The sequence below is a fragment of the Rhopalosiphum padi genome, chromosome 4 (genome assembly GCF_020882245.1).
Source record: "Rhopalosiphum padi isolate XX-2018 chromosome 4, ASM2088224v1, whole genome shotgun sequence".
Taxonomy (NCBI): Eukaryota; Metazoa; Arthropoda; class Insecta; order Hemiptera; family Aphididae; genus Rhopalosiphum; species Rhopalosiphum padi.
This window is the reverse complement of record NC_083600.1, coordinates 40,951,001-41,077,018: the sequence shown is the minus strand read 5'-3', so window position 1 is coordinate 41,077,018 and position 126,018 is coordinate 40,951,001. Positions and strand designations below refer to the sequence as shown.

Genomic DNA, 126,018 nt, shown 5'->3' with positions numbered 1-126,018 from the left:
ATAATAACTCATTAACATACGATAATTTATTTTTCAATTTACCCAAATTTCGTACAAAAGTATGCGCTTTATGCGATTTACAAAATTTAAGAGTCAATATAACTTTTGATTTTAATCCTAAATATTGTGCTAAAATTATTATAGACACGCTTCGTTCATTTCGGTAAATGTGTTAAGTAATTTACATTTGATTTTTTTTCAAATAATTATTACAATAATTATATTATAATTCATTATAATATTAAACTTAAAATAGTAATATTTTAAACTTTTTATTTATATTTTTCACAATATACCTACATGTTAAAAAAGATATAAAATATTTTTTATACGAGTGTATAACAGTTAAAGAAACTCCAACGATTCTAATTTATTCGAATTTGATATTTCATTTAAATGAGGTTGCTGAAGTATGTATGTTAAATTAAATGTTAAGTGATATGTTATAATAATTTTATAATATAGTATACTAGTTTATCGAATGCAAATGACGACAGAGATAGATGTTTTTCACTTCATTTTTAATATAGGCTTTTTTGTAACTTGATATTTTAAAAAGCAATCCCACTTCGACATTTATTCGAGCACTTTTTATATTCGTGTTAAAAAAAAACTACGAAATAAAATAATCTTCACTAACTCCGGTAGTATAATATAAGATGATTCTTTGTATTCAAATCTTAGTGGAAGATAATAATGGTATTATATTATTTGATACAACACGGATACTACACGATCTAGATTTCTCTCTAATTTATTTATGTAACATTTTACCTAGGTTAATACATTTATTTTACGGTTCACGATTTGCCTGATACGTATAATTATTAATTATAATACTATATATGTATATTGTATACATTACAAATATTTAATAATTAATATTTATGTATTTATATTAAACATACATGATACATTATACTTATACTAATTAATATTTAAGTGCGTAGTTTGATGCCGGACAATACACCGATATCTCGCCATGTGTGTTTGACCTACACCCTACTGCATAAACTTTAAAACTTATTTACAACTATTTAAGTAAAAAAAAAACTCATTAACGACAATTTTTAATTTTAATTATAAAAAAATTTTCATACGTTTGCTCAACAAAAATTGGTTATCTCAGATTTTTTAAGAAATACAAAACTAATATTTTCGTTTTGAGTTAATAACCAAATATTAAATTTATAAAAACCGCGATTTTTCCATACAGCTAGTATTATTAATTTATGAAATTTTTATGTAAAAAATACTAAATAGAAAAACTAAGTCATCGGTAGGTCGTGAAACACTCTGTATAATTTAACGTTCAGACAATACGCCGCCGTCACCGTGGCGTCCAATGCAATACATAACAATAACGTTTCCTCGGTGCTGCGGGGTGCAACTGTAATATTATATCACACGCCTTCGACTCTTTGACATTTCGGAAATCACACCCCTTCGTCGATACGTCCATGGTAAACGACCCGCGCGCACTAAAATTATGATAGTGTATTGTACCTATATAATAATAACAATAATAATATTTCATTTTGCCGCCCGATTGCAGCAGTATATGTCGCCGGCAGCGCTCTTATTTTTCGATATTATGTACACGCAGATAAGCGTTGCCGCGAGCAGCGTGGATGGAATAAGGGTTGTTGTAAAGAGCTTTTAGGCGAATATAACCCGCTCGACCACTCCAAGTCCTCTTTTCATTAAGTCGCCGCATGTGCCTCGCCCACTCCATTTACGGGGTTTTTTCTTTTTACTTTTTAAAGAGCGCATATTTTTTTATTATTAAATAACGCCGCCGCCACCCCATCATCTTTTCGCACGCACCACATTTACCCTCACTCTCGAGACTTTCATAGAAATAATAGGACGTTACACGTTGCTGCAGTGTATAGGTATATACGAACTCTTTTCCAATATTTTATACGTATAGGTATATGCCGTATATTCACGAACGGATTATTACAGCTGCGGACGGAGTACACTATAATATATAGTATATGCCGCAAGACGACGACAACGGCAGAGACGACGACCGTGACGTGACGACGACACATTCGCGTACATGTGATGCCAAAAGAATTGACAATATATTGTCTGCGTGCAAACCTATTATATAGTCTATTAATTAAACACAATAATTATTAAATCAATAAAATATGATAAACATATACCGAAACGTAATGGATATTCAGAGTTACTCACTCAATTTGGATGTGATGTTCAAATTGGCGCCACCACAACCTCCTTGAGTGAGCGACTCGGGGATCTACATGCTCGTCGCCGACTGCAGCAGCATGTAATACGCACGTGGATTATGTTGCTTGTCAGGATAACAAATTACATGATATTATTTTGACATCGTTTAAACTACGCGGCATAGGTATGATTTTTGGGATAACATTTAAATATAACGTGTGTTTTAAATAATATAATATGATGTTAGTATAATAATTACTTGTACTGTACCACAATGTACCTACCACCAATAAATATGTTATGTCGCGTATTATTAGGTACATGAGTGCATTTATAATAGTATATAATATTATTGTGTTAATGTCATGTGATTAAATATTTTTACTTTATTCTCGTTTTAATGGATTTTATGAGATTTTTTTTTTATTGATATTGCGTTATTGTCTTATATGTAGAAAATGTATTATTATCATATATTGATATATTGTGTTTACATGTGTTATTATCAGATTCTATTATACATTTTAGTACTTTTTTTACACATATATTAATGTGAATCACCACCACTCATCAAACAAGTTTTAAAAGAAACTTAGTAATAAGTCAATTATATTTTAATTAATGTTTTTCGTGAATATTAAACAAGTATAAAGTACATTTTACAATTATTGTTACTATTTAATTTTACTATGATAATAATGTAATATTAAATTGTATAAAGTTCCAAGCACTAATCAAAAAATGTATATTTTCCATGTGTTTCTTCTCTCAGTAAGTTAGGAAACCCCTATTTATTTAGTGATTGTATGGACAAACGATGAACATGTGGACTCGTTGAATCGTATATTTGTATCTGTATAACAATAACACCTCAATATTATTTCCCAGAATATTATTCATATTTATATTTTATCTTTGTGTTTTGAGTTTTCTAATATTGTTTAATATCTTGTTTATTATATATATACACATATACATTGTTAATTTTATTTATTCTCGTAGAACAGCAAGTTTAAACTGATTAAGAGATGAAAATGACACTAAATCTGATTTAAACGAAAAATCAAAATATAATACAAATGCTGACTCCAGTAAGGCAGTAACACAATTTAGAGTTTAAAAAAAACTGTATACCATAAACAGTAACTAAATGATTTTAAACAATAATCGTTGCAAATTACACAAAGTTCGCAACTTGTTAAACAATAAATTGGATTTCAAAGGACTTAATGATTGTAAAACCGCATACCGAGTTATACGGTAAATCAGATTTCTATTTACAATTGAATCATTTACAACTTAGATGCACGTTTGCAGGAATAAAACGATTTGGTTTTTTTTTATGATTCATTTACTTGTGTCCATAGAAACTTAAATTATGTGTAAGCAAATATTTTTAATTTTTCTACTATTGTGAAGTTAATTTATGTTAATTAAACAAGCTATTATGCATTACTTACAATATTTAAAAGTCTGTTGATGCGGCTAGTTATTATATTATTTAAATTATAAATTATAACAATTAAATAAAATAATAATATAATATCTACGCTCTTAACGTTTTAAAGCTCAAAAGTATAAAATCATAATAATTTATATACAATCAAATTATATATTTTTGCAACTATTCAAAGTTGAAAGCTTATTATAACTAAATTAGATTTTATATTAAATTGATAACATTTAGGACTTTTAGACTTTTAGTTATATTTTCTAGAAAATTTGCATAGACATATTATAATATTAGTATTATTATATCGTACATATAGTACCTCTATACGTTTATTGTTTTAAATACCACGTTTATAGACGACAGGTATTATACGATGAATTATTATTCATTATAGTTTGTACAACTTACTAACCTACCATAAGATGATTTGACTGTATCACAACAGATATGAACAGCTATTCGTGAGTATATATATTATATGATAATATATAATATTATATTAAACTGATGATAGGTATTTAAAATTAATAATAATCATGTTACTTTTAGGCATGCCGGTAAAACAATTATTCTAGTTGAACAAATTGATAAATATCTTGACATTATTTTGTATTGATTTGTTTTCAATGTTATGAATATATACGAGTGCCTATTAAACATAAATTTGTTATAATAATATTAAAGCGTAAATATGACGAAAGCCTTGAAGCACTCAATAATAATGTAGTCTCAAAACGTACAGGAGACTATAGTCTATAATAAACATTTTATTGAAAAATAATATTTAATAATAGATATGAAGCAGGAAGAGAGTATTTTCATAAAAACATGTAAACCATCTATATACGCGTTTCTACACATATTTATGAGTTTCCAATTAAAATTAAAAACAAATTATACACTAAAATCACATTTTATTATTATAATAAGCCAATAAGGGATGAGTCGATCAATGATTGGAGTATTTAATATTTATGAGGTAACCGCTATTAATATTTTATAACGCTCATATACCTAAACGTTATATACTTATAACTAATTAACTACTAATTTGAAATTCTATCATTTTATACCGAAATTGTTAACAAAAGTATTCTACTTAAGAATATGAAAAAATATCTGTTGCTACTCAAAAATTTAAATAAAACAATTATAAAATGAAACGATGAAAAATATAATTTTTTTTCGAAAATGTTGTTTTATGCTGATTTATTATTAAATATTTCCAAAAACGTTTAATATTAATGCTACTATTAATGTTATTGCCGTCGACGTTATATAGAATGTTCAATTTATAATTTTCATTTTCTTTCTTACGCCGAATACATATACGTTTTACGCATATGTACAAATAGATAATATATATTATATAATACGGCAATACGCATATGTGATCTGAATATGAGAAATGAGAAAAACTGTTCATGGAAAAAACTCTCTTCTATCCTATGCGTGGTGTGTGGCAGTAGATGTATCATAATACGTATGTAATATTATAAATTGTGGACTGTCGCATGCTTTCCCATTTTCTATTAACTTGTATAACATAATAGCAACTTCAGGTTGACCCAGTATATTATCGTATAAAAAATTGATCTTTTTTAATCAACTCAACAATAATTTTTTTCACTGGTGATTCACAATTTACTACTACTATAATATATTTTTTATGAAAAAGTACAACACTACATATGATATGCACTAATATATATTAATATACAATTTGCACACGAGAATTTTTATTTTGTATTGAGTTCGTTTTAAATATTACCCGAGTGTATTTTTAGGAATTAATTTTGATATTTTCAGCTTTGTGATTATAGTGTAGAATTCATTAGTTTAACGTATAATGTATGCAAAAATGCATTGTGTATGCATCATTATGAAGCGTTGGTGATTTACAAATCACGCATGCCAAGAACTCATATCCTTTAATTAAATGCCTTCGTTTTTCGAATTTTAATAATTAAATAAGCGTAATATATCGTGTAATCATTATATCTAAATACTTAAAGATCTTATATGTTTAAATAATATTTAAATATCTTAAATCGTTTGATACAAATAATTGATTTTTTTATTTTAATATTAGTAATCTGCTTAAGAAATAGAAATAGAAATATTGAGATAAAAAAACTCCAAAGAAATATGGCCATGATGAAATACAAAATGAATTATTTCCCGTATTAAAATGAACTCTCAATTTGGTGAAATAACAAATAATACATACGCGCAATATACATTATATATTTGTGATTTATGTATAAGTTTAATATAATAATAATGGTAATCCGATATACGCGTTATTTTCGATTATTTTTTTTCGATTAATTTGCTTTTGGATTTATATACATTATACATGAATGTTTCATTATTCACAATAATGTACGTTTTTATTATAAAAAAATAAAACGTAAATGTAAACTGATACTTTGAATTCCGTATTATCAGGCGTTTGAGCTTCAATAATATTATAATATTAACAATTAATATTTGCATTTATCTGAATAATTATGCAATATGCGGTCCCGATAATAAATAATAATAATAATAATAACCTGTACCGCAATAATTTTTGTTCTTAGTTTGTGGAGGAGTTTGATGAATGTGAGCAAGAAATGAGTGAGGTCGGACTTGAACAGACCGATGAAATCGTGGTCCAAATATTTCAGACTCGCGTTTCAAGAAGCCGACAGCAAATTTGCGGCATACTCATGTCTTTTGAAGTGTTGGGTTTTGTTTGAATACGTCTACATAATTGATTATGTACCGCGTTCTGTATACTTGTGTTTATGTCTCGAGTCATATAACGTTAAAGACATTGCAAAAATCTTAAAAAGAAAACAATTTTAAAACCAAATTTTGGAAAAACGATAGGTACCTTAAAAAAAAACCCAAATTTTAAACCAAAATATTTTTTTTTTTATACGTTATTAGTATTTACTACGCATTATATCTATACACGGTGTATACTTATAACCGTTTAATATATAATATAGTCATGTAGGCAATGCAGCAATCTGAATGCATTGTTCTATTCGTTGCATAGACAGAGTTCTATAGGGTTTATGGCTTTTGGATTTTTGACGTATTCGTGTAGATTAGATACGTTAATATTATGTTAAATATAACCTAATCTAACGCACGTGTATCGGCTTAAAACAGAGGTGACACGGCGACGGTAATGAGTTACATATATAGTACCAGAAAAGTGTTGGCTCACGCGTTACTCCCGGGCACGAGATGCTCATTTAAACGCGGAAGAAAAATGGTCGATGGCCAATAAGATGAGCAAACGCGGCGAATACCTACCCTGCAGTACATGTATATCGCATTTGGAGATTTACAACAGACGAGACATTGCGCCGGTATTACTCGATATGGAGAACGATAACGCTTTACCAGTATTTGATTTCCAGTATACAGCCATGAGCGTAACTTGGAAATTTATTAGGGAATGGGAAAAATATAAAGTTACATATTATTGTCTATTGATTACTATTATTTTACTTACTAATCCTGATTTATTCTAGGGGAGGATGACTCCCCTTGCCGCCTTGCAGATTATGGCTACACAAGAATTGAGTCCCGAAATAAAAAAATTGATAAGTCGTGGGTACACGAATTGCGTCCAGCTTTATCTAAACGACTATACGAATTGCGTCTGGCTTTATCTAAATGACTACATGAATTGCATCTGGTTTTTTAAATTTTTAAGTGAAGTTGATTCAATATTTTGTGGATGAAACTTTTAAAGTTGCCAAAAATTTTTTACGCAAATTTCTATAATCCATGGCTTGAAAAATAATAATTATATACCACTGGTATATATTTAATTTCTAGTAAAAATATAAATACTTATACTAAAACATTTATACATCTCAAATCTGAATTTCTAAAAAATATAATATCAATTTTTTACTTAAAATAATATTTGCTAAATTTGAAAAAGCAATTCACTCATCGTTATTAATCGTGTGGCTATCAGTTTATTTATATCAAACTGATCAAAGTTGATGAAGGAAAAATCAAACGGGTGGTTTGAGTCAAGAACACAAAAAAAGTTAGTTTTCCATTTGAATTTTTACTAGTTTTTTAAAAAAATTTTAATTTTATATAAATAACTTTTTTACATTTAGATTTGAGACGCAATTCGTGTAGTCATTAAATATGGTTGGGACGCAATTCGTGTAGTCGTTAAGTAACACTGGGACGCAATTCGTGTGTAGCACCCCAGTTTACGCCTATGAGTACAGCTGTTCAGTACTGATTAGACCTGCTGGCCCGATATACTGGCAGTCACAGTTAATACCAGTACCCACTGCCATAATATGTTTAGGATATAACGCTTTGCCGATAATTTAAACTGGTAAAAATGGGCAAGCAATGCTACATAATTTTAGGACAAATAATAAAAGAATTTTGGGAAAATTTAAAAAATTGTAATATGTAAAGCATTACAATATTTTATTTTGTTTTAATAAAATGTTTAAAATACGTTAAAAACGTAAATAAGTAGACATTATTCTAAAAATTGTATATTTACGACTTATCAGAAAATTATAACTTTCTAATTGAAAATCTATATTTTAAGTACGTTAATTAAAGCAATTTATACTGACTGGAGCAAATATATGTATGGGGAAAGGATATTGTAACATCTGCAGGATCCTAGCCAGTCCACGCCTGTCCCAGAGTATTAATCGCAGTAATCAAAAATTGCTTGCGCATTACTGATAGTCCGTAATAGTAGTATTTTGCCAACGTCAGCATAACTACGAAAAACACTAACTGGCTTTTGCTCACGTTTATTACAGGGTTCGCAATATGGTAGTATTCCAAGGACAACACGTGGTCAACTAGGGTGATCAAACCATGAAGGGTGGTTAATCATTTTTACGATAACCTTTATTTTTAATATTTACATTAATATATTGTACAGAGTGATTCGCCAAGCATGCTCAACCATTTATTTTTACAATAATGTAGTTATTCAAAATATGATTTTTTGGAATTATTAAATATACCTAAAGACTAAATTCTTAAATATTTAAATAACATTTTTTGTACTAATTAATGAGTATCATGTAATTATTTTATAAACTTCTGTTTTTAAAACGAAAATCCGATAATATATATACTATATATTCATATTTTTTCTACTATTTCGATTTCGAATATAAACCCAATAATAAATATTAATATAAGAATCCAAAACTGTAACTGTATTCTATTTTTGTGATACTTTATTTCTAATAAGTCATATTATGCACTTATATAAACACAAATTATGATAAATGTTGTCATTTTTTGTAGTGTATTTCAATTTTTCAAAAACGTATAGCTAGGTGCTAGGTTCTTTCAGTAGTATGAGACGGGTATAGTCGGTATAGAACTCGGCTGAAGTAGACCATTAACCATTTTTATCTCTGTTACACATATTGAGAGAGTCGTGAGATAGTCATGCAGTATAATATCCAAAAATATAGGGCATTTACCAATTCCTCCTAACTACCTAGAGCAAAATGAACCAGTTGCTCTGACATAAACCCGTCCTGAAATATAGGGGAGGTAAACATGTTAATAAAATAATAACAATAATAAATAAGTACAATAATTATAATTAAAAGCGTCATACAATGCAATTTGTCAAAATAATAAAATAGTATAAAATTATAGATAGTAAACAATTAAGATATATTATTAATATTATTATTTTTTATTAAAATGAAAAACAATCTCTAAACAAAATCTTATCTACTAATATTTTCATTTTTATATTTATTTATAAAATTTTCGATTTGGGTTTTTTGTTTAGATATGAATGATTGGTGATATCTTTTATTTCGTGTACACTACTCATAACAAAATATGCATTTGTATGAAATTCTTTAAGAACATTTATAAAAATAAAAATATTCGGACGTGCACTACTAAGGTTTATCGAAAAAGACGAATGAAGTGATTCCCATTCATCAGTAGTCCTTTCTGAATCAATAGAATTCCACAGCCCCACAGAAAAAGAGGAAAAGAACTTGAAGAAATATATGTGTCTGCAACATCAGGGATTTTCATCTATTAAAATGTACTTAACAAAGTATGCATAGTATCATATAATAATTTTTAGCAACCTTAAAACTACTAATAAAGATATAATAAATTATAATAACATGTGTATTGCGATAAAGCCTAATATAATATTGTTGTTACTCGTTACCTGCATATATATCGGATATCTACTTAGGTGCATCTAAAATTACACATTCTGCTAAAATCCTCTCTTGGCACCAGATGAGCTACTATTATTAATATAATTTTTATTGTTTTAATATATTATTTCTTATTTACATATTTATCTTAAAAAAATAGACATAGTATATGACCCACATGGTTCACGATCGGTTCACAAAAACACCTATTAGTATTTTAAGTTACGCTCACGTCCTTTTGCAAAACCAGAGTAGACTACACACCATACACAAATGACACTATGATAGTGTACTCTATTCGCCGTAAACATTTTTGATTACTTCATTGCATTTAGGTAAATCCGTAAAATACAAGTCCAACCACGTTAAATAAACGCAATTACACATCATTAATGCATCGATATAAAATCAAAATATAATTTTTTTCTATAAAATTAGTATGAACGAAATTGCAATAAAACCATCTAATACTGCGCACAATATTGTCCATCTTATAAACATTATTATGATAAAAATAATAATATATCAATAATTTTTTTAAAAAAATATGAGTGTTTAAATCCAAAAATATTTTTTATTAACGTTTGGAGTCTGGTAATTTGGTATTGATTTTAAAATGTTAATAATAATAATAAATGGTATAATGGTATAAATATAAATTATAATAATAATTAAATGGTTATTAATAATAAAATAAATAGGATGTTTACGGCAAAAATTTACTATATTACTATAATATTTATTATAGTAATATATCAATACATTATAGTATATATTTATATATTATATATTACTAAATGTAAAATGATATTTAAGCTGAAAGTAGTCTTCACTCATAATTGTATTTCGTACGCAATTATCCATCATTTAATAAATTTAAAAAAAATGAAATTTAACGTATTCATTGCAGTGACTTACTGAATAACAATAAAGTACACTCCAAGTCTATTTTAGCATACCTATACTTACTTTTTATTATTTTATTGTGTTGAGCCAAAGTGGCTAAAATTATTAATTTATTTATTTTCGTTCTTCAAATAAATGCAAAATTATACTAAAATATATTGTTGCCATTTTTTTTTATTCTTAAATACAAACCATCATAATATATACTCGTATATTATATGCATATATATAATATACACACTCACGCACTCTTATCATGACGTAGCTCATCAGTATTTTCCCGCGACGGCAATCTCATTTATTGTTGATTAAAGTACTCTCGTTACCGCAAATACTAGATACCGAACGGTCTGTAGTGGTAAATAGTAAATACGCTACAAATTATGCAAGTTATGAGTATGTGAAATAATAAAATTTTAAAATGCTCATAATATATATTGAAATATCATAAAATGTTAAGTTAAAGTATAAACACATATAATGTTCTAAAAGTTTGATGATGGTAAAATTCACTCTAATACTAATGTTAAAAACACAAGGTTATTGGTTCTGTTGAACGAAAATTTATAATGTACCTATAGCGCATGGGTCTGAGAAGAAAACATAGTAATAACACTAACTAAGGAGGACTTAAGGTACGTTTTTCCTTATGCGATCGCCAACGTAAATTATGATCTTTATTTTCCTCATGTCTTAGTATAACGCATTTAGTATTGCATATCGTATATTTATTTTTCAAAATTAAATAACTAATTTAAACACAATAATTTAATTATAATATAAATATACTTTATGAAAAATTTAACGTCAGTCTAAGAAGGCTGAAAATTAGGGTGTCAATTTTTTTTTTGAGCTGGCAAAAGATGGGCATTTTTTTTAAGTAATCTAAGTAATTTATACATGATAAACATAATATTAAATTATGTTAGAAAAATAAATTTTGTAAAATATTATTTCATTATAATTATTCATTATAATTTATATCTGTAGGCGATAACAAACACAAAAAATACATTTAAAATCAACACATGTATTTTGTATATCACTTTGTTCAGAATTTAAAAACAAAATAATTCAATGTATTAGAGACAATTATATGTATAGAAAAAAACTAAATTGTAATTCTTACAATTTATATTATAAATTAAAATGGTAAGGTATGTTTGGTCAAATACATTTTTAACCTAATGTAGAAATTGATTGCGATGACTTCCGATCCTATTTATTACATAATATTATGTATCGATTATATTTTCTCCAGAAAGCGGGCTCTTTTAAAACTTGTGTAATTTATTCATTAAAACTACATTTATTTGACACTAGAAAATAAAATGTACTTTTATTAATTATTATGTGAATATAATGAAGATCGTATACTTATTTATTATTCGATTTGAAGTACTTTAAATGAATTTATTTTTAACTATATTATAATAAATATTGTAAATAACAGTATTTATAATGAATTAAGATAATCTATTAATTATTATTGGGTCATTGGTAAACACTTGTGAAGTCATCATACTATTGTTCATATAAGAGTAAATGGCGATGTTGAACTGCTCTATTTTCTGCTCTATACTCTGTTCAACGAGAGAATACACCACGGCCCGATTCAAATTGAATCTCCTGCGCATCCCCAAGTGACACCCACATAGTAGGACCGGTCATCTCTGCAATGAAAGGGTATCGTGTGGAGATGGGAACGTATTCTCTTTCTGCATAGAGTGTAGTCCAATGGTATCTAGTGCCGGTCTATATGTATAAGTTATGATTCTTCGAAAAAAATTAACACCCTCCCCTACACCTTATCTTATATTAGATACAATTTTCTAGCATATCCTTTTTTCTTACTAATTTATTGTCAAAAACAATTTGACAATAATATTATATTATGACATATTTTAACTCACTATTGCCACTCACAGAATTGTAGGTATGTGCAAATGTGTACCACAGCCCACAGGATACTCCCATGCCATGGGATATCTATCTACAATTGTGAACATAAAATAACGAACCATTGTCGTAATAATATTATTTCATACCTGAAAGCATTTAATATTTAGTGGAGTAAAAACCAAAAGGGTATATGTTGGTGCTGCTTCTCCAGTTGCCGTCACCACTCTTTCTTGTTAAAACTTAAAATATTTTTATAGATACTGTGGTAAATTATAAGTACCATAATAGTATACAAAGGTTTTCAAAATATCATTATTTTTCGAAATACGATATAGTATACTGTTTAGTTTCAGTGTAACTGCACTAATTAGAATTTCTATGACTATTTATAAATTAGGTATAATATAGATCTAATATGACAACAGTTTTATTGCGCCACATATTTACGCACGGTAGAACAACCCGCAACTATAAAAACTGCAAACTAGTTTTCGTCGCGCAAATAATAATGTCTGTTGGACGGGTCCACCGTTTAATTTACTGCACACACGCACAATATACAGGGTGATGCGCTTTTTTTTTATTATTATTTTCTGAAAACTTTGATAGTTTGATATAAATGAACATCGAATAGGTCCACTATTTACCTAAGTAGATATATTCGATCACTATATATATAAGAAAAAAACCTTAAGTTTCTACCTTTTGGGGAAAAACATAACATCATTAATAATTAATATGGCTTATGGCAGGCCATAAAGTATATTACTGATGTTGAGATTTATTTGTTTATATCAACAAGTATTGTAAGCAATGGTTTATAATAAGTAGAGTATGAAATATAATTTTGTGTTCAATATAGAAATGTTTAAATTAATATTTGAGAACATGTCACTCCTTTAATTTTTATATCAAGAAATAATACGTAGCTAGTATAGTAACGTAGCCAGGATTTTAAAATGGGGGGCAAGGACAAGCCCAAAATACTAAAAAAACATAATCAATTAACAATAAAAGTTTGTTAATATAGCTGGTTGGAGAGGGATACGCCACTGGTAACTTGGGAAACTATCGTTATTACGATCCAAAAAACGTTGCATTTTTTTCGCTATACAAATTTTTTTTTTACCCATACTTAAGACCTATATTACAGTGAAAAATTATATTTGTTTTTGTGTAAAAAATTAATTTTATCATAATATTATAATAATTATGCCTACATGATAATACATTTCAAAATACCGTTTATTCTTTTTCAAAACTTTAAGATAATATCATGTAGCTATTTACAAACGGACCACTCCGTATAACGTACGTACGGGCGACCGATGCTGCACATGTACAGCGGCGACCACAGATATTGTCGTCGGGCACGGACCAGACGGCGGCGGCGGCGGCATCGGTAGCAGCAAGTTGAATGAACGACCGACCGTCCGGCAGTGGTGCGGCCGTGGCGGACGCGTGCGGTTGTGTATTGATTGGGACTGTTTGTTAGTTTTCATTTTGGACCACTTTGAAAATAATCATTTACCCATAGTCGTATTATGATAAATGTGTGCGAGCGCGTAATAGTTTTCGTATAAGATAAAATTTTAACAGACGTAGTTTTTAACGTATTGAAATTTTTATTATATATTATATTTATATATATTTTATATATTATATTTATATATATTTTATATATCATATCAAATACGATCGACGAGTAGTCACCCCATCGCCAACTTTCGGAAATCTGGCGAGTGAATCAATTTAATGCTGATATTGATATAATAATATAATATTACATCGGCACGCCGGTGTTGTTGAGTAAGTCAGAGTTTTTGGTTCGTTATTATATAATAATAATATTTTATATACGAAAAACGCATTTATCCGTCGATTTGAATGATTTTTGACAGCATTTTTGAGAATCAGTTCTACTTGCTTAACATTTGTTTTTGTGTTTTTTTTTTATTCAAAAATAATACTTGCATATATTATTTTTATTTAGCATTTAAACCTTTTAGTTACAAATTATTGAACTCAATAATATAAATAGTTTATAATTAGGTGTGTATAAAATATAGAATTATTTAATTTAATTTTATATATTTATAGAAATTTAAATTTAGTATTAAGGCCTGAATATTTTTATATACATTAGATATATTTTAGTACTGTTATACTGTTAATTTGTATAAAAGTATTTTCTTTACATTGGTTAAAATTTGCATAATGCTATAACGTGTTCTATTTTTCGCATACATAAAATCAATAAACTTACTAAACACGATAGAAATTAAAAACACAATATACTAAATAAAATATATAATTATATCATAATATTATATAGTTATTGTATTAATTTCTACACAATATTATTTCTTCGACATTAAAATATTATGAATAATTATTTTGAAAGCTCAATCAAATATGTATAACAATTGATATTCTCTTAAAGTTTATAAATATAACATTGTATAGGACATAGGTATTGCATATAAAATATACATAAAAATAAATTTATATTATTTTTGGTTTTCAGATTTTAAAGTTTCTGTCAATACAATTTATTACAACGAATCAACTAAAATAAATTGAACAAAGTTTCAAAAATTAGTTTAGTTTATACATGAATGTTTAATAAATAGTAAAAGCAGCGAATGTAACTTACCTAAGTTAGGTATTAGGTACGTAATATTTTTTATTTCAGAGTATAATAATATGATCATTTATGTTATTATAAACTTTATAGTTTATATCATGCATCAATTTACACAAATAGCATACATATTATACGTATATTATAGTATCTAATACTATATGACTTTATCATCCAATTTAAATTATCATAGTGATAATGATTCAATAGATGCTTATCACGTTTAAACACTAAAATATATTTTATTTATGTATGATTTACTTAACGTTTTTCAAAATACCATAAGTAATAATTTATTAATACATATATATACATCTAGTATCGATATATTTACATTATAATAAAATTACACAAAATTATAGTGCAAATACGTGGTAGATATAAAATAAATAGTGTAACAAATTTTGTTAGGAGTCTATACCTAATCTTAAAAGACTCGTATAATTCTTAACTCACTATTTGTATTATTTTCTATGAATTAGATTTAAAGAACAAAAAATAAATTTATAGATTATAACATTTGTAAAAATATTTATTTGAGCTTTTATTTCCAAAATGTATTGACAATACTTAACTATTCCACTTGTTATATACAGATCACGACTTATACTTTATGTACAATATAGATACGTAGTTATGTTACAAAAATAATCGTATAACGCCATTTGAATTAAATGAAATTCAATTAATGTAATATTTGCACCAATCGTACGTATTTATCATAATGATGAATATCTTTATGTTGAAAATATGTCTATACTATTTATAGTTTCGGTCACACTATTATATAAGTGTGAATTATCGTTGATTTCTTTATCGATGTTTATTCTCTTTCTCAATACCATTCTCTTCTAAACATTTCATCTACGATGTTTCTTGTTTTATTTTTCACATTTTATCGCAATTATTATTGTAATTTAAAATGAAACTTTGGGAGGTCTTTAACCCTTCTATATAGAAGTGCGGCCCCTCTCCTACACTGTGTCGATACGTATTATGTATACGTTTTTACGGCATCTAAAGGATTTTATTACTATTCCCCGCCAACACCTTTCACCACCCACAAACCATATGTACCCCGAGTTACATTAAAATAGTAGCTGGGCCGACTCGATGGAGCCATTTTTCTCCTTGTTATTGAAAAACTACCATTTATCGAAAAAGGTTCTCTCCCATTTTAAAATCGAATACTCTCACTACTGAAGTAGTAAAGTTCTTATACATTTGACCAACGGAAACTGAGTAAACTCGTTGCGATATTTGAAACAAGAGTAGGTTATAGGTACGTTAATGTGTATTTGTGTATAATGTATATATTATCAATACAATATACTAGCACTGTGATAGAATTACATCTTACAAAACACTAAAACATATTCTGAAAAACAATTGATCAACAATTGGGTTGCTTATATAATATATTTTTAAAATGAACACTATAGTATTAATGAAATTTCTAACGACCGAAAAATTGTACATAAAAGATTTCAATTGTTTCTAAATAATGACCTTATCCAATAATTTTTTTAAAATTGTTTATAAGTCTGTTTTTACGTCAGTCAAAAGTAAAATACCTAATATATTATGCTTTTCAGTAAAATGTATTATTAAAAAAAATAAATTATATTTGATTTGAATACATTTCCAAATTAGGGTCTTACAGTATATATGATATTCAATTGGCTAATTGTAAAATCTCGACAATTCCAATAATATAATATTTTTTTTTTAATTTAAAAATTCTATGTTAATGTATTTTTATTTGATGGTAATTTACTGGAATAAAAACTATTCAATGAAATGAAATTATATATTACACTACACCAATTAGAAGAAAATTATAGTATTTTTTTTTTTTTTTTTTTATAGTTTAATAGTATAGATAGTATGTTATTATATTATTAAATAGATAAGCCTGACAAAAAAAGAAAAATATTAACAATTATTTTTTATTACCATTAACATAATATATTTTATTATTATTTAAATAATAAATTATCATATCAAATCGCTTAATTTAATAAACTTATATAGTATTTTATATAACTAATATGTAAAAATATTGTTTGCTCATTAAAATTGTGTTGTTGAATTTATGTTTAATCTTTTAGTTTAAATTCGGTTTTTTTTTATTATATAACTATATAAGTAATTATTTTGTTTTAGGATAAACGTAAATACAAAACTTAAAACGTTGGCGATCTGCCGTGTTTGTATACCTACGTCATTTTTATAATTTCGCTATTTAAATTCTAATAAGAACTTAACATTTTAAACAATTTCCTATTCTATAACTGTCATTAATCTGCTATATAATACACCTAATAACAAAAAAAAAAAATATATATAATAAAAAAATACAAATTTTTGATGTAGCCTTGTTTATTTTTTTCAACAAAGTGCTACATAGAGCAATGGTTGTATTTTTATGTAGGTTTAAAACATTTTTGTTTTACATGAATTATTAACAATTTGTACCTATAATATTTCTTATCACATTATTTCTACTATTATTTGATTTGCTTAACATTTTTTTCACAAATCGTATACTTATCATTAAATAAGTGGGTTGCCAAAAATGACAGTAACTTGTATATTATAAACACTTGTGTTAATATATTATACATATAGGGGTAACCGCTTTCTGTTGTCAACATAACAAAAAAGAATAAGTAGATTTTTATTGCTATAAAAAAATAAATGATATATAATATACAACGATTTCTTGGAAAACCGCAGTGTCATTATATGACATTATGTATAATATGTATTGTGTTAATTGCAAAAAACAACTAACATCACGTGATCTATGATATCATTATAAATGTATAAACAAATAAACTTCTAATACTATGTTTCGATATACTTTATTTTTTGGGTCTGGGTCAATGGTATGCGTATTTAGACGCCAAAACCAATGGACACAATAACACCTAAAATAATGGGAGATTCTAAAAATGTAGCGAACTTACATAACTATTTAAAAGTTATAATTTTATTAATAGTATACATAAATACTTATAATAATTGTATTACAATATGTTTTCCTAGCAGCCCTCTAGTATAGCACCGAGAGTAAAAAAATATGTATAAGTGGACATTTTTGAGAAAGACAAAAGTGAGCGGTTGCCGAACTTTGAAAAATTTTGTGAATAAGAGAATAGTTTTTTCGTTTGAACGGCTTTGATGGGCCATCTCAATTTTACAGTATTTCGAATATGTAAGAATAAGAATTCAAGGCACAGGGCTTAGGTTAAAAATTCTGAATTTTGTGTATAACTTAAAAACTATTACAAATCGGTTACTAATTTATTAATATTATTATAGGAAGTCATGATTATTATACTTAGCTATTCTAGTGCCAGGCTGACCTTTAAATTCGGTCAATAACGGGGTTTCCACAACAAAAACTAAAACTAAATGGACTAAAATATATTATTTGTTCGTATGTTATTGTTAGTTGTTACCATTATCTGAATTTTTTGTTATTGTCGATTCTGTTCATAATTAGAAATAAAATAAAAACAGTTACCTTACTATTGTATCACGATAAAAAAAAAAATCTATCAAAAAGGGTTTAATTAATTGGAAATTATGAAACTATGCGTTGTACAAACAATCAAATCGACAAAATAACAATTGTCCTTCGTTGTACTTGCTTACATTATGTAACAATTATGTTATGAGTTGCAGTATTTGGCATTTGCGTAGGTACGTACACCTATTGTTGTTGTCGAAAGATGGATCTAATAATGTTATTATTTATTTACACTCATCATCGCGTAGTTAATGAACCCTTTTTTTACTGGTGCGTAGACTACGTCGATTATACGCGTATAGATAATTTGAATTTCTTGAAATTCGATATCTGCTAAAAACGGTACGCCAATCACAACGCGTACCCCATACATAACACGTTTAATGTTTAAATATATTATTAAAATTGTTACACTATTATACAAAATAACATGGTATAATATTATACGACGGATCGATCGCGCACCTGTAAAACGCTCAATAAACATTATCGTCCCGTAAACATGATAATTTATAAATTTATAATAATAACAATAATACGCGCGGATTCGGGGAAGTATTACGTCTACGAGTTCCGGCGCGGTCGTCTACGCACCACACCGATGAAAAAAAACAATATAATAATATACTATAGTTGTATTATTGTGTTGTACGGTAGTGAAACTTTCGTTGACTCATCATCGCACGTTCTGATATCGATCGTGTTTCTGGTGGCGAGCGGCAAACTTCGCGGCTCCCGACTTATACGACCAATACGGTATATATATAGGTACGCAGTCCTGGGACTCGCTGCTGCGAGTAGCTCGAAAACGACTAAAAACCACACGTACTCGCGGACACCGACCGAACAGCGCGGCGTCTCGTCTTCCCGCGGCGTGCCAACAGGCCAAAACTATAACGGATATCGCGTGGACGTGCTCAATTTGCGAGTTATTGTGCGTAGCACTGCAGCCGTGTATAAAATTAACAATAGTCGTGATATTTATGTATTGTAAGTCATATTGTTATCGTTGGGTATTCGATTATTGTATTAGAAGCGATCGCGGCGTGCCCGTAGAAAAAAAACAAAAATAAAACACTGACCAAACACTGACCAAACAATAAACGTAGCAAAAAGTTATGCATATTGTATATACGATAATGTTGTCGTACGAGGTGATTAACCATCAAGCATGTTCAACCCCCATTTTTTCATTAACCATGAATACCTTTTTATTTTGGATTTTTGAACTTACAATAGAAAAGAGAATTTTCGTTTGAAAAAAAACATAAGTTTGTAACTTCACAAGACAACCCTTGAATCGTACAAAAAAAAAATCTCAAGAATTTTAAAATATGGTATTTAAGTATATTTAAAATTTTCAAAAATCATATTTTGAATAACTGTATAATTGAAAAAAAAAAGAATGAATATGCTTGGGCGAATACTCAATACCTACAACGTGTCTTTTGTATAAGACGAAAATTCCGTTGACATGTTTCTACTATTTGCATGCGTGTTGAACGTGCGTCGGGGTGGGCTTCGTCGTTAATATATAATACTGCATAATTTGAAGTAGCTGCTTAATTGTTTGCCTTTTAGTCGACATGTCTTGTACCGGATACACGTTATAGGTCATTATCTCGACAATCCTCAGTAGTTCTAGCACAAAAAAACGTATTCCACGAAACGCTTTATTATGCCCTCGTAAAAACGCTAAAATATACTCCATATTATATGACTATATTGGTTATATAATAAATTATAATAAGCATAAAAAATGCACTAATACTTTTTTTTAATGAATGTATTTTTTTTTTGTATTGTTATAGTGCTGTGCTATTATTACTAAATCACTTGAGAGTGGATATCGTTTATTTTATGTGTATATACAAAATGTATAATATTATTAGGTAATATATTATATTATATTGTTGTTGTTAAAGAATTCTTAAAAACTTTTATTCAAAATAATTCCATATCCGTATTTATAATTTATGACTTAAATGCAAGTTTAGAAGGAAATAACAAATTCATCATTCAATTTAGTAATACAATAATACAAACTGCACTATAACTGTACTATTATTCGTTAGTATCAATAAGTATATATAGGCTATAAAAATAAATAACACTTTATACATTATTATTAGTTTTCATTGCCGTCATTGCCGATATGTGAAAAGTTTTAATGTTGGAACAGTTTTTTGATCCTGTTAAACTAGCTTCAATTAAATTAATCATTTTATAGGATTATAAAATAAATAAATTTAATTAGTCAAATTTACCATAGTAAATATAATGAATAATAAAGAACCGAAATTATAATTATAAAGATTATGAACCTATTAAAATATTAACTCAAAATTCTTTGTCGTGTATTAAATATCAATATGCTATTAACTCATTATCGTTAATTATTATTAAATTGTCTAAAATATTGATTTTGTAATATTTTTTGTGATTAATTATTTTAAAAAAAATTGAATGTACCTTCTCATGATATTACGGAGAGACGAATAATGTAAACATTTACCTACTATATAGAACAATACAATATGCAACCTGACAAAATGTATTCGGTAAAATTATTTTAAGTATCCATCAGTCTATGCATGTATTTAGAATGTATATGTATCCAATATTCCAATATTTCAATGTGTTGTATATTCTCTTAATTCTCTTAGTTGTTATTTTAATGACGTTCATATTGTGTTTCGCAGCACGTGTTATATCAAACATAAATGACTGTTGCTTGGCGTACGATAACATGCTAACGGCCCGAATGTTCGTCGAGCCTATGCCGTTCAAATTATCGGTTGTTCGATGGTTACTTTTGGCCATTAGTGTGCAAAACGTTTTTTCAAGACCCGTTCAAGAATACAGCAATACGCGTCGACGAATCCGGTCAACGCCAATATACGATGATGTGGTACGTGAATAAATGACATTATTATAGTTGATTTAATATTATTATTTAACCTTAATCTAGGTATACATTGCTATACCGTATTCTTAACAATTTATTAAATTATGATATAATTTTATAAGTTTATCATATTTTGTTAAATACGTAGGCATCACAGACTAGCACAGCTATAAGGTTATAATGCGTACAAACTATTATTTGCTACATATTCAAACTTTCACGTTATTGTTATAGTTCATTTTATAATTTATAATAGTTAGATACATGGTAAAATACGATAATGTCATTATTGACTAAATCGAAACAATAATTTCTTAAATTTTAATAGAAGCATTATTTTTAAATTTTAGTAATTATAATAATTGAACTCTAGATAGTGCATTCGAAGAAAATTCATCAATTTGTTTTTATTTACTGGGACATAAAGTCAAATAGTAGTATATCTTAGTAAACTTTATGTAATACGAATACTATTAAACGATGACATTTAATTTGTGATATAAAAATAATGTTGATTTGAGAGGCTTAAACTTTGGAGTGTAAGGACCAAATTTAGTTGTATGGTATAAAACGGAATTGCGTGTTTATTCGTCTAATAAATATAAAAACAATAGTATTCATGTATGACTGAGTATTTTAATTGATTATTATTGCCAGACTAATATATACTAATATATAGTAATACATAATATATGAAATATATATATATTTATTGTTACCATATATTTTAATAGATTTTGTTTTTAAAACACTTCAATTACATAAGATGTAACAATTTTTTTAGGATGTGTGACGTGTGTATACTAAACATTAGCTATTTAATTTACACCATACTAATGATAAACACAATATCTAGATTTTAGGGCATCTAACACCGTCAAAATCGGAGAATTATGAACACCATATTTACAAAATTACTATATATTTTCGGAACATCCTCAATTTGAAAATTTATATAAATATGTATGTGTGTATTATATATTCGTATAATATGTCTAATCTGTATTAGATATTACTGATAAATTTTAAAAACAACTGAAATATTTAAAAATTATATGGGTAACTTACCCACCTATTATTAATATTTATTTCAGTTAGTCGAAAAAAATACTGTGATCATATTCTAAATAGACCGTGTAATAACGATTTTTTTTTTGAATTTGTAGCACTTTTACTATATGACTATAACATATAGATATAATAAATAAGTATAGTTATACGCGATTATACATTATTTAGGTACGTATAACGTGTGCATATGTATGCCTATAAATTAACGTCACTAACGAAGGCAACCAGACAGAATATTAATTATTCTAAAAATATACAATCGACGAAAAATAATTTGATGTGTTACTCGTAGCTATATAGTCATAAGTTAGTAAATATAGTTAGTATGGAATTGTCAACAGATAGACTGAACTTATATTTGTCAACGGTAGCAGCAACAGTCGAATGAATGATATAGTAATTATAATATTATTATGGCCATCGATCGTAACGGAGCAAAAATAAAAATGAAGCAATAATGAACAACACACAGAGATACACCCGTTGACATACGACGGTTCACGGGTGTGTCGGATAAACGCGTACCGCGTGTCGGGTTGCGACGAGGAAAAACATATATAATATATTTTATATTATAAAATAAAAACGTGGCGATAGTCGAGAAGGAACGCGTTCTTGGACGGTGAATTGGACACCAAAGGAGAAACCGATTCCGCCGTTTCTAGCTGCGACGATATTCGTCATCAGTCGATCGGCGCATCGCCCGTTGGGCATCTGTTCGGCGGACGGGAAAAGAACGCACCGAGTGACGGCGGCTCTGCTGCAGTGTTGTAGGCCTGCAATGCGTTTTCGCAGCATCCGTTCAGACACCGTATACTGCAGAGCGATTGAACAGTAGCTCATTATAAATAACAATCCGAGCGCTTAACCGTCGTAAGCACGACCGTTTCTATTGGATGTTTTCGATTCAAACTGATCATCCATTTTAACGCAGTCGCGTGGTGGGTAGCGACGATGCGTTCCCAAACTTATCGAACTCTTGAAGGGTTTGCGAGGCACGTCGAAAATTAATACTCGAAATTGAACTCGACCATTTCGAACAATTCGAGAAAAATCGAGTTCGACGTCGAAGCTATATCATATGTTTTATAAAATATATAAACAGTCGTACCTCGGAATACATTTTTCAATTTCCCGTATTTCTTGTCGTCTGGCCACCATCAATTAAAACAGAATATGTTATCGTTCAAAATTAAAACAGATTAATGAATTGAGTTTAAAGTCTGAATGTTCAAAACGTTCGATTCGAGTTCAAGTGTGTGAACATTTGTGTAATTCGACCCATTCCAAGTTGTGGGGTATTATTCGAGAGCAAGACCGTGTGACTTTAACACACATTATCTTATCATTGCACAGACAACGGTGGAACCGATCCGGCACGCCACAAATCAAAACATTATATTTTAACATTTCAAACTTGCGTATCACAGTTACATATTTTGATAAAATTCGCTATTCGTGCCACCGGGTTAGGTTAGCATACGCGTGTCTTATCACTGTCGGGCCACGCCGGTTTAGACTTAAGATCCTTACCGCCCCCGGATTTCGCTAATAAATTATGTTTTGACGGCAATTTTTAGCCCGTCCAAATGGGTTGCAATTTTTTATTATGATTACTTTCAACTAGTACAAACGAGCTTTGTCCGTGTTTATAAACAAATATTGATATAAGTAGGACTTGAATTAGAAATAAAAAGACAGAATAATACTACACTAAACATATGTATTCCTATAAGTATTTAGCCACTTGAATATACGTCACTTAAGAATATTATAAGTTTAAAAAAGTATTTATTGTTCAACAACATAATTTTCCACCTAAAATATAAAACTATTACACCAAATTAATGATTATATAAGGTTTCAAAATTTAAAAATTAACACTCCACACTGTAGAGTCTACAATATAAACATTAATCTGTTCAGGAAACATATCGAAAATATAATAAATCTACACCATAGCAAGTACCTACCTACATATACGCATTCATATTGTATTTAAGTATATTGATGGAAATTAATTTCTTTTCGTGTTCTAACTCGTTAAATCGTTGTCGTTGTGGTTTAATGTGTAAAAAAAATAGAGACTCATCGCTACTCGCTGATTGAAAAACACCAGAGGAACTGGTGGTACAGAAAGTGTTGGAAGGACAAGTCTGATTTGTATTGTTATTCCTTATTATTACATATTATCATGATTACGAATTCCGACAGTCTTTTATTCTATTATTGTGGAGTCAAGCCGAGGAAGAAATAATAGCATTGTACTCGAGGTCACTCTACAAACGCTTCGTGTATCGCCGTTGCTTATAGCCGTACTCACAACACATAATACAAACAGGACTAATGTAACTAACTAAATAATTTAATAATAATTTTTGTTAAAGTTGTATGGTTGATGTTATTTTTTCATTGAAGTCCGAACGCAGGTGTGCAGTTTGAGAAAATCTATTGTGAGTCATATATGAACTGTATGAATGGTTTTGTAAAAAGAATTGGAGAGGTGTAACAATTGGGGACCGTTTGTATCCAATAATGTCCGTAATACTCTATTACTGTAATGTATATATATAATATTATGGACGTTGTAGGATTGTAGGACGCCAGTAAGTATAGGCATATATCTATGTGCTATATTACTTAAAGTCTATAACGCGATGTATTATTATATATATTATATATCCATCATTCAAAACAATCGACCAGACTTCGGCTGCGATATTTATATCTATTATTTTTTTGATAGTGTACATCACGCGAGCTGAGATCGATGACGTCTGGGGAAAATGTTAATTAATAATAATAATCCTGCACCCAGGACACCGCCTCTGTTCAATAACACATGGCGTTCTGCAGCCCCAAAAAGAATAGAATATACAAAATATTATATACACGAGTATTCGTGAAACGTAAACCTATATAGATGGGGTAGGTAGTATATTAATATACCATTTTATAAATAGAGGTGCGCCGCGTGACCGTACGTTGCGGTAGGTTATACGATAAAACGTATTACACCGTATAGAAACGATTGTTAGCTCGACGGCGTTATGTTCTAAGCAATACCTAACCGTGTAATGTTATTATTATATAGGGTGTGTCACTGTACTGCATCTGTACCGCAGGCGCAGTGGTATATCATAAAATATATTTAAGTATATTTCCCAAAACTCGCATGATTACGTACAACGTCTGTTATTGTTTGAAAAATTGAATCAAGAAAAATAATTGTCTAGAAAAAAATCCCATCAATTTTGTGAATTTAAATTACCTAGTTAACTATAATTTAACCGCACGAGTCACGGCGTCCTTTCTTATATATCTAAATGCTCCAAACAAAGTTTCTATTTATATTTTGATTTATTATGTCTAGTCTACATAAGAAAAAAAAATACAATATAGCTAATCTCTCGTTTGTTACACATAATTGACGCTGTGGGTTTTTGTTATAACATTAAACAATGCTTATACAGCCATACGGTCTACGGACTATTGTTAAATTTTATAAAATATTATTTCATTTATTCTAATTACTTTTAATTTAAATATTATAGATAACTATGTAGTATACCAATATAAAATATATTAATTATGTAAAATACGAGATTAAGACACCTGTTTAGGTACCTATATTAAAGATTAGTCGCGTATAGACGAATATACTGAATATAGAATTTGTATATTTAAATAATAAACATTAGACGAAGTGTTTAATTATAATATAGATATCAAAAATATTAAATAGAAAGATAAATATGGTTCGATATAATCCGTTATCGGTATAATGTAGTACTTAATTATCAATAATTAAAAATGTAATTATATATTTAAAGAATAGGAGGTCACTAAACAACTGTATAATTTTGTTATACAAGATGATCACTATTGACTATAGATCTATTGGATTAAAATATTAACCCTTTATTATAACTTTCAAGTATCCATAGTTCTATGGTTATAAAATACGTTATATAGTAGTAGTATATTATAATATATACTGAACAATCTATCATCCCTTATGAATTAACACAATTGTTGTACAGTCCGTATCTCTATTCTCAATAATTAAAGAACTCTAATAAAAAAATTTAAGTTATAAAGTTGAACTGTTATACTGTTTAAATGAATAACAATTATTATCCAAATAAATAATTAATATAATTGTTGGTTTTTTTTAATAAATGTACAGACTTAAACTTCTATAAACTTTGTTTTTTTTTAGTTTTTCTTAATATTTGATTTTTTCATACAGAATTTATTATCATATTATAGAAATATGGTTCCAATAAAACATATATAATATATATATTTAAGGTCTAACTTTAGTCTATACTGTAATAAATATTATAAAACTGTTCATATAAATTTAAATTTCTTTTCCACATTTTTAAAAATCTTTTGTTGGAGGCTAGTGACAATAATTTGTATTCAATTTAATTAAACTTATTGTTTACTGACAATTAAAAAAATCTTTATATGTTTTAATTATTTAACAATAGGTTTCCTTGTTATTCAAGAAATACTTAAATGATTTTAATTTAATTAAGAAAATCATTTTATTAGATTATGATTGGTGTAGTGTAAATACCTAATTCAGAGTCCTATCAGCCAAATTTAATACTAAATAACATCCGCCTTTTTGTATAAAATATTTAATAACACTAATATATTACACAATGTAAAAAAAATGAATAAAACATATTATATTATATATTCTGCGTTTATATGAAGCCGTTAAAATGGTTCAGTCATTTAAACGGTTTCAAACTATTTAGATACATAAAATATTTCATGATACTAAATAAGTTTTCACTTTTAAATATTATACATTATACATAATTATACCTATATTTGTATACGTTTTTTTCGTCGTTCAAAAATATTGTAAAACATATTTTTTAGGTATTTTGACGGCTATTGGTAATAAAAGTACCATCTATTAACTAATTTGATATATTATATTTATATAATTTTCAATTGACTAACGTGTTCATTAAAATAAACACAAGTGAAATCCTGAATGGAGCAAAACCTCTTATTTTCAATACCAGGATATTGTGTGAATTATTTTATTTTGAATAAAAATAATGCTCTATAATCTTCATTCTTCGTGTTACTTTCTAGTTTTTTTGTATGACATAGTTATAAATAAATTCGTCATGTTTTTATTCCGAACTCCGAAGATATTATTAAACTAATATGCAACTTGCTACAGAATGGTTAAGTGAAATCACTTTGCTTAAAACTTTCATTATATATATTATTAATCACTTTGAACGATGATTGCTTAGTATGACTCAAAAGTTAAAAGTAAAAAAATATCGTTATGTTTTTACACTTGACTATTGGGAGTACTTAATTCATTTTAATTCAGTAAAATATTTTGATATGTCATAAATTCGAATACTATTTTCGTGAAAACATTTTAACTAAAGAGCAGCTGAAGAAATATTTTTTGTTTTCATTTCGACGGACTGTCGTTATCGCGTAGTTGTGTCAACACATGTGTCATCATTACAAGAGAACGGGCGATACTGAGTTTTTAAAACCTCACGATTGAAGCAGGGGTGGAGAATTAGAGGTATCGCTACATGCGACTCGCTGCCGACTATTTTTGATTTAGTTGACTGTATAATGTTGGTTATCGACAGATATGGTTATCGATGTTTGTATATTATATATATTATAGGTATACTGTTTTTCCTCTTCTGTTTGTATGGATGGTTGATCGATGGAGGAGATTCTTTTTTTTTTTACTACTCGTATTCTTTATAATCGAAGGAAAAAATAACAAGACAGTCACTGGAGCCAGTACATAGTATTTCCACACAGACCTTGCTTTGCTATATACGGTGGAGTGATAGGTAGGTACATGAAAGACAGGACATTTGAAACAATAATAATATAAACACCAATTGTCGATAGTTCCCTCGCGGCTAGCCGTACAGGTAATAATGTAGTATATTATGATTAATGTTTATACAGGACACACATATACCTTTAAAAGTCAAGGATAATAAATATCGAAAAATCTCAACAAGTGCACTAATACGGAAGTGATTGTTTATATTTGTTTTAATTTAATATAACGATACAAAGTATACCATTATCAAGACAATATACGAGTACTTATGTATATTATATTTACATACATGTTATAGTTTACAACACTCACTCAATCTCTGTATCATAATAAATTTATAATATTACGATTATTTTACTCTTTGATTAAAAATGAAAACAGTTCTAAGAATTACAAGTTCATCGTTTCCGGTATAGACATCGTCGTGTCTATTAAATCAATTTAATACTATATAGTAGGTACACATAATATATTTTAATATTTATATCTAGGGGACGTACGTTATTTTTGTAAAATATATGACTGAATAAATTATTGACAATAATAGTTACCTTTTATCGTGTACTTTTCCTGAACAGACTGGCATAATATTAAACGACATTAAGATTTTAACAGCCGACGTAATTATATATAATTATATTAGGTTAGGTATATAATAAATTATCTCTTTCAATTTCAACTATTAAAATATTATGACACTTTTTTATTTTTTTATTAACTCATTAATTCATGAAAACATTGTCATGATATTCCACTATATACTATACAGTAAAAATTCTTCGTATTCGTATATTTTAAGGGTGAATAAAATCAATTTTAATAGTAAAGAAATTATCATTTTTATCGTTAATATCTTATTCATTCGTATGAATATGTCAGCCTGACGACACTAGCTATACGGTGAATAAATTGTATGACCTTTTGTATACACCTCACAGAACCACATAATAATAAGAAACACCTTCTGTCATTTTTACCTTTAAACTTTTCAACTTAACCTTATTTAGTCCAACACATTTTATGGTGGACATTATATTATAGTATTAATAATAGTATTTACAATTTTTAATCTCATCCTATATAAATTATTTTTTTTAAATATTATGCTCAATATATATATATATAGATTATAGGTCAAAAATGTATTGAACTATTGAAGAACACAAATGTATTACCTAATAACATCTATACAGAGTTAAATCAATATTTTTATTCTTATTTTTATTTTAGTACCACATTGCTTATTTTTCTATTTATTCATCGTTACTCTTGTTATATAAAACTATAACGATATCATCTCAGAAGGTCAACTAATTGGAAATATATTTCATCAATATTCCAGTTATCCCAAACTTATAATACTCTTATGAACAGTAATAACAGCTATATATCACTGGTTGGTATACCCATCTATAATGATAACATATATATATATATATACAAAATATACCTACCCATTATACTCGTACCTTTTACGTACGTATTATGTTAACGAAGAATTTTCATTTCTTAAACTTCAGAATGTTTATTCTTCTATATATAAACACCTTATTTATTTATTACTCCTCGCAGCCCGTTGCTGCAGGTTTTAAAAATGAAGCTTTCCCCTAAACGACCACGACTGGGATAAATAAATTTTACACGACGTGTATGTGTAATATAAAGTAAGTCGACACTGCAGCATTACAATATTAATCGCTAAACAAGCCGTCGCTTCCGCAACTGAAATCCATACAATATTTTATCGTTTCGTGTGCGCATTGTATATTATCTCCCACCGCGTGTGTATACATTGAATGTAATTATACATTATGTCGGAAAAAAACGTTCTGTTTATCTTTATTTTATACTTCGAGTGGTCTCCGGAAGTATATATTGTGTACGAGTGGTGTCCAGTGGCTCTTGATTAATGGGTCATCCAGTTATCAAATCGAAGACCAAGTGTCTATCACGGGCACATACATAGTCATCTATGTATACATGTATACGTTAAGAAAAGAATGTCCTATTATTCAGTATTAGTCACTTCTTAGTTGTCGTACAAAGAACAATCGCCGTTCAAAAATATGGAAAAAAACCCATCTGAATCGCTTAATCACCATCGTTATTCGAGGACAACTATATTCTAATTGCATTAGAACTCAAAACTGCATTTCGATACTCACACCGCTGCAAAACGAAACAAAATTCATTTTCAACCGGATAAAATATTTTTGTTTATTCCCAATATATTATAGGTACTTTAACAGTTTAATGTATAAATCCATGTCCACGTAGAAATAGAAAAATAAAATCAAAACAATGTATGTGTTTTTAAAAACAATTTTTTAAATAGTCCCGTGACCCCCGCCGCCTGTAGTTGGAAAAACGAGTTTTGTTTTGTTTACTATGTCACTGCGCGTGACTCGCGGCATTAGAATATTTAGAACCTATGATTATAAAGCGTACAAAATACGGCGCGTTGCCGTTCGTTATTCGTTTCCGACACAAATGTATTACCATTATAGTTTTCTATATTGCTATACCTACTTATATAGTACATAGTGTACAAGCATAATATAATGTATACATCCGTAGCGTGTATATAACGTATTGATCAGGAAAACCATTCGTTTTCCTTATTTTTGTTCACTCGTTCACATGCAATTATATATGAATTTTAATATTTTATAATTTTATATATTATATTATTATGAATCGCGTAGGGGGTATCACACGACATGGACATTTGAATATAAAGTTTTTTCGATTAAAAAAATGTCGATACGCGCGATCACGCGGAAATCTATTGTGCGTTCGTAGTTCGTGTACACGTGTATTTTTAAACGCGGAAATGAACGCTGCGAATCGTATTTGCGTGGATTTCTTGACAGATTTTCTTTAACGTCGTGCACGACGCACGTGTCATGTTTCGTTATACAACGGCATCGCGCCGTTCAAGAGGTTATACCTTTAAATATCAGTATATCAGTACACGTTTCCCCCCTATAAGGCTATAATATATATGGTGTGGCGCACTATTTATTTTCCCATTAAAGTTTTGATAACAAATTAGAGTCGTATATTTGAAAGGACGCGTATCTATTTCCACATAATGAACAGTGTGCGTGCGTGCACATATACACGCTATATCTGAATCGTTAAAACAGTTTATAGTTTACCAACCGAGTAAATCAATCAAAAACCATAAATCATTATCATTAAATAATCTTAAACGTAAGCACTTTTAAAGTTTTAAACGTAAATTAAATCTATAATGATTAATCAATGTGTAAAACTGTTGGAGACTAATAATACGTAATAACAGTATAAAATCGCATTGATTCTCTTTTTTAAATTTGATTATAAATTTATCTACAGGAGAAAATAAAAATATGTTTGATCGTTTGTAATTATCGTTTCCGTTTTATCATTTCTAAAAACACATATAAAGGTATAACCATATTATATTATGTTTAAAATACTTATATACGATTACAACTATTTTTTTTTGTAATTAAATGTACGGTAAACGGTAAACACTTATACAGCTATAATACTACACATATTTTATACAAATATTACTATTCCTTTTTATAATAATAGTAATATATTATTATGCATTGTAAAAATCAATGATCAGAGTTGGCGATTTCTCTTCAAAACCGTGTTTGAACTAAATAAACGATATTTTTTCACTGAAATGTTTTTAATCAAATTTAACTTGCTGAAAAAAATACATTTTTACATATTATGTTACATTTTCCAAAAAAAAATGTTGACTAGTTTATTCTATTAAAACCGCATGGTATATTATACTAAAATATATGACGTAAAACTTAATGATGTATATATACACGAGTTCAGTAGTAAAACCTCGTTAGCACATCCCGCATGAAACTTGATACCGAATTATACGCACGTATTGTAATTTGTGACATTTGTAACCGGTCTCTCGGTAAATTTTAATGCACATATAATATAATGTTATATGCCTACATCAACTTTATTATTATGTTTAACACGCGATCCCTTAAAACACATTAATTTTTCCATCGTCCCCCGAAACGCGCGTCGTTTCACACTTTCATAGTAAACCGCCTCTTCCAACTCTTTGGATCATTTCGGAAGTTAAAAACTGTTCTGTATAACATCCAAGAGTCAAAGTGATATGATACACCGACTTGACGAACCGTGTAAAACCAAATAAATAACATTTTGGCTTACAAAGAGTATGCTAAGTATTCAAAATCTTATCGTAAAACTATCTACTACAACGCAATGACAAACATTTCATGATATTATTAGACCTCGAACACAACATTCAGTATTTTGAATTTTATTATTGTTGAAAAGGTCAAACGTCTTAGTCCAAAGACATTTTGAGTAGGTTTTAGAATTCTTTAGAAAAAAATACAATATACTTTTATGAAAATGTTATTATTATTAATACCTAATGTATTTTTTATTTATTTTTTTTTTTTTTTGTTGTTACAAATGTCAAGACATTTGTTTAACCAGTTGTAATTGAATGTGTTATTTTGAGATTTTTTTAGTATTATTTTTTGTATACAAAATACAAATATATAATATGTTTACTAATATAAACACAATAACATAATATATTATTATGTATTGAAACATGGTTTATGAGTATTGTGTGTAATAGACGACGCCAAATGTATTTTTTTCCATCATTGTATATACTTTATCTGAACATAAGTAAATTTAGGTCAAAAAATAATTCACAACAATTATCCTTAATTATAATCCCTATTAGAATATTGATAATAAATGTCAGTTAATACTATCTGACGCATTGGAATATTGGAAAAATATATACGATGTACGACCGATTTGATGGAATCCCATTTACGTTAAAATAAAGATAAACATGACAAATTAAAACGAAATAAATTTTAAGTGACCATTTGGAAGATTGTGAATTTCTGGTACTATAGTAACTATAGTAATATATGTATCTATATATGACTATATCATCCGTCTGTGCTTAAATTTCGTCATTAAAATAATTGCGTTTTTACTATACATATGATATACGTGTAATTGCTGTTCGTAGTATGCAAATATTATTAACATTTAAAGATTATATAATATTTTTCATTCATGTATTTTATTTATCATTATTAACTAATATAAACATGAAAACGATTGCAGTTGAACATCCGGAAATTATTGTCATAATCACTCATGTTCAGTTACGTACATTGACCCACCTCAATTAGACGGACATTTATTTATCGAAAATACAATCGACCAGACTATTATGTACTGTATCATAATTGTTACAATGTGAAACTCTGATTTAAACGTATTACGTATACATATAAATCTGTTTTAACTAAATGTATAAGATGAAAAGAATCATTACGAGAAAATTAATATACTTTAAAATGAATAAAAACATGCCAGAAGTGGTCTTGTAAAATTGTGCAGAGCAGAGATCAATATAAGACGTGATAAATGATGATATATATATTGATAATGCATCATCGTTTTAAAATGTGTTAATTGGGTTCAAAAAGAAAAATTTTAATTAACAGTCATCACTCATTAGATATAGTAGTATATGTTGCAATTATGTTGCAATTATTATTGTTATTTTAGTAGTATCAATTATTATTGTATTAAAAATAATTGATAATATTTTTATAATAGCAAATCATCTTTAATGGTTTACATTAGGTTTTAAAGTTTATAGCGTTGGTGAGTTGTTTGTAGCCGCGTCAAAAGGACAATGTTCTTGTGAGCTTATATTATATAAGTATATAAGCTATACAAATTGTCTAGATTATCGAACGATTTCGTTGGTTTATAATTTTTTAAATCTGTGGCTAATATTAATAATGATAACAATAGCTCTGTATGTTAATATCTTATCTATAGGACGTGTTAACATGTTTAGACCGGATGTAATGAACAAGTTCATAATAAAGTTATAGACTTCGCGCGGGTCAAGGAATAACTGCTGCACCTTTGCTTGATATGAATTATGTTTGTGATTTAATTATTAAAAATGTACTTAACGGTAAATGCATTTTTCAGACGTAATACTACCCGGACGACAGATTATACATCTATAAAATTATAAATCATAATATAATATATTATACATTTTAAAATCTTTCTGTAGTTCGCATCTACAATATAAGCCTTTTTTCACGTTTATGAAGTATCTATAATCGTTATCGATATTTACAAATTTAAAATAATAAACAGATTTACGGTTTTTTTCTTAGCCCTATGTTTCGTGTATGGTTATATTGTATAATTGTGTGCTTTTGAAAATATCTTTTTATACAATATTAGAGGTAAATGGTAATAACTGATACTTTCTACAAAATTCATAATTATATGTTTATGAAGACATATTACACGTTCTTAATTCAGCAACTTGGTATGCCACAAATTATGTAAAAATACTATATTATCTGCATTTACAACTGTAGTGAACTTCCGTGCATTTATACTATTTAATTATATTACAATACATTTTAATGAATAGTGAATTATTATCTAAAGACGATTTTAAGACTGTCTCAGCTTATATTTTTTAATTTTTATTGTGCCGAGTACGTTATAATATTATCGTGTGTGCACGCATATGGTTGACGATTATTGTTTGTGTCTCGACCACGTCGCGCATATATAATAGTATACTATAGCACCCCCGAAATGTCTTACACTTGTCGTCAGATGAAATGATTTAGGGGAGAATGTCGAAAGATTTTTTAACACTCCGTCTACCATACTGCTCATCACATCAAATAGAACGACATGAAATATATGCACACATAATATAACACAGTGGGCGTTGTTCGTATATGCACGCACGCACAAATACATAATGTCATATATATATACGTACGTATAAACGTGTGTTTACAATAGCCACAATAGCTGTCACAATTACCTAGTATTATAATATTTATTATTATTGTGTTTAACCCTTGAGGTGCATGTCTGCGTTCTGTTCCGGCGTCTAATGCGTGTGTATCAAACGTATATTACACTGTACATTGTACAATATCATGTACTATATTACACTAACACGGGGGGGGGGGGTAGTGTTACTCTGTATTTTTCCTCGTATACACACCTGTCCACCAACTACTGTAGATACATGTATATATATTATTATATCCCCTAAATTCGCTGATAACCTGTGCAAACTATTGAAAATAGTTAAAAAAAGTTATTTAAAATATATATATTAAAACGATTGAAACAGTACATAATTTCGGTTTAAGGTTAGTTCCCGAAGCATTTCGATTGAGTCGGGTACTCCAAATGAAAAAATAAATGTCACGATTCTGGTCAAAATAATTTCGTTACGATGGATGCATCAAGGCATCAGAGCTAAACATCAAAACGTAATTTTTGATGTTTTCGGGGCCTTCGGGCATCAAAAATATTAATTCCATGAATTTGCAGTTGTCTATGTATATGTTATATATAGGCGTAGGTATATAACTGTCATTCACATAAAATAGCTATTACGATCTGTACGACGTATACAAATTACAAACATCTGGTTCAATGGCCGCATGGGGTATAATATATGTATACCGTACAAGATATACCTATAGTAGATACGCGCTGCACGTATCAGCGCAGCTACGTCATAATAATTCTACTGCAGTATAGTTCTGTCCCACTGGCAGCGATGACAGCTATAGCGGTCGTATTTACCCAAAAGCTGTGTTTTGAGCTTAAAATTGTCGTATTACAGCAACATTAAAATAAAAATGAAATATTATGTTTTCGTAGGGATTTTAATATACACTCATCTAAATTTGTATTTAAAATATGTAATTATCATTGTTTGTTAAATATGGTTTAGGTATCTACATTTTTAAGACAATATTAATTACAATATGTAATGATCATATTTGTAACAATAGCTACTATTCCGCTACCATTTAGATTTTTATGAGAAGTTTTCATCGCGTACTATTATTAATACTAAACACGTTTATAATAATCAACGAAGAGGATATTTTTATCGAATATGGATTTCACTCTATAAATGTACCTTGGTACTTATAAGTGAAATTTTCATTATTATAATATAATATATGCAATATGAAATTTCTTAAAAATATTTTTATGCTATTATATAGATCGTGCGGATATGTGAGTACTGCAGTAGCTATCATTACATGATGATACATCACGTGGATCATAATATAATAGTAACGACTCCAACAGTGCATTTGATAGTTTAAAAGGCATCGTATACTATATGCGTATAGAGTGGTGTAGATCGTGTGCGTGAGTGATACGATGTACTTATTTAAAGACACGTTTTACATGTGCAGTGGAGATCCTATATAGCTGCGATTGCGCTCATAGTTCATACATTATACACTGATGTGTGTACTACGATTTCTTTAGTAAACAGCAGTGCGCCTATACCTGCAGTATTATGTACATGTATAATATGTATATATTTTAATATAAACTATGATATAGCATACGACGTCCGTTCGGTATTGTCACTGCAGTCCCCGTCATTTTTCATAACTCATCTCGCGATATTATGTAGATGGTTATTTTTGTTAACTATATAGTACACCCGCCTAATTCTCTCGAATACCCTCGCTGCACATTACGCCGAGATAAAATGAAATCGATTGTTCGGGGTGAACGAGGCACGTCTCACAGGCGCCATCGTACATATATAACAAATATATATATATGTACATATTATTATACAGAGAAAGAGAGACAGACAGACGAGCAGACAGAAAGACTCGGCCTGCGGGATTACGCGCTGATGATCGTCTACATAAATAATATATTGTAATTATATTATGTTGTACAATACCTAATATTATAATGGTAAAAAGACTTTGCGATGGAGATCAAAACGGTAATCCGCGTACGTCGAAAATGATGGCTTTATGGGTTATAATTTTATGTATTATAAAAATTTTCATATTCTTCAATATAATGTAATATATTACATATAATGACCATATTATATAAGTATAATAAATTAAAGTCCAAATTTTTATATGGCTTTGCATAATAACATCATAGTACATCTGTAATATATTCACTATTCACTGAGTATAATATGCTGTTTGATTAGACTGAAAAAATGAAAATAATTTTATTCATTAAGCACAAAGTTTAAACAAAAACAATTTTCTTGCATATTATTCTCAATACTTAAGAAGTTTGGGTAAATTTAGTTTCTTTAATATATATTTTAAAATATTTTTTCAATAGTGAATAAGATTTACTAATTTATTTTAATTTTCAATTATTATTATTCAATTTAATTTGTAAAGTGTCAATACATAATTTAGAGGAAATATTATTGAGAACCACTAATAATCTAAGATCAAATTTATGTAATTCAATTTAAAAAAATTCTATATGTTATCTATTTATAGCAAAGTAAAAAATATTTATTTTTTTATAAAATATAATATAATATTAAATTTTTCATATTCTTATTCTTGATTATTACTTTCTTGATTTTTAATCAAGTAAGTATGGTAATTGAAATAAAAAAATTCTGAATTTTTAAAACTTCAAGAATTTTTTTTAAATAGGAAAATGATAAAAATGTAACTAAGTTGTAACGAGTAGGTGAATAATTAAGCTAGCTTTAACATAAAATATTAATGAGAGAGATCTATATCACACCCAAACGGTATAACGATTTGAATCCACAAAAACGTCGGCGTGAACAGTCCCAAAATTTCTATTTTTTAACTTTTCTCCAAAACTATTATAGCTAAAAGTAAAAATTTGATTGCTTATTAAAAAGGGATTATCAAGTAGATACAAAATGTGGAATTAAAAATTTTCAAAAAAAATTGTTATTTTTTGCTAGATTTTCATTTAGCGTGGTAGATTACCGAAACTGGTGAACGGATTTTGTTATTTGGGATCTTGTTAGATTCACATTAGCTAGGAGAAGTGCAGTGAAGATTTTCAGAACTTTATCTTCAATCGTTAACTCACTACAAAGCTATAAAGCTGAAAAACATAAAAAAAAAAAAACGCTCAATAAAATGTGTTTTAATTTTTTTTTTTAAGCTCAGTAGTGAATTAACTTTAAAAGATAAAGTTCTGAAAATCTTCACTGCACTTCTCCTAGCCAATGTGAATCTAACAAGATCCAAAACAACAAAATCCGCTTTCCGATTTCAGAGATCTATCTCACTAAATGAAAATGAAAATAAAATATATTATACATACATATTGCATACAATTAATATATTACTAAAAATTGAAAATTAATAAAGTTTACATGCCGATCTTTGACTTGGCAAGCGGTTTTTTCTAATTGATGCCACGATGTTATTAATAGTAAAGATTACTTTGATTAAACATATATCATTATTTAAAATTGGTTTGTATTATAATAATATACGGTTCTTAAATATAAATAATGATATCAAGTAATATTAGTAGTGTTATTTAGATTTGATGGTGACATTTTCAAAATAATTTTCTAATAATTATTATTAAAAACTTATTTATGATCTAGAATAGAAACAGAAAATTGTATTTAATTTTTTTTAATAAGCAATAGTATCTATATATTAAATTCAAATTATAAACTTCAAATTATTTACAAATAGATTGAGACGAAACACATTATTTTATTATAATAATATGCAATGCATATTATGCATATTATATATACTAATTATATTATTATTTATTTAATATTGTATTGATAAAACGGTACGAGGTGTACATAAATATGAAATAATAATTAAACTCATGATCTATTTTCGCGTCATAAAATTATCGATTAATACAAAAAATTGATATGAGAAATCAATATAAAACTGTCTCGTGATCCGGAAACGGAGTGGATGGTTCATAGCATGGATTTTCCGTCACTGAACTCGGATAACGAAGAATTCGAACAATATAATATTATATTATATTTATTGATACCTATTCGTTTTATATATTATGTGAACCACATCCCCGAGAACCTATATACGACCTGTACGATGGCCGGGGGCCGTGTGCCGTTTTAAAAACCACAGTGGATTATCGATGCCAAGTCTAAAAAAAAACTTCGCCACCGCTGGATGACCCGAACCTTGTCCAAATACGCGCGTTAAAACGGAAGCACATGACATTATAGTATTTATCATTTAAAATATTACACCGCAAATCGTATATGTTGCGTAATTTTCAAAATCAAAAAAAATAGGTATCTATACAATGAAACTACCGGTTGTCCGGTTTATACATCAATCTTTACCGGTATCAACCGTACGCTTAATTTTCAACCAAAGCGATACAATAAAAATGTTATTTCGTATCCTCGAATTGAAATACGTAATTATATTTTTGTGGGGAGAATAATATTACAGTAAAACGTTGTTTATTCGATTCACTACGGGACCAAATAGTATTTAAGTTTGTTGACTGAATGAGTGAATAAGGTGAAAGGTGTCAGAGTAAAAAGATATACATTGTACATAATATGCATTAAATATATATGCAGTATGTATACTAATAATTTATTATTATGTATTTATATTTGTGTATTTCAAATGTATATTGACATTCATAAAGAAAAAAATAAATGCAAATTGACAACGATAAAAATAGGAAATATATTTTTTCAAGTGTTGTTTTTTTTTTTAAAATAATGACTTCAAAATAGGTAAAAAATATTTTCATCACATCTCTGTATACTTTTTGATGAGACAAATTCGTAAGATTAATTATCAAAATATATGATTGAAAATCGAGAAAATGTCCGAAAATGGATTGAAAATTGTAGAAATATAATAATATTATGACCGTAAAAATATGCATTGACTGTAAGTCGATTAGACGTGATTGTCTTGTGTTTAAGTATACCTGTAAAATCGATACCATCCGGTAGTCCGGTAGACAAACGAGTCCATTAACCGCGAATCCCAATAATAAGCGGTGTCTACTGTATTTTCATAGCTCTGGTTCGTAGTCGCGATGACAATAAAACAAAGATGTAATAACGTATAAATAAGTCATTAATCATGATATTATTATTGTATGTTAATTATTATTACCTCGATGTTCATTGTATACTGTTGCACATGAGAGCACATAGTTGTCGCAATATAACATATATATAATTATATTATATATGGTTGACTGGCTGAGTAAATAATATTATTATTGCCGTGCTCGCGCGCGACACTCGCGATCTGCACGTGACATAATTATACATGTATATTATCATACATAATAAATCACAAACGCATCACTCCTAAAATTTAGTATTTATATACGATATAGATATAGTACGTATAGGTTTTGGTTAGTATACAATTAAAATTCACCAAGCATACCCACCTACCGTTTTTTCTTCAATAAATCAGTTATTCTGATTTTTTGAAAATTTTAAAAAAATACTCAGAATAATATTTTTCAATTTCCTAAATTTGTTTGTGCTACTTATTAAGAATTTCCCTGTGGTAACTTCTGTTTTTTTTTCAAATAGAACCCTCCTTTTCCACTGTGAAATCTATGTAAATATTTTTTTGCTCAACTCGTAATCTAAAATGGGGATAAATATATATTTACCTAAATTGCCCTGAATATAATAAATATATATTTACCTAAATTGCCCTGAATATAAAACGTATAACCATAACCGTATTGATATAGTACTAATATAGTACTAATTTTATTATTTTTTTTTATAATACGTTATATTGTCGCCGCTCACTTTTTTCACAATAGTCGTTTATGAACCAGGTGATTCTAGATAATATTTTATTCTTATTTTTTTCTTCAGAACATATAATAACCATATGTATAATTGTATAATACTATAATATTGTATGTATTTAAATTTATTTTGACCAGAGACACGGAGAGGGTGAAGGCTTTCGATTATCTATATGAATTATATACGTATACGCATACGGTGTATGTACCTATATAGCTATTGTACGTTATGCAAATTTAAACCTATACCGTCGATAGAGGATAGACACGCGTCGTGTCCGGAACACTGTTGCGACAGGAAGTACATATACAACAATATGTGCTAGTTTGTATATAATATTATATACGCGTACGCATGTAATATAATTATATTTTACTATACATATACACCGTATACCTATATATAGGTATTTGTATTCGGAGAGGTCGAGTATATACTTCCCTCTTCACCCCTGCCAACCCGACGACGCTCTATGCCCGGACGTGTCACCCCATTAATATTTACATCGGTGAACCACTATATACAATCTTCTACAGCAACTTATTATATATTACATTATAACGTCTTCCCTTACCGAAAATAATAATAATGACACCGCGTACGAATTTTGTCTAAAATTTATTATTTCCCTGCGTATAGCATGACAATAGCTGAAAACAAACGGAATATAATATATTATTATAATTATTATTATCATGACATTTGCAAATATATTATAATACAAAAAGCGTGACAGGTTTACCGATGTTCAATAATAACATGATCGGAAAACAGAAATAGTCATGTATTTAGAAAGTTCCCGTCGAGAATATGTAATACTACTACTACAGTACTTTTAATTATCTCTGTATACATGTATATGGGTAGATAATACATTTATAATAAATAATAATAGTCATTTTTTAAAAATCTCATGAAAACATAATAATGGTATCTTTAAGAATTGATGAATTGGGATTAATATATAATATAATAATTATTAATTTAATAATTATAATTGTGGTTTTAAGCATTAAATTACTTTAATAAATATTTTTAAATAAAATAAATTAATTATCTACAGGGCTACAGCAATTTATTCACATATATTATGTTAGATATTTCAATTTACTAGTAGCCAATTTTTTTCTTAATTATTTTTCTATGCACGCAAACAGTTTTTAAATTGAAATATATGACTACATAGCAATTAGCATACATTTATAGTAACTAATAAATAGTAACTACTAAATAGTAATGTGTTATGACGCTTTTTATTGATCCTGTAAAATACCTGATATTCATGCTAAATAAAAACTTATTTAATTTTTAATGAGTCAAACCCAAAATATAATAAAATACAAACTATACTTATTAAAATATAAGATTTTATGTAAATATTAAATAATAACATGAATCCTATTATGTACATCTCGCACATATTAGACTATTATAATTTTGCTTGACAATTATATTTACTATTATTAGTTTCATATGATCATATGAATCGTAGAAACTTATTTGTTTGAAATTCAAAACAACGATTAAATTAAATCCTATATAATTTATTCATATCATTATAATTTATAATACATTATTATGATTATATCTTTATAAGTAGAAAACAAGGAACAATCGTAGGTAGGTAGGAATGTGCAAAACACGTATATTCGGTCATAGTTTTTTTTCTGACCGTTGTGAGTGATTCTTTATTATATAAATTATACTCATACAGTCGTACTCGTTACTCGTTTGGGAAAATTTTAAATAAATAATAATATGATTTACAATTTATAGAAAATGTATCTTTGTTTGTAATTTGACATTTCCTATGACGCGCAAAATATTGTTAAGGACTTACGTCCGTTTATATTTAAAAATAAAATAAACAGTAACATATACATCGATGTAGTATCCGACTAGTTATTTCCGCGAAGACAGTGTATCAAAATTCAAAACTACTATATAATTATATATTATATTAATATTTTATAAGTTCATCACGCAACTGCATGTGACGAAGACGTTTTCTATGTTATATTTTTGACTCATAGTTTTTTCCCCGAGTGTTCATTGGATGAGTCTTTCTCTCTTTTGCTAATAATCATACTGATTATTATCAATAATTCGCAAATTAAAATTAGAAAATAAAATCAAACGGCATCTATTAGACATTTTTTGGTAATCGCGGCTATAATAATATATAAGATTTGGAGTTCTCAGTGCTTAATAAGGTTTTACGAGCCATGACGTTTCATAGGCTATATAATATATATTCATGCATATATTGCGCGAATGTGTCTTAGCGTAGGTTAAAATTTAAATTACTTAGAAATTCCATTTACAAAAATCTAAAATCAACTAATCGTATGATTTCCTAGTATGCTCTTGAGATTAACCCGCCCTCTTGGTTCTCGCCGATAGACTGTTTTGTATACTCGTATAATAGTACCTACCTATGAACTAAAGTTGGTCAACCCACTGAATAATGTCGTTTATTTAATTCTCAATATGCTGCCGAAATTCCTCCGTGAAACCGAACGAACGTTCTTTTGCACACGTTCAAGACTTTGAAATCGTTAAAAGTAGAATACATTAAATCTTAATATTATGTACTAATGTACTTTAATACAATAGTTACATATTGATTACATAACTGCAGTGTTGACGGCCGAAGATGTTGCTCAAAATATAAAGTAATACTTATTATGTGTCTATGTGTATAATATATGTATACGACCGTTCAATATTCTGCTGACCGATTTGAAACGATTTTGTTTTCGAAAAAAACCTGCAGCTGCAACTGACGGGTCATCAATAAAATATCAAAATAAATAGGCTATCTGATCGATTTATTATTATAGCGTATATAATATCGTACTGTGTTGTATAGGTAATCGGTAAAAAATGACACGGGAAAAAACGTCGGGTAAAAAACGACAACATTATAATTTTAAAGGTACTTTAAATTGTAATTAATTTCAGCATTTTATTAAATTTAAATTTAAATTTTGATTTTAAAGTTTTGTTGCCAATAACAGCAAATTGTGTCATGTTTATTTCATGATAACAATCATCATAGGTCGTCAAACATTCGATTTTTGATATTTTAGTTAGATAATTGGCTTAAAAGTTATATAAGTGTTTTTTAAGTAAAACACATTTGACATTTATAATCTTGTCGTTTATTTTCCTAAATTCATTGTAATGTGTGTTGTAATATGAAAAAGTTATGTGCATGACAGACTTTTTGATTTTAAATTAGTTATCAGATATACTTATATAGCTAATAGCTATTAGGTATACATATTTTATGTATTTAGTGCAATACATAATATCGGTTAATACGCATTAAATATTAATTCCCAGTAGAATTCTTAAGTATTTTGTGTATCGTTTTGTACGGCCTATAGGGAAACGAGGGGCCAGATTACGTCACTTTGATGTTACATAAAGCAAATATTTCAAATAATAATAATACCATGAAAGTATAACTCGTCTAGTTCATCTTGGAACTCGGAAATCGTTACTATTATTTAAAAAAAAATCAGTAGTCCAAAAACTATATTGATAAAAATATCATCATCCCTCGGACTGAGACTGAAACTTTAGAGTGGAATTATGATGTACTTTTCATTACAATTAAGTTCTCGGAAGACTGTATTTTTAAAATCTTAACGGTTGTCGAGTGCCAAAACAGTTCGAACGGGTTAGGTGTAAATATACCGTTCGATTTTCATTACGCCGCGATACCTATACGAACACAATTCGAGTATATATAATTATATTATTATGGAACGATGACAATAAATTATGTGTTCTCGACTAAGTTTGGGCCGCAAGCGTGCCTTCCGGGCGGACCGCGCGATCAATCTGCTGCAGTGCCCGAGCGCATAGAAGTACCGTGTTTCGGTCCAACGAAAAATAAACGAATGGAAAAAAACGCTTATAACTCGCGCCAAGTCCTAATGCTTCATATTATCATGTGTATAGGTATACTGCGGTGGTTTGACGATATTATTATTTTATGTTTAGCATTTTTGCACGTGTTTTTCGTCATATGGTCGTCGGCGACGTCATCCGGTATTCCGGTGTATTACGACAATAACGTGCACCGGGGGACCCAGACGATGACAGTCTGTATATACGCACTACTACACGCATGGTACAACATTATATATATGCGCATATACGCGCGACAGCGTCTCCTTCGATTTTTTTTATCGCGATCTCCTCGGGGAAATTCGACACGTGAGTCACGCGCGACCCAGAATATTTATGTAAATCATTAAAACGCGAGTCAGGGCTTTATTATAGTATAATAAGGCCTTATTTTATAATATGCGACTACATAGTATACTATGATAAAGCCATCCGACGACAAAGGCGTACGGTAATACCGTAGTGTATGTTTTGTTTGAAGCAATAAGTCTGCCCCCCCCCCCCAAAAACAAAATATATTCATAGCGACTGATTATTTTTTATCATGAAAAGTATGTTACGCAATATCGATTCGATAATATTACGTATTACCGCAAACGCTGTTGAAAAATTTCAAATTGAAAATGTTGTAAGAATCTAACACTATAACGTCGATATATGTTATTACTACAAGTGCTTAAAATGAGCGGCGTGAAATCGCACAGGGCCCAGGTATGGCCTTCAAATGTTTATCTATTACTCTGCACATCTAAACTTTAAATACTTATTACAAATTAACTGCCTATAGTCGCTCGAACTTTAAATTGTACTCATCAAAATTCCGATAAAAATATTCTATTACGTTGTCATTTAGAAAAGTAAAAAACTTAAAAATAATAACGACAAAAATGTTTATTCTTGGTTATTGGTGGTGACCCATATAAAAATAGAAAAGAAAAAGAAGACAAATTATTATATCACATACAACTGGAAAATTATTCAAATACTGAAATAGTTTTACTCGAATAATTTAAAAGTTGTAACACCGCCGCGGGGTTTAACCATGCAAATATATAATTAGTGTAATTGAAACTTGAAAATATTATTAAGTGTGTTTGATATACCTTTATACCTATTATAATTATTATATACACTGTACACGAAAGCGGGCATCATCAGTTATAAATGTATAATGCAGTGTCGTGTACTTTTGTATATAACATCATCGCTGGCTCGCTATATTAAATGAAAATAATGTCCAGTGTTTTGCCAAAAAAATAATATCATCACCGTTAATTCTTGAATCTTTTCGACTATAGACTATAATAATAGATGCTTAGTCGAATAGTTAGTGCTGTTCAATTCCTCGGCGAAACTCTATCTGATGCGAAATAACATTATACTGACCCAGCGAACAATTGACCAGTATTTGGGGAAATACCTGTTACTGACTACAGTGCTATGGCACTTATTTACAGTAAGCAGATACTTGGTAAATAGTATGAATATATTGTATATTATATACTTCGTAGAACGGTCTAATCGAATGACTAAATATTGTGCAACGAAGAAGAAAAATATGATAATTATTATAGGTATAGTATCAAAATGTTAAATTATATGACACACGCGGACACGGGATTAAAGGTGAACACAAATTTTCTCGGAAAGCATTAACGTTTTTAGATGTGTATGTTTTTACATAACTTGAATTTTTTATAAAATAATTTTAATAACTTAAATTATATTTTATTAACGTGTAGCTATATAACCAATTATAATTTCATAATAACTAATAACTGTTGTAAGTATTTAAACTTTAAAGTCTTGATGAGTGAAGTGGATTGGCACAAGAATTGACACGCAGTTCCAGCAACATGTTGGTCCACTACTCCACTACTCATCATACCATTTTACCTTTAAGTTAAATTTAATTAACAACTTAAAGAAAATATATTTTTTTAATGGCTTTTCAAAAAATGAGGGTTTAACTTTAGAAGAATCGCCTGTATATACATTATACAATATAATACCTGTATTGATTATGTATGCTCGAAAACAAATGGTGGGCGCGTGATCAGGATTTGTCTGCAAATTTTAACGTTTTGTTATTTAATTTAAACTAATCATGATTTTACTTGCGAGGCACGATTCTAATAATTTTTTTAGACCTTTGTATGTAACTATTTAATCTATAAATCCAATTATTTTTTAAAATCGTTTCGTATGTAATATGGGGAATGTTTAATTCGTTTTATATGCATATTTGCATATCATCATTGTTTTAAAAGTGTCGATTACTTTTTTTCCGGTAGGAATATAATTATCATCCATCCCTTTCCGCCCTCTTAATCGTGATCTAGTCGAAAATAATAGGTACCCACTACAGCAGCTATGTATAACAACGCGAGTACCGAATACAATAATATAGCATAGTGAAAATAAAGAAATAATAACAATAATAATAATAGACGTATCACGTATAGAACGATTATCATCTTTATTACTATTATTATTATTATTATTACAATGAGTAGACGACATCGTGTTTGTTCATATATAATAAAAAAAAAAATAATAAGTGTCTTGTATCACTGCTGACGTCTTGTATATAAACGATAATTTATAGCCGCTCCAAAGTCTGTATATAAATATGTCAACAATATATTAATGTATAATATAATGCCCTATCGAGAATAGTAATTTTACGTTATGCACGCATATAATATATATGATTCTGAAATATCGTAAATCATTTAATATCTTGATATCGCTGCATTATTGTTACCATCGATCCGTGTCAAAAAATCACTCTTCTAGTGTTGATGACCACAGCACGTTTTTATCGCTTCCCATTTTCAAAATATTTCAAATAAACATCCTACAAAAATCCAAATAAATAAACGATAAATCATATTTAATCAACTTGTATACACTATATATAGCTGTTCACTCAAATTTGACATTATATATAAGTACGTGATTTATTTAATTAACGTACCTACTACACGGTGTAAACCTTTTACCGTAAGACACTCACTATATTGCGTACAACACAAATTGAATTGAAAATATTTCTTTTGTATAATTTTAAGTCGTTAAAAATTAACGCTTTTTAGAAAAAATAATATGTTTTATTATTTTTTATCGTTATCTTTTATTAGCTTTTTTAATCTTTAGAACGACAACATACATTTTTAATTTCATATTCCTAAGCAAAATATTATATGAATTTATTGAGTATTTAGATCAATACGAATATTGGACAAGTAGCTTATTAGATATTATATATTTATATACTTATTACTTATAACTTATAAGTGTTTAAAATTTTGATGAGTGGAGTAGTGATGTAACATTTTTCAGGGTACAGACTACAGGTGTTATACCATTCCGCTCTACTCGTTATAACTTTAAATACTTATTATAAAAAAATTAAAAATTTATAACGATAAAAAAAAATAAAAACAATATATTTCTTAACGATTTAAAATAAATATTTTTAAAAAGGCTAATATTTTTTGAAATAAAGATGAGTATCTTACGTTAAATGAATTACCCGGTATATAAATATATAATACTTAATTGATAATACTAATAATACATTAAAGTTGTTGTATAAAATGTAATTTTGTCTAAATGTGTTTACCTTCTACTTTCAACTGATATTAACATACCTATTATACCTGTGTACGTATTGTACGTATTTATATCATATACATTCACCCTTAGGTAACCTTTAAATTATTTTAATTTGATAACTTTATATTGTATTGACGTTAAAAGTTTACAGTTTAAGAACCGATTTAGATTTACTGGTTTAATATATTATTCATTAGAATGTAATAAAACCGCTGAATAACTACATATATATATTTTATTTTATACGTATGACCTTGACCAACATCCTAAACACGGTGACACGATATTAGTTAATACAAAAAAACTAGTTTGTACTTTTTATTTATTAACATCTATCCTGAAACCTTTTTAAAAAAAAAATGCTATTTTGATTCAAATCCAAATTTTTGTTTACCTGAAAAATTTTCTCGATACTGCATAAGTCCACCAACGTGATATATGCGAATATTATAATAAATTATAAAAAAATATTACTTATTTATTTGCACAGAACTGCATTAGGTAAACATTATATTATATTTTTTATTATAATATTATTATTTCGGATTTGTGTTGTCCTTATTTATGTATTAAATTATTCGATGATTAGTATATTCAGTATAATATTTACATAATATAATAATAAATAATTAACTTGTTTTCAATATTCTGTAATACCTAGATATTTGTAAATATTTGTATCATTTTTTTTTATATAATTTAGTTTTTTCCGATTAATTTAATCATTTTAAGAATAATCATGTGTTCATCGTTGACACACGACTAAACTGTTTTCGGAGACAAACTAATTTGTGACCTAGATATTGATTTTTTTTATTTTATTACATTTGTATGATATATTCAAGTCATTGCATCACTAGATATTAGGCGTAAGTTCAATCTATCATTAATGATTCGCAGTGCTGCTCTAAATCATGAATAAGATTATTATGGATCATTTTAATGTTTCCATACTTAAAAAAATGACGATAACATACGACACAGATTTACGAATATTTTAATAATATCTTAAGTTGGATATGTAAGTAGAATCCTCTAAATTAAATAGTACTCACACAATTTATGTGTTTGTATGTTATCATGTAATTTAGAAATAATTTTCATTAATTTAATTCTATTTTATTAGAAAGTTTACTTTACTTTAAATGTGTATTTATATAAGTATATCCACACCAAAAGGAACGCTGTTAACCCACAATAATAATTTTGGAACGCCTTATAATTTTACATTTAGTTGAGATTTTACTACTATTTATATATTTTAAATAAAATATTTATACTATTTTGTTTAGTTTTATTCTTCTATAAATTAACTACCATTAGTAAAATAGGTATAAATTAATACATATATACCAATGTAACCTTTATTTAATAAACTTCTATTTAACAAAATATTTTATGGAGCCATAACATTTTTACTCAAAAACTTTTTACTTAACGAAAAACTTTAAAAATCTATTTAACAAATTAATTTTGTGTTGTATTTTTCTACAACAAATTTAAAAACTTTTGTATTGTCACATATTATAATATATACAGTGTAACACACTTGTCAATCAAACTTATTTATTTAAATAAGTGCAATCATTTTTTATCATAGTCAGAATGTTCAAAAGTTGTTCAACAGGATGTCAGAAAGTTCTTCTATAACATAATCAAATTAAAAAATTGTAATTTACATACTTAATATAATTTAAATGTATTTTTTTATTTTAATTAATTTAGTAATATTATATATATACTATTTGTATACATTTCTTTCACTAAAAATGAGTTTTTTTTAAGTGAAAAAATTGTATTTCTTTTTAGCGAAAATTGTTTCAAAGAATATTATATTAAGATCTTTAAATAGAGGTTATACATTGTATAATATATGTATATTTATGTTTATTGTCTAATGAGTTTTTCCATTTTTTTACGTTAACATATTATTGGATTATTATTTATAATATTTTTTTTTTCACAGCAAGGGTATTTGATGAAGTTTGGTTACTTGCCAGAATCAGATCTAGAAACTGGCAACTTGAGGGATGGAAATCAACTACACGATGCTTTACGAACATTGCAGGTATATATTATATACAGTTTATATACACATAAATACAATAATAACACGAATCACATATTGTACACATATTTGAATGATTTTTTTTTGTTGACAACGAATAACACTGATTATTCAAAAAATATTACCTACCTTATTCAAGGCCGTACCTGTGGGGTGTCCACCCCTGAAATTTGTTCGTGTTATATTATGTGGTAGTAAAATAACTATTTCAATCTCTGTTTTAATCAAACCACAATTTTTTTAGCTTAACACCCCCCCCCCCCCCCAGAAATTAATTTCCTGTTACAGCCTTGACCTTATTGCTTTTTTATTAAGAAAATGTAATTTGTATAAACAATTTAATAATTATTTTTACTACCTTAATTTTTTTCATCTGTGTCTAGTAACGTGGGTCAATGGGAGTTATAATTGTGTACCCAGTTTATTTCTTAATTTTCAGAAATTGTACTTAAAATTTAGATTGATTGACCAAGCATTATCAACTCCATTTTTCCTGTTATTATTAATTTATTCAAATTCTAATTTATAGAAATTTTAAATATACTTAAATAATATTATTATATTATTAGGATTTGTATACTACTAAATGAATGTGCTGTGGCAATATGATTTTCGAAGTTACCAGAACGATAATTATATTATATTTTAAAATAACATGCACTTCATGAAAAATTTCTAATATTTTTGTTAGACATTTGGAAACATTCCTGTCACCGGTAAAATGGACGCAGCTACTAAAGAGTTAATGAAAAAACCAAGATGCGGCGTTCCCGATATATCACAGACTGCGAGTCAGCAGCGGACTAAACGCTATACTTTGCAAGGTCAAAAATGGCATCACGTCAACTTGACGTGGAGGTGAGTGAAATAAAGTCTTTTCAACATTTTTTCACAAAGTGTAAATACTCACGTGATTACGTAAATATATACTATATTGTACATAATTTTAGTACCTAGGTGATTTAATTAACTGGTGATAAATAAAAAAAAAAGTTGATTTTATAAGAAGTTATTCAAATCGAATTTTTAACCTGTTCTAAGGTCTTGTTAGAATATAATAATTATAGAATGTATGTTTTGAAAAATAATGGTATTGTAACGGCATTGAACGATTTAACCATAGTAATGTTTTCATATAATTTGTTCATTACTGCATTGTACTAACACCATCTCTTGACTACTACGACCACCTATCGTGTGTTCCGCTACCGATCATAAAAGAAACGAATGATAGAGACAACGATACGTGTTCATAAATTCGCAATATTCAATAAACTTACAATAAGTAATAAATGATGGTAGAAATTTTGTACATAATAAATTATAATGTGTAAATAGTTCAATCATAAAATTCTTCGTTTCAATATAGGTATATTAGAATCCAACTAAATAATACCAACACTGGCAATACTCAATAGTTAATATTAGAAACTAAAATTTCAAGTATACATTTTTTACCAAAATCAACAAACTACTAAATTTACAACAAAATTAAAATTTTAAAATAGATCTAAAAATTACCCATCATAAATACATAAAGTAAAATATCGATTATAATTAAAATGTTGATAAAAACCACAGAAAAACGTACCAATTAGACGATAATTTATTAATAAAAATCGTCTTTTTAATAGTCAGCGTATATTCCGCAAGACGATGTTAACGACGACTGCGAAATGACGATACACTTATATGATTCTGTATAAATTTATATTTTTTCTGCATCATATACATATTATACCTATCAATTAATAAAAAAAAAAAATTATTAAAATAATAAAAATGATAAACAATGAAACGCAATGGATATTCAGAGTTACTCACTCAATTTGGATGTGATGTTCAAATTGGCGCCACCACAACCTCCTTGAGTGAGTGACTCGGGGATCTACATGCTCGTCGCCGAGAGCAGCTTGCAATACGCTCGTGGATTATTGTATTTTGGAATAACACTAGTACACTACAACACGATAATATCAACTAACAACGCGGCGTGGACCATATTTTTCTTTCGTGTCTACATATTATTATTATAATTTATGTCGTGAACTGCACTTGCAGTCAATCGAGATCTAATATAAAATAAAAATCGTGTAGGTATTTAAAACGATAAAAAATAGTGTTAATACAATACCCATATATTCAGTCTTGTTAAGACGTAAAGTACTTGAGTAAAATCATTCAAATACTTTTTAAGTACTCAAATACTATGTATTTTAAATACTCTCTCAGTGTAGTAGTGTACCCATCTGTTTGTTTTAAAAATCAAATATTTTTCTTTGTAGTTTATATATTTTTTATATAATTACGTGAGTATAAATATTATTATGAATTCCATCAACACAAGCGTTTGAGCACCAATAGGCAATAATAAATTAAATTGCTATAATTATAGGTACTGCATATTTTATTGAAATTACATTACATCATCTGCAGATTTATGCAATACGCATTTTTATGCGGTCCAATAACAAACTAATAATAATCGATGTTATTTATAATATGTTCTCAGTTTGCGGACGAGGCGCTTGGATAAGGTAGACCACGGATGGGTGAGGTCGGACTTGAACAGAGCGTTTCAAGTGTGGTCCAAGTATTCCAAGCTCACGTTCCGAGAAGTTAACAGCGAATCTGCGGACATACTGGTGTTTTTCGAAAAGTTAGTATTGATGGGAGTTGTTTTAAATCTTAATACCTATTACGAATACATTACGTAGCGCGCAGTGTGTAATAACTACAATTGTGTTTACATACTCGGTATGTAGAGCTGGAGAAATCCAAAATCGGCAGAAACGTTATCTTAAAAAAAAAACCTAAATTTAAAATCAAAATTGATTTTTTATAAAACATAATACCTACATGAGTATCTTCATCGTTAATGTTAAAAATGTAATTTTTTTTTAGATAGTATACTCATTGCATTTATTATATCTCGTCGTTTACTCATCGTTTAATAACTGCAAATCGCATTATACTATAGGTACTCGTAATAATATGTAACCAAGAAATCGGATAATCCTAATCTATTTTACAGTTCACTTCATTATATTATAGACTTCATCCCGTGTTCATTGTTTTTGGATTTTTTTACTTAGTTGTATAGATTGCATATTATGGCGCGCGTGGCTCATAATAATATTATAATACAATCCAAAACTATTCTGACTATCTTTTTCTACTTAACGCAGAGGTTACCATGGCGACGGATATCCGTTTGACGGGCCAGGTCAAGTGTTAGCTCATGCATTCTTCCCGGGTACCGGACGAGGGGGTGACGCTCATTTCGACGAGGAGGAAGAATGGCTGGTAGCTGATAAGACAAGCAAAGACGGTGAGTACTTAAAAACGACTACCTATACTATAGGTCCTATAGTATATGTTGGGTTAGTATAGGTCTTATACTATATAACAGTACACTTGGGTCCGGGTACGTCTGTACATTACTTAAAGAAATTTACTTATAACACTGTAAATCATAGTAAGTACATAATATACTGCACAAGTAAAACTATAAGATAAAGACATCACGTACGGTGATCAAACGGGAGAGGGAGGATATATCTCTTAAAATAACTATTATTTTTGGCACAAATAGAAAAGAACTTAAAGTCCCCCAGAATGCATCCTCCCAAATATCTATCCAATCCTTGTCAAGTATTGATAGGTACCTACTACCTACTTTATTTCTCAGTTTTATACTGCAATTTCGAAAACAATCTAACAATATCAATAATAGTATATTATTATTTATTAGAATATAAAAATGTATTGGATATTTTATTTTCATGATAGGTACCTAAATAATATAAGTAAAATTAACTCATATAAACACAGATTACTATAAATATAGTAGTTTTCGTCAATGATCGTAGTTGTTTCTATTACATACATCTAGGCGTTGATAAATATCCTATAATTAAATAATTTAGACCTTGTGTGTAGATAATATAGTAAAAGTTCACTTCTGAAAAAGACATGGTATTTTACTTGAATAAAAATTATATATAATGTATAAATCAAATTAGATACAATAATTTATATTTTTGACGAATGTGTGGCTGATGTGAGGACAACGACTGTGTGACTCGCCAACCACGTGTATTATATTTTTCAACATTATGAGTACAAATTGTTTGCACAATTGTGGCGTTTACTGGAAGTCCTATTTTTTGTGTCTATATTATTATTTATTATCTAATATATTTACATAAGTTAATACTATTAATTATCTAAAAATAATTGTTTGCATCTCTACAGGAACTAGTCTGTTCAGGGTGGCCGTTCACGAATTTGGACATTCACTCGGTCTTTCACACTCGTCGGTACAAGACGCATTGATGTTTCCGTGGTACCAAGAAATGCAATCCGACTTTGAACTTCCCAATGACGACCGAATCGGTATACAGGTCCTTTATGGTAAGTGTAAACGGAAATTCCACTGCAAAATTTGCGTATATCCTGAAGACCACGAAAGTTGTTATTTATAAATTAATAATCTTTTTCCTGGTACATTAATACGTTAATTAATTAGCACTTTACGTTGTGAGTTCGTGACAATATTTATTACGCCACACTCGCATACGGCCAGTGCGTCGAAAATATTATTAATTCTTATTATTTACTACTAAATATATAAATATGTTGAAAGCAGAAAAGGAGTATTTAATTATTAATTTATGAATTCAAGAAAAACTACGTGGTTAGTTAATAAAATAAGTACAATTTACTATAGCCAACAAATTACAATATGATAATTTTTGATATTTTTTTTCAAAATATCAACTATGATTTTATTTGCATGGCATTAATTATTTATTCGTTTCTTTTAAATAGGTGCGAAAGATGACAAGAGCTGGGGTGACATACCAGTGTACAGACCGACTTCGCAGAGACCGGTTCTTTCGACCACCGTTCCGACTACTACAGAGGTTACCAGGTCCACGACCATGACCATTTATACTACACCTGTGACCCCCACGAAATCCACTACCAGTAGGATAACGCCGCCGAGACGACCGGATGTTGCAGTGGTCGTTAACGAAAAACCGGACTTTTGCAACACATCTTTCGATGCAGTGTCGATCATACGGAAAGAGACGTTCTTCTTCAAGGGCAAATATACATGGAGACTAGGTTCCAAGGGACTATACGCCGGATATCCGGCTCTGATCGCCCGGCTATGGTACAACCTACCCGAAAATATGACCCAGGTGGACGCCGTGTACGAAAGACAAGACGGCAAGATTGTGTTTTTCATAGGTTAGTTAAATCAATTTTATATTATAATGTATTTACGGATACAAACATTTAAAACTTATCTATTTATTATTTTTTCTGAGAGCAACAGGTCTCTCTAGTTAAAGGCCATATTTATTTATTTATTTTAAAAATTAACTTTTTCTACAATTACAAACACGGAATATGATATGCTCATAACTTAGGTACATGTCCTAGGACATAACCTTAGGACATATCTTAGTCCATGGTTAAAAATTTATTAACAAATTAACTCCTGAGAACCCGCTATTTGCGTCTTTACAGATGTTTTTCCAATATACAGTCCGTGTGTCATGTATGCGATTACTATTATAAGATATAACATCCTCCTCCCATTAAAAATCCCTGTGCACGCCTGTCTTTGTTTATACTTCTTTTTATCATAAAATAATTCTCCGTGATTATTCTTCACGCAGGTCGCAATTATTATGTGTTCGACGGCAACAATCCGCTACCAGGATACCCGAAACCGTTGACGGCGCTCGGACTACCCGAAGAGTTGGACCACGTGGACGCGGCGTTCGTCTGGGGTCACAACAGCAAAACGTACATATTCAGCGGCACAATGTACTGGAGGTGCGATGACGAAACGGGCAAGATGGAGCTGGACTACCCACGGGACATGTCCATATGGCGGGGAGCGGGGTACAACATCGACGCGGCGTTCCAGTGGCACGACGGTGAGCGGAACGGATAATTATTTCTAAATTTTACCAATAATTTTCATAATTATTTGTACATTGTACCTATTGGTTAGAGGTTGGGCAAATGAAAATTCTATAACCGTTTAATTAAAGTTCAAACGCGTATAAGTTCTGATTTTTAAGTCGGGTTCTCGCGACATGGCGTAGCGTATTTAGCAAATATTCGCTAATATTGCTGATACCCGCCATTATGTAGTGTGGAAACAGAGTTGTATTAGTACGAATATTCAGTGTTTGGTAATTGTTATTTACCCCCCCCCCCCCTCCCAATGGACATCGGCAAAGCGACTACACGAGTCAAAAAAATGTATATTATACGACATGTTATTTGTGAAATACATGAGTTGCGGAAGCCCGTTGCGGCAAGTCGGGCATAGTGAGCTATTTCAGTCGCTAGCGAAGTTTGCCACACGAACCGTAAGTAATGGTTGTGATTCGGCCAAGATTGAAATCAGCTCCACGCACGAGCGAAATTTAGTTCGGTAGGAAAAAGTTTGATGTGATATCTGCAAACTGTAAATATAAAATAGCTGTCATATATTATAATACATATAATATAATTAATTTGAGTTAATTTATATATACTTGTACTTATTTGTTATATGGATTAAAACCAAAAATGTCCCTATGACTGATAAATCTGATGAATAATGCCAATACAAAATGTGTGTTTAGGAGCGACGTACTTCTTCAAGAACCGCGATTTCTGGAAGTTCAACGATCTCAGGATGCGCGTCGAACAGGAAGAGCCCAGATCGATCGGCGCGTTTTGGTTCAACTGCACTGCGACGGGCACCGGTGATCGGTGGCCTGACACCAAAAACAAGGGCCGAACGACTGGTCAGAAGGGCATCGGAGGCCGATTTCGAAGCGCCGACGACGGACCCTCAGGTGGCGACAACGTAGGCTCTTCGAGGTCCATCGCCACGGATCATACGCCACCGCCGATCGTGGCGTGGTCGGTTACGATGGCGTCGCTAGCGACAATCGCTCGTTGGGCGCGGTGAAAGTCGCCACACGAAAAACCATACGCGTTCGTCATCATATTATATATAATGTATTTATAATATTGTAATAGCTATTGTGATGTATAAATGTATAATTATTCTCGGCGTCCGGCAAAGTTCCGGTCGTCGAGTGTGACGATCGATTCTATCGAGTCATTCGACCAAATAATAATATAATGTAACTGATGTGTCTGATATAATAATATATGTTATATGGTGCGAGTGGTGCGACTACCGGCAGTGTCAATTTGGGCCTATCGGATACCCGAGATTCGCGAAAAATTATTAGAAACTTTTGTAAGAAATTGATACATCTAATTCAAAATTCGAATAAACAGTTTTTTTATTCGTTAAAATTTTTACATAAAGGATTTTTAATGTCCTTAAAAATTGGATTTTTTATGTTTATTATACTTTAATCATTTTTACAAAATAAAGATATTGAAAGATAAATATTAATTACCTACTTAAATGTTTAACACACCGCTATAGCCCCCATATGTTTCTAACCCATTATCATGGACTTATCTATTATTTTTAATTACACAAAGTCAAATAACTCAAAAATTACTCTTTTAAATTTTGATTTTGATACGTCAACATTTTCAATAAAATTATCCACTAAATTAATTAGAGTTTGTCAGTTTCCGCGGGACATACTTCAGTAGTATACAAATGTCAATAGTTTAAAAATATAATCTTTAAGGATAGATATATTAAAAAACTCCAAAAATTAGATTTTGAATAACTGTATTATTAATGAAAAAAAAGAATAAACTATGAGCATGTTTGGTGATCAACCTGTATTTCCAAATATAGTGAAATATACCGAATGAAACGGTGCACCCCAGATCATCTGTTTGCTGTAAGTAATTTTTCGAGATTTTATAAAGACGGTATTCCGATCGTGTTTTTAGACCTTTAAGCCAATCACTCCCACGTGCAAGGTACAGTAGTGTTGTGGCTAAATTTTATCGTCATCAAACTCTACGTTGTTTACAATGTTTATTGAATTTTGTGATATTTTTTCTATCAACATTATTATATTATATACCTATTTGTATAAATATATTTACTATACATGTAAAAAGGTATTTGATTTATGGATATTATATTATTGCGTTTTTATATATTACCTACTTAAACTATTTATGTATATATTATAATTATATTTTTTATTATGAACGTACGTATTACGTATTATAATACTATAATATACAATATATTATTAAAAGCTGTGTTATACCTATATTTACGATTATATTTATGTACCTACCTATAATTTTATTTTGTATCGATATCGCCAATGTTTTTTCTACCTACGGATTTTTAATGTTTAAAATAAAATAATTGTACTTAAAATTGGAGACGTTTTTCTTAATACTTGTCGTAGGACCTATCTTATCTTACCTTTTTAAATAGGTATTTAATAAGAGCACATAGAAAATTTGAGTAATTTAAAATAAAATAAATTATTTTTTAATTTGTATAACCATTAGAACGTTGTTAAAAATTGAAAACTACATAGATATTTTGATCATAAATACCTATTATAGAAGTTTTTTTTTTAGTTTTAATTGGGTGCATGAAAACTACCTATTAACATAACCATGGAAACTTCTGTCAGATGAACATTTTTCCACTTCGATTATCAACGTTTTGTATAAGATTTAATCGTACGTTGCTCGAGATGGGTACCTACTTTCGTTTCATCAGTCAATCGAAGTATTTAATTTGATTTTTTAGAATAGTGTTACGCAGTTCATTCGTTAAAATATGATCTATCGACCAACTTATAATATTTATGTAATATTTTGCACAGTGTGGATGATAAAACATTGATAGATGAACCGAAACACTCTTATTTATTAAAAATAAATCAGACAGCGAATTTTGTCCAGAATCATAGGCGCAAAAATAGCGTTTGAGATTTGGGAGGGGAACTGAAGCCCTAGCTACTGAATGAAGCATTTATGCAAGTAATCAACATCTTATAAAAAATGTTTTAATATAAAATATAGGTATACGTATACGGTAAACCTATATAGGTATATACACAATATATCTGTTATTATAGTATGCTGTATATTGTATAGCCCGTATAAGCGTATAAAATATAACGTATATTTACGTATAATTTGCTGTAACTCAAAAACGAATCATTGTAAATTCTTGAAATTTTTACCAGATATTTATATTAGTGTTATCTATTTACGATTAAATTTTCAAAATATTTTAACTTTTTTTAAGCTATTTATAGACAATTAAAAATTTCGATTTATCTGTTTTTTTTTTGAAATGGCTATAAAAAATTTGGCAATCCAAAAAATCTTTAAAATTTAATATAAGGTTTGTTATAAGTTGTACTTATCGTAGTAAAAAAAAATCAAAAATCGTTAGTCATAATTTTTGTTTATAAGCATTTATAGTTCAAATGTTTATATACCAAAATCGCGAAAATTTGCAAGGAAATTTGAAGTTGAAAATTCGTAAAATTTTTGTGATTTATACCTAGTAAATAAAAACCCAATTCAAGGTTATCCATAAATTCTCCTTCAAAAAAAATTTTAGCGTCAATATAGAAAACACTTTATCAGCGTATGAAATTTAATTTTGTATGAAATCACGTAAAATAACGATATATTACAATTTAAATATAGGTAATAATATATAATATATCCTACTAATTATCCTAGACTGACAAAACAACTCCGTTCAGAATCGTTTTTCGTATACAATGATACCTGTCATTGCATTTAAATTTAACATATCCATTATATAGCGACCTGTATTCTCTATCTCTACTATACAGCAGAACAATACCCATTTGCACACCCTTTTTTATTTTTGACAATATTATACTACAATATAAATTTTTAATTTGATATTAAACTTATAAATTAGTAATAAATGATAATTTTAGAAAAGGGGCAATCCCCATCGCCCCTATCTACGAGCCGCCACTGAAGTACTTACCTTCTAGAAAATACTAGATTAAACTAATTTTATCTTTTATCTTTAGGTTTGTAATGTCAAATTGTTAACTTGGTTATTTAGAATTCGGTACTTAATATATCAATTATCAAAATTAGCAAATTTTAGTATAAATAATAATAGTAAATTATGGTTTTAAGTTTTTATTGGTGGTTTTAAGTTTTAACTATTCTTGAACCACCAACTGAAAAATTTCAAACCACCTCTGGCAGTGGTCTTCAACCGGTTGTTTGCGACCCATTTTTGGATCGCGTAAGCTTTAAAATTGGGTCACAATAAGTCTTCTTTTTAAAATAAAAATAAAATTTATAAAATTATATAAGGTAAACAAATCATTTTTTAATTATTAACTTAGAAAATTAATAAATGAAAATGCAGTTTAAAAATTTTTGTATTGTATTCAGTTTTAATAGTACTACCGCAAAGCAGTAAGCAATTTTAGCTTTTTTTACAAAGCTTACGTTGGTCGCGAAAAATTTAGGCCTAAAAAAGGGGGTCACGAGTCCAAAAAAGTTGAAGACCACTGATATAGGGCAATAATAGACTATTCACGATAGATTAAGACGATTAAGTACTACCTATTCAATAATCAATGCACAATAAAGGAATATTTTAAGTATACAAATATTACCAAATGCTTAAACCATAAAATATATAACGTTATAACATTACGCTAAGTGATGATAATAATTTTGAAAATTAATTCCAGTAGTTATTATTAAATATAAGCTATGTTAAAGTTAAAAATGGGATTCAAAATTATAAAAAATAATTGTATCTAAAATTATGTACAAGACCGCTCGATACAGACTTTAATTTACTATTTCATATTACAGATATTTTAGTAAAAATAATATCAGGTCAGTGTATGGTGCCCCTAAATCCGTCGCTTACGCCTTAATTCGAGTTTGCATCCACTAACAACACTCCTGTATTTGTAATATACGTTTCGTATACTTATATGTATTTAAAATTTTAATTAAACAAAATAAAAGTTCATTCATTATTGGGTTCTGTAACTTTATTTTATATGATTTAACACGACCCCATCTATTTTTATCGTACACACTGCGATAATATTACATATAAGCAATTTATAGTGTACACTCATTTTTGTTTTTTAGACGCCACCATCATCGGAACACCAAATACGAGGGCAGCAATGATGGTGATGTACCGATTGTTGTACCATGCATTTTTAAGCTATTTGAAATTTTAAACGTTCCCATACACTTTCTATGCGTTGTGTGTGCACCACTGGTGGGTATGACAAAAAAATTGGGAATGGTTGACGGTTTTGTGTATGTACCTACTACCTAGTTATACAGTTACAGCTTACAGTATACACTATACACTAGTATCTCTATTTTTTGTAATTGCTACTAGTTTCTACTACACATTTTAACATTTTTTTTTTTTTTAGCAGAACTTCTAAACAAACATCTTTTAAAAGTTGTAAGTGTTGTAACTAGTAAACATACGATTTTTTCTAGATTTGCTTTGCACATAAAAATAGGGATTGCACAGTAGTTATAGCACGACATATTGTGAGTTGTGAGTTTGTGACGTTCGTACGATGGTGTCAGTCGTATCTGAGTGGTTCAGTATTTATTAATTGATAACACACGCGACCACTGGCGACGGAATTCTGTATTATTACCAACACGACGAGCAAAAATTCACGGAATGACGAAATTCCGGCGTTACACCGTTAAATATTGTCATTCGTCAACGACCATCGTCGTTTATTACGAATATTCAATATTGTACAATAATTATGAATATTATGTATAAACCAAAGCCGACCGGAAAAGCGATCGCAAAATGCTTTATTTCGAATAACAATGTCGAAAGGTAGCAAAGTCCTTTACGACGGGAGTCGAGCGTCGTATGGTCGTACCGTACGCGCCGTCCATGATAAAACAGATTTGTTTTATCATTTATCATGCGGTCGTCGTCGCGACGGTCATAAACTCGAAACCAAAAACAATTTTCGACAACAACGGTGAACGACGATACGACGGAATTTCTGCGTAGCTCAAATGAAATAACAGCGCGCAATACACGTCTTTTATTTCTTTCACACCGACGCCCCGACGCCCGCTCATACTATCTATTCTCAATCGGTAATCTGTATTATCACGGTTCGTAGTGCTTAAATTTCGGCCTTAGCGAACAGAAATTTTTTGTTATTGATAACGGATCGTTGGTCGTTACCCGAGCAAGTTGTCGAGTCTGTCGTGTCCGTATCTGACGTCTCTGAAAATGCGTTGAACGGAGAACGCTGTTGTTGGCATTTTGAGCAGAAGCAGCTGGAACCGGAATAGCTAAGAGCTCTTACTTAGTTCTGCGATCGCGATGGCGGAAAGTGATACCGATGACATCCTGTCGGACGGTTTCCTGGAACCCGGAGAATTATTGGACAGCGATGATGAACAGCCGGTCGACAACAGCACGTCGGCGCGGACCAGTCAGCCGATGGTACAACTAAACAGACCCAAAGTATGTGGCCTCATTTTGTGTTTATCTCTTTCATACATGATTAAAATACTCTGATCCTGATGTATCTCCTTACCAGTTGAACAGAAACACTTTCCAAGCAGCCACTGCGTCTAATTCAGATCAACAGCCCACACATTATTCATCAGGCATCACGGACAAACAAGTCCAGTATATTCTAAACAGGTATGTTATGGTAGATTTTGTAGATTTGAGTAAGTCAATGTGTGTTTTGCTTTCCAGTCTTGGCATGAACAAAAACAACAAAGACATTCAGCTGAACGCTTTACATTTGCACGGAGTCATGGGAATGACCACTAAAGATATTATTGAATATTTCGATCAATACGATCCTAAATTTTTGGAATGGGTATCAAATTCTGAATGTTAGTGGATTGTTTGTCGAGTACCTATACATAAAGCATATCTATACTTGTTTTTATCTTGCATGACATTTTTTTTTTTTTGATAATTCTAGGTAATGTTGTTTGGCTGGACGATCGAATGCCTACTAAGGCATTATTGGACTTGACTCGTCCGATACGCGAATTAAAGCATATTACGTCTGCAGTTAATGACGAATTAAACAATGAACATGATGGAGCTTTAAATGAAAATCAAAATGATGACCACATGGATCAAGATGATGTATGAGCAAACTTATATTTAAAATATGTAATATATTGTTTTGTAATATTGAATGTTATTATAGGTATTAGTATCAGAAGATTATGTTAGCTGTGTGGGTTACGAGTTGCCTCCGGGTATGTGGAGAAAAGCAATTAAACCACATGAAAAATCCAAGTGTATATTGATGAGATACAGTACTGTGTATGACAAGCAAGACGTAAAGAACAAAAGTACCGATATAGAAGATGGAGGTTAATATAAATTTTTTAAATTATTTAAAATACTAAAACATATATGAGTAACTTAAGTAAATAACAATAATAATTTTTTTTGGTAGATTATGAATTATTTTCTCCAGAAAGTCGTAAACGTAAGTATATACCAGTTATCAATCATCCCGATATCGGTGACGAAATGTTGAAAGATGATGTTCGGTGGAAATTGGCCAAAAATCCAGGAATCAACACTTGGACTGCCATAGCCAAAACTTGGAGCCAATATGACAATGCTATGGATGCTAAATGTATGTTTTTATGGTGAAAGTGAACCTATATATAGTCTTTTATATATACTTTTATTTAATCATAACTTTTAGGATACAATTTATACGTTTACATCCTGTTTTTCTTCTAAATTTTCCTTCCAGTAACCTACAAAATAAATATGTTTTGTTTTTGTTTTTCAAACCCGGATAAAATATGATAAATTATAATTATTATTATAAAAATAAATCTGAACTAGTTTTGAAGTTGTGTAAGATCAGTGGTGACCACGACAGGTCAGCAGCTTGCAGATCAATGATCATTTGTTTAAAGATAATATTATAATGTATATAAAAAAAAAAATTAATTTTCCTTTTTTTTCTTATTGCTTAACATCAATTGTGGTATTAATCTAACATGAACATGTGCCAGGGTGCTATTATTATTACATTGTTTGATAAATGAAATGATATTATTTTATTTATTTTTTTACATTACACTAACACTAAATTATCATCTTTCAACTTTATAAATTTGGTTGTTTCTTGTTATTGTATTGTGCAGTTCATAAAGTTTCAAAAATAGATTACAAGCATTGTGTTTTTTCAGAGAAATGGAAAAATGATTACTTTTTTTTTTATAGAATTGCAAAATAAAATGTCTATAACTAATTCTATTAATATTTAGAAAACAATTTAAATTCTTAGCCTACCAAAAAAGTTTTTTATGTTCCTCGTTAAAAAATGTTGGTCACCATTGTTGTAAACTAAAATAGACATGGATTTTAAATGACCTAATCTTAAATATTGCATAGATTCCAACTATCAAGTGACATTGTATGGTGAATTGGATTATAGTTGAAATAATTCTTGGTATGGGAGTATTCTTAAAGAAAAATATAATCGCTGTGTATAAAATAAAAATGATCACTTGTCATAGATTTTAAATTAACAAAATATTTTATTATCTAAAATCTAAATGGAGTTTTTGTTGGGATGGTTTGTTACATTTTAAAATTGACTAAGTTAATATAAATATAAACCAGTGATTGTTTTAAGTGTTTTTATTTAAAGAAAAAATAGTTAGCTACCATTACTTTCCTTTTACTTTTGTTTTTTGATTATAATTTATAAATTATTTAAAAAATAAACATATATTAAAATATTTCTAATAATAATGTAACATTCAAATTAACTAAGCTATTAATGTCTTAATGTATTATAAAATTGTATTGTATACTTACATAATTGTTCTATGAGTTGTTAATTATTGCAGACAAATCCAAAGTACGCACTCCATCACCACCACCACCCACATCATCATCAGGTGCAGCTAGTGAAGATGACGATGACGATTATAATGATGCAAGGTATAGAGAGAGCAAAATACCAAGAATGCGTATGTATGCAGACGATGAGACGCAAGCTATTACAAGGAAGCGTCTGAATTCAGCTTCAAATTCAAGGTATATATAACTAAACATAATGTATATTAAATGTTTTCATTTAAAATTTATTTATTTTATTAGACATCAAGTTAATATAGCCAACGACTTGCGGGAACGCCTTAATGGACGTTTGGTGTCTGCTAAAGTAGCCAAAGCAATTCGCGCTGCTAAAGCACATCAGTATGTTGATGATGAGTCGCTTGAAGTAGATATTGAAGATGTTAATGACGAGGAATATTCTGATATTCCATTTAGCCGTGCAACTCGTCGTGATATTCCGCGCCGCCAGTATTTACATGAAGATGATGGTGATTACACCAGTGATGAAGATGTGTACGAAAAGAGACACATTAAGAGTAGACTAGGGCCTCATAGAAAACATGGTCACCGCTATAACGCTCGTTCTGTGTCTCCACTTCAGATACAAATTAATAATGATAAATATTATAAGCGTACAAGTCGACGTTAACAAATATTGAACATAAATAATCATTTTGGTTTTCATAAACTTTTTAATGATGCATTTTACAAATGTTTTATTATAAACCTTTACTTACTTATACAACAATTTATTTTTCTATTTTATTGTTGTGAGAAAATAAAACACAATCAATTATTGTGTAATTATGTGTATTTAATGTGTTAATTTTTAATTATTATTCCTAATACTCTTAAATAGTAATTTTAAAAAGTTTTCATGAATTCTGTTTTAAAAACAATGTTTTTAAATATAAAAATGTTTAAATGCCATAATTTTTTTTTAAATTTAATTTATAATAATGAGTTATTTATCAAATTTTATTTCAATAATTTTTAGTATTTTTATACAAAGATTTTCTAAATTATTATAAATTTTATATAGTAAATGTCTGAATTATAATTAGACAATGAAAAGTTTTTTTTTTTTTTTGTGTAAGAATAATGTATATTTATACATTTATTTAATATTAAATATTTTTTATTAATTGATTTTTGATTATGTAATAACAAAATAAAAAAGTGTTTATCATCAATAAGAATATAATTTAATATATGTGTTAGCGGCAATGTGTATAATATATTATTTAATATATAAAATGGTCTAAGAATTCTATATAATACCTGGTGATTTAAAGAAGTGTACAATATATTTTTTTTACATACATTTCCTAAATATTTTGTATAATATATAGGCATTTCATAAAATAACAAACAACAAATTGGCAATTTGTAGAAAAAGTGAAGGTACATTTTCAAGTATCAACATGATAACATGAATTTAATACATTACCTATGCATTGTTTTGTTTGGCATTTCACATAATGGTTAGGCAATTTGAACAATTTTATAGATTGCCGACTAGTTGGTATTATATAGAGTTCCTAGATATTTTATAAAGTACCAATATTATACACATTGCCACTAACATATGAATATAATTATATTCATCCATGTATCATAAAGTATTAAAATAGTCAAAATCACAGACACCATCATTAAAAAAAAAAAAGTAATATCACGGATAATCCAAATGAAAAATGGCAGGCAAGTTCGTGTCGCTCAAATATACATTAGAATGTTGAGTGGGTCACTGTAATGGATATATAAATGTAAATGATTTATAATTGCACATGAAAAACAATTCTAATCAAAGACAGACCATTTAGCCTAGGATATTTTATATTACATAATAGTGATAAAAAACTTTTTTTATAAATTAAGTTTCATAAAATAAAAAAAAATTATAGGTTCTATTTAGTATATATAATATAATGTTAATTATTATAGTATAATATATGAATGTTATAAACATAAGAATATAAGAGCCCCGTCAGCGAAAAATAGATTATCAGAATAAAATTATAAATATAAGTGTGGTAGCCTAAGGGCTAAGACAATTGTAATTATCATGTTCTTACAGAGTAAGCCCTTTTGAACGATGCTGTCCAATTCTCATTTAATGGTAAAATGTTGCTGTTTTGAGCAGTTTGTACTGGATTTTCTATTCCTAATGAACTGTATTTAAAAAATTGTAGATATGCTAATTACTAAATGAATTTAGTGAAATTAAACATTTAGTTCATTCTTTTTTTACAGAAAATAATATGAAAACCCAAACGATAGCCGTAGAAAATTGTAATCTTCAGACTTTCAGCCTGGAAGAAGAACCGCTATCGAAATGATTGGATTTTACCAACTAGTAACTGTCAATCGCAGTTTCGTTAAACTGACCAATTAGAGAAAACATTGGTGTGCTTTTTTTTGTACCTGATTCGCTCACAAAGAATTGGGAAAGGCGGCAAGGGGGAAATTGTTCAATTGTCCATTCCAATTTCTTAACCTTGCAAGACGTACCCATTGCTTATTAGTTATTGGTGACGTGTGGTTCGATTTGCAAGAATTTTGACTGTTTTTAGTAAAAACTTTTTACTGGCCACTTAAGGTACAACATGTCATTTTTATTTGGCAAAAACTATAGTGTTAATAGATACCATGGTTATTACTGCAGTAATAACATGTTATTAGTAATAACTTATTATTATCCGACTATCGTCCATCGTATACGTACCTATACCATTATTATTCTGGTCAGTGGCGCAAAAAGGACTTTAGCACCCCTTGTTTTTATATCTAACTATTATTATTTTAGTGAAATGCCATCAATTGGTAAACTGTCAACAGTTTTGGCACCCCACGTTTTAGAAGTCTAATTGCGTTTATGTGTATAGGTTAGTATACTATAGTTCTATAATATATGGTTGTCAAAAATAGCGTTTGTTATAATTGAAACATAATTTAGTAATAATCAAGGCCGTACCTGGGGGGGGGGAGTTCAAACCCCTCCCGAAATTTTTTCGTGTTATTGGTAGTAAAATAACCTATACAATATTATTATAAAAATTAGAACATAATGTTTTAGTTTAAAACCACTCCCGAAATTAACTTCCAGTTACAACCTTGGTAATAATTATGCAATATAATCACGTTTATTTTTTATACTTAAATGATTTGAATCTGTAATTTTTCAAATAAATACGGAAATAACATGCAATTCATATATGTTAATGGGTGTGTATAATATTACAGCCTTTCTACATTGGATAGAGGATAAATAATGTCGATAAATAAGACGTAATTGATAATAGTATGTTACGATGAACAATTACTAATAAGTAGATGAGTAATCAAAAATAAATTTGTATTATAAATTTGCAACCTCGATTTAGTCAGATTAGCAGAATCAAACCGTATTTATAAATATAGGAAAAGAGAACAGTTCACTGACATCTGAAAATATAGCGTATCGCGTATGATATCATTGATATGGTTGTTTAAAGATTTGTATTATAAATTATAATAACTTAAATAGTAATAAAATTCCAATGATTTTGAAGTTATTTATAATATCAATATAAACACTGTACCCATGTGTAGTTTTAGATTCCGAACGAAATGAGGAATGTATTGATTTTACAATGATGTATGTTTTTTTTGTGTCTGTCATCACGATTTGGAGTAGAAATAATGCTTTGATTTTTTACTTCAGCCCTTCTTTGAAAAGAAAAATTCATCTAAATATTTATAATAATTAATAATTCATCATAATATGTGTACTAATAAAGACAATTTATATAATTGCAATCTATACATTGAATAATTGGTTGTAATATTGTATTTTATATAAAACGTAGATATAGGTTTAGAACAGATGTCACCAATTAATATTTTTTAAGTGCCTAATTGGGAATCTGGAATTTTTTTGCTGGCCATCAAAATTCTAAGGACGTATAATGTTGTCATAGTATAATATGTTATTTATTCTTTGTCTGTGGTAAGGATAAAATTTATTCGCGTATGTTGCTCATGGGTCGCCATTTGATGACCACTTGTTTAGAACATATATGGGCTATATAATAATCATAGGTATAGGTTATAGGTTATGTATGTATTTATACGGGCGTAGGTAAATTGAGTCCCAAACTAAATTACTGTTTTTCAAAAGCGGTGAATTGAGTCCCTTATAAAAAAATAAAAGCGGTGAATTGAGTGCCTCGTATATTATTATTTATTAGACTAGTTTTCAAAATTACCTATACGTACAGTCGTGCACCATTAGTTATTGCGAGCATAAAGCATATCTATAATCAACATTATAATGGGCGTAATGAAAAGTGAATGTAATAAAACAATTTTTATTTCTAATGGTTACAAATTTTAGTTCCATAAAATGTTAAAGAATGAAGTCCAGCGGTAGACTTGCTCCTTAAGTACATGTAAGTGCTATTTTTGAAAATCAATGATTCCAACACAGTTATTGATAGTTTTGAAGATCATAAAAACAATAAATCAGACGAAAAAACTTAGAACCGGGTGAACCGGCAAATAATTAGCAATAGTCTCAAACGAGAAGCTGTCGAAGATATTTCAAGTAAGCCATCTAAACTTTTACATTCCAAATTACAAAGAGAAAACGTAGATACATTAACTTTGTCAGATACGGCTCTTATTAAAAGAAATACACGAAATATTCGATCAACTGTCCTCACTAATTTACCAAAAACTGTAATTAAAACGCATGAAGTTATTAATAAAATAATAATTAAAACGAATACGGACCAACCCTTTCTAATAATAATATTATCGGATTTTCAACAACGTCCAACTTAATGGTTTTATTTGATACAAATACCAATACAATATACGTTGACGGTACTTTTAAAAGTTGTCCCAAACATTTTTTACAAATCTTTACGATTCATGCACTTGTGAATGAAATGTATGTTCCACTAGTTTTTTTTTTATTACCAAATAAGGAAACCAAATCTTATTTTTATTCTTTTAAGTATACGATGGATCAGTGTACAATTATTAGTTTAACATTTTCACCAAAATATATTTTCATTGACTGAAAAATCTATACATAATGTCGCGCAACAAGTTTTGCCAGCAATTAATATTAAAGGTTGTCGTTTTCACCTTGGCCAAAGTTGGTAGAAAAAAGTACAATGCCTTGACTTAAGTACAAGTAATTTTTTAAAAATTTTTTTTGGTTTGCCATTTTTGAGTCCGAAAGATGTTTACGATTGTTTCATTGAAGATATATTATGCCAAAGCTTCCTGCAAATGAAAATATAAAATTATTCACCGATTATATTTTAAAAACATACATTGCACCTAAAAGTAAACATATATAAAAATCTTATAGTATTAATATTACAAAAATGCTAATACGCTAATATGTATATGTGTACAAAATAAAAGTAAAAAGAAAAATAATGATTAACATAAGATATCTAAGGTAAGTTGGGACTGTTGGGAGGCATTGACATTGGCAAGTGATAACAGTCGTGTAATAGGTTTATTATGTGGAAGTTTTGAGTTAATATTGTTATAGTGTTAATTAACAAAAAAGTCTAATAAGAACTTAGGCCATAAAATAAATTATATACAATATAGCTGTAAAGCACAATTTAATAGTACAAATAATATACATTTTTACATTCATTAATTTTCAATCGAATAGACACTTCAATCTTAGATAATAGATATTCTATATATTATTATAAAGGCTTAAAAAGAGGCGAATTTCATCAAGAAATATTAATTGTCGGTCAAATGACTTCCTGACCTTCCATAGAAGTAACTATACGAAACATGTAAAAATATATTGGTAGTATATTATAGTAATTTATTACATTTTTTTCATGAATATGAACAACAATATATTACATTTTTAAGCTTTTACTTGAAGCCTTTTTTTATAATTTTTTTTTTTTTTGAAAAGCCATGGAAAATCACTACATCCTTGTATTACACGATTCTGCAAGGTTAGGCAATAACGACTTTATAAGTTAATTTTCATTTTAATGATTTTGACATTGAATAACTTTTATTAATATAACTGATGAGTGATGGTAAATTATTTTGCAATGCACAATAATATAAAAAAATATATAGCTGCTATATTATAGGAGCGATTCTGCCTCGCGGAAAATCGTGTAGTCCGACAACACCGGCCGCGTATGTGTTTAGTAGTAACTGTAGGCAATTGGTAGCAGTCGTCGCAGACCACCGTTGCATCCTCAACATAATATTACTAAATTTTTTACACCTACAATAATATTATTATAATAAAATGTTTTATTATTAGCGTCATTGTTATTAGTATTGCGGTGCATAAAGCATATACATACGTTAATATAATATATTCTTTCTCAGAGAGCAATGTATTTTAGTCGTGTAACCATGTCACTGTCATCGTGGATTCACGTCATTATATGTCTCATATATACCTGCAATTTTACAGGTAAATATATATTGCTATATTAAGTAGTTAAATATTATGCAATATAAATCAAATAATTAAAATTAAAGAAAAATATAATATATGAGTCTTAAAAATAGAGTATTAATAATATTATTTAATTCCACACGAAAAACGTTGGCTTGACCGTTTTTTTACGCACAAATAAGCATAAATAATTTTAACATAATTTATTTATGTAATATTTTTATTTATTTATTTAGTTATAGCTACAACTCCAGAATATTTGGGATGTTTTTTGAATGTAGATTTAAATATTTCAAATGGTTTAAATATATCACTTGCCACTTTAACTCCTCAACAATGTTCAGACGAATGTCACGCAAACAATTACACTTACGCCGCAATTAATAACGAACCGTAAGATAAATCAAACGGTTTTATTTTATTTCCCGTTTTATAATTGTATATACTTGTTATTGGTGTGTTTATGCATAGATTTTGTCGCTGCACAAATAATTACATGTCTAAATTGATGAAGGAAATGGACGACGATTGCAATGTCCCGTGTATTGCTGCAGAAAACGAGTCAAATGAAATATGCCAAACGCATTTTAAAATGTTCAAAACGCATAATTCAAGTAGAATAGGTAATAGGTCTACTTAAGGGAGGAACGCCATACACCCGTTATTTAAGAGGTTTAATATAGGCTATTTTAATAAAATTTTGATTTAAATTGTTTACTCTTAAATATATTTTAATAGTGGTTTCATGCCAGCAGTAGATACCAACAAGGGTTTTTGTGTAATATTGAGATTTACAGAAGCACGGTTTCGCGTGGTACTTCAAACTTATGATTACATTAATTACAATAGATTTACAAAATTTTCTCACCACACAGGCCATAGATGATTACTTTATCCGTTCTAAAGCGTTTTTATTGTATGCGAATGAATAATTTGAATAAAATAAAACGCTACGATTTACATAAATTGCTTTTATTTGTATAGTAAACATAAGGTAAGACTACTGTGAATACTGTCTCTCTTAGTTTATATCATGCAAAAACTATTTTTATTGCGGATATGGTATGGTGTCCCCTTATTAAGATAAACTAACAGTTATACTTGTCTTATAAGTTGGGGCGTGTAGATTGCAAATCATTTCATATAGGTACACTCGATATTATAATAGATTAGTTTTGATTTTAAAGAGTAGTAAGTCGTACATATATATATATAATTTTTAGGCGAAGAAAATTATCCTCAAGCAATCTATCTCGGATGCTACGAAGAAAGAAAAGGTGACGACAATAACCGATTACTGAAATTTCCCCACGAAAGATATCCAGATAACACTCCGCAAAAATGTTCTGAAGAATGTTTCAAAATCGGATTTCTCTACTCTGGATCAACAAATGCAGAACTTGAGGGGTAATAACTAATGAACCTAAATTAATATTGATAAACACGTACATTTAGTCACTTTTAACACTTTTTTTTTTAATATCATTAATAGGTACCCATTTTGAAATATAATCATTATAATTTTAATAACCGTTGTCTCTATAGAATAGTTATATGTATTATTTAAGGTATTAAGTACTACTTTAAATATAAAGTTTACAAAATTAAGCTATGGAAGCGGGTAGTGGCACCCCAAGAAACAGGGAACCTGATAGTCGCACAGGGCGCCTCCAGCATAAGGAAAACAGAAGCGCATTTGAAGGTGCTCAAAAAATTGTAAAAATTTATGACTTTTTATATGATTAAATTTTCTTTTTAAATAATAACAATGTGTAATAATAATATATTCATCTACAATAATAAATTGTGTAAAACAATAAAAATGTTATATAAGCTATATTTTTAAGGGCGCTTTTTAAAAATTTACATGTGGCGCCATAATATCTCGGGCCGGCACTGGAAACAGGTCTTTACTCAAGATCTACTCTCATAAATATATCGCTGAACATGCATATTGGCAATGCATATTATTATATAGATCTTTTTTATTTTTAAATTCAGAGCTGCTTGTTGGTGTGGTAATCAATATCCCTCAATAAAATTCAAAAAAAGCGACACGAAATGTAACTCTCTCTGTTCCGGCGACAAGACAAAAAAATGTGGTGGTCTGTGGAGATTGAGCATTTATTCCACGGGGATCGTTGGTTAGAATAATATACTACTGAATATATCTGCACTATATTATATACTAATTTTTTGTATTGTCGCTCCATACATAATATAATGGTTCATTTGTAATAAATTATAACTATATTACATACAGATTATCCACTCAAAAAATCGGTTGGCTGTTACAATTTGGTCGATTTCAATCGGTATGATAACAAAGTATACACTTTAAAAGAAACCATTGATTCGCACAGGTGTTTTTATATTTGTAACGAGAGAGGATTTAAATACGTGGCAGTCAGCGAGTACATACTTTATTTTATTTGATACCATACATATCCATCAATACAGTTATTGACTATTTACAATTTATAATATACGTGCATATAATCTATTTAGGGATCATTGCGAATGCAGCGCTGAAATACCGGGTACAAACCAACGAAAAAATCAAGAAGAATGTAAAAAATGTTCTGGAGACGAATCGGAATATTGCGGTGGTCCCAGCTCAATAAGTATCTACGAAAACGATTGGTTGGGTTAGTTAAAGCTATTTTTAAAGTATACATTAAATTATAGATCAAAAATAAAATATTCTTTGTAATTTTATTTATATGAAGATATTATATTTAAGCAGAATAAAACAGGATAGTGGTCTAATTTTATTTGTTATTATTAAAATAAGATTATTATGTGGTGCAAGAGGCCATGCTCCTCCCGTAGACTCTGCCACATTGGTAAATTTTAGGATGTCTTTTTATGCAACCGATAAAATACAATACGCACATGGTATTTCCACACCCCGTAAATTTAGTCTGGATCCGCGCCTGCTACACATTAAGTACATTAACAGATTCCAACATTTTACCCTAAATAAAATATAAAAATATTCGTATAGTATCTACTAACTCAAAGTTATAGTGTATTTTCATATTTCGCAAAAACTTCTCAGAACTTATAAAAGAAATAATTTATATATTAGTATTATATTATTGATTTATTTAGTTTAAAATACTTACATATTTTTTATTTAAGTTATACAATATTTTTTTTATATATAATTATTTTTATTTGAATTAATATTTTATATTTTATACATATATAATAATATATTGTATATACGGGCCTCAGATTAATTAGTGTCTGAAAATATAGGTTAGGTACAAGTAATTATCAAAAATATATAATAATAATACATAAGTATAGTGATGAATTTAAAATAAAAAAAATATAATTATTGTAATAATGCATACGAAATGCAAATAAAATGCATATAATAGTAAAAGTTTAAAACCACTTCAGAAAAAAAGATAGATCTTCGCTAAACATCTATATAAGTTATAATCCTGTCAAAGGGACTTTTTCTTTAATTGTAAACTGCATATGAACACGAAAATTATATTTATGACAAAAGTTACGAACTTACGTATGGAAATTTATTTTACTACTGGGTCTAACAAATTTCTGTGATATTAATTAATTTAAAATATAGTGAGGTACAAAACGTATAATCAGTGTTTGTATTTTGTGTTCATGCATATAGGCATAGTTACCGGAAAACTATCGAAAACTCATCTTGGATGCTTTGAAAACAACTGGATGTATCCAGTGATAAATGGATGGAATATATCATTTCCCAAAGAAATTACCTCACAAAAATGCGTTTCAAGTTGCTTCGCCCGAGGATATCCAATCGTAGCACTAGTGTCTTCGTAAGTTCTTCAACTTTATTTTTGCCCATAATAATATTATTATTATTGTTATAATTATTATTATTAGTATTATATAATATATATACATAAATCACATATTGTATATTATATAATATATATTATTATATTATACATTACACAGTAATACCTAATTTAATACGAGTATTAAGATCTAATAATTTATATTTTATTATAACAAGTAGATGTGCTGCTATATGAATTAATATGAAACATTTATAAGTATGCTCACCGAAAACAGCGTTTTATAGTAAAGCTCGAAATCAAAACGCCACAAAAAGATCTTTTATTGTGCATTTATTTATATTATTATTAATTATTCAAGTAAATCGTTTTTTATTTAAATATATCATGTAGATATTAATGCATTAGTACACCTAAATAATAATTATAAAAGCATAATATTATAATAATATGTGTAATTTCGTCTCCCCTCTCACACACATATTGAAAGGGTTTTCGTTCAAAAATACGAATTTCCTATACAGGCCACGGTATAAACAATAACGTAATATTTATAGCAATAATAATAATAATAATAATACCATAACTTAGAGTGGCATGGCGAAGATATGAGATCGATACACGATCGTCTCCTAGTTTTTCTATGGACGGTGGATGGATAGGTACTTAAAAAAATATGACGGTAAATGCCTTTATTTATTACGTTTTGGGAGGGTTGTTGGAGTATGAGGCTGTATAGCCTCCGAAAAGTTTCCAAAGTTCGCCACGTCACTTATACTATACTTACGCATCATAATATGTGAAACGGTAATGATATTGTATGGTGTGATCTGACCACGTCTGCGATCGGTATGCTAAACGCGGCGATCAGGACGGAGTGTCTGTGTAGTTTCGTAAGTCCGCCGATCGAAGCCAAGTTAAAAGCCGGAGGACCGTATTGCAACGTCCCGTGTTCGGGTGGCAAGGAAAACGAGTGCGGCGATCACGAACATTACAATGTGTTCACCACCGGGCTGAAAACGCCCACAGTGCCGGGTAACCATTACCTGGGTTGCTACAAAGAGACGGACGTGTACAGGACGTTCAAGAAAAACCAGACCGTCGAAATCCTGTTCGTCAACACGCCAAACATCTGCTCCAAGCATTGCGACAGCGCGGGCTACGAATATTTCCAACTTTCCAGCAGAGACTCGTGTTTTTGCGGAAACAGTCATCCGGCGGACGACGGCGCGGTACGGATCGACGACATCAAATGTTCCACCCAGTGCTCGGGTGATGCAAACAAATATTGCGGAGGAGTGTTTAAAATCGCGGCGTTCCGTATAGGTAAATAGTCTATAAACAATAATGATATTAGCCAGTGTGGCTAACAACAGTGTGTTGGAGCTCGCCTTGTTGAGATTGTTTCACAACAAAAATAAATTTCATTACCTTTTACTAACTGTTTAATGTTTATTACGATAAAGTGTTCGACTCTTCCGAGCAACATCATTCACATTTTATTATATTTTTCAATTTTTGTAATTAATTGTTGCACTATAGGTATAGCAGTGTAGTGAATCCACACTATATATTCTATAGGTATAGCATGTATATCTACGATATTTAGTTTTTATTTGTTATGTATCTTTGTAACTAGATAATTTCTAAAAGATGAATCTGTATTCAATATTGTATATCATAATATAATAGAATATAAAAAATCATTAAAAATCTATAAAAAAAAACCCTAAAAAAATTATTTTAATTTAATTTCCCTTATAATTCCATTAAAAAAGGCCGTTATAATCGTTAAAACTCTTTAACATAGGTACCATAGAATTCTTTAAAAATCCAAAAAATTCTTTAAAACAACTGAAAATATATCTATATTTCAGTTTAAGCCATATATAACTATTTTATACCTGAAATCCTGCAACAATAATTACTTAAAAAGACGATAAAATAAAAGTTTTACTTCAGATGAAATTATATTAAAATTTGATTCCAAATCGTGAGAAATGCAATCTGATTTGTCATCGTGATATCTAAATCGATATTTGTGTAATAATATTAACTATAGAAATATTTCATAACTTCAAATAAAAGTAATTTCTATTAAATTTTATCAACATTTTATAGACTGAGATGAGTATAGTTCTAGACTGACTGATGTTGGCTTGTGATTAGTGAATACATTATTCCAGTCGAATTCAATCAACACTGATAAAGTGATAAGTGACAAAGATCAACAGGAATGGTTTTATTATTATTTATTAATACAATTAACATAATTCAATTTAAAATTAACTGATGTAATTATATTTTTATAATTATGTAGAGTATAATATTGAGATATTTTAATTCATTTTAAATCCATTTCTGTTAAATTGTTAAATTAATATTTTTGTTTGTTTATTATAGGTAAGGTTGCTGAAAGAAAATATAATTGTTCTACGGATTGTGAATGTTATTTTTTTCCGAAACATAATACATCTAAGATTGATTGTTCAAAAAGAAATCTTAGTGACCCTTCTACGATTATTCCTGATTTAAAAACAACTTCGTCATCCGTTGATATAATTCTAAAAGACAATTCGATCGAAGTCTTACCTAATTTAACAAGTTTTCATATCACTTCATTGGATGTTAGTAATAACAATATAACAACATTGGATGCCGATCTTTTACCTAAAAGCTTAAAAGTGAGAAAAATAATAGTAGTTTAGTATATTGTCTGTGTTATGATCTACGCATATTATGAATATCACATATTTCCATCGTTGAGGTCAACTTGTGCCTTTAAACTTGGATAAATATTAATTAAAAACCATAATATCTAATAATATTTTGTTTTTTAAACCACGAACTTTTTACATTGAAAAAAAGTTTATATGGGTAATATTATCAATTGTTAAGCCATATTAATATTTAATACGACTTCTGTTAAATCAGAACTAAACATTATACTTATAATTCGCAATCACAATTTGATTGAAATACAGTGTTTTTGATATTTACCTATCTTTTTACTATAAATTTATTTACAAATTTCATAAACTTATTTAATTTCAATAATCATACTCGAATTAATATTATTACGTTTAATTATAACTATAACATAGATATTATATTGAAAAGTCATGTAAAACACGTGCACGTCATATCGTATATTTCAAGTAGATACATTTTTATTTTTAACCTTTTCCACAGGTTTTGTTTGCCGATAGTAATAAGTTAACTACCCTGAACGATAACGCATTGAGATTAATGCAAAGTCTAGACGTCATAATGTTATCGAACAACCCGTGGACGTGCGAATGTGATTTATTGAACAACCTACTAAAATATAAATCAAAGGTCCGAGTTTATACCAGTAATATATTATAAAGTATCCGTAGACTGCAGTAAGCAGATAATTGCATTTATATAACGATTTTTTGATTTTGTAGATCGGAGATTTGAAGAAAATCACTTGCACGTCTTCCACAGATCCGTTTGTCCACATGGATGAATTTTGTGAGGAATGGAAAATCAATTATTTTTACCTCTTCATCACCTTGGGTTTTGTTTTGTTTGTTTGCCTACTGTCCGTCTTATTTAACTTGCATAGGACTGCTTGGTTTTACATGCGCAACGGGCAATGCTATTCTTGTATACACAATATTTTATTATAACATTTCATATTAGATTAATTGTTGATAAATAATGTAAATACATTTATAAGTATGTAATAACTATCAGTTGTGGCTACTGACTACCCTAAAAGTATAGTTGCTAATAAGTAACAGGTAACTCACTTACCCACACAAATATGCATTTCATCTATCAAAAATAGTATTATTAAAATTAAAAGTATAAGTAGGTAGTTTACGACTGTAATTTATTATGTTTTGTAGTTTTATATAATCTTTGCTTAGTTTCATGTAGATATTAAATTTTGTCATTAAGTAAATAATATTTTATATTTTATATCAATTCATTTTTAATTCATAAGCAGATATATCTATATTTAAACTATTTAATAATATTTAACTCAATCTTGTATTAGGTCTTAATAGACAAAATCATTTGTAAAAAATAATTTTGGATCAACAATACCGAACAGGGCAGATGGCAACACAACAACAAAATGCTAATAATATTTTGATTGGTAATGCTACTATTAATATTCATTGAAATGTTATTTATTAATTTATTTTTTAGGTACCTAAATATTAAAATAGTTAAAAAAAAATTCTAGACGAACCAGAGTTTGTTCTAGCCGAAGAAGGTGTCCATTATTTATTGCTATTGCAGAAATTGAAGAGCAAAGATTAGAGCGAGACAGGAGAAACATCCCTCAAGTGCCGATTAATATGATTATATGTATTCAGTGGAACCCAGGCCAGAAAATTGCTGAGTAATATGTTTAAGCAATATTAATACTCATCTACCATGTTTGTATTCCTTATGATCACAAATGCCTGTGTCTAGATTTTTCTAGTAATATGATACAACAACGCTGTCCTATTTGTAACAGGCCTAACAGGGTCGCAACAATCATCATACAAATATTCTAAAAACTAATGATACTAATATTGTGTAATAAACTGTATATACATAATTACAAATAATAATTTAAAATTATACCAAACCTCCAAAATAATTTATTTTATAAGTGACTGTACAGATCTACTAACTGATTTTTTAATTGGTTTTCAAACAATGACCTTAGCTAACCTACTTAACTTAAGTTAAATGTTTAAGCAATATTTTATTTTTTTCATAAAACTAATAATACACTTAATTATAAATTATAATTTATCAAAGTCTGATCCCACATATTATATATTTGATCGGTGATCTAGTTATATTATTTAAAACAAAACTGAAGTTCGCTGAGCATGTAATGAAAAAATAAAATAAGCGATCTTTAATGCTTAGATTCCTTTTATACTTTTGTTCACTTCTTTTTCTTTAAATGTAAAATAGAAGGATTAGCACTTATAATGAAGTATATTATAAAATAGTTGAGTAACTCCGTCCCCCCTTCGCACTCCCCCTAATTCGAGCTCTACTGAGTGAAATATATAACTACAACAATTAATATTTTAAATAAAATATATTTAACTATCTCGTATGTATAAGTACAATTATTCAGAATACAACATAAAATAGTTACTTTTGGAAAACTGTATTTTAGGTACCTAAATTGTATATCTACCTACTCGAATATCGTAATCAGAATCTTACCAGTCTATAATAATACTAAGTGTTTATTAATTAATTACCAAAATCCATCGATCTTAAATTAATTTACAAAAAAATATTTATTATATTTTAGTAGAAAAGTTTGTTCAATATTTTCATCAGATGTAGAACAACAATTTTATTCAAAAATTTGGCGCACACGCTGAACGCCATATTGAATTGACGCTCGGCATAAGTACTAGATGGTGTAGCAGTATTGTATTTTGTAAATACGCGCTTGTTGGAATTTTAAGTATGGAAATAAATAAATAATTTTATATTCAGGAAATAATATATATCCTTGAAATAAGTTTGCTTCATTGTTTTTTAATGTATTTGGATCAATGATTTTTTGAATTCCAAAAACTCATTTATCCAGGCATTAGTTGCATTTGCTTAATTAGACGTAATAACAAAATTTGATAAAGTAATTTTTAGTTTATTTTGAAATTTAGTAACATCACAGAATAGATAAAACAATATAAGATAAACATTACCATTAAATTGTATAAGTGAAAAAGGAATAGATAGTTTATACCCACATATTTTTTTTAACATGACATCAGTGACTGGTCTGACTGTATTCTATATACCGTAAAGTAGTATACGTTAATACCACAATACTGATCGGCGATCCCTGCAAATAGTGTCGATAATATTACACTCATATTTTCATAATATTATATTTTTCTACATTGTGATAACTTCAGCATTGGATAATTTTAATTTATTATTATTATATACAAATGTACATAATACAAATATAATACATATGTATTGCTAGCTATTGTATCGTATTTCGTGAAATTTTTTTCATACGAATATTATAAAAATAGGTCATGATTTTAATATTTGTTGTAAAATTTTTAATCAAATACGGAAATAAGCTATTGACGGTTTAGCTTGGACCCCTTAAGTCAGTTAATATTGAGAACCGCAGTGATTAGCATTCTCAATGAACCCTACCGGTAGTTGCGACACTGGTTAGGTTACATTTAGGTACTGATAATAATTATTGTATCCTATGAATAAATTATAAAATAGCCTTAGGTATTGAGGCTACATACACTGTTTTCGCTCAGAATTGTTTTTCACATCCAATGATTTATTATTGAATATAAATTCAACATACCTATCTATTCTAGATAACCAGTCTCAACAGCGCGGTAGCAATAACCAGTAGCGCCCTTGGCAGATTACCAAATCTCATCCAATTTTTTTTTCTACCACCATAAAAATTGTACACTTGGCAAATTCCCTCCTGTGGGAAGCCTAGCTATATGGCCCTAAGTCTCAATGACGATGTATACAATCGAAACTTCGTAGATATACAACAGAACTACTTCTCCGATTTTATTTACTAAATTCATGAACAGAATATTTTTATAAATATAAATAGATATATTTTATTAAACTATTTAAGTTTATTTCTAGTCTGAAAGCTATTATAAATTATAATTATTATTAGTATATTATGTATAGTATGTTATTGTATTTATATTTTATTGCATTTAAAGCTTTGACATAGCAGAATATAAAAAACTTTTGACTTCGATTGTACTAAAATACTGAATATATTTTCTCAATTAAGTCATTTTCAAAGTTCTCAATACAGGTAACTATTGAGGATATCTTTAAAAAATCCTAAAAAAATAACACAAAGAAACAAAGTAGATAATTAGTAGGTTAGTAGATATTAATTACTATAAAATAAAATATATGCAAACACAATAAAAAAATTGACTTTTTTTGAATAACTCGAACATTATGTAAATAAAAAGAAAGGAGTGTACCTGTAGTCAGCTTGATTCTTTTGCTGTTTCAACTTTTTTTTATTATTAAGTAGTAAAAAACATTTAATTTATATAAAATATATATTAGATGGTCATAAAGACATAAAAACTAACATTAATTTACTGTTCACGAAACATAATATATACTACGTTGTCCTGTAAACTATACCGTGGCATAGATATCATGCCTTATACCGGCTATACCTATTTAATAATAAAACTTATATCTATTTTTATACACTATTAATTATTATTATTATACTATCTATATACATAGGTATCAAGAAAAAAATCATTATTGTGAAATATGTAACTATTAGTTTAGGAAACGGCTACGAGCAAACATATTGGTTTTATACTTTTAAAGTTTTGCGAATCGGGTGAATATTTGGACAAGTATAAGTAATGAACGATTAAAAGGTGGTGTAAGCGTACTATGTCCCCCAACTTCCGACTATATTATGCTTAGTAACTACGCTCACAAAATTTTCAAAAATTAACTACTATAATTTTAGTTAGATTAAGTAACTGTTTTGAATATTATTTGGATTAATGAAAATATTATTGTATACTCTATACGGAGCATTATAATAACTTATTTTTATGCAGCTTCAACTAATAATTAAGTTGAGAACTACACATTTGCTGTAATTTAAAATATATTATTATTATTATTTTAATTAAATACAAATACAGTAAAAATTATATAGTTGAAACTAAGCCACTAAGGCCGTACTTATAGTTTAATTTCTTTTAAGAACTATTAATTTCCCTATTCCATAATATTGGTTAGTTGTATACTTTTAATTAAGTTTAATATTTAATATTAAGAAAACTAGTATAGATATGTTATATAAATGCTAATGAAAATATAATTCATATTTTTATTATATTGATTTTTTTTTATTTTAGAAACATTTACTTTATTGTTTATGAATTTATGACTAAATATTGTGTTTAATGAGAAATATGCATGCAAATTAAATTAATACTAATTTTGATGAGTTTATAATTATCAATAAAAAAAGGTCCCTACGTCTCAACTTCACACCTAGATTAAGGAGGAGGAGCATTGACATACAGACCCACGGATATGAAATAATAATGGCTAGCACATTTCGTTTTTTTTTGGTATACATTTAATTTTTTTTTTAATAGTTATTGATTTAAAATATATAACATACTATAGTATTATTTGAGTAATACTAGATAGTCCTGTACATAGAGTTTTGAGAGTCTTATAATAAAGCGCATCAATAACTACCTACCTATACTTAAATTTCGGTAATAGGAAGTATATCGGAAAACATAATAATTTTCCGTAAAAGTTAAGAAAACTGCAAAGATACTAAAAGAAATGCTAAACCATTGTAAAAAATGTTTCAAAAAGAAACTGGATATATGTTATTTTTATAGAAATATAGAATGACATTAATATAGAAAGATCTCAATACTATTTATTTCAACGAATAAATAATAATCGATTCAGGGCTCTCTTAGTTTACACTTATATAGTTATATGATTGAATAGAAACTGCAGTACATTTTATAAAAATAAAATCATTGTCCCAAAATTAGAGATGAATATTTTGAAGAACATGCGAGAATAATACAACGAAATTTCCTTCAGGTAACTGGTTTTTATGTTCCAAAAGAGGTATTTCGACGTATATCTAGATGATTTGACATATTAATGAAACTGCAACTAAAGAATTAACAAAAAATGTACTTCAAAAAAGTGAGAAAAAAAATTAAAGTATACCTATTTATTTATATGAGTTACCAATATTTTGATTATAGTTATGACTTTATGAGCTTGAAAAACTATTTGGGCCAGTCTCAAAACGTATTAAATTCATCGTCACGATAGTCTTGACAGCGAAATTAAATCTTAAAAAAAAATGTAAGTAAAAATATTTATTTAAGTTTATATAGAACACTCAAATAGTAATAGAGATCTTGTGTAGCCGTGTAGGTACATATTTTGCCATTTTTTCCTATTTAACCTATTTAACTCTGTATGGCTGTATAGGTAATATCTATATAGGTAGGTAGGTATACTAGTTTTATAATATGTACATTAAATTATAATATGTAGTTGTCAAAAATAGCTTTTAGTATAATTGAAACATAATTTAGTAATAATTATGCGATATAATCACGTTTATTTTTTTATACTTAAAGGACTTGAACCTGTAATTTTTCAAATACGGAATAACACGCAATTCATATATGTTAATGGGTGTGTATTATTACAGCCTTTCTACTTTTGGTAGAGGATGATGATGTCGATGATGGATTGCTATAGTGACGGTGGCCAATAAGACGTAATTGATACTAGTATGTTAAGATGAATTAATAAGTAATAAATGGGTAATCAAAAATAAATTTGTATTGAAACCTCGATTTAGTTAAATTAGCAGAATCAAACCGTATTTATAAATATAGGAGAAGGGAACAATTCACTAACATCTAAAAATACAGCGTATGATATGGTTGTTTAAAGATAAATAACTATAACTACTATAACTTAAATAGTAATACAATTCAAATGATTTTTAAATTATTTATAATATCAAAATAAACACTGTACCCATGTGTAGTTTTTTTTTAATGATTATTACGTTCAATAAATAATAAAACCATTGAAATAATTGTATCAAATCTAATGTATTGGACTAAAAACGTTTTTATTTTCTCAATTATTTTATGATACAATTTCATACATTTGAAATTGTAATTAAAAAAAATGTTTTAAAAATGTTTTTTTTGTAACAAAAAAAATTATTTATTTTTACGGCAGATATCTTATTAGTATCTACATAATATATTATATAAGCATATTTATTCTATCACAGCATCGAATTATTTTAAAATTATAAATTAATTCAATAAACTATAGAATATTGTAATTAATAAAATTTCCAAAATATCAAAATCATGGGCGTAGGTATTATTTAATACATACAAATAAATTATTCATAATTTTATAATATTAATATAGATTTAGACAAAAACACTCTCCGAAAATATTTCCTACGCCCATGATCAAAATAGTTTGATTAATAGGGAATGTTTATTAATAATTATTATTGATTTACGAGTATATTTGTCGATTTAGGTTAGACGGTTATAAAACGTAATTCGTCTACAGTAAATAACGTTTTCAAATCAGTGAATATTGGCATATTGCCAATAACATATATGATGTTCAATTTCTTGGTATCTCAAAAAGTAATGACTTAAACTTGAATTAAATCAATGAAGTTTAGACGAACTTATTCTGTAAGCATCGTCAAAGCAATCGGGGAAGGAAATAACCTAGACTGATATTATTATATAATATTAAGTAAATATAGGTTAGGTAGGTCCTACATATGAAAACAAATAATAAAATATTATTTTAGAATTATTACTTAGGTCATATAATATGTATATTATAGTCTAAAAATTATATGAATAATATAGATTGTTTATAATATGAACATAATAGAATTGATTGAGCATATTTTGGGAAAATTTTAATTCGTGATATCTTATAGTAATAGTAATTAATGAGTGTTGCAAATACATTAGCACATTACGCGTGCAGTTCATAATTTATTTATATTTTATATCGAATCATAACTGTTGCTGATCAAGTGATCAAATTTATTTATCGAACCTGCCGAGATTGACAATTTGCAGTTAGCGAATTATAGGAATATTCAGAAAACCAAAACTATTTACTAGTCTATAGATGATACGCATTACGCAGTATAGTTTTATATCCCAAAGGGACGTTGTTCAGTATTCTCGTATATTATACAAGTAAATGTCAGTTCGCGAAATACTGCAAATGCATTAACTACATAAATATCGAATAAAATACTGTACTTCTCACATATTTGTTACTACTGTACAATTAAGAATATTTTATAAGTACATACGCGTAGGTTACGATAGTCATTCTTTAAATTTTCGAAATTATACTCAATTAAATTATTATTATAAAATGAACAATCTAACCTAACCTCGTCACCCTAATAAGTGCATATTATGTGATTTTGTTGAACATTTTATTTATTCTCTATTATAATATAATATTTTTATTCATAAATTAATCTTATTTTTATATAATTATAATAATTATTTACCTAACTTAACCAATACATCGTCGCTTTTAATTATTACAGTAATTTAGGCGAAAACAAATAAAACACATTTACAAGACATAGTTACTTATAATGAACACTATTTTTTATTTCATAGCGAAAAATAAGTTAAAAAATCTTTCTGTGCGTTATATTTTTTCAAAACAGCTATAGGGTTGACTTGGATTTTGTTTTCGTAGTCTAGATTATAGATATACATATTATATAGATTTGTTTACACGTTTTTACTCATTCAATTCGTAAAGAATATTTTATTTGACTAATATAAATGCACTAGAGTTTAAATCGACAAATCAGGAGCAATTACGTCTAGTGGTTACAAGTATGCACATAATTGTTAAAGAACAGCGTTGCAGCCACACTACTATATTATAATTTATAATAATATATAGCGTCTATAGTTGACAAATATTAATTCAATGATAATTTCTATAAAATTTGCATTATTAAACAATAAATTTAAATATTTAAAAAATGTATTTACCGGGGAAACCCGAAAAACGGTCCTCAATAGACAAGGTCATGGTTATACATAATAATAAGTTCAGTAAAATAATAATTCGTCCTCTTCCGGCATAACATAATATATTAATATTACAATACATTAATTGTCTTCCAACTAACTGCTCTTATCTAGATCGAAATTGAATAATATTGTTATTAGTACATAATAATAATGAGTTAATCTTTTTTTTTATGAGTCGAGAAATGTGAAAAAAGATTTTTTTTTAAATTATTTATGTATTGAAATTGAAATCCGAACGATACCTGTGTGAGTATTAGTATATTCTTATAGTTTTCTTTAATAAGTTATATAATATCTATATTTAATTATAATGTTTGAACTAATAAGGACAATATTTATATAATTGCAGTAAATATTATATTGAATAATTGGCTATTTGGCTGTAATATTGTATTTTATATAAAACGTAGATATAAAAGCCCACGTTCTTGATACCTATAAATTATAATTTATAATATATCAACAAACACTATTTATAGGCTTTTTATTATGTGGAAGTTTCAAGTTAATATTGTTATAATGTTAATTAACGAAAAAGTTGTCTAATAAGAACTTAGGTCATTAAATAAATAGTATACTATGGCTATAAAGCACAATTTAATAGTAGAAATAATATACATTTTATATATTTATTAATTTTCAATCGAATAATGAAGATAGTCGAATATTAACTGTCGGTCAGATGACTTCCTAACCTTCCCTAGAAGTAACTACGAAACATTTAGATACATATTTCATCATCATCACCTATTTGGATTTGTTATTGACCTGACGGCCGTATCACATTATTTTTCAATTTCTTTATACTAAAAAAATATATTATTAATATTTGTAAACTACTATATATTACAGTATAAAAATCCCGATTCGAACATCCGTAACCCGTAAAGTAAATCGTAATATAATAAGTTATTAGTGGTTATTACTATTAAGTAATAACTAGAATTGCTCATTTAATATGGGTATATTTCGGGATGCATAAAAACATTATTTATATTATTATAATTGTGTAGTATCATCGGAGAAACTAGATATTTCGCGGCTCACGCACACGAGGTCCAGGGTTGCTATCTAAATAATAATTTTAGAAAACAATTTTAAAGAACAATTTGAAGTAACACGTTTCAAGAAAAAAATATGCCCAGAGAAAATTTGGATGATGATTCTATTAAAGATGCTGAATAAATTTACAATTCAAGTACATAACCATGTAATTGAAGACTGAAGTACGACATCAAGATTTTCTAATAATAATGAATTGTTGACAGACTTGGTGCTTTTGTCCTATAACAATTTTTAGCACATAAGAAAATATTACCACATCAAGCTTTTAAAACTTTATCAAATAATATATTGAAATTTACCAACTATAAAACTAAAGATGAAGTTTGTAATCATATTCATGAAGAATTGATAAGTTTTTCAAATAACTGGGAAAATGTCGATTGCAGAGAGTATGAAATAAATGAATTGGAGATTGAAAATTACGAGGATGATTTGGAAGTATACAAAAAATAGGTTAAGAAGTTAACTTAGTAATGAAAATACTGAAGCATTTATGTAAATGTCAGTTGAAAAAGAAATGTTGATAATTAATATAATAATATTGATAATGATCAAATAATTGATGTATTGTCACAAAAAAGTAAGCTTCTTTCAATATGTCTTTAAAATGTCTAACTTATTATTTATATTTAAAATATAAAATTAATTATAAAAGCTTAATTTATTGTATATTCTATTTGGTTTATATAATATAATTTGTTATAAAAAATTCAAGCGTATAGTGGCTAATTGAACTTTTTGTTCAATTGTTTAAAGAGAATAAGTACATAGAGTCATATCGATGGGCGTGTAACTAGGCTTTCGGGCTTCAAAATTGAATTGAGATGAACAGTCTCACTCCAATATTGATATTGATTGAAGGTCTATTTTTTTATGTCCTCTTACATATAATAAAAACTAAAATATTAGATATATAAATGATTATAAAATAAATTGGTAGTGATGGTGGGGAGGGGGTGGAACATATGCTCAGCCATCCCCTACCCACACCACAACTATAGTAACGTCTATAAGGTAAACATTGATATGACCTGGGTAATACAATTTCCCGGCCTGAAATATTCTCCCAGGCCGTCCCTGTCTATAGGTATAAATAACATGAACTATAGGAATGTCTTATTGTAAAAAAAAAATGTATGTAATATTATTATTTATAATATCGTACAGTATACAATTCATATATTGCCGTTACATGTAGGTACATATGGTACCTATCATAATATGTAAATATGATAAATATATTGGTAGTATATTATAGTAAATAAACTACATTTTTTTAAGGATATGAACGACAATATATTATATTTATAAGATTTTATTTGAAGATATATTTTTATAATTTTTTTTTTTTTCTGAAAAGCCATGGAAAATCAGATCCCTACTACACTCTTGCATTATATACGATTCTGCAAAGACAATAACGACTTCATAATAAGTTAATTTTTATTTTAATGATTTTTACATTGAATAACTTTAAGTAATATAACTGATGGCAAATTATTTTGCAATACACAATATAACAAAATATATAGCTGTTATATTATAGGGGCGCTTGTGCCTCGCGGAAAATCGTGTAGTCCGACAACACCCGCGTATATGTTTAGTGGTAACTGGCAACTGGCAGCAGTCGTCGCAGACCACCGTCGCGTCGTCAACATAATATTACTACATTTTTTACACCGACAATAATATTATTATAATAGAATGTTTTATTATTAAGTGTCATTGTTATTATTATTGCGGTGCATAAAGCATATAATAAATTATAATATAATATACCTACACCACGATCGCGCGCGAATAAACACACCGCTTGTGACCTTTATCGTCATCGTTTTTGTTATTATTATTCGCAGTACGTATGTAATATTTTGATAGCATGACGTTATTAATATTTAGTAATACAACAATAATATCATAGACGGAAAAGATAATATTATATATAGTTCATAAACAACCCGACGTTCATCAGTACGACTGCCACCAGTGCACACCACGCTCTCCGTCGCCTGACCACAGACAACTTGTACATCATACTATCGTATTAATAACAATATAATATATATTGTAATAATTAATAAATAATATTTAACAGCATACTATAGGTGCCTACCAAATGATTTTTTTCGTATCGGAGAAACCGTAAATAAATCGACCGAAGTCGCGATTGTTCCTCGTGAATATCTGAGGCACACGATTTACTGCAAAATATACATTTATCGAACACACATTAATTAATATTATACTATGTAAAATTATAATTTAGTTTAGGTGTAATCGTCATTCGATCCGATCTACAGCAATACTGCAGCAACAGCTTTCGACGAGATCGCACTGTGTCCAATTATAATATTATATACAGACGTTACTATAATATATTCTTTCTCAGCGAGCAATGTATTTTAGTCGTGTAACCATGTCACTGCCATCGTGGATTCACGTCATTATATGTCTCATATATACCTGCAATTTTACAGGTAAATATATATATTGCTATATAAAGTATTTAAATATTATGCAATATAAATCAAATAATTAAAATTAATGAATATTATATGAGTCCTAATCATAATTAATTTGATTTTTATACTTATTACTACTATTGCTATTTATTTTATTCTATAGACCTATTTTTTGGTATGAATGATTAAGAGGTATGTTAAAAACTATATTTATATGTATAGTATAGTATACATAATTATATAGTCAATATAGATAATAGATACATACAAAGTGATTTTTAACGTAGGTACATTCATTTCCAAAACTATAATATTAATGTTTTTAAAAATATTTTTTTTACCTAATTTAAAGTCATTACAAAACAAGATTTTTGAAAAGTGATAAAAGACGCTACGATGAGACAATCGAGTGTACCCAAATCCGATTTATTCATATGTTTTTTTTTTTAAAAGGGTCGCGAAAACATTTCATCGCCCAAATAATATGTTTCGTAAGTTATAAACAGATCAACGATTGTTGTTACTATATGAATGCTGTGGTGTAATCTGTGGGAAGGAATTAAGGGAGACAAAATTTTTTCCAATCTAATTTTCAAAGGCCTATGCAGAATCGGTCTTTTGGAATCTGTTGAATTGACCCATCCGAACGTATTTTTCCGGAATGATAAGACATTTTGTATAATTTAATATTTTATTCTAACTAACAGATATTAAAAACATTTTTCTGTAGTTTTTAGTATTGCAGATTTATTCAATGCAGTTATTACGGTATTTAGACAGATTTCAAATTGTAAATATAATACCGGTTAATAGAGCGAGAATTAGCAAATTGCTACAGTAAGTTTAATAAAAGTAATGTGGCGGAGGTCAGCAGAATTATATATAGTTATTATATGTATATCGTAAAAAGCAAGAACTATATGAAGATTAACACATTTCATTATTTTTATAATATACTAATAGGGTTGATATAATAGTTTATTATAGTTTCCATAATATTCCTCAAGTCTCAATCTCTGAATTTATTATAGAGCATTTCATATTTTAAGGTCGAAATAAACTAGAGACTAGAAACCTGGAAATAAGTCAAACTATCTAAGATGAACTTCGTTGTGTTTGAATAAAAAAATATATCTCATTACGTTATTTATTAGTAATTATCTATAGTCCTATAAATAGACTAAATAGACGAGGTATATATTTACCTTTAAATAAATCAAAATTATGAAAAAATATATAAAAAAATAAAAATACTACTAATCTAATCGGAACGAGTTTTAATTTGATTAAATTCGTATAATACTTTTTGTTTCGATCAAATATGTTTTCTAAATCATACTACGTTAAAAAATAATATCAAAAGTGGTGTTCCGATTTTAATCAATCACAACTGAGACTTAAGTGACCACCATAACCTTGTATATTTTGTACTGGATTTAATATTTAGTATATATACTTTAATGAGTAATGACGTTTCACTTTTAAGTATATTTAACATACTATTAAAAGCGATGAGTTGCCAAAAAAAATCAAATGTATTTGGCATAATATTATACTTGAATTTTTAATACGGACATTGTTGAATCAAGTATATATTTTGTAAGTATAGTAGTGTTTCTATGTATGATTGGTACTTGGTAGACTATAATAAACTAATGAAGAATATTGTTTAATATCACACGAAAAGTGTTAGTTTGACCGCTCTTTTACGCACAAATATACTTAAGCACAAATAATTTTAACATAAAGATTATACATAATTTATTTATATAATATTTTTATTTATTTATTTATTTAGTTATAGCTACAACTCCAGAATATTTGGGATGTTTTTTGAATGTAGATTTGAATATTTCAAATGGTTTAAATATATCACTTGCCACTTTAACTCCTCAACAATGTTCAGACGAATGTCACGCAAACAATTACACTTACGCCGCAATTAATAACGAACCGTAAGATAAATCAAACGGTTTTATTTTATTTCCCGTTTTATAATTGTATATACTTGTTATTGGTGTGTTTATGCATAGATTTTGTCGCTGCACAAATAATTACATGTCTAAATTGATGAAGGAAATGGACGACGATTGCAATGTCCCGTGTATTGCTGCAGAAAACGAGTCAAATGAAATATGCCAAACGCATTTTAAAATGTTCAAAACGCATAATTCAAGTAGAATAGGTAATAGGTCTACTTAAGGGAGGAACGCCATACACCCGTTATTTAAGAGGTTTAATATAGGCTATTTTAATAAAATTTTGATTTAAATTGTTTACTCTTAAATATATTTTAATAGTGGTTTCATGCCAGCAGTAGATACCAACAAGGGTTTTTGTGTAATATTGAGATTTACAGAAGCACGGTTTCGCGTGGTACTTCAAACTTATGATTACATTAATTACAATAGATTTACAAAATTTTCTCACCACACAGGCCATAGATGATTACTTTATCCGTTCTAAAGCGTTTTTATTGTATGCGAATGAATAATTTGAATAAAATAAAACGCTACGATTTACATAAATTGCTTTTATTTGTATAGTAAACATAAGGTAAGACTACTGTGAATACTGTCTCTCTTAGTTTATATCATGCAAAAACTATTTTTATTGCGGATATGGTATGGTGTCCCCTTATTAAGATAAACTAACAGTTATACTTGTCTTATAAGTTGGGGCGTGTAGATTGCAAATCATTTCATATAGGTACACTCGATATTATAATAGATTAGTTTTGATTTTAAAGAGTAGTAAGTCGTACATATATATATAATTTTTAGGCGAAGAAAATTATCCTCAAGCAATCTATCTCGGATGCTACGAAGAAAGAAAAGGTGACGACAATAACCGATTACTGAAATTTCCCCACGAAAGATATCCAGATAACACTCCGCAAAAATGTTCTGAAGAATGTTTCAAAATTGGATTTCTGTACTCTGGATCAACAAATGGAGAACAAGAGGGGTAATGAACCTTTATTAATATTCTTAAACACGCCCTATACAATTACTTATATTACTTATTATAATACTTATAACGGGTATACGTATAAAATATACTCGAATTTGATTATATTAATTATGTAATTATGTGTACTGTGTATATTGCGTAATGCGTATGCAATAAAATTTACCATGTGGACAATTTTCAGCATTAATGATTGATAATCATAAATTGATTACACTTATTTCATAAAGGTACTCTTCATTTTTGAAGTTTTTTGTCAAAACGAGTATGAATTTAGAATAGCATTAGTGTAGCCAGTTAATCGATCGGTTGATACTTGCATACATGAATGAGTGTTTGTACATTGCACACACAATGAACATATTTCACAAGTAAATTAAATAGGTACGACTATCTTAAATAATTATTGTCGGTTTCCGATTTCGTTCTACAATTCAAACGTTTTCGAGTATTGCTTTTATGCATTGAAAATAGATTGTATCAAAATATGTTTTGATTGCTATCATCGAGGTATATGAAGCAGATCGTCTGAAATTCAATGAATAATAATCAGTTAGTAATGGTATTATAAATCGATACTCCATTTTGCACTGAGATGATTACACTGAGTTTTTTATATGTAAATTATATTTATTATTTAGCCGTATATATGTATATATATATAAACAATATAACAAATCGATTTTATTTTTTAATTTGAACACTAATGAATTGTAAACTGTTTGTGGATTTGACGACAATAGTGATCAATCGCAATTAATTGGAAAATAATAGTATAAACTCGATAATTTATAGTCGAACATTTGGAATATTTATTATAATATGTTTTTTTATAATTGCGAAATGATTTACAATATATAAAACACATGCATATAACAGACGTATACTCGTCAGATTAACATAATATTTTTAATACATATGCCGGTTATCTTCTTAAAAAGAGTGCGTGGCGTCGGTTTACATGATACAATATTTTCGTCGAAATTTTTATTCGATGTCTATTTAGTAATGTAAATCTACCTACCAGCTAAGTGTACAAAAAATAATTCAAATTGAACATAAATTCTTGCAAATGGAGTGTTTCAATAATAATTATAATATATATTGAGATAGAATTTTTTATTTTAATTCCACGGAGTGTTGCGTTTATCAGATATACCTATATTTTTGTGAACACAAATAAAATATTATTGTTTTATACAATTTTCACGCAGTTGCGTTATTTAAAATAGTCGTAAAAATTATTTTGATGTTGTGTTACAAAATAAATCTAAGTGCTGCATGTTCGGTAGATCCGCAGACGAACTATATTTAATGTAAAATATGCTAATGTAATTATTTCGCAGAAATATTACCATTCGAATGTTTTCAACAATAATAATATAAAAACCTGTGTAAAACTATTTTTTTTATATAAAATCTGTATGTGAATAAATTCTAATCTCAGCAGTCCTAGAAACAAAAAATGTTGATACACTTAATATATGTAGTAGTATATATATAAAACTATTCAATAATTAATTAGTTAATTTCCATGCGGTCATGTGTATTACATATTATAATATGTAAATTAACTTTTAGAAGTAACAGTTGTTATTATGTTTCTTCCATTTAGATTTCTATACATTTACGGTCACACATACAAGCAATCACTCGTGTACTTATTTTTCGTTATAATATAATATAAGTACGTATTATTTCATTCTTTGTGAATATTTTATAACTTATTTACATACGACGTATTCGTCGTCGTTCTCGAATAGTCAGAATTTAAAATCGAAAAGAATCGTCAAACGCTATGGATCGCTATACACAATTTTTTCAACTAAGACATACTACAGACATAATATATAAATAACATATCGCTATACTCTATGACACTTTCAAATATCAAATAAAATATAATAGTATTGAAGTATTATAAAACTATTAATAATAGTATTTTTTAATATCACTGTATAAACTTGTAATTAGACATTAAACGTATGCAGCGGTGTATATTTATCATTTTTTATAGGAGATAGATGGCAAATATTATGGGTTGCAGACCTTGAAAAACGCCCCCATTTCTAATAATAATAATTGATGCTATATTGTGTACAACAATTTTAACAATTTTATTTTTATATACTAATTTATACCGTAATATATAATATTATAGGTATGTACGAAGTACCTATATAGTATTATCGGAAAATGATTTATTAAAAAAATTTTGTGTAATTTTACACCGTTTGCGTTTTTAAAGTTGTCAAATAACTAGACAACTGCAAGATTACTTTATGGTTGGTTTCAAATTCTACCTGATTCCCCAGTAAATATAATGACGTTCTTACAAAAAATGTCATATACTTCTTTAAATAAACAAGACTAGGATATATAATAAATCTTATATAAACTAGACAGAAATTTTAAGCTTCTTTCCCTACTATAGTTTTAATAATGGAAATCAAAATATAAAAGTTGGTCTACGGAATATTTATTGTAACCAACGATTGATCGTAAAAAAATAGTTATTATTTAGTCACTTTTAACACTTATTTTTTTAATAACTTTATTAGGTACCCATTTTTAAATATAATCACTTTATTTTTAATAACCTTTGTCTCTATAGAATAGTTATATGTATTATTTAAGGTATTAGGGGTACTACTTTAAATATAAAGTTTACAAAATTAAGCTATGGAAGCGGGTAGTGGCACCCCAAGAAACAGGGAACCTGATAGTCGCACAGGGCGCCTCCAGCATAAGGAAAACAGAAGCGCATTTGAAGGTGCTCAAAAAATTGTAAAAATTTATGACTTTTTATATGATTAAATTTTCTTTTTAAATAATAACAATGTGTAATAATAATACATTGATCTACAATAATAAATTGTGTAAAACAATAAAAATGTTATATACGCTATATTTTTAAGAGTGCTTTTTAAAAATTTACACGTGGCGCTATAATATCTCGGACCGGCACTGGAAACAGGTCTTTACTCAAGATCTACTCTCATAAATATATCGCTAAACATGCATATTGGCAATGCATATTATTATATAGATCTTTTTTATTTTTAAATTCAGAGCTGCTTGTTGGTGTGGTAATCAATATCCCTCAATAAAATTCAAAAAAAGCGACACGAAATGTAACTCTCTCTGTTCCGGCGACAAGACAAAAAAATGTGGTGGTCTGTGGAGATTGAGCGTTTATTCCACGGGGATCGTTGGTTAGAATAATATATTACTGAATATATCTGTATTATATAATATACTAATTTTTTGTATTGTCGCTCCATACATAATATAATGGTTCATTTGTAATAAATTATAATTATATTACATACAGATTATCCACTCAAAAAATCGGTTGGCTGTTACAATTTGGTCGATTTCAATCGGTATGATAACAAAGTATACACTTTAAAGGAAACCATTGATTCGCACAGGTGTTTTTATATTTGTAACGAGAGAGGATTTAAATACGCGGCAGTCAACGAGTACATACTTTATTTTATTTGATACCATACATATCCATCAATACTGTTATTGACTATTTACAATTTATAATATATGTGCATAAAATCTATTTAGGGATCATTGCGAATGCAGCGCTGAAATACCGGGTACAAACCAACGAAAAAATCAAGAAGAATGTAAAAAATGTTCTGGAGACGAATCGGAATATTGCGGTGGTCCCAGCTCAATAAGTATCTACGAAAACGATTGGTTGGGTTAGTTAAAGCTATTTTTAAAGTATACATCAAATTATAAATCAAAAATAAAATATTCTTTGTAATTTTATTTATATAAATATATTATATTTAAGCAGAATAGAACAGGATAGTAGTATAATTTTATTTGTTGTTATTACACTAATATTATTATGTGATGCTTATTAATATTATTTTTACTGAATAATATCTTTTCAGTTCAATTTATTATAATATATTGAGCCAAAATGTATAGGTATAATATTTTGTAAGAAAATCTAAATGCAGTAAATGTTGAAACGGAGAAATTTATACTCAAATCGTTAATAGATTGCAAATTCGGCGAATATTTTCGTCGATAAAATTACGCAGGTGTAAATACGACCCAATTTCATTTATTTACAAACAAAAGTTTATCTTATCATGTACAAAGTTGCAAAAATAATACATTTAAAAAAATGCGAAAATTGAAAATTATAGTTGGTGACGTTCCCAATAATTATCGAGAGCTTAAAATATCCTTGTTAAAATGTCATAAAAAAAAAAATAAAAAAGTTCTTAAATATACTTACGTGAAATAATTAATTGAATAGATTTTATGTTTTGAAATATAAAAAAAACAATTTGCATAACATTGGAACCTATATATATTCGCTTTAAAATTGTCATACATTTACAAATTGTTAAATTAAATTATGAAAATAAATAATAAAACATTTTAGGAAAGTATACCTACTATACCTATATAATCCGAACCAATGACTCACCATGGTATTCGTTGGAAAATATTGAATTAAATAAAATATAAATAAAATTTAGATTTCAGTTTACATAATATTATAATCAAATATTCAAATGGTTTAAAAATCGAGCCCAGTGAACTTCAAACCTTTAATACTTTAAAAATAACTCTCTAATTAGTATCATACTTTTAACACTATGTATTCCATAAAAAATTGCGCCAATAATTAAGGGCTTTTATGAAATAAAATTATCATTCTGTATCGGGCGCGTGCCCAGAATCTTTTAAAGGTGGATTATTTTCATTATACATTAATTATACCTTGTGGAAGGGGCTTACTCATCCTTAGCGAAATCATACAGTAACATTAAAAATTATAAAAAGCGTACAACTTTTAAATATTTATTTTAAAAAAAACATATTACAAAATAATAATAAAAATATAAAATTCTGAGCGTTGAAAATGATGAACGATCGTTGTTGAAACTGGTCATGACTCATGAAGCTAAAATAATTAAAATAATGTATATTGTAGATTATATTTGTTCATTTCATTCAGGTTAGATATTAGTGTCTACAGTATTATTATGGGTTTTATTTTAATTTCAATTTGCTGTGAAGCAATAACTCACCCAAAGCCGAATAAAACATTTTTAGTATATTATAATTTATTTATGGCTTATATATGACCAATATGGGGGTGTATTTTAACATCAAAACCATTTCCTTTACCTACTGCTTGTTCTATATAATAAAATATGTTATTCAAGATCAAAAATTAAATATATTTCCAGTACAATACTCTGAGTGAAGTTCTACACGTTAAGTACATTAACAGATTTCATCATTTTTCGCTAAATAAAGTATAAATATATTCGTATAGTATTTATTAATTTAAAGTTATAGTGTTTATAATACGCCGAAACGTTGTTATGCTATGGCTATTATATGCCTAAACATAACATAATAAACAATAATACAATTTAAAAAACTACCGCATAGTGTGTTTGTTTTTTTTTCACATTTCGCAAAAACTTCTCAAAACTTGTGATAAAAATAATTTATATATTATTAATATTAAATTATATTTTATTGTAGTGTAAAATACTTGCATATTTTTTATTTAAGTTATACAATATTTTTTTTTATATATATTTTTAGATTCTGAACGAAGTGAGGAATATATTTTTTATTTGTATTAATATTTAATATATTATACATATATATAATAATGCATTGTATATACGGGCCTCAGATTAATTACAGTGGCTGGAAAAAGTAGGTTAGGAACAAGCAATAATAACAAATAATAATACATAAGTATAGTGATGAGTTTTAAATAAGAACAAATATAATGTATATTATAATAGTAAAAGTTTAAAACCACTTCAAAAAAAAGATAGATCTTCGTTAACCATCTTCATAAGTCATAATCCTGTCAAGGGGACTATTTCTTTGATAGTAAACTGCATATTAAGGAACACGAAAATATATTTATGATGAAGTTACAAACTTACGTATAAAAATTTATCTGGTATTAATTTATTCAAAATATGGTTAGGTACGAAACGTATAATCAGTGTTTGTAATTTGTGTTCATACATATATAATAGGCATGGTTACCGGAAATCTATCGAAAACTCATTTTGGATGCTTTAAAAACAACTGGATGTATCCAGTGATGGATGGATGGAATATATCATTTCCCAAAGAAATGACCTCACAAAAATGCGTTTCTAGTTGCTTCGCCCGAGGATATCCAATCGCAGCACTAGTGTCTTCGTAAGTTCTAACGACTTTATCTTTTTGTCTTTCGATAATAATATTATTGTTATTGTTATTATTATTATTATTATTATTATTATTACACAATATAGAATAGTAAACTTTACAAAACTTAACTAAAATTCCACTCGTTGAAAATAATTAGTTGAATTTTGGATAGATACAAAAATTGAAAAGTATCATATACACATGGTGGGAGGATCTAGAAATGAAAAAAGTGGTGAGCTACACAACAAATATTAACATATAATATACATCATGTAAAAAAGATATACCATAAACATATATGAGTTAACTTACTATAAAGTTATATTGACGAATTGTAGATTGAATAGATTGTAGATACTATTAAAAACCATAATAATGTATTACGTCTTTTTATATATAAACTTAAGTACTAAATTAAAAATAATCTCTGAAATATTATCTTAGGGGGTATCAGTCTCCCTAGTCCCTTGCATACATACTTTAATATATAATAATATAATATATACCTATACATATATTACATATTGTTTATATAATATATATTATAATATACATTACACAGTAATACTCGAGAGACGATAGAGTCATAAAATAAATGTACACTCATTTATTTAAAATAATACATAATTATAATACGAATAATAAGATCTAATAATTTATATTTTTATAATAAGTATAGATCGTAGACAATATATGAATTAATATGAAACATAAATAAGTATGCTCACCGAAAAACAGCGTATTATTGTATATAATATTTATTATCATAACGCCACAAAAAGATCTTTTATTTATTTATATTATTATTAATTATTCAAGTAAATCGTTTTTTTATTTAAATATATCATGTAGATAATAATGCATTAGTACACCTAAATAATAATTATAAAAGCATAATATATGTGTGATTTCGTCTCCCCCTCACACACATATTAAAAGGGTTTTCGTTCAAAAATACGACATTTCCATACAGGCCCCGATATAAACGATGACGCAATATATATAGCAATAATAATAATAATAATAATAATTTGTATGCATGCAGGTATACCATAACTTATAGTGGCGTGGTGAACAGATGAGAGCGAGATACGATCGTCTCCAAGTGTTTCGATTGGTAGATAGGTAGTTAAAAAAAATATGACGGTAAATGCCTTTATTTATTACGACTTGGGAGGGTTGTTGGAGTATGAGACTGTATAGCCTCCGAAAAGTTTCAAAAGTTCGCCACGTCACTTATACTATACTTACGCATCATATAATATGTGAAACGGTAATGATATTGTATGGTGTGATCCGACCACGTCTGCGATCTTTATGCTAAACGCGGCGATCAGGACGGAGTGTCTGTGTAGTTTCGTAAGTCCGCCGATCGAAGCCAAGTTGAAAGCCGGAGGACCGTATTGCAACGTCCCGTGTTCGGGTGGCAAGGAAAACGAGTGCGGTGATCACGAACATTACAACGTGTTCACCACCGGGCTGAAAACGTCCAGAGTGCCGGGTAACCATTACCTGGGTTGCTACGAAGAGACGGACGTGTACAGGACGTTCAAGAAAAACCAGACCGTCGAAATCCCGTTCGTCAACACGCCAAACATCTGCTCCAAGCACTGCGACAGCGCGGACTACGAATATTTCCAACTTTCCAGCAGAGACTCGTGTTTTTGCGGAAACAGTAATCCGGCAGACGACGGCGCGGTACGGATCGACGACATCAAATGTTCCACCCAGTGCTCGGGTGACGCGAACAAATATTGCGGAGGGGTGTTTAAAATCGCGGCGTTCCGTATAGGTAAATAGTCTATAAACAATAATGATATTAGCCACACTGTTGGGGCTGAGATCGTTTCACAACAACAAATATATTACATATTTACACTATGTTTTACAAACTGTTTAATATTTATTACACTAAAGTTTTCGACTCTTCCGAGCAACATCATTCACATCTTATTATATTTTTGTAATTAATTGTTGCACTATATATAGCATTGTAGTCTATCCACACTATATATTATATAGGTACAATAGGTAAATCTACGATATATAGTTTTTATTTGTCTTGTATCTGTGTATCTAGATAATTTCTAAAAAACGAATCTGTATCTAAGATGAAAAATATTGTATTTCTTAATAGTCTATAATATAAAAAATACTTTTTAAGAGACAATTATTATACTTTATATTACCTAACAAAAACACACTGAGTATATGAATTTCCCAGGTGGTCAGACGATTTATTTGTAACTACCTATTGGCTAATTTATATTTACCTATTAAACCTATATTTTTATTTTATTTTGTTAAACTATGATGATGTATCATTCATTTTCAACTATTCGTATTTACCATAATTATGTTTGAATTATTATTTTTATAAACATAATAATATTATTTATTGATTGTAATTATAAAATTATATTCAAATACTGGCACAAAAATTATTGTATTGTTTGTTTTACTTTCATTTGGTATCTCTATATTTTTAATATACCTACTAAATCATTATAAAGAAAATAATGAATTCTGTTAAACATATATCTAGATCTAGATACTAATTGAAAGTATCTTATTATAGCAATATGCTGCTTCATACAAACTTCCTATGAATTCCACACTTTACTGAAATGAATTCAAACATTGAAAGTATTTATAATCATTATACTCAACGTGTTTACTCTCAATCAGTATATTTTTTTAAACGTATAGAAATTCTAGGTTCGACATTAAAAATTATTAATATGTATTTATAATCAAACATTTAAAAATGGAAATAAGTACCTACTAAATTTAAATATTTAGTTAACAAGACTCTCGCTGTTATATCATTTTCAGCCATATGTAATATGTTACTATTTTATATCTGAAATCCTGCAACAATAATTACTTAAAAAGACGATAAATTAAAAGTTTTACTTCAGATGAAATGATATTAAAATTTGATTCCAAATCGTGAGATGCAATCTGATTTGTCATCGTGATATCTAAATCGATATTTGTGTAATAATATTAACTATAGAAATATTTCAAAACTTCAAATAAAAGTAATTTCTATTAAATTTTATCAACATTTTATAGACTGAGATGAGTAGTTCTAGACTGACTGATGTTGGCTTGTGATTAGTGAATACATTATTCCAGTCGAATTCAATCAACACTGATAAAGTGATAAGTGACAAAGATCAACAGGAATGGTTTTATTATTATTTATTAATACAATTAACATAATTCAATTTAAAATTAACTGATGTAATTATATTTTTATAATTATGTAGAGTATAATATTGAGATATTTTAATTCATTTTAAATCCATTTCTGTTAAATTGTTAAATTAATATTTTTGTTTGTTTATTATAGGTAAGGTTGCTGATAGAAAATATAATTGTTCTACGGATTGTGAATGTTATTTTTTTCCGAAACATAATACATCTAAGATTGATTGTTCAAAAAGAAATCTTAGTGACCCTTCTACGATTATTCCTGATTTAAAAACAACTTCGTCATCCGTTGATATAATTCTAAAAGACAATTCGATCGAAGTCTTACCTAATTTAACAAGTTTTCATATCACTTCATTGGATGTTAGTAATAACAATATAACAACATTGGATGCCAATCTTTTACCTAAAAGCTTAAAAGTGAGAAAAATAATAATAGTTTAGTATATTGTCTGTGTTGTGATCTACGCATATTATGAATATCACATATTTCCATCGTTGAGGTCAACTTGTGCCTTTAAACTTGGATAAATATTAATTAAAAACCATAATATCTAATAATATTTTGTTTTTTAAACCACGAACCTTTTACATTAAAAAATGTTTATATGGGTAATATTATCAATTGTTAAACCATATTAATATTTAATACGACTTCTGTTAAATCAGAACTAAACATTATACTTATAATTCGCAATCACAATTTGATTGAAATACAGTGTTTTTGATATTTACCTATTTTTTTAGTATAAAATCTATTTACAAACTTCATAAACTTACTTAATTTCAACTATACTGGAATTAATATTATTACGTTTAATTATAACTATAATATATATATTATATTATATTGAAAAGTCGTGTAAAACACGTTCACGTCATATTATATATTTCAAGTAGATACATTTTTATTTTTTAACCTTTTCCACAGGTTTTGTTTGCCGATAATAATAAGTTAACTACCCTGGACGATAACGCATTGAGATTAATGCAAAGTCTAGACGTCATAATGTTATCGAACAACCCGTGGACGTGCGAATGCAATTTGTTGAAAAACCTAATAAAATATGAAACAAAGGTCTGAATTCATACCAATAATATACTAATATATATAAAGTATCCGTAGACTGCAGTGAGCAGATAATTGAATTTATATAACGGTTCGTTGATTTTGTAGATCAGAGATTTTAAGAAAATCACCTGCACGTCTTCCACAGATCCGTTTGTCCACATGGATGAACTTTGTGAAAAATGGAAAATCAATTATTTTTACCTCTTCATCACCTTGGGTTTTGTTTTGTTTGTTTGCCTACTGTCCGTCTATTTTAACTTGCACAGGACCGCTTGGTTGTACATGCGCCACGCCCAATGCAATTCTTGTGGTCTCATTTCCATGCAGCACGCCAATAATACCGGTAAAGATTCCGAGGAAGAAACTTTCATGCAACGCATCCAATACGACGAACTCGTGTTGGCCACTGAAAACTGGAACCAAAACTGCGTGCTTGGCGAGGGCGGGTTCGGGGTGGTGTACAAAGGCAATTGGAGACACACGGACGTAGCGATCAAAAGACTGAAAGCCGAGGTCAGCGTGACGTTAAAAATAATATACGCGGTGTATGTCTTATAATGTATATAGTTATATCGTTATTGTTTTTCAGGGAGTCGCTGAAAAAGTTGTAAACATGCACACTGTAGGTAACGAACTCCTGCAGAACCCGTCGAAAGAGATTATGTATCTAAACGCCGTTAAACACGATAACGTACTGTCCATGTACGGGTTTTGCTTCCATTCGACGGGATCTTGTTTGATATATCAATTCATGGCCAACGGGTCGCTCGAAGATCGATTACAGTGCAAAGTATATTATATACGATTTATTTCTTAATAATATTTTTCGCGAAATAATAAATTTATATATATATATGATGTACATATAAGATAACTGCTAGGCCTCCACACGAGTTTAAACTCAGTGAGGCCTAGTGATCTTTACTGATATTAATAAAAATAAAAAATAAATAAAATTATATTTAAAACAATTTAACGGCGCTTAACGCGAGATAAACTTACAAGTTATAAGTACATTATTTACAGTAGATTTACTAAATTTTCACAGTACACAGATGAGAACTTTATCTATGTCGGACTATTTTTATTTGTTTAACATCAATACACAATAATTTTAAATAAACATTTAATGAAAAAAACTTTTAAAAAAAATCTGTATAAATGAATAATTTGTATTATCTTTAAGTTATCAAAATAATAAAAACGTTATGACATATACAAATTTATTTTACATGCATGATGAACATTTTATTAGGCTACTGGGAATTTTGTCTCTGTAAATTTGTCACTTGCAAAATCATTTTAATTGTTAAATTATGGACGATGTGACGTCCTCTTAAAAATAGAAATAGGTATGTATGACGTATGTAATTCAGGGGCGTTATTTAGGGAGGAGGAAGTGGATCTATACTTGGACAAATCCCCTATCCTGATAAAGTTATATAAAAAGCATATTGAATGACTTGAATTGATGCCTCCAATAAAGTTGACGTGTGTAATACGCTCTACATACAACGACTTATGAAGTTTTTAATTTAATTTAAAATTTTTGTTTTACGCACTCAAATTTAAAATTGAAGTATAATACCTATGTGAGATACACATTTTTATCAAACACATCACATTATGTGTTACAGTTTTTAAATACTCTCTATTTGTACATATTTTATTATTATACATACAGAACGGAACGAAACCATTATCTTGGAGCACGCGCGGAAACATAGCGATGGGAATTGCAAGAGGTTTACAGTTTTTGCACAATGTTGAAACGCCTTTGATCCACGGAGATATAAAAAGGTATATGGTTGAACGCAATTCATTCCATTGCCGTGGTATGAATCAAATAATCATTTAACGCATTAATTTATTAATATCTCTTTTTATAGCGCCAATATACTTTTGGACTCTAATCTCGAGCCCAGAATAGGAGATTTCGGGCTCGCTCGGACCGGACCGTTGGAAAAAATTAACAGAGGCATTGGAATTGATGTCAGTCGCGTGTGTGGTACAAGGCCTTATTTACCTGAAGATTTTTGTAAGAACAAAAAACTATCGACCAAAGTGGACACTTACAGTTTCGGCGTGGTATGTACACAATCCGTCGTTTATGTTATACATTAACATAATGTTATGCAATGACAATATATGTATATTTTTCTTAATCCTAAGAACATAATATAGATATGTACGTATTATATATTATGCAATCTATTTATACATAATATATTATCTTATATGAATGTTTGTAAAATAATATTATATAATGTTTTTGCTCATAGGTGATGTTCGAAATCGCGACCGGTCTAAGAGCATTCAACAGGTACAAAAATTACAAATATTTGGTAAGTGTCGTGATGAAAAATCAAACACCTTAATTATTTCATAACTATACTACGTGTCAACTTATTCCGACTATTTTATTCAGAAAGATATGGTGATTAAGCACGACACCTCTTCGATTGCGAATATCGCCGACAAATCGGCCGGACATGATCCATTACATATTTTCGAAGTACTTATACATTTGGGAAAAGCGTGCGTGGTAGATTTAGCTGAAAAACGTCCAGAAATGGTCGTGGTTTACATGAACCTACAAAACTATTTGTCATCGAAATCCGACGTAAATAATGGTAAGTATGTGGTGATAATAATAAAATATTATTATATTTCTATGTTTTAAAATTGACTATATCGATGTATTTTTACGGTAGTTGGACGTACACAAAAAAAAATTTTGGGGAGTGTTTTTAAAAATCAGTTATTGAAAAATAAAATTTGTTTTTAATAAACATGCGAAATTTTATTATGAAAATTAGTTATATTTACAATATTTTTTTTAAATTATAAACATAGATAGTATAACAAAGTTAACATTAAAATTGAACAAGTAAAAAACCATACAAAAAACCAAATATTTCGGAGGGGGGATCGAACACCCAAAACACTCCCTTGTACCTGGATAAAACTATAGTACAAGTAAATTAATTGATTGTGGTCATTGAATACACTGACTGGACAAAATGTAAAATGCTCGAGTTGTATAATATTATATTATACTCGCAGAATATGACCAGATATTGTATACCTAGTAATGATCAGTACCGAATAGAGAACAACATGAGTCTTTTTTTTTTCGGTCCAAAATTTAAATTTAAAATATTATACCCAACCAGACCTGTTAAAATTTTTTTTATCAGAAATTCAGTCCAGCCTGACCCATAATATATTTAAACGCTCCTATCCTTATTATCAAATTATGAAAAAATAATACGTTTGACAAGTCAACAACAATATGCGTATGCATAGCTAATATTAGACGTTAGTGCTGTTTTAAATTCTCGATTGTTGTCGATAATAATCGTTTCCCGAGAAAAAAAACATTTAGTTTTACTAGAAATAGACGAAAACTCTAACATTACACCATTCAAAAGTAGACACTTCGGTATATTGTACTTGTATACTATATACAATTTTTGTTAAAATGTAATTAAAAATGTACAGTATATATATTTTTTTTTTTCGACTGACTCAGTACAAAGCCAAGTATGACGATCCAACCATAACCAACCCGAAATATTTTTCTTATGACCCAGCTACAACTCGTTTGCGCGCATTTACGGTTTTTACAATTCGTTTGCGCAAAAATACACAACTCGATTGCGCACATATATTTTGGTTACCTGTGACAAAAACCACTATTGTCAGAACTCGTTTGCGCACACATTTTCCTTCACACTTTAACAGGCTTAGGACTGTCCGACTGTCTGTTTCAAACTTAAATGTATTTGTTATTAATTTGTTTGGTTTTATATACCATATATGGACTGGTATGGACTGGGTCGGACTGGTACGGTCTGTACTGTCTCTATTGCTGAAAGTGCTAAGTTTTTTACGATTTTAATTATTTTAAATGTAGTTTATAACAAATTAGCTTACTTAAAATTTAAACTATCAATGAATTTATTTTCCATTAAAATAAAAAAAAATAATTATAATTATGTAAACATTAATTTTCCTTAACCAATAATTCTCCGTTTTAGTATTTATTCCAATATTTCTGGTTGTATTAGAGTTGAACATGTTTACGGTACCTATATACTTAATAGGATTATAGAAGTTTACGAACCAAATTAATTACCTATTTAAAATGTAATATTGTAGTTTTTTTATTATTTATTTACTTTTTTTACAATAAGTGCTCAGCTTCACTATGTGACAATCCATTTAACTAGTGTTTTTTACGGGGATGGAGTATGGAGATCTTTGTTGATGTTTATAATCATATCCCTTCCGTGTTTTATCTCTTAACGTTAATTATATTGACAATATTTTGATTTCATTATAATGTATTGCTTCTGTTGAAACACAGTTGTGGTCGTTGTGGATAATAATACGAGTAGCATTTTATGGTTTGTGGAGACTTCAATCTTCCTGGTATTATATGATCTTACGATGCCGAATGTTTCTTGGCTTACAATTTTCTTCGCTATCGGATATAAATTTTTCTTATATTCTCTGAAACATATTCTTTTCTTAATAAAAGTTCCAAGTTAACAACATTTTTTATAGTCATGGGCCTTTACTTTATTTAGTTTTTTCTATAAATGTTCTGTTATTCGAGCGTAACCGGTAAAAATTCCAAAATGCCTGTGTTTTTGTTTTAAGAATTGAATGCCTATTGCCTATTACATAATTATTCTCCTGTTTATTTTCGTGTCTACGACTTATAATCGTTAGCTGATAGAAGGGTTGATAGTAATCTTGTGTTTTTCACATTTTTTTAAAATTATTAATTAATTTATAAATAAGTATTTCAGTATTATTGGGTAATATCGACTTCCTTGTCCCTCCTCGGAACCTTTACCATTTCCATTACTTTTTTATTCCCATTTTTTATACATATTATCTAAAAAACAATCCTTTTTGCAGGATTATGAACTCTGCCCAATGAAGGCTATAAATTTTCATTTGAATTATTATTTTTATTATTATTAGTTATTAGTGTTATTACCTACCTACTATATATTTATATGAGTGTTGTTATATATATATATAAATAAATTAAAATAAAAACAATATACGCACACGCTATTTCGTAAATATAAAAAAGGCAGAATGTTTATTGTCAGCTATGTAGATAGTAGGTGCGATTAAAATATTAAATACATTTTTATGGCTGCATTCGAATTCGAATTGCGATAAATTATAATTGACTTTACTTATCATTGCATGTCAGTTCATCATTATCCGTGGACGGCGTATGTCATACTTCACACCACATACAGGAATGAAGTCTTTGACGTTGACCCTCTATAATATTATATTATTATAAATTTATAAAATCTATAATTGTTTTGAATGGGTAATAAATTACTTTTCCCAATATGTTTAGCATTCTATTACATTAACCGATTTTTCCACTTGGATCATATTAATACGTATATACTGTTTCACATTTTCAGTTGAAGCAGACGGCGAGAAGTATAACAAAAATACGTCGAATGCACAAATAAAATTAAAGGTACCTACAACCTATAGTTATCGATCAATAATATTTTTATTTTTAACCATTTAAATATTTTGAACTATAGGTATTCATAATATATTTAAACGCAATTATTAATATAGGTATTTGTTATTTGTAACAACTGTTTAACAAACGCTTTGACGCAGGTCCCAGGAATAATTTTCAATTTTGTACAAATTACAACTGAACTTTACGACGTAACACACTCCCTAGTGGTAATTTATTGCTGTGGTTATTTTTTGGCTGCGTGCTAAATACAGTAAATAATTTTGTAATAAATACCATTTCGAAACTGAAATGTTTAATTTAAATAGACATCAAATCACAGTTTTGCAAGTCAATATAACATTTTATCATGACACATAATTTTTCATAAATGAAGGACTTTTAACAGCAAATTATTATGAATGGTATCTAATCACAGTACTACATTAGCAATGCAGAATAGACACTAATACCGATTATACACGGTAAATTTCAATAATATTATAATATATAGGCGTTATAGGTACATAATACTTCAATTTTATGCTTATCTCATTAGCTTTATAAAATTATATGTATATAAACACTTTTACAGAATTTATAAACCTGTTGTGTATAGTGTTTACTTAACTGTATTTTAGAACACTTCCCTACTAATTAGAGATATTTGTGATTTTAAGGAAACCAAAACTAAGGATTTCATAAAATTGGATGGAATAAAGGCAGCTCTAATAGCACCGCTCCACGAAATTCCATCAATATCGAACTTATACTCAAGCCCTGTGCACGAAATAACTGATCCTCGTAAAATCACTACCACAGAAATAAAATCTAAAAACAATGAGAATAATGAGATATCGGTATGCCTAAATGGATTTAAGTACCGTAACATAAGATAACTATATTATTATGTAGGTACTCATAATTTAATCTGATGCGTTTACGTTTTCGATAGGATGAAGGTTTTTTTACAACTGACTTTTAAGCAATCAAGTCAAGTAACACTATACGCGAAAATAATTAGTTACTGCTAACCCAGATGCTGACCACTATTATTATTTGAAATAATCATTTAATAATATTACATCTTATAAACTATATCAAATTAGTTAACAATTAGCTTATTTATTTGAACATATTATGTAACGCACTATGTGAGTACTTACTTCAATATTATTAAATTGTATTTAGCACATTATGTTTTAAATTTAAGATACTTGTTTTATAATATCTTTGATTTAATATTTATCATTGTACAATACGATATATCAAATTGTTATTAAATTTTGTTTTAAGCTAATCAACTTTAATATTATAATAATTGTCTTTATTAATGAATAGTTTATTTCTACATTTCCACAGAAAATGTTTTTTAATTAGTATTGCAATTTCAATATTATGTCTTTTGTTTAAAAAATTAGCTAATCATATTAACATAATATTATATTTAATAAGTGATATAGTATATTATAGAATATAGTATATACTGTAAATTATTAAGTGTATTTCTAAATGTACAATTTAAAATAATATACGAGTACATATGATTTACTATTTATACTCTCATGTAAAGCAGCAAATTTTTATTTATGAATATTAGACATAATATAAACACAATTTTATCTATTTATTTTTATGTTTTTATAGGAATTTTTTTTAAAAAAATAGGTTATTTTCACAGAATAATAATATCACAAAACAGTTTTTGTTCATCACATTCAGAAATGCAATAGATAGAAAAAAATGTAAGTTAAACAATTTTAGGATAAAACTAATTTTTAATTTAAATTTTAAATTTTAGTGATTTAACTGATAATAACCAACTCATTTACAGGCATTTTTTTAAATAATTAAGTGTTTAAACTTATATTTGCATTATTATACATAGATTACATAAAATTCAAAACACACATTTTCAAATAGAAACAATAATAATATTATGTAGTTATTTTAATAATGTCAAAAAACATTTTCAAAAATACTATATTATGGTATTTGTTTATATATAAAAAAAAAAAAAATACATATAACAAAAATATTAACCAAATACAAAGTAATCATCTTTTTTGTAACCTTGCTGGACAACTAACCTATTAATGAAAAAAAATATTAATTATAAATATCATTTAGAATGTTTAATTTATTCTTACTTTTCACATAGTTTATTGAAGCCTGGTGGGCCACAAATGCACACTGCATATTCATTCATTGAATCTTCATGTAATGAAGGAAAATACTTAGTGATTACATTTTCATCAATATGTCCTTTTGCATCACCTTTGGAGTCTTCCTCTTCTGATAAAATGTAATGTACGGTCAGTCTGTACAAATAAACAACTTAATAATGACTATGAAATCATACAGCGCATAAAACAATCTTACCTTGATAAATAAGCTGCACTTTTTTGATCTAAATAGTTTTTCCAAATTATGCATGTTTCTTTTTTGTTGAAATACAATAATGTGATATTGTATCTGTGTATGGGATTAAAAAAATTAATATAATATACACTTATTATTTTGATCACAATTAGTATTTTATTGAATTACTTTTTAATAGAAGAATGCAAAGCATTCCATATGATTGGTAGCATTGGTGTAATCCCAGTACCAGCTGCCAATAAAATTAGGTTTGTTTTTGATGTCCAACATTCAAAACTACCTTGTGGACGGCTGACTTCGATGTAATCTCCTTGGTTTAAAGAACATAAATGTCTACTTAATTTTCCATTTGGATAACTTTTAACTAATAAACATAAAGTGTCCTCTGAGATTTTCCCATACTCTGTTGTTTCAACTAAAGGCCAGACTGGAGTATAAGGACGAGACACAACATGACCTGGAACAAAAAATTTTATTACTTAGAAAATATGTCTCAATACCTTTTATTTTTCAATAAATATTTTTTGTGTTTATACCATTCAAATTAGCTTTAATATAAATATGTCGACCTGGATATACATGATTGTACAAATTCTGTTGATACTTAAATAATAAAAATTTAGCATTATGTGTGACATCAAACGAATTAAGTAGCTCGCATTTCCAATAATCAATTTGAATATTTCTAGTTGTTGATAGAGTTCCAAATGTGGGCCAAAGTCCAAGTACTTTTTTTATCAGTTTAACTTGAACTTTTCCAATGTCTGCCACAATTTTCACAACACAAGGCCAATTGACATTTTTATGTAAAGTAATACATCTTGTTTTGCCATTCAATGCAAAACAAAATTCATTGGGTTGTTTTAAAGTAATAGATACCTAAAATCATAAAAAATATTGAAGGCTATCACAATTAATTATATTCAAATATTATTTGGATAATCATATTTATTTTTTTGATAGGTTTATCAAATGTCGATAGAGCTTTGAAAAATCCAATACTATAAACTTTGAAGCAATATTAAATTATTAAAACTAGATGTTGGAAAATTAAAATACAAAAAAAAATTTAAATAGTTTATGACTCAAAATTCACAAATGTATCACTAAACAGTTAAACAAATACTTGTTGGAAACAGCTACCTTGTTTTATGTGCTTTACTGCAGATTTCGATCTACCTGCAATTACGGGATGCTTATTGTATGCACTCTACTACCCAATTTATATCTTTATTATTAACTAATTTAACACATTTCTGAGAGATATGACACAAGTATTTTAATATTTATTAATTTTATTTTTAATTTCTCCAATTACAATTAAAATTGATAATGAAATAAATGATGTGATGACAACAAACAATGATAATATATAATAAATTTTGATAATTTATTACTTATTTATAAGAATTTATTATGTTTGTCATTAAACCACCTTTACATTGTCCATTTATTACAAGAATAAATTGTTTAAAATCTAAGTATAGTTGTTGAGTGGTAATGGTAAGACACAGTAGACTGCAACAAACGGTAGAGTGCATACTGCAGTCGCAATGTTGTCAGTAGAGCGTATACAAGATAGCCTTGGAACTATGACTATTAAATTAATATAATATGTTCAACTTGTATGAACAATTTAAGTACCTCAGGATATGGTGTTTTAGTATAAAATACAAAACATAAGAAGCCAAGTTGTTGAAACCAGTCCATGTTCAGTTCATTTTCGGGGACATCTGTGGCTGCTTTCAAAATATCAGGCAATTTAAACAATTCTTCGTTCACTAATCGACCAACCACACACTTCTGAAGTATTGATTCATAATTCACCCAAGCATGTATCTGTCGTTCACAATCTTTTGTAAACAATTTGTTAACAGTTAACAACAATTAAATTGTTTGTTAGTATGGTCTTTATAGTTACCTCTGAAAACAATTTAGTAGCATCTGTACCGATTCCTCTAACTAATTCATCAACACCACCAGGATGGAAGTCCATGTACTGAGTGACATTGTAAACCGTTCCGCGAATAGCCAACCAGGCATCTGTTCGTTTATTGTGTTTTGCTAATTCTGATTTTGAAACGGATAAAATTTTACCACCAACTCCAGTTAAGTCATTTCCAGAATTTCCTAAACGAATCCAGTCCATCAGAGAATGTCCAGGTGCAAGTGCCACCTTATTTCTAGTAGTTCCTGGTATTTCAACATAAAATGACAATGCTAATTAAATACTAAAATGTGAAATTGTTATACAGCATCTTCTTCGACACAACTGTGATTAACACCTGTTGTGAATTTTATGGGGTTAACAAGTTCAGAATAAAATTCCAAAAGCAAAGAATCAAGTACATATTATTTGTGTAAAAAATTTACTGACCAGTAGCCATGGTTGAATCCCACGAGTATGTACTATGTGATCGAAAATACTAGACAACTATCGATTCGAACTTACACGCACACATAGTTGTAATCGATCACGTTCGAACGAGTATGTTTGCGGCGTTCGCGCGAAATCAACTATCTGTAAAAATGTATGTAATATTCTATGGTAACAGTGTGAACGTGTGAAAGCATAGTTAATAATGATTAATGACCGAAGAAAAAAAACAAAAAACATTAGTCGATAATATTATCACGTCTGTAATTTCATTATCAGTTATCACAAACATGTTATCACTTTGGTAGGTTGGTGGATCACGGTTGAAAATATTAATAAACGAGTTCGGTATCGCATCGCCAGTCTCACGGGCGGTCAAAGTCAAGGTGTTAAACTATAATATATTGTGTTGCCTCACTTATGATTTTATAAAAAATAAAAAAAAAACGAGAGTAGGAGAAATACAGCATTGATTCAAGTTCCTCTTTAGGTAGTTGATAATGAAAGCAAAATCGGTTTTTAAATAAAATTTTGGGTTCACACTGATACAACAGATTCAACTCACCTTAGAGATTGAACTCTTTGAATCAAATATTTCACGAGCTACACGCCTACACGCCTCTAGTTTTATTGGAACTCAATTCATCATAAAAGGTTTTACTGGGACTCGGTTTGTATGCAGTCGGCAGCTCTGCTGTACATTAGGTGTCGTCGATGTCGAGTGGGTTACCGTTTTGGATGTGTTCAAAAATAGGTGTATGAATAACAAATAGGACCCGACACCCGAATTATCGATATCCAAATCATACATGGTAACTATATGGATCCAGTAAAGTTAAGCTATAATACGTATAAAATAACATTTACAATTGAATATCATGCAAATAATAAGAAGCTTATTATTCTCATAGCTTGATAACTATAATAAAAAGACATACTATAATATGATATAGATAGGTTGATTTTCCTAATAAATAACCCCGGAAATTTAGTCCCCGAAAAAATAACTCCGCGAAAAAATAACCACAGAAAAAATAAACCCATATGAGATTTTGTAAGATTTTAAATGATAATAATTGTATAATATTCAAAACTAAAATGTATATTATTCTAATAAATACGTCTAAGTCTAATATTTTAATTTTTAAATAAATTATGAGCATTTTCAAATATTTAATATTTTTCATACTCATAACTCACCTAAAAATTAAAATATCGTAAAAAACCAACGAGAAAACACAGATTATATTCTTACCTAAAAGTTTGATAATATAGGTCAATTCACTATAATATCAAAATTAAAAGCACACTAGGTATATTGTGGGTGCGACGTCCTCTTAAGATATGATAGGTACCTATATCTTAATATCTATAAGTCCTATATTTATACTTATATTGTTAAAATATAGACTTCCTAATCTGCCCATATTACTTAGTAAATTAGTTTGAAATATCAATAATATATAAATAAATAAATAATATAATAATTTTAAACAAATAGTCAATTTTTTTATTTACGGTCAATAATATATAAATAAAAAAACGTATATAATATTAATAATATTAAATGTAAATTATAATGCATAAAAAATATATATATTAATACCTATATTGATATTAGAGTGGATTGACCTGCTATCAAACTTTTAGGTAAGAACCTAATCTCTGTTTTTTCGTTGGGTTTTTACAATAATTTAATTTTTAGGTGAGTTATGAGTATGAAAAATATTAAATATTTGAAAATGCTCATAATTCATTCACAAAATTAAAATATCCACGTACATGTATTTATTAGAATATACATTTTAGTTTTGAATATTATAAAATTATTATCATTTAAAATCTTACAAAATCTCATATGGGGTTATTTTTTCTGTGGTTATGTTTTCGCGGGGTTATTTTTTCGAGTAGAACACGATTGAGAACGTTCTTATCTGCTAACTTTTATGCAACATTGCCACATTAATTAAAAATAAAAATAATAAAAATACAATATACAATAAATATAAGATATCAATCACTATATTTTGGTTACAATATAAACTTACCTGGAATCTATATTTATATACAACATATTTGTCAGCTTAAGATTAAAAATTTAAAAAATCAATATTTATTTGCCAGTATATACACAATTTAAATTTTTTTTCCCAAGTTCTTATTTCCGGTTAATTTTAAAATACCTTATTATGTCCTTATTTTGTTCAAACTCTTATTATAAATTAATTGTTGAAACAATACAATTATAATCTTTGCTGGCCATGGTTTTTGTAATATTATTTTCAATGGAGTTGATTTATGCCTAAAAGTTTAGATAACTAAAAGTTAAGATAAATGGCAACGTCGCTTGAAAAATCGTTCTCAATCGTTTGATTTTAAGGTACAAAATATTGTTTCTTTGATCTGCCGACATCGTTCTCCAATCGTGTTGCTAAAAAGGTAAAACGTTCTCAATCGTACAACACCGATTTTTTCGGGGACTAAAATTCCGGGGTTATTTTTTCGCGGTACCAGATAGGTCATAGGTAAAAAATAAATGATGTATTAGATCGGAAAAATGCTGGTACACACAAACAAAGATATATAGCGCACATCAGTCTGTTGCCTGGTGTGAATAAATTATTTGTTAAAAATACAATTCATGCGAGATCGCCGAGATATACCTAATTTACACATCTTGTTCATAGCTGTACGATATAGGCGATAATCTATGTTGTATAATATTATAATAACGCACTGTCGTTCATGTCTGTGTCCGGTTGCCGTCGATGCCTCGCACACTTGTCACTTGCATCACTGTACCTGTATACGTCCGTATCGGCGTCACTGCAGTTGACGTTTTCTATTCCGATCAACTCGCACGTATGTACGCCAATAATAAGTTGCCGCCGTTGCGACATCTCCGCGACATGTAAACGATTTACCGCCGTGCCGTCGCGCATCCAAATATTGAAATATGCGTCATAAACCGCAAGCGTGTGTCGCATATATATATTAGTTTAATACGACACCCCGATAATATCATATATTTCTCTACCATGCGCAGCCGAAAAGTTCACGCGACGGTACATAATAATTATCGAAAAACGACAAAACAATATTATTTATACGAACATTTGAAATGTGAATTATTATTTTATCATGATATATATATTATATTTATTTGTTATCATATATTTGATTTGAATATTTGGAAAATACGTAATATTAATACTTATATAGGTAATTTAGTAAATTAATTTAAATACTTTTTCTGATATGTATATAATATATCGTGATGTATATAGTATATACTAAATCAGTGGTCGGCAACGGTTTTGGACTCTCGGGACACATTCACGAATTAAAAAGAATTCGCATGCCGAACAAAAATAAAAATGTCGTCATTCTATAATTTAAAGCGGGCCGTATACATTTGCCGGTTGTTTACTATAGTTACCACTGTACTATATGGTTATATGCATTATTGTGTGGCTGAAACTCGTACCTACGTCATTTTAAGTGTGTAGATCATACCGGAAATGTCTACAAATGTGCTAGCGTGTATAAGGAACCATCATCGGCCTTTCTTTCTATATCAATAATATCACGAAAATCCAAATATTTAATACCTAAGCCCTAAGGACACTAAAAACCACTTTTTTGAAAAAAAAAATCATGTGCAAGTTTTGAGGGTTAAGGTTTTGTTTTTGAACTTTGAAACTTTATTAAATGTGTTGCCGAAACAGTTTACGCGCAAAAAACTCCACATTTTCGATATATTTTTTTTTTATTTGCCTTCGTCACTTTTCGTCGATTTGCCGTAAAAACTGATTTTACGTTTTTTTAAGTGTATAGATCGTACCGGAAGCTTCCGCAAATGTGCTAGCGAGTATAATAGACCGTCATCCCATATTTTTATATCAATAAAATCACGAAAATCCAAATATTTAATACCTAAGGCAGTAAGGTCACTAAAAAACACTTTTTTGAAAAAAACTCGTTTGTAAGTTTTTGGGGTGAAGCTTTTGTTTTTGAACTTTGAAACTTTACATGCATTAATGCATTATTAAATGTGTTACCGAAACAGTTTACGCTCAAAAAACTTTAAAGGGAAAATTTTAAGCTAATACGTGTAAAACATTTACATTTACAATTAAATATAATGCAAATAATAAGAAGCTTAATATTCTCATAGTTGGATAAACATAATAAAAAGACATACACTAATGCACAAAAATATTATAATATTATATAGATAGCCAGATAGGTAACAAATAAATGATGTAGTAAATCGGTAACACGAGGTTACACACGAACAAATATATATAGCGCACAGTCTGTTCCGGTCAGTAATAAGTCTATAATATTTTGCTCCAAATGTATAGCCTAATCATAGGGCCGGATTGCAACACATTACCGACGGGACGATAATGATTATTATACAGTAATACAGATACAGTATCATTGTAAATCAGTACCGATATGTCTACTCCAGATATTTAATTAATTTAAAAAAAAATTAATAATATTATATTATTATATAAATAACATTATTATAGTAAACAAACTATATGTATTGAATCGAAAACTTGCGGGTATATACACACAAACAAAAATAGCGATACGCTCTTCCGGTCATGTATGTTGCCTGGTGTGAATAAATAAAAAATAATAATAATTGATAATTTGTTAATTCACACGATCTACGATACATATAATTACACTTGTTCATATCTATCGGACATGTCTATGCCTGGTCGCCACCGATGCCGCGAAAACTTGCATCACCGCGGTCTACCCGGAAACTGCGTGTTCAGTCTGCGGCACCACAGATTACGTTTTTATTCCGATCAACTCACCCGTACTGGCCGTACCGTCACCGACATGCCAATAAGTCGTAGCGACACCTATCTGGATCACTTATCTGGTTCTATACGGCTGTCATCCGTCACGCGATTATGTTAACATTATTATCCTTCGTCGTACCATCATAATTCGTATTACGCCACCAAATATGCTCAAATGAGCCTCAAGTGTGCAGTGTCGTTTATAATACGACACTATAGTACACTACCACACCAATAATTAATTTAATAATTATATATATGTATATAACTACACAGAAATATAATTATTTTTACTAAAATAGTATAATTTTTTAATGATACCTATATATACATAATAATATATTATAGTATACATACTAATTAGTAATTACTAATATAATCAATATAAATATATATATTAAATATTAATTAATAATTATATTAATAATGTTGATTTATATAGGATGATGGGGAACATTTGTGGAGAATAATGAATTAACGTAATATAAGACCAATGTAAATAACATTTTTATAATTTTAGTTCAATCGTGGTATACTTGGTATAGATAATCAAATAAATACAAATATTATATACGCATTATTAGATGTGTTGACTGTGTTGTCGAAACAGTTTAAGCGCAAAAAAACGCGAAATTTTCGACAATTTTTTTATTTAATTGGCCTTTTTCACTTTTTGACGATTTTACCTTTAAAAAACTAATTTTACGTCTATTTAAGTGTGTAGATCGTACGGGAAGATTTCACAAAGGTGTTAGCGTGTATAAGGGACCGTCGGCCCACTCGGCCCTAGCTTCTTCCTATATTATCTATAAAATCACGAAAATCCAAATATTTAATAGGTACCTAAGGCCACTAAAAACCACTTTTTTGAAAAATACTCGTATACAAGTTTCCGGGGTGAATAGGTTTTGATTTTGAACTCCAAAACATTACATGCATTGTTAGAAGTGTTGCCGAAACAGTTAACGGTCAAAAAAACTTTAAATGGAAAATTTTAAGCTAATACGTAAACGTAACACGTATAAAACATTTACGATTAAATATAATGCAAATAATAAGATGCTTAATATATCATAATATCTCATAGCTTGATAATCATAATAAAAAGACATGCGCTAATATACAAAAATATTATAATATTATACATATAGTTAGGTAACAAATAATGGATGTAATAAATCGGAAAAATACGGGTACACGCAAAGAGAGATAATATACAGCGCACAGTGTGTGTTCCGGTCGTACCTATATGTTTGGTGTGAATAAATTATTCGTTAAAAATATAATACATGCGAGGTATATAATACCTATAATTTACACGTCTTGTTCATAACTGTCCGATAATCTATATAATATTATGTATTATAATATCGCACTGTCGTTAATGTCTGTGTCCAGTTGCCGTCGCACACTCGCATCACCGTATCCGGAAACTGCGTGCCGAATCGGCATCACCGCTGCTGACGTTTACATTCCGATCTACTCACACGTATACCGTCACCGCCACGCCAATAAGTCGCCATTGCCGTCGTTGCGACATGCGGGCCGCGTTGTCGCCTGCAGCGCACGTATATACCTGCCAAGTTGCCCGAAGTTCTACCGCTGTCATCCGCCCGACATGTCAACAATTTTCCGCCGTGCCATCGCGCTTCATATATCATGCATCCAAGTATTGAAATATGCGTCATTTATATTTATATAGTATTATAATATACGACTCCCCGATAATGATTATAATATTTCATAGTTCTCTTTTTTTTTCTTGTAAGTTCTGTGGACAAATGAACTTGTAAATGCTAACATTCGTTTTTATATTATATTTCTATTTCTCCGTGCTAATCAATTTATGTGTGATAATTTTTTTATCTTTTGGTGTTTGCCTGAGGGCCCCCGGAAAGGCAAGTGCCCCCAGGCAGCTGCCTTGTCTAGGCGGAAGTTCGGTCCTGACTCCTGTAGGATGCAGTGCTTACCGGTCAACCGAGTTTTAGAATTATTATTGATCCAATACCGGTTAAAAATTTAAAACAGGTTAAAACTTAAAACAATAAAGTTAAACACATCTATCGCAATAATATAGTCTCACTCGCCGAGTTCAACTCGGTATTTCGATGTGATAGAATAATAACTCAATATGGATGCAAAATATTTTAATAAGATAAATATATGACAAATAAAAGTATAAAATATAAATAGTGGGTAGATTTATATGTGAACCTAAAATGAGTTAATTGTAGCTTAAGGGGTTAGGTTAGGTAAAAATATTTTTGTATTGTGTAATTCAAAAATTGTAAAAAAAACAACGACAAAACGTCCATATTTATAAGTTATATTTGAAAATATTATATTGTATTTATTAATTACAAAAAACAAAAAATGCCAACGGCACGTAGTGTTCCCAAGCGGTCACCCATCCAAGTACTAACTACGCCCGACGTTGCTTAACTTCAGTGATCGGACGAGAACTGGTGTATTCAACGTGGTATGGTCGTTGGCGGAAATGTGGTAGAAAATGACTTAAACTAAATATCGTAAAGAGAAAACATTGTTTTAGAATTCGTTCTTTCTAGTTTTTTTTTAGTTGTATTGGAGGAGAGCTTAGAGAGGCAGATGTTTTCAAGTAAAAAACAAATCGTTAATAAACAAAATATTGTTAATTTATTATCGTTATGATGTTATTATATACCAATGTATTTGACCAGGATCGAACTGGCCTATATGGTATAAACGTAAAATTGCACGGTAGGCCCCCAAGCTCACAGCTTTTCCACATTTCAAATAATTGTGGTGCTTTTTTACTAAATTGCATGGTAAGGCTCTTTGAGCCAGTCAGGGCCGTCTCTAACCTTTTCGAGGTCCTGGGTATAATAGTGGTATCATACTATGACTTGAACAGAGTACTATTTTATAAAAAAAACAGGTAAACAGAGTAGCGATAGTCGATAGATAAGAAAAAATCTAGATTAATTTAACTATAAATTATTTTTATATTTTACTTTTTTTATTATTATTATTATTATTATTACAAAATTATCGATTATCCTTTGATTTTTCTCGAAATAAATTTATTTATCGGTAATAAATATCGATTATCGGTTAGTTTAAAAACTAATTAATTGAATATTTAAGATGAGTGTAGACTTTTTGTTAAACTTCTACACATAGTATTGTATGTTTAAAGGACCATCGTTTCACCTTTTAAAACAAATAATAATTTCGATGTTCCAAAACTTAAATACTTAAGGCCTCAAAAACCAGTTAAAAAAAAATATATTTTATGCAACTTTTTGTGTATAAATCTGTAATTGCCGAGAAAAACAAAATATTTATCACAGCAATAATTATATGTAGGTAATATAACAATGATATAATAATAATAATAATAATAATGTTTACTAAGTTTACAGGGCCGGACGGGCCGGTGTTTGGTGGAGGCAATGCGGGGCATTTATCCAGGGCCTCGGACATTCAAGGGCCTTGTGCCTTTAATTACACCTATATCCTTTAGGCTATAGGTGACTATGGTTATTAGTTAAATAAGTTGTGTCCAGGGCTTTGCAAAAGGTATCGCCGGCCCTGAATGTTTATTTACTCAGCTACATTATTTTATTATAAAATCGATACGTAGATAGTGGTTTTATTTTGTATAGTATGGGTGGAGACGCCTATACATTATTTTCCCATATTACATTGTTGTACACTCGTAACGATTACATTAATAAATAATAATATTATAATCAAAAATGCAGTACCATCATGTCTGGTGATGTATACATTTAATGTACAGTCAACTTATTTAATTATAATTCCATGATGATTGATGTGTTTTCAATTTATTTATCATAATATTATTATTTCGATCACCTATTTACCTGATGGTTTTATTATTACACGTTCAAAACACGCTTATATTAAATTAACCAATACAGAATTATAAACTGTAATGTGCGTGGACGAATCGCGTATAATAGGTACATATAAAACGGCACTTAATAATTTCAATTGCGAATGCGACACCAACAAACTCATCTATAATTTATGCGATGAATAAATAAATAGGAAAAATATTTGTGCATAGCTCAGTGATTCCTGTTCTTCGTTTATGTATATTCGTTGTTTTTAAAGGTAACTCGAATAGTTCATCTACTAGAGATCTTCTTGTATTTTACGGACGACGAGCGGATACAACCGATATAAAATCGGTGACCATTTGTGACACTACTCTCGTTCGCTGAAATTTCGAGGTGTTATAAAAAAGAGATAATCAGCGAACTACAACTACTGACGAAATGATATTGAATACTGATAATAATTATAATTATCGCTTCGTCGGTCACATTATAATATACTCATGTCTCATGTCTGTGTCCGGTTCACGCCGATGTCGCGCACCTGCACCGCATCCGGAAAAGTGAATTAGTATACGGTTGATGCCCGTGTGCGTACAAATAACCGTTGTTCCGCTGTCGACCATCGCACCCGTATCGCTTATCCGCCGTAATATGCAAATTTACTATAATATTTGATTTCTCTCGGTGATCGCAGATCTTGCATCCGTACACAAATAATTAAATTATTATGTCTTCCTGAAACTCAACATTTCCACACATATCTTTTCATTATTTCATTGGCAATAACGTTTTTATACGCGGTATTCGTTATTTATTATATCTGTATTTCTCAACCATCGTGACTCGTTAGTGCGTGACGTGTGTAATATAATTATGTCATGTATGGGTATTATGTCACCGGGTGATAAAAATATAAAATTAATATAAATAAACAAAGCTAGGAATAGCCACAAAAAATATGATTTGATTTTGCCGTGATGAGTTTGTATGACGGATATCTGATATCTGATTTATGTTGATTTTATTCATTTTAAGATTATTATTATTGTCGTTCGTTTTGTGTGATTATATTTTAACTATTATATAGATTTATAGATAATAATGATAATATTATATTAAATTAATTTATTATACAGTAAAACAATATTAATATAATAAGGTAAATACTACGACAAATCTACTATTCGAAAATATTATGTTAATCGCTGAAATATTACATTATTTACATGTATATTGTATATTGCATGCATTTACAACCAGACATGTATACAGGGGGGGGGGAGTCAACCATCACACGAATATTTCATTTATCACAGGCATGACCAACTATAGGTATATATAGTATATAATCAGGGTTGGGCAAGATACTTAAAAAAAAGTATCATGATACATTATACGTGCATTTAACGTGTCTAGATACAAGATACATGGCGAATATAGAAAAGATACAAGATACATATATCAAAGATAGGTACTTAATACTTATACTTTTATATTTTTTCAATTGAATTTTATTTACTATAAAACGTCTATGCACTAAACTGTCTATACATAAATATAAATAATAGTTAAAAAGAAAAAATACCCAATAGTTAATTGTTTAATACACATTATAAATTTATAAACAATACATTACTATACATAAATTATAAATACACCAAAATTAATAAATTACATAAAAATTACATCTTAGTTTTTACTTGTGTAAATTTTATACTCATAACTAGGGAACGGATTTTATTGTAATAAAAAAATCAAAATATGTACATAAATATGTACTTATTTTTATTGAAATATGTAAAAAAAAAAATCAAAATATGTAATAACCGCTTAACAAAAAAATTAAATATAAAAATCTTATCTCTTATCTAATTATTAAAACAATGTGAAACAACATATTCTTTAAGATTTAAAAATATAAAATGGCTGCGATTTGGTCGTAAAATGTTTTTGTATTGACTGAATGAACGTTACAAAATGAACAGCTACGATGCAAATAATTACGCCAGATCAGTAACTACACATACACTGAAGACCGAAGAGTGAAGACCGTAACATTGAATAAACCCGTTACCTACTCACTTGTCCACAGTGTACAATATGATAGCGGCGTATAAAGTACGTAAAGTTCATTAAGATAACGCAGATAATCAATAGGTAGCGTATTAAATAGTGACTATACTGATATATAGACCATCCTATCGTCCGGCATTACCAAGATCGACAATAACTGAAATAGTTCTAATGTATATAATA

General features: G+C 28.5%; 5 protein-coding genes, 1 long non-coding RNA gene and 1 other non-coding gene across 16 annotated transcripts in view; 5 read left to right on the top strand and 2 right to left on the bottom strand.

Annotated features, from left to right (window-relative positions):
• The window catches only part of LOC132930927 (uncharacterized), a 4,150-nt gene extending 974 nt beyond the window's left edge, over nucleotides 1–3,176 (top strand). The window contains exon 2 of the long non-coding RNA XR_009662297.1: nucleotides 1,934–3,176. This is a non-coding gene — a long non-coding RNA (uncharacterized LOC132930927). The remainder of the gene's footprint in view (nucleotides 1–1,933) is intronic.
• A 10,928-nt stretch (nucleotides 3,177–14,104) lies between these two features.
• On the top strand, nucleotides 14,105–58,186 carry LOC132929495 (matrix metalloproteinase-2-like). Of its 2 annotated transcripts, none has more exons than XM_060994877.1 (10): nucleotides 14,105–14,478; nucleotides 21,554–21,762; nucleotides 50,911–51,012; nucleotides 51,704–51,870; nucleotides 53,525–53,671; nucleotides 54,201–54,343; nucleotides 55,270–55,428; nucleotides 55,846–56,271; nucleotides 56,706–56,969; nucleotides 57,669–58,186. In XM_060994877.1, exons 2-10 carry the CDS (start codon nucleotides 21,601–21,603, stop codon nucleotides 57,998–58,000), a joined length of 1,902 nt encoding a protein of 633 aa, XP_060850860.1. In that variant the 5' UTR covers nucleotides 14,105–14,478; nucleotides 21,554–21,600; the 3' UTR covers nucleotides 58,001–58,186. The 2 variants fall into 2 exon arrangements, with proteins under 2 accessions (XP_060850860.1, XP_060850861.1); XM_060994878.1 differs by lacking the exon at nucleotides 14,105–14,478 and adding an exon at nucleotides 15,324–15,341.
• A 4,675-nt stretch (nucleotides 58,187–62,861) lies between these two features.
• On the top strand, nucleotides 62,862–66,685 carry LOC132929878 (nuclear cap-binding protein subunit 3-like). Its single transcript, XM_060995510.1, has 8 exons — nucleotides 62,862–63,496; nucleotides 63,573–63,679; nucleotides 63,737–63,879; nucleotides 63,972–64,141; nucleotides 64,206–64,374; nucleotides 64,461–64,646; nucleotides 65,881–66,070; nucleotides 66,134–66,685. Exons 1-8 carry the CDS (start codon nucleotides 63,353–63,355, stop codon nucleotides 66,519–66,521), a joined length of 1,497 nt encoding a protein of 498 aa, XP_060851493.1. The 5' UTR covers nucleotides 62,862–63,352; the 3' UTR covers nucleotides 66,522–66,685.
• Nucleotides 66,686–72,043: 5,358 nt separating this feature from the next.
• Nucleotides 72,044–81,647, top strand: LOC132928510 (uncharacterized). Of its 4 annotated transcripts, XR_009662032.1 has the most exons (14): nucleotides 72,044–72,338; nucleotides 72,560–72,716; nucleotides 72,795–72,946; nucleotides 73,547–73,730; nucleotides 74,325–74,467; nucleotides 74,587–74,737; nucleotides 74,832–74,971; nucleotides 75,976–76,144; nucleotides 76,998–77,452; nucleotides 78,530–78,810; nucleotides 79,319–79,465; nucleotides 79,558–80,258; nucleotides 80,312–80,507; nucleotides 81,291–81,647. XR_009662032.1 is itself a non-coding variant. In XM_060993231.1 (12 exons), exons 1-12 carry the CDS (start codon nucleotides 72,257–72,259, stop codon nucleotides 79,617–79,619), a joined length of 2,139 nt encoding a protein of 712 aa, XP_060849214.1. In that variant the 5' UTR covers nucleotides 72,045–72,256; the 3' UTR covers nucleotides 79,620–79,794. The 4 variants fall into 4 exon arrangements, 1 of the variants encoding a protein (XP_060849214.1); XR_009662033.1 differs by lacking the exon at nucleotides 81,291–81,647 and having other exon boundaries at nucleotides 80,349–81,041; XR_009662031.1 differs by lacking the exon at nucleotides 81,291–81,647 and having other exon boundaries at nucleotides 80,312–81,041.
• An 8,859-nt stretch (nucleotides 81,648–90,506) lies between these two features.
• Nucleotides 90,507–111,668, top strand: LOC132928509 (uncharacterized). Of its 6 annotated transcripts, none has more exons than XM_060993229.1 (20): nucleotides 90,507–90,730; nucleotides 91,142–91,352; nucleotides 93,136–93,292; nucleotides 93,371–93,522; nucleotides 94,121–94,304; nucleotides 97,380–97,522; nucleotides 97,642–97,792; nucleotides 97,887–98,026; nucleotides 100,361–100,529; nucleotides 101,858–102,312; nucleotides 103,879–104,159; nucleotides 104,671–104,817; nucleotides 104,917–105,324; nucleotides 105,401–105,601; nucleotides 106,496–106,611; nucleotides 106,701–106,899; nucleotides 107,094–107,156; nucleotides 107,240–107,444; nucleotides 110,277–110,335; nucleotides 111,007–111,225. In XM_060993229.1, the coding sequence occupies exons 2-20, from the start codon at nucleotides 91,271–91,273 to the stop codon at nucleotides 111,223–111,225; spliced, it is 3,531 nt and encodes a 1,176-aa protein (XP_060849212.1). In that variant the 5' UTR covers nucleotides 90,507–90,730; nucleotides 91,142–91,270. The 6 variants fall into 6 exon arrangements, with proteins under 6 accessions (XP_060849212.1, XP_060849209.1, XP_060849211.1 ...); XM_060993226.1 differs by lacking the exon at nucleotides 90,507–90,730 and adding an exon at nucleotides 90,755–90,901; XM_060993228.1 differs by lacking the exon at nucleotides 90,507–90,730 and adding an exon at nucleotides 90,768–90,916.
• Nucleotides 111,669–112,258: 590 nt separating this feature from the next.
• Nucleotides 112,259–115,334, bottom strand: LOC132930352 (cytochrome b5 reductase 4). Its single transcript, XM_060996185.1, has 8 exons — nucleotides 115,086–115,334; nucleotides 114,630–114,901; nucleotides 114,353–114,547; nucleotides 113,245–113,587; nucleotides 112,877–113,165; nucleotides 112,709–112,801; nucleotides 112,477–112,647; nucleotides 112,259–112,416 (listed from the first exon to the last, which is right to left on the bottom strand). Exons 1-8 carry the CDS (start codon nucleotides 115,093–115,095, stop codon nucleotides 112,365–112,367), a joined length of 1,425 nt encoding a protein of 474 aa, XP_060852168.1. The 5' UTR covers nucleotides 115,096–115,334; the 3' UTR covers nucleotides 112,259–112,364.
• Nucleotides 115,335–122,288: 6,954 nt separating this feature from the next.
• Nucleotides 122,289–122,407, bottom strand: LOC132931103 (5S ribosomal RNA). The gene has a single exon (XR_009662348.1). It is a non-coding gene; the product is annotated as a 5S ribosomal RNA (ribosomal RNA).
• Nucleotides 122,408–126,018: the final 3,611 nt, after the last annotated feature.

Excerpts from the sequence above, each read along its gene's own strand:
- LOC132929495 (XM_060994877.1), top strand. The coding sequence starts at position 21,601 with ATGCTAACGGCCCGAATGTTCGTCGAGCCTATGCCGTTCAAATTATCG. Across the intron at positions 53,672-54,200 it reads ATACTGGTGTTTTTCGAAAA|AGGTTACCATGGCGACGGAT; the intron begins GTTAGTATTGAT and ends TACTTAACGCAG. Across the intron at positions 56,272-56,705 it reads CAAGATTGTGTTTTTCATAG|GTCGCAATTATTATGTGTTC; the intron begins GTTAGTTAAATC and ends TTCTTCACGCAG.
- LOC132929878 (XM_060995510.1), top strand. The coding sequence starts at position 63,353 with ATGGCGGAAAGTGATACCGATGACATCCTGTCGGACGGTTTCCTGGAA. Across the intron at positions 63,497-63,572 it reads TACAACTAAACAGACCCAAA|TTGAACAGAAACACTTTCCA; the intron begins GTATGTGGCCTC and ends TCTCCTTACCAG. Across the intron at positions 64,142-64,205 it reads ACCACATGGATCAAGATGAT|GTATTAGTATCAGAAGATTA; the intron begins GTATGAGCAAAC and ends ATGTTATTATAG.
- LOC132928510 (XM_060993231.1), top strand. The coding sequence starts at position 72,257 with ATGTATTTTAGTCGTGTAACCATGTCACTGTCATCGTGGATTCACGTC. Across the intron at positions 72,717-72,794 it reads GCCGCAATTAATAACGAACC|ATTTTGTCGCTGCACAAATA; the intron begins GTAAGATAAATC and ends GTTTATGCATAG. Across the intron at positions 74,738-74,831 it reads AAATACGTGGCAGTCAGCGA|GGATCATTGCGAATGCAGCG; the intron begins GTACATACTTTA and ends TAATCTATTTAG.
- LOC132928509 (XM_060993229.1), top strand. The coding sequence starts at position 91,271 with ATGTATTTTAGTCGTGTAACCATGTCACTGCCATCGTGGATTCACGTC. Across the intron at positions 97,523-97,641 it reads TTATTCCACGGGGATCGTTG|ATTATCCACTCAAAAAATCG; the intron begins GTTAGAATAATA and ends TATTACATACAG. Across the intron at positions 105,602-106,495 it reads AAGATCGATTACAGTGCAAA|AACGGAACGAAACCATTATC; the intron begins GTATATTATATA and ends TTATACATACAG.
- LOC132930352 (XM_060996185.1), bottom strand. Across the intron at positions 112,802-112,876 it reads TTGCATTCTTCTATTAAAAA|ATACAATATCACATTATTGT; the intron begins GTAATTCAATAA and ends TCCCATACACAG. Across the intron at positions 112,417-112,476 it reads TTCAATAAACTATGTGAAAA|GTTAGTTGTCCAGCAAGGTT; the intron begins GTAAGAATAAAT and ends TTTCATTAATAG.